The 124,466-nt window shown below is 53.3% G+C and overlaps 3 protein-coding genes across 5 annotated transcripts; 1 reads left to right on the top strand and 2 right to left on the bottom strand.

Annotated features, from left to right (window-relative positions):
• The first annotated feature begins 6,529 nt into the window (after positions 1-6,529).
• On the top strand, positions 6,530-12,029 carry ABHD12B (abhydrolase domain containing 12B). The gene is made up of 13 exons (XM_084207528.1): positions 6,530-6,641; positions 8,400-8,527; positions 8,930-9,032; positions 9,124-9,243; positions 9,579-9,609; positions 9,766-9,811; positions 9,895-10,024; positions 10,213-10,253; positions 10,469-10,548; positions 10,673-10,755; positions 11,225-11,303; positions 11,433-11,557; positions 11,895-12,029. The coding sequence occupies exons 1-13, from the start codon at positions 6,553-6,555 to the stop codon at positions 11,914-11,916; spliced, it is 1,077 nt and encodes a 358-aa protein (XP_084063654.1). The 5' UTR covers positions 6,530-6,552; the 3' UTR covers positions 11,917-12,029.
• Positions 12,030-12,503: 474 nt separating this feature from the next.
• PYGL (glycogen phosphorylase L) lies at positions 12,504-25,660 on the bottom strand. Of its 2 annotated transcripts, none has more exons than XM_084207527.1 (21): positions 25,527-25,660; positions 24,300-24,552; positions 22,732-22,833; positions 21,327-21,405; positions 20,975-21,078; positions 20,312-20,443; positions 19,574-19,685; positions 19,413-19,495; positions 18,371-18,514; positions 18,144-18,236; positions 17,779-17,925; positions 17,043-17,206; positions 16,827-16,941; positions 16,077-16,178; positions 15,850-15,997; positions 15,697-15,755; positions 14,885-15,026; positions 14,551-14,758; positions 14,339-14,473; positions 13,189-13,255; positions 12,504-12,693 (listed from the first exon to the last, which is right to left on the bottom strand). In XM_084207527.1, the coding sequence occupies exons 2-21, from the start codon at positions 24,540-24,542 to the stop codon at positions 12,505-12,507; spliced, it is 2,568 nt and encodes an 855-aa protein (XP_084063653.1). In that variant the 5' UTR covers positions 24,543-24,552; positions 25,527-25,660; the 3' UTR covers position 12,504. The 2 variants fall into 2 exon arrangements, with proteins under 2 accessions (XP_084063653.1, XP_084063652.1); XM_084207526.1 differs by lacking the exon at positions 25,527-25,660 and adding an exon at positions 25,303-25,432.
• Positions 25,661-28,632: 2,972 nt separating this feature from the next.
• On the bottom strand, positions 28,633-91,277 carry TRIM9 (tripartite motif containing 9; the record flags this gene model as incomplete). Of its 2 annotated transcripts, XM_084208242.1 has the most annotated exons (13): positions 28,633-28,695; positions 30,919-31,081; positions 32,137-32,440; positions 33,479-33,502; positions 34,530-34,571; positions 37,148-37,336; positions 41,836-41,974; positions 44,093-44,250; positions 47,314-47,467; positions 48,864-48,974; positions 57,728-57,850; positions 59,039-59,134; positions 90,462-91,277. In XM_084208242.1, 13 exons carry the CDS (start codon positions 91,275-91,277, stop codon positions 28,633-28,635), a joined length of 2,382 nt encoding a protein of 793 aa, XP_084064368.1. The 2 variants fall into 2 exon arrangements, with proteins under 2 accessions (XP_084064368.1, XP_084064367.1); XM_084208241.1 differs by lacking the exons at positions 33,479-33,502; positions 34,530-34,571; positions 37,148-37,336.
• Between the last annotated feature and the right edge of the window lie 33,189 nt (positions 91,278-124,466).

The following is a 124,466-nucleotide window of genomic DNA, read 5'->3' on the forward strand; positions in this document are numbered from 1 at the left end:
AATGCGGGATTCGGGAATTCCCGAGGAGCTCGGAGCTGCTCCGCTCTGCTGAATCACGGCTAAAACGAGCCCAGAGTCTCCCTCAGCTCCGTTTTGGGGAGCACATGAGGAAGAGGAGCCGGATACACCCAAACTGTCAGCCAGGCACCCAGTAAAATCCCAGCACTGGATGCTGCTAGGCTGTGGAATTTGGCGGTCCTCGGCTCCATCCCTACAGGGATGCTCCAAGAGAGACGGGCCCACGGCTGGGGAGCAGACAGCAGATGCTGTCTGCCGCCCTGGTGACAACGAGAGCTTCGCCGATGACAAAACAACTGCTGTTATTAATTCCTCCAGCCACAGCCGGCTGCTTCCAGGGCTCAGCCCGGCGAGAGCGCTCCAGAACCCGCTCCCAGCGCCCGGAGCATCTCTCCGGGAGCAGGGATGGGGTGCCCTTGGCAGAAGGAGGGCGAGCGGCGCCCGCTACCTGTCACCCCGCGGGACCACTGCCACCAACACCGAGCGGACCCTGGGACCTTTGGGGTGTCACCCACTCACAGCCAACCCCTGAAACCACCACCGCGCCCTGTGGCGAGGAGGAAGCAAACCTAACCCTATCTCCATCACCCCCTTCCTCCAGCACCCCCCCACTTCCAGCGCTCCATCCCTCCAGCATTCTCCCTTTCCCTGCAGCATCTCCCCACCCTCCAGACCCCTCCGTCCCCAGGCACCCACCTCGCCGCTGCGCCCCTTCCCCGCCGGCCCGTCCCGGCGCCCCGCACACGCGGCCGGCCCCGCCGGGAAGGGACGGGAAGGGGCGGGCTGGGCCCCGGCACCGCCCGGGAGGAGGGACCGGAGCGTTCGGCGCTCCCCCCGCACCCGGGGCTCGCTGATGCCCCTTCCCCTTCCCTTCCCCCCCTCGTTCCCCGCAGCCGCCCCCGCGCCCGTCCCGGCCTCACCGGCTGCCGGTGCCGCGGGCGCGGCGGGGCTGGCGGAGCGCTCGGAGCGTTGCGGGGCCGGGGGAGGCGCCGCGTTCAAATGCGGCCGCGTTTATTGGGCCGAGGCTCGGGGGCGGCCCCGGGGGTGCGGGACGGCCCCGGGGCGGGGGGACCGGCGGCCTTTGTGCGGCACCGCCCGGGAACGCCCCCCGGTACAAGGGAGGGCTGCGGGGTCTGCTGGGGTGTCCCGCATCGCCGGGGCACCAACGTGTCCCCGCTGCTCTGCACCCGTGTGGCATCACCTCAGCTTCTTGCTGTTATGGCCCCCAGGGTGGCATCACCCCAACTTCCCGTTGTCCTGCACCTCAGGATAGTATAACCCTCGGTCCCCTATATCCTGATCCCCCGGGTGGCATCACCTCGTTTCCCATCATCCTGCACCCCAGGGGACATCATCCCATCTCCCTGCATCCCCGGGTGGCATCAGCCCAGCTCTCCACTGTCCTGTCCCCTAGGGTGGCACTACCATGGTCCCCACTGTCCCACACCTCAGAGTGGCTCTTCAATGTCCCATCCCCCAAATGGCATCATCACAGCTCCTGTCATCGCACTCCCCAAGGTGGCATCACCCAGCTCCCAACTGTCCCCTCCCCCAGGGTGACATCACCTGAGTTCCCATCATTCTGCACCCCACGGGGACATCCCTTGGCTCCTGCTGCCCTGCACTCCAGAGCAGCATCACCCCAGCTCCATCCTGTCCCCCAGATGGCATCACCCAACTGTCCTGCACCCCAGGGTGGCATCACCCTGGCTCTCATCCTCCCACAAGCCAAGTGGACACCACTGAGTCCTTGCTGTCCTGTCCCCCAAGGTGGCATCACCCCGGCTCCCCACTGTCCTGTCCCCCAAGGTGGCATCACCCCGGCTCCCCACTGTCCTGTCCCCCACGGTGGCATCACCCCGGCTCCCCACTGTCCTGTCCCCCGAGGTGGCATCACCCCGGCTCCACGCTGTCCTGCACCCCAGGGGACAAGGCCCTGCAGCTCCTCATTGTCCCAAAAAAACACTGGCACGTCACCTGGGCTGTCCCACGCCTGAAGGTCACGGCAGCACATCGCTGTTCCCGCCCTGGGGACGTGGCACCCTGGCTCCCTGCCACTCCCGGGGACCATGTCACCCCACTGTCCCCTGCCCTGGGGACACGACACCCCAGCTCCCTGCCATCCCTGGGCCTGGGGGACAACATCCCCGGTCTCTTTGTGTCACCGTGACACAGGAGAGCTGCTGCGCTGTGACATCCACCCCTGCACCGCCCCAGCCCGGGCGGTGGCTCCGCACTGTCCCGCCCGTGCCCCTCACTCTCTTTGGGGGGTGACAGAAGCTTTTTTCCCCAGGAGCCAGCGCAGGAGCAGGGGAGCCCGGGGCGGTGACACAACAGGCTCCAGCAGAGCTCCAGCCCTCGCTCCGAGCCCGGCAGCCCCGCTGGAAGCCGGAGCCGCCGCCCGCCCACGCTCCTGCTCCGCGCCAGCCGAGCCGCGGGAAGCCGGCGGTCCCCAAGGCTTGTGGATTCTCTGATGGCTAATAAGGGGTTCCACCCACGCTGCAATCCGCTCTCGAGCAATTGCAGGAGAATATTTTGCTGGGGTTTTTTTTTTTTTTTTTTGGTGAAAATGCCAGGGGCGAAATGACTTCTTAGCCTTCTTCCCTTTTTCGAGGCGGCTCTGGCCTGCGGGTCTGAGAAATTTCGTGGGGAGGAGCGAGGGGAACACAAAAACCTCGCTCAGATCATAAACCAGGCTTAAAACCCCACAGCAGAGCCACGGGTGGGTTTGCCACCACACGAGGACATCTGGGACACGTGAGGTGACGGCGTAAAGAGCTCCAAAAGTATTGTAATAAAATATTGTCATAAAATATTTAGGGATAGCTCTGCTGCACATCACCTGGCATGTCACTGCCACCTGCCCCGGGGGCAGCGCTGCGGCTGTGGGACGTGGCACAATGTCCCCAGCACAGCCCTGTCCAGGGATGCGGCCGTGTCCCCGCGGTGACAGCAGCAAGGCAAGGTGACACCAGAGGGAAGGGGTCCTTTGCCGGACAGATGTCAGCAGCCGTGGCTTTGTGCCGGCCAAGGGCTTTTTGTCTGGGTTTTTAACATTTGCCATTTTTCTCCGCCGCTTTCTTCTGCCCTGACACTTGCTGAGGGTTTTTCTTTCTTTCCTTTCTCCCTCTCTTTCCACATTTGCTTTTCCATCCCCGCTTCAAACACTTTTTCTCCGCGTATTATGCTGAAGTTGGAACCATCTGGTGCTTTGTTTTGTTGCGAGCCCGGCGAGTGCCAGGACCTTTATCCCCCTCACCATCCTCCTCCTGCCTCTCTAATCCAAGCGACAGCCCCGAAAAGTCCCCCCCTGTCCCCCAACAAAGCCACGGGCCACACGCGTGCACGGGCGGGTGATGGGGACAGCAGCACGCTCGGTGTCCCCATGTCCCCATCCCACAGGGACATGCAGCCCCCCGCCTCAGGAGCGCTGCAAATCATCCCAGTGCAAATTCCTGACTCAATTTTAGGACCAGCTGTTAGCAGAGGCATCCTGATTTTATTTTTCCCACCGGAGAAAAGCGCCTTTCTGGGGAGCCACGGAGCCGTGCCAGACACGGAACCCTCCCGCCTATTTTTGGAGCCCCCCTTCCCAGCGAGCAGCTGCGCTCCAGGATGGCATTTACAGCCAGCTCGGAAGGAAGGAAACCTCGGCTCAACCAACGTCACAAAAATCGGGACACGTGGGAAACACGGGGATTGCAGGACATCAGCCACCGACGGACCCGCGGCTGGCACGGAGCCACCCAAAACCAGGGGCAGCGGCTGCGCAGGCGGTGGGTGACCCCTGTGCGAGGCCGTGGGTGCCCGGCTCCTGCAGAGACACCCTCCCGGCTTGGCTCTGGCTGCTCCGTCACGCTTTCCTTCCCATTTTCCCTGAACAATGGGGTGCTTTGTTCTAGGGCGAGGAAAAGTCCGGCTGCCGCGCCGGGAGCTGGGGGGGGAGCTGCGAGCTGCTCCTGCATTCCTGGGGTCTTTCCAGCTGTGCCCTGTTGGGCACAGGAACCCCTCACCCCGGCCAGGACAGGGGGAAGAGGGTGGTCAAATAGCCAAAAAATTCAGAAAAAAAAAAAAAAAAAGGAAAAAGAAAAAAAAAAGGAAAAAAAGAACCCCATGAAACCATCAGCAAAACATAAAAGGGAAAAGGAAAAGACGCTGTAGGAAAAAAAAAAACAAAAAACAAAAAAACAGCTGGAGGGAGTCTCCCCATCTCCCAGCCGGTGCCGGGAGAAGTTTGGAATGACATAAGCCCAAACTTTGCTATTTTTTGCACGAAACAAAGGCGAGCCCTGCTCAGCCGCAGTGGTACCGCCGCTCCTCGGCCGCGGCTCGCTGCTGCCATCCCACGTCCGGCTCCCTCCGCACAATCTCCTCCCCGCACCGCCTCTCCGGCCTCATCCTGCCTCTTTCCACCCGAGGATTTTCCCTTCAGCCCAGGAAAACCTCGTGTTTGCTGTGCTGAGTCCTTATGGCAAGAAATATTTGGGTGGTTGCTCCATCCTGGGGAGCGCTCTGAGCTTTCCAAGCTCTGTGCCAGCCCCTTACAGCCCCCAGGAGCTCCAGACTCCACTGGCACCTTGCCCAGCCCTTTGGGCATCCCTGGAGTTTTTGGAGATCACCTCTCCCATCATCTTCATGAGAATTCACTGCTGAGCTGCAGCCCCAGCACTCTTGGAATGGGGAAAAATCGGGGCTGAAAGGAAAAGCTCTGGCCTGTGAAAGCAGCTGGGAATGGGGGAAAATTGGAAGTGGCAGGAAAAGCTCTGGCTTGTGAAAGCAGCTGGGGAAAATTGGGGTGGAAGGAAAAGCTCTGACTTGTGAAAGCAGCTGGGAATGGGGAAAATTGGGGTGGAAGGAAAAGCTCTGGCTTGTGAAAGCAGCTGGGAATGGGGGAAAATTGGGGGTGGAAGGAAAAGTTCTAAGCCTGTGAAATCGGATTGGGAAATGGGGAGAGTTTGGGGGTGGAAGGAAAAGCTCTGGTTCGTGAAACCAGCTTGGAATGGGGAAAAACCAGAGGTGGAAGGAAACGTTCTGGCTTGTGTGGGGAAAAACAGGGGATGGAAGGAAAAGCTCTGGCTGTGAAACCAGCTGGGTGTGTTGGTCATTTCCCCCATTCCCCTGCCCCCTGAGGCATGGGAAGAGCAGCTCAGGGCTGGCTTGTGCCTCCTCATTGCAGCAGCTGCTGGTGGGGAACACGCAGTGCCTGCCCACAGCCCCGGTTTGGCTGGACCTGTTTGTCTTTGCATTTGCATTTTGCTGCTGAGGCAGGGTTAGATTAGATATTGGGAAAGAATTGTTCTCTGTGAGGGTGGGGAGGCCCTGGCACAGGGTGCCCAGAGAAGCTGTGGATCTCTGGAAGTGTCCAAGGCCAGGCTGGACAGGGTTTGGAGCAGCCTGGGATGGTGGAAGGTGTCCCTGCCCATGGTAGGGGGGTGGGATGGGATGGTCTTCAAGGCTCCTTTAACCCAAACCATTCTGGGATTCCATGATTCCAACTCAGGAAAAGCAGCACAGGTCTTACCTTGGATAAAAGCAGCTCCAAATGCCAGCCTGGGTGGCTGCTCCTCTGGGAAAAGGTTTGTCCCCAGCCCTCCCACAGTTGATTTATGGGGTCCCTGCTGTGGGCCCCACTGACAGGTGAGGTGCTGAAGGGCTGGCCCAGCTGTGGGTGCCTTCCAGCAGCACATCCTCCTGCACCTGGCAGGCTTGCACAGGGAATTCTGCAGAAACAGGGATATTTCTGTCCTGGTGGGAGGTTTCATCCTGAAAAGGCCCAGCTGACTCACCCTGACAGAGCTGCAGGTGGGAGGCTCAGCTGGGAGGGCAGGCAGCAGCAGGTTTCCACCCTTCCTGCTGAATCCTAGGGTCACCAGGTTTAGTGTCAAACCACTTTTAAAATTATTTTTATTTTTGAACTGGAAAGCTCTCTCTCTGTGCTCCTTGCCCGTGGCAAGGCTGCTTTCCCTGGTCTGTCACCTTACTGCTGGCTCCATGCTCCCCCTGGCCTCTTTTGGGGTACAGAGGAACTGCACATTTTCTAGAGTCCCCTCAAAATCCACCCAGCCCGGGGTCACAGGGGGCTGCAGATTTTCTGGGGTCCCTGGGGGACCGGGGACTGCAGATTTTATGGGGTTCCCCTTAAACCTACCCGTCCTGGGGGGACAGAGAGCTATAGATGTCCTGGGGTCCCTGGGGGACAGAGGACTGCCACCTGATGGCATCCCTCTAGCCAGCGCTGGGGGACAAGGGGATGTGACCCTGCCAGAGACACCCTGGGACCCGGCCAGCGCTGGGGGACAAGGGGATGTCACCCTGCCAGAGACCCCCTGGGGGACAGGGCTGCAGCCCGGCCGGGTCCCCCCAGTCCCCTGGCGCGGGCGGTGACACCGCGGGTGGCTCTGTCCCCGTCCCTGTCCCCGCCGCGCGGACGGGCGCGTCCTGGGCGTGTCCTGGTGACACGGACGTGATGTCCCCGTGACGTGGGCGTGTCCCCCGTGGTGGGCGTGGCCTGTCGGCGCTGTCGTGCGCACAGCGATGCGGCGGCGCGGCGGGGACGGCGACAGCGGCGGCAGCGGCGACATTGTCCGGGCGGAGGGCAAGCTCGCCGTGGCCCGGCACGGGCGGTGAGTACGGCCACCGTGGGGACATCAGCGTGGGGACACCGCCGTGCCGTGTGTCCCCGTCCCCAGCCCTGTCCCCTGTCGCGTCTCTGCGCTGTCCCCCGTGCCGTGGCTCTGTCCCCGTGCTGCCCTGCTGGGGCTGTCACCCCGCGCTCTGTGTCCCCACGCCGTGGCCCGGTCACCCTGCCGGGCCGTGACCCCGTGTGTGTCCCCGCTGCCGTGGCCGTGTCACCCTGTGGCTGGCGCCAGCCCATCCTCGTGGCCGTGTCCCCGGATCATCTTGCCACGACAGTGACTCCACACTGTCCCCGTGTCACCCTGCCAGCGCCGTGACCCCGTGCAGTGGCCGTGTGGCCGTGTCACCCTGCCGGGGCCACAATCCTGTCCTGTGGCCGTGTCCCCGTGCCGTGCCGTGGCTTGTCACCCTGCTGTCCCACTTGGCCCGCGGTGGGGCTGTCCCCGCGGTCCCACCTGAGAATTCCCCGCAGCCTCTCCAGGGCATTCCCGTCTGTCCCAGCCCCGTGTCCTGGGGGATAACCGGGATCTGAGGAGCTGCCCGTGCCTCCAGCACAGCCCCCGCCGTCCTGGAATGTCCCCATTCCCTGGGGACCGGTGCCATCGTGCCCTGGCACCCCTTGGCAGTCCTTCCTGAGGGTCCTGCAGCATTCCCAGGGCAGGGAATGGACCAGGGGCTTGGTCTGGCAGGGACTGAGCAGTGCCTGGCTCCCATCTCAGCCCTCTGCCCTAAATCCCCCTTGCCCAGGCTGATTGCCCCATCACCATTTGCCCACGGGGGTGTTGATGCTGGGACAGCTGCAGCTCTTGGCTTTCCTTTCCCACCTGGGCCTGGTTTGGGGTGACTTATGGGGTTTTAGGGTCACTAATGGTATCCTGGGGTCACTTGTGGGGTCACTTAGAGGTTTGGGGTGTTCTGGGATCATTTGTGGGGCAGCGAGGGCCGGTTTGGGGCCACTTGTGTGGTCACTTATGGGGCTTGGGGGTCACTTATGGGTCATTAAGGGGGTTTTAGGGTCACTTACGTGTTGCTAATGGGATTTGGGGTCGCCCATGGGTCTGGGATCACTTTTGGGTCAGTTATGAGGTTTGGGGGGCACTTGAGGTTCTCTAATGGGGTTTTAGGTCACTTATGTGTTGCTAATGGGGTTTTGGGTCACCCATGGGTCTGGGGTCACTTGTGGGTCACTGATGGGGTTTTGGGGTCACTTGTGGGGCAGCGAGGCCTGGTTTGAGCAGAACCCTGGAATGGCAGGGCACTGTTGGAGGTGGTGCTGCTGGCTCTGGGGGACATCACCCCCAAGCCCCTTTCCCTCCTTGCTCCTTGTCCCTGGGGCACTGCAGGAGCTCTCAATGCCAGGCTTGGGGCACATCTGGCTGTGTCTGGCCAGCCAGGGCTCGGGGTGTTGTCACAGAGTATCGGTTGTTCTTTATTGCAGGTTTGACTTGCAGCTCCCAGCCCTGGCACATTCCCTGCCCTTCCTGCCTCCAGGCACCCATGTGGGAGGGCGTGGGACCAGATCAGGGCCGCTGTCACCCAGTGTCACAATGGTGCTGCTCAGACAGCTAGGCTCCATTCCCTAGAGCCAAGCACAGCACTGCTGTGGAAATCCACTTCCCACCCCCAGAGGCGTTGGGATCAGCCTCAGGCCCTTGCAGCTGTATCCAAGCCTGGTGGGAAATGGGGAGCTGCCCCCCAAATCCCTGGGGATGGGCGGGGATGTGCTGATGGTGCCTCCCCTGCAGGGCCGGGCGCTGGTGGCTGCCATGGCTGCGCACGCTCCTCCTGGCCCCGCTCCTTGCCTACTTCTCCGTGCCCTTCCTCATCCGCCTCTTCCCCAGCCTGCTCAACAAATTCGTCTACCTGAACTTCTGTGAGTATCCCAGGGCTGTCCCGAGCAGGGAGCTCCCACAGGGATTCAGCTGGCTGCTGCAGACCCCCCAAAGCACGGGTGGCACCGTGCCAGGGTGGCACCTGAACAGTGTTTATCCTGCTGTGCCCTGGGCCAGCAGAGGAGGCAGAAGGGATCTTTGCCCGTGTTTTGCAAGCTCTAATAAGGTGCTGCTGCCCACCCAGTTTAATGCCTGCAGCCACAACACGCCCAGGCACGCTCAGCATCAGTGGGGCTGGGAATTCGGGTGGGAGGAGGAGGTGGCAAAGGGCTCAGCTCGTCTGCCTCAGCGTGGCCCGTGATAATGTGGAACAAATAACACCCTGATTTAGAAAGAATTGTGTGAAACAACTGGGTGAGAGGATTCTGTGGTTTCTCCATCAGTGGCCTTCCCTTTCTTCGTGGACTTTCGGCGGCCGGAGCTGCTGGTGAACAACACCATCAGCCTGTACCTGACCACCGAGCCGGGCGTCACAGTCGGCATCTGGTGAGCAGGATGTCCTCAGGACATGCCCAGCATTCCATGGGGGACAGCAGTGTCCTGGTGGAGCCCCCAGGGTAACCCCCTGTCCCCCCAGGCACACGGTGCCAAGCAGCAGAGGGGCTGAGGCGCAGGGCAAGGACCAGCGCTGGTACGAGGAGGCTCTTGCCGATGCTCACCCCGTGATCATCTACCTGCATGGCAATGGGGGCACCAGGTGAGTTCCTGAGCTGCTGCTGCAGGGCCAGGAGCAGGGCAGGGTGGCTGCTCTGGGCTGAGAAGCAGGGCAGGATGGCTGCTCTGAGCTGAGAAGCAGCAAACTCGAGGCAGCAGCCAGCAGTGCTGCGGGGCCGGGGCTGCTGTGGCGGTCTCTGACCCCAGCAGTGAAGGAGAATTCCTGTAAAATAAAGGGAAAAGTAAAAATCCACCCACCCTACAGCATCCAGCGCTTCCCTTCTGGGGTCAGGTCACCCTGGTTCCTCACCTGCACTGGTGCTGGAGGGAAGGGTCCCTTGGGGTCCCCCCAAGCTCTAACCCCATTTTCCCTGTCAGGGCTGCGAGACACCGTGTCCAGTTCTTGAAGGTAAGTGGTGGCCTGTGGGGACACTGGGACCTGCTGGGAGTGAGGCTCCTGCTGGCCCTGGGGACCCCACAGAGACCCTGTGCAGAGTGAATGGGCTGTGTTGGGGGTCCTGGAGTGCAGCCCCTGCCAGGACATAACTCAGTGCTGCTCTGACAGACGATGGGGGCTGCTGACTTCCACATCCTGGCTCTCGACTACAGAGGTAAAGTTGTCCCCTTGCCTCTTGCTGGGTGATCCCCCTTTTGGGGCCACCAGGATTGTGACACTGAGCTGTGTCCCCCACAGGCTATGGGGACTCCACTGGATACCCCTCAGAGAGTGGCTTCAACACAGACGTCCTGGCACTCTATGACTGGGTGAAAGCACGGAGTGGGAACAGCAGCATCCTCTTCTGGGGACATTCCTTGGGGACAGGGTAGGTGCAGGGGGCAGGATGGGGACACACCAGAGCCCACCCTGTGCCCCCTGGGGATGGACCAAGGGTTTGGAGCAGCTCCTTGGTGGAGGCCCCTGCAAAGCCAAACGCAGCCAACAAGGGGGACCTGAAGGAGCTGTGTGTCCCCCCCGTGCTGCTCCCCCTCACTGTCACCTCTCCTGTCACAGGATTGCCACCAACGCAGCAAGGAAACTGCAGGAGGAGCGAGGTGAGGGCCAGCATGGATGGGCTGTCCCCATGCAGTGTCACCCTGAGGCTCTGCACTGCCCTGGCCTGATTTTGAGATGAGGATCCCTCCCTATCCTCCCTATCGGGATGGGGACATCTTGGCCCCACTGCAGGCTGGGAGGGGAGTGTGGCAGCAGCCTGGCAGGGGGACAGCCCCTCAAAGCCATGCCCACTCCCCCCTCACTCTGCCCTCAGGGGTCCAGGTTGATGCTGTTGTCCTGGAGTCTCCCTACACCAACATCCGAGACGCGGCTGCCAACATCCCCTTCACCAAGGTGAGTCTGGGGGCTCTGCCTCTGGGGTCCCCCAGCAGTGACAGCCCCAGATTCCTGGGTCTCCCCCCTCACAGCTGAATCCAGCCATGGTTTAGCACTTCCAAACTCTCTCTCTCCCTGCCAGGTCTACCGGCACCTCCCCGGTTTTGAGTACCTCATCCTGGACTCCATGGCTCGGGCAGGAATGTTCTTCCCCAGCGATGAGAAGTGAGTTGCTGTTGGGAAGGGGCACAGCAGACCCCAGGGGCTGTGGGAATGATGCCAGGACCACGTGGCCAAGGAGAGGTGTCAGTCAGCCCATTGAAATTCCTGCCCTCCTGTGTTTACCCAGATTACTCATACTTCACAAGTGGCTTTTTGTTTGCATAATGTCAGGTACCAGTTTGGTTATTGAGCAAAGTCCACAAGCCACCATCCTTTTTTTGGCACCCCTCTTCCTTGTGGCAGACAGAGGTCCAAAATCCGTTTGATTTATGGGTGCTTTTGAAATTGGGGTTAAGGTGATTAGGGTGCTTGGTGCTGCCATGCCAGGGCAAGCAGCATGGGCATGAGGATAGCTCTGAGGGGCAGTGCTGGGGGATCAGGGTGCTGTGGGAATTTTCACAGGGATTGAGGAAGCTCCTGGGGGCCTGTTGGCTCTGGGGAGCGTCCTCAGGGCTGTGCTTGCTGCCCGCAGCGTGAAGGTGCTGGGCTGCCCCCTCCTCATCCTGCATGCAGATGATGATGACGTCGTGCCTCCAAAGCTGGGACACAAGGTGGGCACCTGCCACCCGGGCTTTGAGCCTGGCTTGGGAGGCTGGAGTGGCCAGAGAGGGGATGGGCACACACCAGGAGGGGTTTGGGGTCCCTGCTGGTGCAGTAACCGTGCTCCTGCCCCGTGGCAGCTCTACGAGACAGCACTCGAAGCCTACAAGGACAAATCCAAGGTGAAGTTAATCACCTTTCCCAAAAAGCTGGGCTTGGGCCACGACTACATCTCCTTCAACCCAGAGCTGCCTGCCCTGGTGAAGTAAGTGCTGCTCCACAGAAATGGGGGGGGCACCACAGGCTGAGCCTGGGCCTCCCCTTCACTGGTGCCCCTTCTCCTGCTGCCTGCCCCCTGCTCCTTCCCCTCCCCACGGTGTTTGCTGGCATCACTTTCCAAACTTCAGTCACTCCCTGCTGCCCTGAGCCTGTCCTCAGCCCGGGTGGGGAGCCACCTTGGGGAGGTGGCTCTGGGGACACCAGCTCCTCTTTGCTCTGGGCGCAGAGATGCTCCAAGCCCAGCTCAGCCCCGCATGCAGGGATCACAAATCAGCACGGGAGGGTCGGTGACACAGTGTAAGATTTATTACATCTTGTTGCAGAGACTTCTTAAACATGAAGTGATGCCAATTGCTGCCTGCACTGATCCCATGCTCCCTCAAATGCACTCCAGGACCCCCCCCCTGCCATGGCACTGAACTTACTGCTGTAAGTAATAAAAACTACTAAGAAACTTTTCAGTTACCCTCTGCCTCCAGGATGCTGCAGTTTACTCAAGGGATGGAGACACTGATGTGGTCTGGGCCACCAGAGCCACGACTGGGAGCATCCCACAGGACACTGGTGGGGCTACATGGGCCTGACACCCCCCTATCCTGCTTCAGCAGCACTGTGAGGGCCCAGCCAGCTGTGTCCAACTGCATCCAGCTGTGCTGCCGCTGGCAGCCCTCTTTCTGCATCAGCACTGATGGAAGCAAGCCCAGCCCCAATTTTAGCCTCCAGCAAACAGCCCCCTCCGGACTCCAATGGCACTTCTTTATTTCCAGCACCTAATGCAAGCAACGGGGCGACGTGGTTCCGCTTCCCACACGACACTGGCGTTATAAAAACCCCTCCCCTCCTGCCCACCCCTAGGGAAAGCCAGCAGCAGCAGCAGCGAACACAGAGACTCAGACAGCAGAGAATTTTACAGCGCGCGTGCTCGCGGCCCCCCTAGGCCGCGGTGCCGTTGGGGGTCTTGTCCTGCCCCGCGTCCCGGGGCTCGTTGGGTGGGGGGATCTTCAGGTCCGAGGGCTCCACGTGCCAGATGTCCCGGGCGTACTCCTTGATGGTGCGGTCGCTGGAGAACTTTCCAGCTGCCGCGATGTTCCTGATGACCATCTTGGTCCAGGCCTTGGAGTTCTGCAGGGAGTTCACAGAGGCACCAGGGTGGGAGAGTCCTTCAGGATCACGGAGTCCAGCCCAGCCCCAACAGCTCAACTCAACCCTGGCAGCCAGAGCCACATCCAGGCTTTGTTAAACACACCCAGGGATGGGGACTGCACCACCTCCCCGGGCAGGCCTTTATCACTCTTTAAGTGAAAAACTTTTTCCTCATATCCAGCCTATAACTCCCTTGAGGCAGCTTAAGGCTGTGTGCTCTGGTTCTGTCAGTGGTGCCTGGTGAAAGAGACCAACCCCAGCTGAGCACAGCCACCTTTCAGGGAGTTGTAGAGCGTGATGAGGGCACCCCTGAGTCTCCTTTTCCCTAAAGGAGAGGGGTGGGGTTGGCCCCAAGGCTGGTTCTCAGGCAGGGACGCTCTGGGATGAGATCAGGCTCATCTCTGAGCATCTCCTCCAGGATGGGATGCTGGGTCCCAGCACAGCTCCCTGCCCTGTCCCCAGGCTGGCACTCACCAGGTACAGCTCGCTGACCTTCTCCTGGCACTTGACATAAGCCTCGTAGTCTGCAAAGACTTTAAACCTGAGGAGTCAAGAGAAATAGAAATGCAGGATGTGAGGCATTGTCACATTCAGGGGTTAAACTTAAGGTTCCTTTATTCCTTTTTTTTTTTCCCTGCAAAGGAGAAATCCCCACCCGATACTCTCAGGAGGTAAAAATCACACAAAAGTTTACTTGCAAAAGCAGAGCAAATTAAGGAAATTTTGGCAAAAATACAACACTGTATTCAAAGTGAATACAGTGTTGAATTCAATGTAAAGCCACTTATCATGGCATTATTTAGCATTAATTTAGTATCAAGCATTTACTTAGGATTTATTTAGCATTTGCTTAGCCCACTTAACTGGGAAACCTTTAAAACCTTGAGATGTTATTTTACCCATAAAGCTCCGTGAAAGGATTAAGAGAAGGAGAGAGAGAAAGATGGAAAAGGTACAGAAAAACCACGCAGCTACTGATTCGTGGGCTGTACCGTAAGTGAAGCGGAAACTCCAAGGAAGATCGGCCATAAAGCCCTCAGCCCCTTTTATATCCGTAGCGCTTCATGGGCCCGCCCCTAGGTGGGACTTCTGGTCGATCATCCAATCAGAGGCTGCTTAGTGTGATTGATTGGCAGCTCGACCAATCAGAGGCTCGGTTAGCACAGCCCCACACACCAAGGTGCCATGATTGACAGCTCTGCCCGGCTGAGGGGTCTGGGCCCTGCTTCAGCAGAGAGCCGGGCGGGACCCCAGCCCCACACACAGAGAGGCGTCCCAGGAACCCCAAAACCGGCTCCAGACATCGATCCAACCCCGTCTCTGCCAAGTGTCCTCCAACACAAAGCCTCTGGCCAAATTACCTCTCCCCAAGCCTTGTTGGTAAAGAACCCCGAATGCCCTGGGAGGGAAATGCAAGGAATGCATTTCTCCAATCCCAATTGCTATGGCTGACCAGTACTCTGGCCAGGAAAACCCTTGAGATGCCTCAAATCACCTGGAAGGGCTGCGCACCCAAAGACATCAATGTGACAATGGCCATCCATGGAGAACCCTCGCCTGAGGAGCATCATCCATGTGCAGCGTGGTGCCAGCCCAGGGGATGGATGGTAGCCCAGCACCTCACCTGTCGTGGTGGAAGAGCATGTTGACCACGTCGTTGAAGAGGTTGGGGTCTTTTGGGGAGAAGAAGCCACTTTTAATCTGGTCCACAGCCTGTTTCAGCTCGGGGAGCCGGTCGTAGTAGAGCTGGGCGTTGTACCTGGAGGGAAGGAGGCCATAAAATGGTGCTGCCCCTGGGACCTGAGGTGGCAGCGCTGTGGCATCCCCAGCCCTCACCCCTTCCTGTCCAGCTCCGTGACATCCTCCACCCTCATGCCGAAGATGAAGAGGTTTTCCTCTCCAGCCTCCTCGGCCATCTCCACGTTGGCTCCATCCATGGTGCCGATGGTCAGAGCCCCGTTCAGCATGAACTTCATGTTGCCCGTCCCCGAGGCCTCGGTGCCCGCTGTGGAGATCTGCTCCGACAGGTCGGTCGCAGGGATCACTGCCAACAGAACACACCAGGGGCTTGTGGTGACCAGCTTTGGGTTTGCTTCCTGCTGAAGGACCATGGTGGGAGCCATGGGATGGAGGGACACCCCCTCCTCACAGCATGTCCCACCCAAGGTACCTTTCTCTGCCAGGGACACCCTGTAGTTCTCCAGGAAGATGACCTTCAGCTTGCTGCCCACCACGGGGTCGTTGTTCACCACCTGAGCCACGGCGTTAATGAGCTTGATGATCATTTTAGCCATGTGGTATCCCGGGGCAGCCTGGGAGAAAAGCCACAGGTGAGCCAGGAGGGCTGGTGCCAGGGGCAGGTGAGGCACACCCAGCTCCCAGTGTCCAGGGAACAACCTGTTCATCCCTGTTCCCATCGCCTAATCCAACACGTGTTACACCACAACATTTCTGGGGGCTCTCATGACCACACACAGCAGATGGTTGTGCAAGCCGCACCCAAACATGTTTGGGTTGGAGCACCAGTGCTACTCCAGTGCTTTCTGGGACAACTTCATGCACTTAGCACCATGGAATCATGGAATTGTTTAAGTCAGAAAAGCCCTCGAATCCAACCATTCCCCCTGCACTGCCAAGGTCACCACTGACCCATGTCCCCAAGTGACATATCCACATATTTTTTAAGTTCCTCCAAGGATGAGGACTCCACCACTGCCCTGGGCAGCTGTTCCACTGCCTGACCACCCTTCTGATGATGAAATTTTTCTTAATATCCCATCTAAACCTCCCTTGGCACAGCTTGAGGCCATTTCCTCTGCCATGTCCCTCGTTCCCTGGAAGAAGAAACTGACCCCTGCCAGCTGAACCCTCCTGTCAGGGAATTGTAGAGATGTGGCCCCATGAGACATCTGCACCCACATCCCCCAGGACACTCCCAAGGACTTCCTCCAAAATCTCTAAAAATCTCCTGACCCAATTTACCTTGCCTCCAATGATCACTGTCCTGGGCACAAACAGCTTTGCAGGATCCCTCCTGATTCCTGGAGAAAACAGCAGGGTTACTGTGGGATGTGGGGCACAGGGATGCTGCTGCAGCCCTGGGGCACCCTGTCCCCTGGGGGTGTGGTGGCTTACGGTTGTACATGGTGATGATGTGCAGGCAGTTCATCAGCTGCCGCTTGTACTCGTGGATCCTCTTCACGTGCACGTCGAACATGGACGAAGGGTTGATCTTCACCTTGTACTCCTTCTCCAGGTACAGCGCGAACTTCACCTTGTTCTCCTGGGCCAGGGCAGGGACCATGTCAGCTCTCAGGGAATATCAGGCCCTGCTCTCTGCTCCCCCTGCCCACGCCCCTCACCTGCTTCACTTTGGCCACCTCCCGGATGAAGAGGTCGTCGTCCACAAACTTGTGCAGCTTGGTCAGCTGGCTCAGGTCCCGCACGTAGTCTTCCCCGATTTTCTGCAACAGGAGCAAGGGCACATGCTGATGGTGGGATGTTTTGGGACGGAAGAGATCTTGAACATCATTCAGTTCCACCCCCCTGCCATGGGCAGGGACACCTTTCACTAGCCCAGAGTGCTCCAAGCCCTGCCCAACCTGGCCTGAAACATTTCCAGGGATGGGGCAGCCAGAGCTTCTCTGGGCAACCTGTGTCAGGGCTTCCCTACCCTCACAGGGAAGAATTTCTTTCCAATATCCCATCTAACCCCATCCTCTGTCAGTTTACATCCATTCCTCCTTATCCTATCACTCCATCCCTCATCCAAAGTCTCTCTCCAGCTCTCCTGGAGCCCCTTTAGACACTTGAAGGGGCTCTAAGGTCTCCCTGGAGCCTTCTCCAGCTGAATACTCCCAGCCAGGCAGAGTCAGGAGCATCTCAGGGGCCTCCTTTGGACTTCCTCCAGCAGCTCACATCCTTCTGCCCTTGCAGACCCCAGGGCTGAAGGCAGCTCTGCAGGTGAGGTCTCACCTGAGCGGAGCAAAATCCCCTGCCTTGACCCTGAACTCCTCAACCACCCACAAGATGTGAATGGCTGAGGTTCCCTGGCACCCTGGGCTCAGCAGGGATGGGTCGGTGGCCGCAGGGTGTTTCCCCCGTGCCGGTACCTCTGCGATGAGCTCCGCCAGCCCCGGGTTGCAGAGCAGGAGCCAGCGCCGCGGGGTGATCCCGTTGGTCTTGTTCTGGAACTTCTCCGGCTCCAACTCGGCAAAGTCCTCAAACCTGCGAGGGCGAGGATGGCACAGCTCCAGCCTTGCCCACCTGGCACCACCACCCCTTCCCAGGTCAGGGTGAGCCATCAGCACCTCCCTCCCCTCACTCACACTTGAGTCTTGACGATCTCGGAGTGGATCTTGGCCACGCCGTTGACGGCGTGGGAGCCCACAATGCAGAGATGGGCCATGTTGATCCTCTTGGTGTTCCCCTCCTCGATCAGGGACATCCTCCGCAGCCGGTCCACGTCGTTAGGGAACAGGGACGCGATGTGCTGCCGGTGGAGCCAGGGAGGTGGTGAGAGGTGGTGGCACTGAGGGATGTCCCACCCCATGGCTTACGAGGAGGGGCCACAGCAATGTCCCCAGAGCATTTGACACCAACCAGAGTGGTGGCTTTTACTCTGTTGAGGTGGTGCAAACTCCCTCCAAAGGGTGCCCTTTCTCAGCATGGATGTCTCTGGATAGAAGGATCCCCCCAAGCTGCCACACAGAGGGGTTTGGGTACACACACTTGGCCAGTGAGGCCATTTGGGCAAAAGCCTTGTGCTGCCAGACTAGGAGGTCAAACCACTCCCAATATCATCTTTACCAGGATGAATTTAGCACTTAGGAAGTAAAGAAATGCCAGCTCTCAAGTCCCTGAAGCAACGGGTGAAGCCTCTCAACAGTCACTAACTGCAGGATGGCAATGTGCTGGCAGGGAAGGGCTCTGCTACACATCAAGTTCCCAAAATAGCAGCTGGAATCCCCCAGCCACACACCCAGCATCATCAGTTTGTGTGTGTCCCTCATCCTGACAGTACATCCCCGTGCCCCTCTCTGGAGCAGGCTCCCAGGCACTCACATCCAGGTGTCTCTGGTTGATCTCGTAGATGATCTGCAGGTGCCTGGGGAGCAGCTTCTCCACCAGGTCCACAGGCCAGCGCTCCAGGGCCTCAGGAAGCACTGTGTGGTTGGTGTAGGCAAAGGTCCTTTTGGTGATGTCCCAGGCCTGGCAGGGAAGAGCCAGTGCTCAGCCACACCTCAAGTGCCAGAACCCACCCATGGTCCTCCCACCATGCCCAGCAGCACAGCCCGGCCAGCTCCTCCCAGTCCACACCAGTTAAACCCAGCCTGACTGCTCCACATCATTCCCAGCAGCCACAAAACTGGCTCCTCCACCATGGACAGGTGGGTGCAAGTGCAGGAGACCAGGTGGGGTGTCCCTACCTTATCCCACGGCAGCTTCTCGATGTCCACGAAAATCCTCATCAGCTCAGGGATGGCCATGGCAGGATGTGTGTCGTTCAGCTGGATGGCAACCTGGGAGAGCAGGGTGGCACATGGGGACACAGGGGGGACACTGGGAACCCCACGGAGGGCCTACAAACATCTGCACCTCTGGGAGGTGTTGAAACAAACTCCAAGGCAGAGGTGAGAGCAGCCCTGGCTTGTACCTGGTCTGGGAAGGAATCAAACACGGTGCGGACGCTGTCCGTGCTCCCGAATTTGGATGCTTTGAAGCGGCGGATGATGTCCTGGAGGGTGGCAGCCACGACAAAGTACTCCTGCTTCAGCCTCAGCTCCTTTCCTTCAAAGAACTGTGGGCAGAGGAGCAGGGAGCTGCAGGATTCCTGCAGGATTCACTGCACTTCCTCGGAGAAGGTCTACCCAGGGTGTGCTTCCCCCAGCATCACTTGGAATCCCAAGCTCTTCTTGCTTCCCAGATTCCAGCACAAGAGTTTAGGATGTGCTGGTATAAACAGGTTAAATCCCAGCTGAGAATTGTCAAAACCTGTTCTCAGTGGTTTGAACTTTTGGCTTCAAGGAAAGGTACCAGGACACTGGGAAGGGAAGCCATAGGAGCTATTTCCAAGACAAGGATTTCACCACCATTCATGCAGCAAAAAACATCAACCTGCTGGTCTGTACAGGAAAAGCTGCAGGAGACAACCTCACCGCTGGAGCTGCAGTGCCCCCAGCTCTCCTCACCAGCTGGGAAGGCTGGAGGAAGATTAAATGGGAAAAACACTATCAGGACCTGCCTCAAACAGGATGCAGAGCAAGGAGAGCTTCCCTTTTTTTTTCCCTGCTCCACAGCTTGGTTTGTGGCTAGGAAAGGGTTGTGTGTCCCACCACACCTCTGTGCCAGCCTGGCAGGAACTCCCACAGCAAGAGGGCTGGGGTGCAAACAGCAATTTGAGGCACAACCTCTTGTCCCAGGGTTACAAAGGGCCACCAGGGTAACACCAGTAGCCTTCAACAGTTTGCCTTCACGTTACATTCTGAGACTTGAATGTTTCTCCAGCAGGGCGTGCTCATCCCCACTTGCTCTAGGCAAAGGGAACAGACTCATCCTGGTGAGAGGCAGCAACCCTTATCCAAGCACTGCAGGCAGCTTGAAACACAACTAAAAACATCTTTGCAGTGTCCTGGAGTGAGGAGCTGCTCCCTTTCCCCCTCCATCCCTAAGATACTCCCTAAAACACCACGACTCACGTTGTCGTTGGGGTAGAGCACCCGGGAGATGTTCTCGGCCAGGTTCCTGTCCAGCACGGCCTGGATGTAGTCCCCGACGTTGACTGGGGAGGAGCAGAGGGTGAGGTGGGCGTGGGACCCCTTCAGTTGTCCCCAGCCCACCCTGCCCAGCTCCCACTTACAGTCGCGCAGGTTGAAGTCGTTGGGAGCGCGGGCCGACCACAGGCGCATGGTGTTGACGGTGTTGTTCATGTAGCCGGGCACGGGCGTGTCGTAGGGCAGTGCCAGCACCACCTGTGACATCCCCAGGGCAGCTGGAATTGGGCTGGCATCCCCCCCATGCTACCCCTGGAGCCCTCCCATCCCACAGAGCCGCCTGCTCAGGGCTGAGCTCAGCGTGGTGTCCCTGCACATCCTTGGTACCCCTGCCTGGAGACACCCCTCTGGCTCTGTCTGCTGGCTGGTGTCTGCCAGAAGTGCTCAGGGCATGGAGAGGGGCTTGTAAAGGTCAGGAGCAGCTTAATTTAGGTTTCATTTATTCCTGCTGGAGCTGCTTTTGGTATTTCGTAGAATCCCAGAATGGTTTGGGTTGGAAGGGACCTTAAAGTCCATCTTGTTCCAAGCCCCTGACATGGGCAGGGACACTTCCCACTAGACCAGATTCCTCCAAGCTCCATCCAGCCTGGCCTTGGACACTTCCAGGAATGAAGAGCTTGGCTGCAGATGTGGAGCAGCCAAATCTGTCCTCATCCTCGTGTCCACCTCCTCCCCAGTTTGCCCCACCACTGCCTTTTTCATCCCAGCCCAACCTTCCTGGCAGAGATTCTGCAGGACTCACCCCTGGGGTGTAGCCAGCCAGGGAGAGCCCCCCAAATGACAGGACAAGCCATGCAAGGGACATTCCTGTCCCCAGCCCTTACCTGGGTGTCAATCCACTTGGCACCAGAGGCAGAGTGCTCCACCCGGCCGTAGAAGTGCACGGGCAGCATGTACTCAGGGCGGGCCTTCTCCCAGGGATTGCCGTGCCTGAGCCAGTCATCAGCTTCTTCCACCTGCCAGGGGGACACACAGCAGTGACAGGGCCACCCAGCCCTGGGGATCCCCCCCGCTGCAGGATGGCTGGGAAAGGCTCTGCTCATGGCAAAGGGGAGGATGCTCTGAGTGTGTCCAACATGGATTTTGGCACAGTAGGGTCAGCCTGGAGGCACCACCCTGAACTCTGCCTTCCATGGGGATGGGGCAAACCCAAGGTGCACTGTTAATGTTGCATTTCCAAACCAGCCTCTTCCACAAGAGGAACACAACTGCTCCATCCTCACCCACTCCAGGCAGCCATGGAGCAGCTCTTGGGGTGGCCCTGAGCAAGGCCACCTTTGGCCTTGGGACAAGGGATGGAGCTGTGAGCTTGTACTGGGTTAAAAAGTTACATTTATTCATGAAAATATCTGCTAAATTTTAAATATCACAGCAGCAGCTCTGAGCTGAGGAGAAGTGTCTGTACCCCCCAGTCTAAGGGAGAGGAGGTGAATGTGAGGTTCCAGCTGTGCCAGGGGACAGTGAGGGCCACACATCTCCATCCATACCTGCCACCCATCCCGGATCTTCTGGTTGAAGATCCCGTACTCGTAGCGGATGCCGTAGCCGTAGGCTGCCAGTCCCAGCGTGGCCATGGAGTCCAGGAAGCAGGCTGCCCAGGAGACAGGAGAGCAATGAGCTGGGAGCCCTGCAGCCCTGGGGGATGAATCCTTCTCCCTGGGACACCCACAAGTCCCACAGGGACTTGGGCCAGTCCCACAGGAGCCAGGGCCAGCAGCCACCCAGCAGCACCTTGCTCCGTGCTGGAAAGGCTGGAGCAATAACCCCCAGGACTAGGAAGTTCCCACAGTGGATGTAAAGCCCTCAGGGATGTGCCCACTGCCTGGGGGGGTCACTCACCTGCCAGCCTGCCCAGACCCCCGTTGCCCAGCCCAGCATCCTCCTCGATTTCCTCCAGCTCTTCCATGTCCAGCCCGAGCTACAGATGGGAAAAAGGAGAGGGGCAGGAGACTGTCAGAGTGCCCAGCCCCACAGAGGGGAGGCATTGTTGGCACACAGTCCCCTGCAGGTGGGCTCCAGGAGGGCTGGAAAGGCACCCAATTCCACAGGACCCATCTCCTCAGGTGGGACACTGTGATGTGAACCCAAAGCGGCTGCTCTCCTCCTGCTGTGTCTCTGTGCCCTGGCAAGGGCCATCTCCCATGTTTAAGGTCACACTACCAGGCTTTACAAAGGGACAATCACTCCCTTGACCTCGCCATGGGCAAGATCTGGGGGTGGGTGGCACCAAACTACAACCAGGGTGCTGCCCTTGGGGTTCCAGACGCTTCAAAGGGCTCTGAGAGCTTATTCCCAGGCTTGCTTCCTCTCTCAATGGCTGCAGTCCTGCAGGGGCAGGCACCAGGTTCCTGTTCCCTACCTGTTCCAGAACCCCCTACCCCTTGAGGCAGCCACCCAGGTGGAACATTCCTGCAGCCCCAGCACTCCTATTCCCCGGGGGAAGTCACCTGGGTGCCACCTTCCTCCTCCTCCAGCACCCCAATCCCCTGGGGACAGGATCCAGGTGCTGTGTTCCTTTCCCTCAGCACCTCCATCCTCTGGAACAGGCACCCAGGTGCCCTTCCTCCCAGCTGCATCACCATTTAGGGTGAGAAACATCTACACCCCTTTTCCATGGGAATTTAAATTTTCCAGCCCAGGGTGCTGTAGGAGGAAGTGATTTTGCCTATGCAAAACTCCTTGGGGAGCTCAGGTGGAGACCTTTGGTCCATTGCCCTGCCCTGATGTCCCCTGGTCACAGCAAGTGGGGATAAAAAATTTAAACCTCCCCTAAAAATAAGTTCCTCTCCTTTTTAGTGTTTGCACAAAAGTTGTTCCTGCTCTTGTGCAACCACCCTGGCCACATCTGATGATGTTGAACACAAGAGGTGACAGGGTGGGGACAAAAGGAGCCACCCAAAACCCTTTGATCACCCCAGTGCCACTTGGTGCCAGCACCCAGGTAGGCTTAATTCAAGGTTTTATTCCTCCCTGTCACTGATCATGGATATGAACAGCCTCACCCACAGAACCACCAGTGTCCTTCCAGGACCCTGCTGCCTTCCCCAGGACACACAGCCAGGCTGGGCAGCTCCAGGCCTTTCAAGGGCAGGCTCTGGAGCAGCCTTTATTCCCTAAGCCACCCCTGTGGCTCAGGGAACAGAGCAGTCTGCAGCCAGTGTAGCAAAACATGGACATTCCCAGGAGCTGGAAAACATGGATCCCTCCCACGAGGGCAGGTCCTCAGCCCTCGTGGGATGCTCACCTGGTAGACAGCCTCATCACAGGCATTCTGCAGCCCCAGGTTAATCATCGTGTTCTGCAGCGTCCGCCCCATATAGAATTCCAGGGAGAGGTAATAAATCCTCTGGAAGAGAAAAGCATCCCCTGGTCACCTTGCCCAGGGCTGGAGGAGGCTCCCCTGGACTCCAGAAGCTGCTATTGTGTGATATCTCAAAAACAAACAGGGAAAAAAAACCCAGCTTCAACAGAGCAGGGTGGTTTCCACCAGGAATTCCAGTTTGTGGCTCCTGGGTGGCCCTGCAGCCCCTGCCCTGCTCGCCTGCTCTGGCTGCTTCACTTGGACAAGCCCCGTTGTCCTGTCCCCGGGTGGGGACAGCTCCACGATGGTCACCGGTGGCAGCACTAAGTTAAACTTTAAAGAGGAGTCGTTTCCTAATGTCACTCCGGGCTGCAAAGCCACCGGAAAGCCGAGCGAGCTGCCGGGGCCAGGCGGTGGCCGTGGGGACATGGGGCTTCCTCTGCTGTCCCCTGGCAGCAGGGGACACTGCCGCTGACACGGCGGGCGCAGGATGCGGCCGGTCCGGCCTTGTGTAAGCCGAGCCCCGGCGTCAGCACCGGCAGGTTTTAAGGAAGGATTTAGGCTGGGGGAAGTCGCTGACTCCACAGCTTTCCCCAGGACCTGCGCGGGGTCGGGCGGGGAATGGAGGTGGGACAGAATCCTGGAGTCCTAAAATGGTTTGGGTTGGGTTGGGTTGGGTTGGGAGGGAGCACAAAGATCGCCTCGTTCCAACGCTGCTGTCACGGGCAGGATGTGCTGGGCAGGATCCACTGGGATTTACTGGTTTGACTCCAGCAGAGCCGGGAGCAGCGACTCCGGGCAGGCAGCGCCCGGCTCGCCTGGGCTGCTGCACGGGAGAGTCCCAACCCCAAACCCCGCAAGAGGCTCATTTTCCTCACCCCTACACGACACGGGGGAGCGCTGAGCTATCGCGGCTGGCACGCTCCCAGCGAGGTGCTGGCAGGGAGGAAATTGATGCCGACAGGGACATCCAGGTGTCAGGAGGGGGATTAGGGCTTAATCCCCCCCGGCAGAGCCCGGAGCAAGCCAGCGGGACGAGCAGCAGCACAGCAACTCCTGCACAAACCGGATCTCTCACGCTTGGCATCACTTGTGTTAAACAAGACCTGTTTGAGGTTGGCTTCGGGTGCCTTTAAGCCTCTCCAATAATTCCCCCGGGAAGGCTTTGGAGTTGGTTTTGGTAGACAGCACCCACGCCGGCGCCGCGGGACAACAAACGGCGTTCCCATGCCCTGCACCCCGCTGCCGGCCAAGCCGGGCTCTGTTTGTTTTGCAGAGCAAAGGACAGTGGCCTCGCTTGGTAAAGTCCAGTCCCTCCTCTCGGAAAAGTTACCGGAACAGCCCTAAATCCACGAAAAACCGAGCCCCGCCAATCCCTCTATTCCAGCGCGGAGGGAGGGTTCCCATCCACGGGGTTCCCATGGTTCCCACCCCAACCATAACCACCGTGGGGGGATCCCAGCACCCCGCCCTGCACGGGGGGGCTCCCCCCCGTATCCCACCGCTCCCACCTTGGGATCCTTCTCGTAGTAGTACTGCTGCGTGCGGATCCAGCGCCCCACCAGGTGGTCCCGCACGGTGTGGGCCAGGGCGAAGTAGTAATCGCGTGGGGTGGCCACATTGCGGTCCTTGACCAGGGTGAAGTGCAGGTGCCGGTTGAAGCCCCGCTTCAGCTCGGCCACGCTCTCTGCGCCCACGATCCCGCGGATGCTGATCTGCTTCCGCCGCTCCTGGTCCGACAGCGGCCGCGACATCGCGGCGGGGCTGCGGGGACACGGGGAGGGGGGACACGGACACACGGGCTGGGCTCCGGCGCCGCGTTCCGCCTCCGGCCCGAGCTGGCACCGCCCCGGGAGGGGACGGGGATGGGGACGGGCCCCGCGAAGGGCCGCCCACGCGTGGGGCGGGAGCGGCGGCCGCCACCGAGGGAACAAGGGGGGCACCCCGAGGATGGACAGAGGGGGGTGCAAAGTGGGGAACCCCGAGGATGGACAGAAGGGGGTGCAAAGGGGGGAATCCCGGGGAGGGACAGAGGGGGGAGCAAAGGAGGGAATCCCGGGGAGGGACAGAGGGGGGTGCGAAGGGAGGACTCCAGGAACGTGACCGGGGAGTGTCCCGGGGACCGCCCCTTGGCTGGGTCACAGAGGGGTGTGCAAAGGGGGGACCCCGAGGGTCACAGAGGAGTGTGCCAAGGGAGAGGGACCCCGGGTATGGAGGGAGGGGTGCGCAAAAGACAGAAGGAACTCGCAGGGGCACAGAGGGGTCTGCAAAGGGGGGGATGCTGGGGGTCTCAGAGGGATGCGCAAACGGGGGCCCGTGGGGGGATGTGCAAAGGGGGTGTCCCGGGCAGGTGCAGAGGAGGGGGCCGGGGCAGAGCCGGAGCCCCCCGGGCGGAGCGGAGCGGTCCGGGCGCGGCCACCGCCACCCAGCGCTTCCCCACGGAGCGACCGCCCCTGGCAGGGACCGCCCCACGCGTGGCCCCGCCCGCGGGGCAGCCTCTGCTGGAGCACGTACGAGGAAGATGCTTCCCGTCGGGCCCGGAGGGAAAACCCGGAAAGGGTCGTGATGTGTCCCCCCGTATCGCGATCCATCCTCGTGTCACGGCTTCCCCCCCGTGTCACGGTCCCATCTCCGTGTTACGGTCCTCTCCCCGTGTCACGGCCCCTTCCTGCCCCGCTGTCCCCCGCCCTCCCCCGCAGCATTTCCCGGCCCCCTCCCTTTCCCCCTTGTCTCCTCACTGTTCTCTGCCTGCCCGCGATCCCTCTGGAAATGGCGTGGGATTGCTTTCCCCCGCTCCGGGCTCTTCCCAGCTGCTTCCCGCACCGTGGCTGCCCGCCGGACCCTGCCCTGCCCTGCCTCCGGATCGTCCCAAGGGCAAAAATATCCGATATGAGCTTCCAACGCAACACTTTCTCCTCCCCCTCCTCCTTATCCTCCTCCTCCTCCTCCAGCCATGGCCCCGCAGGCTTTCCAGGCTGTTTTCCCTGTCCTGGCCTCGCCCCCAGCAGGGTGGGCAGCAAGGCAAGGAAATGGGATTGTGCTGCTCTGCCCCACTCAGGTGAGACCCCCCCACCTGTAGTGCTGCATCGAGCCCTGGGGTCCAGCATCAGAAGGATGTGCAGCTGCTGGGGTGAGTCCAGAAGAGGCCCTGGAGCTGCTCCAAGGGCTGGAGCCAGGCTGGGAGAGCTGGGGGTGCTCACCTGGAGAGGAGGAGGCTTCAGGGAGAGCTCAGAGCCCCTTCCAGGGTCTAAAGGGGCTCCAGGAGAGCTGGAGAGGGACTTTGGAGGAAGACCTGGGGTGACAGGTTGGACAAATGGCTTCACAGTGCCAAAGGGCAGGATTAGATTAGATTTGATTAGATCCATGCACAGGTTTCCACCCAGAGAGTAACAGAATGACAGAATCATGGAATGGTTTGGGTTGGAAAAGAGCTTAAAGATCTAGTTCCACCCCCTGCCATGGGTGGAGACACCTGCCACTAGCCCAGGTTGATCCAGGCCCTGTCCAGCCTGGCCTTGGACACTTCCAGGAATGGGGCAGCTACAGGGCAAGCTGTGCCAGGGCCTCACCACCCTCACAAGGAAGAATTTCTTCCCAATACCTCATCTAAATCTCTCCTCTGTCAGTATAAAACCATTCCCCCTTGTCCCACTGCCACAGATGCTCTGGCCCTGGGCTGTTCCCTGTGCTGTACATGACTTACAGGCTGGTTTTACATGCTGCAGGGAAGATGCAGTTTCCTGTATCTCCGGTGTTCTGGGCACATTCCCACTCTGGAAGGAACAAGCATCCTTCTGAGATGCACTTCATGCATTAGCATTTTCTTCTTTAGCCCTGGACTCGAGCCCGTGATGAGCTCAGAGGCTGCACTTTGAAAACCTCTCCTGAGCCACTCCGGGAAAACAGAGCAGGCACTGATATCCCAGCAGCGAGTCCTTCTCACGGCCCTGGGAGAACTCTCCATGCTGTTCCCTTGGAAATGGCTCCCCCTCCACTGATCCCTTCAAATTTTGCCTCTATTTCATCTCCCTGGGGAGATGGTGCTCTGTATCCAGCCTTGCTCATTCCTCCCTCCTTCCAGGGATCCGGGGCAGCCACAGCTTCTCTGGGCAAGCAGTGCCAGGGCCTCCCCACCCTCACAGCCCAGAATTCCTCCTTCCATCTGCTCCCACGGCCCCCTCCCTCCCACTGACCGAGTTCTGTCCGTTCTCTGCTGCTGCCTCTGGCCAAGGACAGTGAGGGACGTGCACCAGGGGGGATGAGATGGGAAGTGAAGCACAGAGATGCTCTGGGAGCTCTGCCCTTCTCTGGTAAAAGTCCTTTATTAGAACGGCAAACATGACACTTGTCGTCAGTACAGCGGCTGTGTGCAGCTACCATCGCGCAACGGGGGGACGACGTCTTACAATCACTGGGACTCTAAGAAGCACCATGGACACCCTAAAGAACGGGGGATGACGGCTGAGAGAGGAGCCCCGGGTGAGCCGGCCACGGGGGCTCCTCAGGAATCCACCCGGGAGCTGCCCGGCGTTGTCCCGCAACACGGCTCTCCGGCAGCTGGGAGGAACTCCTCGGCGGGAGTCAACGAGATAGCACCCATCCAATAAATTAGGAAAACCTAATGCTAGAGCAACAAGGGACTGTCCTAGAGGAGGGAACGCTGGGAGGGAATGGGCTATTTACACTTGTCTTTCTGCTGGGCCGGCGCTCCCGTCGCATCCCGCCCGGAGCCGGGCTGGGAGCGATCCCGCTGCCCGTCGCGGCTCCGCGGGGGCTGCGAAGCGAAGCGAGGGGACAGCGCATGCAGGCGCTCTCGGCTCGGCGACGGGGCTGGCACCGTTCCTCTCCTGCCTCTGGATTACCAGAAAGTCGAGCAGGGGATGGCGGCCGGCGGGAACTGCTGCCGGCAGCAGGCGCGCGTTGCTGAGTGCGTGGCAGGGCTGTGGCCAGCTCTCCTTCCTCCCCATCCCATCCCCACCCCCGGGCTCTCTGTCAGACCCTCACTGCAGAATGAATTCTCCGGTGATTGGAAGGACACTATCAGTTGAATTTAAGGCTAGGCTTTATATGGCAACTATAAAAAAATAAACACTAATCTCCAAAGAGCCGGGCGAGGGCTCTCCGGTCTATGGCTGTGGCTGGTGCGTGTGCTGGCACCAAGGTGTGGGGGGCCCCTGGAGAGCCCCCCATGGGCATTCAGCACCCGACCAAGGGCCTGCCAGCACCCGGAGCACCTGGGGACAGCACGGCCACCCCCTGCCCCGCAGAGACGCCCCAGGGGGACACAGGACAGAGTGGGGTGTTTTGGTAAGGACATGGAGACTGACTGGTAATCCAGGACCCACCTCTACACATGACCGAGGGTGCTCTGCAAGAAAGGCCACAGGGGAAAGAAAGAATCCTGCAAAGTAACCAGGCTGGCGCGGGCGGAAGCGTTCCCGTGGTGGGGTCCCTCGGGCTGCCCCCACGGGAGGGGAAAGCGAGACAGAACTGCCCCCCTCCCCCAAAACCCCAACTGAAATCAGGAAAACCAAACCTAAAAGCAGACACAGGAGAACAGCTCAGGCTACCTAGATACTTCATCAGCCAAGGAGAGCTAAAGAGCGAAGCGCACACACACAGGACAGCGCGGAGGCCGGAGAGCGGAGGCGGCCGAAAGCCAGGATCTTCCTTCCTGATTCCTTCCCCATCTCCAGCCAGAGGCCGAGCAGGGACCCAGCAGCTGGGCAGGGACCTGGCAGCTGGGCAGGGACCCAGCAGCTGGGCAGGCTGGCCTTGTCCTGCAGGAGAGAACGGGCTGGCTCCTCTCATCCCGAGAAGAGGCAGCCGGCTCCGGGAGCATCCTCAGGGCATGGCCGAGCGCGAAGCGTAGAACTCGGGCACCGGCAGCCCGGTGTGCAGCGTCACCTGCAGGGAGACACACGGGGCTCAGCTGTGTCCCAGTGTGCCTGCTGGGACAGCTCGTGGCATGGCAGCCGGCACATTGTCCCCAGAGAGGGCAGGAGCAGCACTGGGGACAGGCAGGATGTGACTGGAGATGCAGGTGTCCCCAGACATGTGGCAGTGGCTCCATCTGGCTCGTTCCTCACTTTTCTGTGAACTGGGACTGCTGGTACCAAGCCCCAAATATTCCCAGCTGGCTGTGTACAAATCCCACAGCTGGCTGCCAGAGAGGTGGGACATGGCAGGAGTTGGGTCTTTGTGCAGGTGAGATGGACAAAGGGGATGGGGGGACCTGAAGGACAGTGAAGGCATTAGAGGAGATCTTGGAGAAGGCCCTGAGCTGAGTGGGGATGGGGACAGAGAGGGGACAGGGACAGTGGAGGGCATGTGGCTGATTGCTGGTGCGAGGAAGGAGCTTTGTCGTGGGCAAGCTGAGCAGCATCAGGATGTTGGGGCAGGGCCATGCTCACACAGGCACTGGTGAAATTCAGCTCCCTCCACAAATGCTTTCATTTGGGAGGAGAGCACAATTCCTCCTTTTATTGCAGCAGCAGCAGAAGCATTTCCCCCTTCAGATACAGATTTGAACAAAACTGTCTAAAATACAGTGATTTCCCTCCTAATTAGAGTTGTTTTCAAATAGGCACATACCTCTGAAAAAGCATAATAAATGGCTTGGCTTAATTAGCAGCCTTTTATCAGCATCCCAAGGGATTTCTGTGCTGTCAGGGGATTTAGGCTCTGCCTGCCCAGGGAACTCACAAAGCCAAGGGCCACCAGAGATGTCCCTTATGGCTGTGTAGAGGACTGAGGCAGGAGTTAAACTCAGCCCACAGCAGGGCGTTTTTACCACACCAAATTAATACAGCATCTCTAAACCCAGCACAGACAACATGGGCTTCGTTAGTATTTCCTAATTAAACATTTCCCAGCCCTTCTCCAAGCCAGACAGACTCCCCTGCCAGCGAGTCCCTTGGAATGGGACACTTTGGCAAGGATGTTCCCAAAGTTAGAGATGGTCCCAACACACCTTTGTCCTGGTGCTGCTGGAAAATTGTCACTGCCTTGGTGACAGCACAGCAAGCCCTGGATCCTGATGGACACAGCAGAGCATGTCCTAATCCATGGATCCCTAATTCACAGAGGCCACTTGGTGCCTCTGCCCTTGACAGAGGTGATCATAAAATCATGGAATGGTTTGGGTTGGAAGTGACCTCAAAGCCCATCCCATTCCACCCTCCTCCATGGGCAGGGACACCTCCCACTGTCCCAGGCTGCTCCAAGCCCCAGTGTCCAACCTGGCCTTGGACACTCCCAGGGATCCAGGGCAGCCACAGCTTCTCTGGGAATTCTATTCCAGGGCTCCCCACCCTCACAGGGAAGAATTTCTTCCCAATGTCCCATCTCTTCCTGCCCTTTGGGAAGCCATTCCCCTTTGTCCTGTCACTCTAGGCTCTGTTCCAAAGCCCCTCTCCAAGTCTGACTCCCACATGGAAGACCCTGCCAAAATGCTGAGCACCCCCAGATGATCCATCCCGTGCAACGCGTCCTTGGGTGTGCCTGGGCACTTGTGCAGGGTTGGAGGTGCAGGCAGTGGCAGGGGGGATGTGCCAAAGCCAGGCTGTGCAGGATTCCCTGGCACAGAGGGTGGCAGGGATGTGGTCAGTGAGAAGAGAAATGAAAGATGGAAATACCGGATTGGTGGCACCGCTTGGGGATGTTCAGGAGAGCTGAGAGCTTGGGAGAGAGGGAGAGAAGAGGGGTTTGAAATGTCCCAGAGGCAAACAGGCTTTGAAAGATGCCCTTCTCCCTGGTGATGCTCCCATCCAGGACCTGTGAGATCTGTAGGAGCTGGCGAGGCTCTTGTGAGGGAGCATCACAAACACAGTTATCAAACCCCATCCCAAGGAGGGCTGGAGAACCCTGGTGCTTCAGCAGCCCTGAGGGAGGAACCTGGAGTGAGGAATGAGGCCTCAGGGAAGCCTGTCCTGATTCTGGACACTCACAGGTGGTTTAGGTGCAAGTTTAGCTCCTTCCAAGCCACCCTTCCTGCACAAGAACCCTCCTGCTCCTGAGCAGCAACCACTGCAGTGACAGCAGCATGAGGGGGAGTGTGACAGCAAGGTCCCCCCTTCCCACAGCTGGGAATGTCACACCCTGCTCCAGAGAGCCCCACCAAGCCCGTACCTGCACGTTCCTGTTGAGGCTGACGGCGGGGAAGAAGAGGCCCTCCAGGTTCTCAAAGGCCACAGGCCCTTGCTGGTCCTCGTTGATGGAGAAGGTCAGAGTCCTCCTGGTCAGATCCAGCAGCACTCCCACCGTGGCGCCTTTCGTGATCCCGCCCTCCGTTCTGTGGGAGGAAAAGGCTCAGTGGCCCCTGTGCTCAGGCCATGGAACTCAAGGACTGATGATGGTGAACACCAGGAGCCAGGCCACCACCTGCTCCCATCCCAGTCATGCTCTTCATTCCCTGGGAACCTCCTCCTCTACCCTCCCGTGGAGCTGCTCTCCTCTTGCCATGATGTCCCCAAGGGAAAAGCCACCCTGAGGGCAGCTACAGCCACACAACCATGGGGGAAAGCAGGTGGAATTGTGGAGCACCAGAACCTGCTGATCCATCAGGGAAAGGCCTGCAGGGAGGAGACCCCAGGCTCTCCCCAAGCAAAGTCCCCAGTCCCACGGGGAACACGAGCAGTGGCTCAGGGATCAAGGCAAATGTTGCTGCAGGAGTTGCAAGGATTTGGCTGCTACTGGGAAGGGGATACCAACAAGAAGAGTCAGCATGGAAAAAGTGGTGGCAAGCAGGGAAGGAATACTGGAACAAAGCAGCACCAAGCAGGCAGGGCCTGATCCCCACTCGGGGAAGGGCACATCCTCCAACAGAGACGACCAGGATCGATGTCACCCTTCCCATGGACACTTGTAGGTGCCACTCTCAAAGCCACAGGCTCTTTGGGCTGTGGTGGCCGGGGGGAAGCCCCTGTCCCTGCCTGATGCAGTTCTTTTGGGGGGATCCCCTGGGGCCCCCCTAAGCTGTGTGCTCACTAGTAGCAGCAGGCAGGCAAGGAGATTCCACACGGCTTCTGAGGGTGCTAATTAGATGAGGGTTTATTGGGGGTCTCACCCCTGGGAGCAGCATGGTTTCTGAGGGAGAAGGGGAAAAGGGAAGGGAGGGGGAGAGGGGGAGAGCCTAGGGAGCAAAGGGCCAAGAGAGAGTCTGTGATCTGCCCCCACAGCTTAACAGGGAGATTCAAAGTGGGCACGGAATAAACCTTGGGCCACTGGGATTACAGATCCATGATACTTCAGGGGAGAATCACAGGCTTGGAATAAACCCGACATTTTCAAGGGGTGAGACAGAGCACACCATCTAACCACAATGTAACCCCACACCTGCCCACCTACCTGTTGGTGTGGGAGTTGTTGTGCATGAACCAGCTGCGGTTGTTGTCCACGTACATGGCCCAGGCCTTGTCGTCCTTGCCCAGCATGGCATCCTTGAGGACGTCGATGCGAGCCACGCCGAAGGCCGGGTCGGGGTGGTTGTCGTAGCGATCGATGGACAGCTCCCAGTAGTGGAGCCCTTTGGAAAAGCCCGTTTTCCCCAGCACCACCCTGTCATCGTAGCTGTTGCAGGTGACAGTCAGGTTGTCATTGGAAAAGATGATGTCAGCGTGGGCAGAGGAGGGGTCGAAAGAGAACCAAGCAACTGGAACACACAAACAAGAGGGGGTTAGCGCGGTGGGGACGCGCCGGGGCCGCGTGGAGCGACACGGACGGGGCATGCTGCATGCAGGACATGGAGCTTCCACCAGGGAGGGACAACTTCCACCACAGAGGGACAACTTCCACCACAGAGAGACAACTTCCACCACGGAGGGATGCTCTGAGCTCCTGTGGCTGCAGCTGCCAAGTGTGCCTGAGGTTTTATGGCCAGGACTTAGAGGAGTTTCGCTCTTGCTGCTCCATGGTTCCCAATATCTCAGCTCGTGAGCCTGCAGGATCCTCAAGGCCTCCTAAAATTTGGCCCTCGCAGGAGACGTGATCCTCACCAGGTCTCGAGGCTCTAACAGAATTATGGAATCGTGGAAGGGTTTGGGTTGGAAGGGATCTTAAAGCCCATCTTGTTCCAACACCTGCCATGGCAGGGACACCTTCCACTATCCCAGGTTGCTCCAAGCCCTGTCCAGCCTGGCCTGGAACATAACTTACTCTCAGGACCAAGTGTTATTAGTTTGCAGAGTCAGCTCAGTGTGGGAAGGGAACTGAGGATCAGCAGATAAACTCTGTGTGTGTGTGTTTAAGGGCTGTTTTTGGGAACCAAAATCACACACAAAGGTCTTCATTTACTGAGTCACACCAAGAAACCTCTCTGCCAAGCAACGAGCCACACCTAAGACAAGAACTCATGGGAAGGGTGGAAAATGCCCCAAAACCTCCCGGATTCCATGGGGCTGCTGGTTTAAATGCACAGGACTCGGTTACTGCAAATCTGACAGACACAGTGTCACGTCCTCCACAAGACAGACGGACAGGGAGTCATTCACAAGCCACCAGCCCTGTTCCCCAGGTGGTTTCCTCCAGCTGAAAAACGTGAACTGACACATCCAACAAAACACTCTGGCGGCTTGAAAAATAAAAACACTCGGGTGAGACTGATTCACTGGTTTATTGGAAGGTTCCACAGGACAGCTGCCATGCACGCGGCCGCCCCGCGCTCCCCGCGCCGCGCGCGGGCGTGCCGTACCTGCCACCATTTTTTTAATGTCAACTGTGGTCATTCCCAGGGAAAGGCATGCAGGAGAGAAAACAGCACGTCAGGTTGGGTAGGGGAGAGAAGGAGAAACCATTCCTGCTTGTCTGTGACTCCAGCCAGAGCATGGATCTGTTGGCATTTTGCATCAAGGTGGGGCGAGAGGCGCGAGGATGGGCTTGGGGCTGTGAGAGGGGGCAGGGTGAGGAGGGAATCCCACAGGGCTGCAGGCTCCTGCTCCCAGGGGAATGAGCAGGACTGGCCCTGCAGACAGTCTGAAGAGGACAGGCAGGCAGCAGCCACCTTGCTTTAATTAGCTGCAAAGGGGCTAATTGTGTCCATGGCATTTGGCCCACGTTCAAGTGCCTTAATGAGCAGGGATGTGTACTGAGAATCATGGAACCATGGAGTGCTTTGGGCTGGAAGAACCTTAAAATTCATCCTGTTCCACCCACTGCCATGGGCAGGGACACCTCCCACTATCCCAGGTTGCTCCAAGGTGTCCTTGGACACTTCCAGGGGCAGCCATAGCTTCTCTGGGCAATCTGCCAGAGCCTCACCACCCTCACAGCCAGAATTCCTTCCCAATATCCAACCTAACCCTGTCCTCTTTCAGTTTAAAAGAGGAGGAGAGCAGAAGGATCAGTTCTCAATTACAAGGCCATTTCCAGAGTACTGACCTCAGGCCTCTCTTTAAAACCATTGGGGGGAAAACCAAAATGCCTTTACATCGTCCAGCCACCATAACTTCTCCAAATTTGCCTCCTGCCCAGGGCAGTGGTGGAGTTCCCATTCTTGGAGGGATTTAAAAGCCTTGTGGATGTGGCACTTGGGGATATGGCTCAGCGGTGGCCTTGGCAGTGCTGGGGAATAGTTAGACTCAGAGGGCTTTCCCAACCTCAACAATTCCATGATTCTGTCACATCCAGGAGCGCTCTGCAAGCAGGGTAGGAGCAAGAAACGCTGCTCAGTCGCCAAAGAAAAGATAAAAAAAGCAAAAAGAATGAAGCAACAGGTGCCAGTTAATTGTAATTAAGATACTTGCCTAATTGGGAGTAAGGCGATCCTTGTGTGTCAAAATTGCATCCTATAAAGAGATACTACATTTCACACATCACAGCTAAGGAACAACAACCTCCTGACAAACACTCTGAGCATTTCATTGTTAATTAAGCATCCAGCAGCCACGGGAGGCCTGATTCATTAAAAGCCAGAGGGCACGGAGAGGGATGGCAAACACAGCCTGGGAGTTCAAGTGTGGACTGTATAAAGTCTGACTGCTCAGGATGCCAAAATATTCTGCTTTTCTCCAGAAAAAAGGCAGGAAATTTTAGCCTTGGTGGAGTATCTTGGCTGCTTGGTAAAGATTCTTTAAACTGACTGAAAAACCACTCCTGGAAGGACAGGGACTGAGGAAAAGGCAGCTTCTGATGGGTGTGAGGCCTGGGTGGGAGAGGAGCTGCAAAGGGGATCCCTGGGGGGCTGACACCTGCCTCAGACCCCAAAGGGCCGTAGCTTCATCAGCTGCAAGGGCAGAATGTGTTGGGGTGCCCTTCATGCTCCTGGGCCTGATTGCTGGCTGCAAGCACCTCATGGGAGCCAGGGACTGATCCAGGAGCTTGTTCTGACCTGGGGGCTTGTCCTGACCTAGGGGCTTATCCTGATCCAGTAGTTTTTCCTGACCTAGGGGCTTGTCCTGATCCAGATTTTTCTTACCTAGAGGCTTGTCCTGATCCAGGAGCTTGTCCTGACCTAGGGGCTTGTCTCGATCCATGAGCTTGCCCTGACCTAAGGGCTTGTCCTGATCCAGGAGCTTGTCCTGATCCAGTTTTTTCTTACCTAGAAGCTTGTCCTGATCCAGGGGCTTGCCCTGATCCAGGCTTATCCTGGTCCAGGACCTCGTCCTCACCAGGAGGAGACACCACCACAAGCCCTGTGCTGGCACTGTGTGGGACAGCACTCACGAAGGGCACTGGATTTTAGGGCCACCCCTGCCCAGCTCTGTGCCTGGCTCCCCCCTGCTGCCCTGGTGTTGGTGGGAAAGCACCTGGCTGTGGTTGTGCTCCGTGCTGTGCCAAGAGGCTCCTCCTGAGGCTGCTTTAATGAATCCTGCCCCGTGTCCCGACTCCAGCACCGCCTCTCCAGGTCTCCGCGCATCGCTGCGCTCCAAGCTCTCGTGAGGGACACACAGACCCTGCTTTGGCTTTCAGCACCCCGTTTTTCCCTGTCCCCCCACCCCAGAGTGGGGCTGCAGAAGGTCCAAGGTGCACACACGGGTATCGCTCACGGGCAGCACGGAAGGGTCCCGGAACCGCGGACACAAAGGAAGGAACGTCCGTAACAAAACAGCGTTGGAAGCCATCAGCTCACAGCAGCACGATGAGCAATCAAACATAAAAAGCACAAAGAAAAGAAAGTTTGCAGGGTCCCCCCCCGGTTATTCTGGCAAGGGTCATGCTGCAGCATTCCTCATTCCGTGTTATGGGATGGAAGTCAAACAATCGGGGGCCCCCATTCTTCCAGGGCTTCCACCGGAGCGAGCCGGGAATGAACGCCTTTGGAGCGGTGTAAATCCAGAGTGGTGGAAGAATCAGGGCCCAGGATCTTTAGCAACAGAAGATGTGCAAAGATTGGTTAGAAAATAGCTCTGAGGGATCCCTGTGCCTGTGGCTCCTTGCTGGCTGCCCAAATCCATCCCTCGCTCTGCCTGACCTGCCTCCATCCCAGCACAGCCCGCGATTCTGGGCACACGGACCCGAGCTCGTGGGGGGCTGCCAGACCTGTGAGGCATGGCAGGGGTGCTGTCCTCTGCTCTGCAGGAAACAGGGCTTTGGGATGGGCACATCTGGGTTTGGAAAAGCCGAGCCCAGTGCTCAAAGCTGAGCAGAAGAGAGCCCACATCTCCAGGCTCTAAGTCGGGCTGTGAGCTGGAATCACAGAATCCCAAACTGGTTTGGGTTGGAGGGGGACACAAATCACCTCATTCCACACTACTGCTGTGGGCAGGGACACCTTCCACTATCCCTGGCTGCTCCAACCTGGCCTGGGACAGACACTTCCAGGGATGGGGAGTCCTCAGTCTCTCTGAGCACCAAGCCAGAGCCTGAATCCAGACTTGCTGCTTTCTTAAGAGGGGTCTAGATTTAACCAACCAAACTCATTTCACAGACCAAACCTCCCAGCAGAGGCTGCGTTTCCTGGTTGTGTTCAGAAAGGAAAGCACGGGGATATTCCCACAGGTTTCACGCAGGGGATGCCTTTTCTGATTAACCCTTTTCACAAGCTCAACACAAAAGAAATGAGGAATCTTCTAGAGGAAAGTGTCCCTGCCCATACCGGAAGGCTGGAAGTGGATGAGCTTTAAGGTCCCTTCTAACCCAAATCATTGAGGGATTTATGATCACCAAAGGGCTCAGCCTTGCCAAGAGCAGCACCCAGGTAAGGAACGACTGTGCTGCTATCAGCCCACGCCTGAAACACCCCAGGAGAAGCACACCACTGACCCCGCTGGGCGGCAGGAGCAGGCCACTGACAAACAGAAAGAATTCCCACTGCCCTCTGCATGTCATGGCAAAAACAAACACAACGGAACAGAACGAACAGAGAGTTTGGAGATGCCCAGAAGCACAGACCAAGAGGCAAGGCCAGAGGTGCTCAGCTCACCGGCTGAATTCAGGGACTGTAAGGAGGAATGCAAGCTCAGCTGGTGGGCCGAAGATCTTAGCTCAAAGTAGGATCTCCCCGAGAAGCTGGGTTGCAGATTAAGGGTGGAGGAGAAAGGACTCATTCTACGAAGCTGCGATCTTTCCAAAGGCACTGGAAAAGGGAGGGTCTGTTCTTCTGACTGCGTGTCTAAACGTAAGATCAAGGCAAACTGCAGATCAGACACGGGCTCTCTGCTGGGCGGCCTCGCTCCCCAGCCCCAGCTCAGAGTGGAGCACAGACCCTGCTCTGGTGGCAGGGCAGGAATGGCTGGTGCTGGGCAGCCCAGAGAGACCCTTCAGGGCAGCCTGACAGCAAGGAAAGCGTGTTCATCTTCCAAAGCGTCCCCATGACAAATTCAACTGGGTTTCTGTAAAGGGGGGGGTTCTGCACCTCTTCACAGTAAGGCACCTAAAAAAATTCACAGGTTACCATGCAGACGTCCCATCGTGCTTTAACACATCCCAAACCTCTTTGTGCACAATAATCAGGGGTGGGAAACCCGGCTGGTGACATTTTGCAGGGCTGTGCTAAGCTCTATCACCCTAAGAACCACCAAGCACCCACCTTACTCAAGGGTTGTTCGGGAGGTTGTGTTCTTGGTATCCCTTTGTACCTGTCAAAACACATCTGAGCCTTACAGCAAGAATTTAACCTGTGGGATTCACAGCAAAAATGTCAGAGCAGAGGGAACCTCTTGGGTCACTGCTTTCTGTTCCCTGCTACCACAGTCACCTCCCACAGTTTCTGCCCTAACCTCTTCCAGGATTACGTTAACATGAAAATGTAGAATCCACCATCCACACACTCACACTGCATCCCCCAGCCTTCCCAGCTCTGCTGTGAGTAAGGATTGAGCTGGGAATTGTGTTAAAACAGATAAAAAGGGAACATTTCTTTGCATGGTGGGTTGTAACTTCTGAAACTTGCTGCTGCTGCTGTAGCCGAGGCTGTGGAAGCAAAGGGTGTCAGTGGGGTCAGAGGAGATAAATTATTGCACAACAGCCAATAAACAGAGCTCAAAGTTTGTTTATTAGTTTAGCTTCTAACCCTACCAAGAGTGAGAGGAACTACTACCATGAGTAGCTGTGCTCATGGCTCTCCCTAATTAGCCCCTCACATCTCTGTAGCTCCCTGCAGGCTGATCCCCCTGGGGTTGCTCACCCTTTCCAAAAGCTGCTGGTTAAAATGCCCTGGTTGCTGCTCAGGGTCACTGGTTGCTGCTCAGGGTCACTCCATGGATGGTCTGGAATTTAAAGTTGGGCTCCAGATGAGAAGCTGGGCTTGAAAGAAAAGGTTCTGGTGCTTGGCTTGGCTGGGGAAGGGAAGAGGAAGCTCTGTGCCTGGAGAGAAGCCTGGGAGGCACTGCTGAGCTCCATTTCTCCATCTGCACCTGGAGTGAGCTGGTCCTTCATCCTGACATCCAGAGCATGGAAAGAGGTCAGCAGGAGTCTGGCCAGAGGCCAGGAAATCCGCTGGATGAGGGAAAACCAGGAGAGCAGGGGCTGCCCAGCTCAGGGAGGAGGAGAAGGAGGCTGGGAGAGACCCTGGGGCAGCCAAGCAGGGCTGCCACCAGCCAAGCTCTGGGACATGTCTGTACCCTGGGTCACCTTGGGAACTTTCTTCCAGACTCCCTTCCCAGCCCACAGCTGAGCTTCATATTCAGGTGCTGGAGAAACAGAGGTCAAGGCAGAGCCTTGGAGCCTTGGGCTAAGATGTGACAGAGCAAGGGACACTCCCAGGGATTGTGGGGAACAGCCCCAGATCAGCTCAGGGGGGCACAGTCCAAGAGAAGGATGTCACCTCCCACCCTTGCTGCCCCTTGGCTGTGCTGGTGACAGGGATCTTCATCCCTGGGAAGCCCCAGCATACGGGAAGGGCTCTGGAGCACAAACCTTCTCCCAGCCAGGAACCACCTTGTCCTGCTGGTGGCACCAGGAACCAGCTTTGAAGCGTGACCTGCAATAGTTCCCTCTGGGATGAGCAGAAGGTGCCTCTCCCATGGGCTGGGAAATGCTCCTGCTGCAGACTCCTGCCTGTGCTGCCTTCCCATGGGATTTTCCACCTGGCTGCTGTGGCAGCACCTGCAGAGCCCCAGACACATCCCCTTCTTCTCATCCTTGTTCCCTTCAGATGCTGAGCCCTGCAAGACCTTTTGCTCCCCACTACCCTCTGCTCACAGAAAGCAGAAGAAAGGCTTCAGTTCCCTTCCACAGATGAAGATCTCATGGGCCAGAGCTACAAACCAGCTCTTCAACACCAGAATTCCCCACAGCCACTTACAGCAGGACAGCCACGTTCAGAGAGATTCTCTCTTCACATCCAGCCTGTCCCTTCTTTTGTCCTCTCTTCCCACACAACCACTTTGCAGGAAGCTGCAGAGCTTGGCTGAAGGGAAAAGCTAAGCCTACTTCAGACAAAATAGCTCTTAAGAAGGCCTGATGGTGCTGTAAAAGGCAGGAATAAAAGCCTGAGCAAGGGCTGTGATGTGCTCCATTCACAGAGTCACTGGGATATCCGGAAGCTGCACACACAGATGTGATTTATTTCCCTTTCAATCTAAAAGAGCTCAGGCAGCCTCTAAGAGCACAAAATGCTCCAGGCCCATTTGACTTTTTCTCCCTGCCTTTTTTTTTTTTTTTTTTTTGTGTGCTGGAATAACAAATGCAAGAGCTCATTCAAGTGAAAAGGCTGAATGAATGCAGCCAAGGAGAGTGGAACTTCTCCTTGGTGGCACGGCCCAAGCACAGCCCTGCTGGCACCACAAGCAGCTATTTTCTCCCAGATTCCTTTGTATTTTGGAGCTTGGCTCGAGGTGAGAACACCTCTGAGAGGAAATCAAAGCTGGGAAGATCATAGAGGGGACTCTGGCTGGGACAACTTAAAGCCCAACTGGTTTTGATGAGGAAATTGTGCCTCAATGTGTCATGTGAGGCACAAAGGAGATGAGAAGTCAAAGCTCTGCTGTCTCCTGCTAAAGCTGGAGTGGGAGCTGTTGACCTTCAGGATTTGGGAGCAGTCCTGGCCAAGCTGGCACAGGGCTGGATGCAGCTTCTCCCCTCCCTGGATCTCCAGAGAACTTCTGCAGCTTCTTTGCTGCTGGTGCTCAGTTTGCAAACAGGCACTGAGGTGTCTCTGACAGATGTGCCGAGGCCTCTGTGCTGTGCTGTGACCTCCCTGCCTCTTCTGTGAGGAGTTTGTCACAGTTTTGCTGTCTGCTCTAGCTCTGAAGGAATCCCATTCCTTGCTGACCTGCCCTTTCTAAACTGGAATGGTGACCTGCAGGCAGCAAGAGAAACTAGCTTAATTTCTCTAAGAGAAACAAGCTTGCTCTGCTTTTGTCTTCTGTATCTTCAGCAAAAAACCCATTTTCCTCCCTGCTGAAAGCCCCCAGGGCTGCTCTGTGGCTCTCCCCTTCCTTCTACCCCACCAGCAGCCCCATGAACTGTGTGTGTTCCCTTCTGATCCCAGCTGCCAGCCAGCTGGATGCTGATGTAAAAAAACCCTCACACGCTTGGAAAAGAGAGATTTTCGCCTGTGAGCAAGGAAAAGGGATTCCAGCAAGCGTGGAGGGCTCCCAAAGAAGGGTTTTGTGCCTGGCTGTGGGGCAGCAGACGTGCTGGGGGGGGCTGATCCCTTCCTCCACAGCTGCAGCTCCCACCTCGGAGCCAGCCTCGCCACTCTCCACCTGCACGTCAGGAATAAACCAATTTTCCACAATGGATTAAGTGCCTGGTGTGACAAATGTACTTAAAGGCAGGCAGGGAGATCCCCCTGCAGCCTGGAAGGGAGTGTTTAATATTCTGAGTGGGTGTGGGGGCGATGCAGATGGTGCTGCAGGGCATCCCTGGCTCTGGAAGGACATTCACACTGCTCCACGGCCCCTCTGCTCCCTGTCCTGCCCTGCCAGACCTGAATCTGTGCTGATGGCACTGTGCAGTCAAGCACAGCCCTCAGGAGCAATGCTTTTGCTTTAAATGGGCCCAATGGAAACATCTGAGCTTCCCTCTGGTGTCACATCAGCCCAAATTTAAACAGCTCTCTTCACAGAGAGAAACAGGCACAACTTCCCAAGGACCTGTCCTGGGAAACACAGTGAGAAACCTCAGAGAAGAAGAGAAAACAATTCTTATCTCTAGTCACTGCTCCTGCTGTTTTTGCACATGTGGAATGTGTCAGGAAGATTGTTTACCTGAAGGGATTTGGTAGCTGGATTCTGGTGATGGTTGTTTATGTTAATTAACCAATCACTCAAAGCTGTGTTCTGCCTGGCTCAGACAGTCACAGGTTTTTCTTTAGTACAGTAGAATATAAAACTTCAGTATATTATCTGTTTAGTATGTAACTTAGTGTAGTATTTATGTAATACAGAATAGCTTCATACAGCAATAGTTCAGCATTCTGAATCACGGAGTCAGATCCCAATCCTTCCCAGACCCTGGGGTCACCCTGCACTCCATTCTCCCCCTGTGCCTCCCCAGAGAACATCCTCTGCACAGGAAAAGGCTGGGAGGGAACTCCTCAGGGCTCTGCTGGAGGCTCCTGACCCAGCTCTGCCCCAGGTCAGCGCTGGTGCTGCTGCAGGGGTGGCTCAGGGAGGGCTGGAGGAGCTGGCCTGGGCTGTGCTGAGCCGAGTCCGTGTTCCTTACCCTCGGAAGTCTGCAGCACCAGGGTCTTGCTGTAGGGGCTGACTCCTGACTTGTTGAAGGCCTTGACCCGAGCGCTGTAGGTGCTGTTGAAGTGCAGCCCATCCACTGTGCACATGGTCTCCTTGCCCACGTACACCTCCTGCAAGGCAAGGCTGCTGTCAGCGCCAGGGCTGGGGAGCAGCCTGGCACACCTTGGGGGCACAGCATCCCCCACCCTGGGCATCCCTGGGGGGCTGGCCAGGGCTAAGGCTGGGCAAAATGGGGTTTGCTCCTTGGGCTGCAGCACCAGCAGGAGGGGAGGGGGGTTCTGCCCCTCTGCTCTGCTCAGCTGGAATCCCAGGTGGAGTTCTGCCCCCAGATCTGGGGTCCAACATCAGGAGGATGTGCAGCTGCTGGAGAGAGTCCAGAGGAGGCCCTGGACTCTCTCCAGCCCCACCCAGTATGGTTATAGACACTCCCAGTATGGTCCCAGTTGAACCCAGTTGCCCCTGCTCTAGTCCCAGTCACTCCCCAGATGATCCCAGTCCCTCCCAGCATGGTCCCACTCACTCCCAGCTACCCTCAGCATGGTCCCAGTTCTCCCCAGCATGTTCCAGTTGTTCCCAGTGTGGTTCCAGCCTCCCCAGTGTGGTTACAGACACTCCCAGTACATCCCAGTTGCCCCCAGCATGTTCCAGTTGTTCCCAGTGTGGTTCCAGCCCCCCCCAGTATGGTTACAGACACTCCCAGTACATCCCAGTTGCCCCCAGCATGTCTGTAGTCATGTAGTGGAGCGGCTCCGACAAAAAATCCCGGTCAGCCATCTCCAGGGACACCCCAGGGCACAGCAGAGAGGGATCTGCCTCTGCAGGGGGTTGGGGATGAAATTAGGGGCTGAAGAGAAGAAAACTGGATCAGAAGGACCTGGAGCTGCTGGAGAGAGGAGCCAGGGAATGGCTCCCAGTGCCAGAGGGCAGGGATGGGTGGGAGATTGGGGATGAATATTATCAGCAGCGAGCACTGACCTGGCTCTCCCCACACCCAGCCTGCTGCTCCCTTCCCTCCAGGTCCCACCCCTGTCACCTCTCCTTTGCCTCAACTCTGCCTGAGCTCACTGTGGGTAAATTCAGAGTGCAATGGGCTGGTCCTGAGCCTACTCTCAGTGGATGTGAACACACCAGGATAATTATTGGCGTGTTGGATCAGAAAAAAATCATATTTTAATTGTGTAATTACAGCAATTTAAAAGCCCTCAGGCCTTAAACACCTCTGCTTGCTGGCAGCTGGCAAACCACGAGGCTTTCATGGCAATTAGCATACCTTGCATGAAATATTCAACAACCTAAAAATATGGACATTTATGGAATGGTTTGGATTGGAATGGACCTTAAAAACCATCCTGTTCCACCTCTTGCCATGGGCAGGGACACCTTCCACTACCCCAGGCAGCTCCAAGCCCTGTCCAATCTGGTCTTGGGCAGTTCCAGGGATCCAGGGGCAGCCACAGCTGCTCTGGGTAACAGGAGCTTCAAACTTGTTCTTTGAGTTTCCAAGTCAACTTGGCCACTGGAAAGCCATTTGCACCCCCTCAAATCACACGGTACCCCAAAACCCCACAGCTTGTCTGCACCTGGGCATCTGCTTCCCTGGGCAACCCAGCAGGGAAGAGGGGACTTGCAAAAAAAAAAAAAAAAAAAAAAAAAAAAGAGGACAAATCCCGTGGCAGGGAATCCCTGGGGGCAGAACATCCCCCCAGATCCTGTGCCAGGGCATCCCTAGGGGCAGAACATCCCCCCAAATCCTGTGCCAGGAATCCCTGGAGGCAGAACATCCCCCCAAATCCCGTGGCAGGGAATCCCTGGAGGCAGAACATCCCCCCAGCTTGTGTGCCAGGGAATCCCTGGAGGCAGAACATCCCCCCAGCTTGTGTGCCAGGGAATCCCTGGAGGCAGAACATCCCCCCAAATCCTGTGCCAGGGCATCCCTAGGGGCAGAACATCCCCCCAGATCCCGTGCCAGGAATCCCTGGAGGCAGAACATCCCCCCAAATCCCAGGTCAGGGAATCCCTGGGGGCAGAACATCCCCCCATATCCTGTGCTAGGAATCCCTGGGGGCAGAACATCCCCCCAGATCCTGTGCCAGGAATCCCTGGAGGCAGAACATCCCCCCAAATCCCATGGCAGGGAATCCCTGGAGGCAGAACATCCCCCCCAAATCCTGTGCCAGGGAATCCCAGGGGGTAGAACATCCCCTCCCACCCTGGCTCCCAGCTCCTACCCTGAACTGGCCCCCGTTGCCATCGTCCAGCTCCAGGATGTATCCTTCCACCTGCACCGTGGACAGGGGCGGCTGCTTCCAGGACAGGGTGGCGCTGTTGTTGTGGGTGCAGCACTCCTCCAGCTGCAGGATCGGCGGGGCCGGCACTGGGGACGAGACTAATCACCAATTAGTGCAATTAGTGCAACCCTGGGGGATGCAGGGTGCACTCACTGCCTGGCTGGGACGGCAGCAGAAAGGGCTTTTCTCCCACCGGGCTCCACTGAATTCCTCCCCCCTGCCAGCCTGGTGAAGCTTTTCTGCTTTACTCCTATTTTCTAATTAATTTTGGGGAATTATGGCAGCACAATGCATCTGTTTTGAGCTGTCTGGACCTTTCATGCAGCCAGTCCCAAACCTGGGACAATTCTCCCACAGGTTCTGGACTCATCTACAGCCCTGCTTTTCCCTTCAATAAATTCACTGCAACAAAACTGGGGGGGCTGAGCTCCCCCTTTGGCAGCCATCAGCTGCACAGGGGAGAGAAAGGACTGCCAGGGATTTTCCTGCTGTGTTTGGGCATCTCCACATATGTCCCACAGCCCACTCCTGTTCTGAAAAGCACAGGGAGAGTGACAATGACAGCTCTCAAAGAGCTGCTCGTCCACCATCCTCATCCTCACTGCCCAAAGTGACAAGAGCCACTGGAAACAGACAAGATGGGGAGGAGCCATGGATGCCTGGGAAAAAGCTGGATTTGCCCAGCATTCACCCTCTGGAACTCCTCCACCTCCTGGGCTGCATCCTCCAGGCTGGAAGTGGCTGTGGGATGCCTTGGGATTGCTCACTGCTCTTTACTGAGGCCTCAGGTGTTGCCCTCCCTCCCCTGGTGCTGGGACACAGAATTGGGATGCAAAGCCAACCTTCTGCAAGTCTACAAAACCAACAACTGATTTCCACAGCCAGGGTGAGCTGGGAGGAGGAGGAGGAAGGATTTGATAAGAGGAGGGTGGGCGGCTGAACCAGCAGCAGATTTGCTCTTATTAATTAAAAATAACTCTCTGGGCTAAATTGCAGGAAGGGAGGGCAGGAACACAGGAATGTGAAACAGCAATCCAGCCCTCCCTGGGTTTGCTATCCAAAAATATTCCTGACATTTCAGATGAACAGCCTGGCTAAGGAAGAGCGAGCATGGGCAGCTCCTCCCTGCCACCAGCACCATCAGCTGAGGATGCTCCATGTGGTGACAGAGAACAGTGTGGCCAACATCCTGCCTGTCCCTGGCCACTGAGACACCCTGGTGTGTGCAGACAGCTCCTGGGACAGGAATTCCAGCTGTGCTGGGGATGAACAGCAGAGCCAGACCTGCAGCTGGTGGATGTTCCTCCAGGCAGCTGAAGGTACAGGCCAGGCTCAGTGTCCTCCTGAGCCTCCCTGTGTCACAGCACCTCTGCATCTCTGTCAGCATCCCTGGGCTTGCCAAACCCCAAATTCCTCATGGGCTGCAGCAGCCCTGGGTGGGACAGGAGAAGGAGCACAGAGGGAGTGGGGAACAGCAAGGAAACAGAAAAAAATAGAATAGAATACCAAAATGATGACCTAAACCGACAGGGAGGTGAGGAGAAGGAGGGCAGAGGCCAGGCTAGGTGACCTGGCTCTGTTTGGAGGGACATCTGCTCTGTGACAGATGCTGCTCAGCACTGAAGGAGCATGGGGATGTGAGGAGAGGTTTGGGAAAAGCCTTGTGCTGCTCTCAAATTGAGGTCCCAACCTGCAGAGCACTTTTCAATGCACCAACAACTTTGTCAGAGCACTTTTTAATGCACTAGTAAATTTTTAATGCAGTAGGAGTGCTTTTCCAGGCAAAGCCAAACCCCTGGCACCCTGCTCTGGCACACAGATGCCCAGGGATGCAAGACAGGCAGGCAAATGGTTGGCCCAGGGATGCAAAACCCACAGGAATGGGCACATCTCTGGGTCTGGGGTGCCCCATCCTGCTGGGAGCTTGTTGGATTATGCTCTTTTCTGACCCAGAGCAACTGAGGTAACTGAGAGGTGTTTTAAAACTTTTATTCCATTTTCAGTCTCATGAGAAGGGTGAGACAATAGAGATGTTATAACTCACACCATCACAATCAGAAGACCATTATTTACTAATTACAATACCCTGTAAGTGTTTCTTGGTCTATCAGCTTTTGCCACACCATGCTGTAAATGCCTTAAAGCCAATCATCTAAAATTACCCCTTGTGGGTCCTACTACAATACACCTTTCATAGCTCTATTTCTCCAGAGTATTTAGCTTTATTTGCAAAGCCATCCTTTGAAACTTGCTTTTAGTTCTATTTTTCTCTTAATAATCTTTGTCTTATTCTATAGCATTTCTAAGTCAGCATTTCTTATCTCAAAGTTTCCATACAGATGCACTCTATGTCAGCCTTCTGTTAAGCTCTTGGAGTTCTCTACAAATTCATTTCTCACAGGAGGTGAGGAGCTCTCCTTTTCTGCCTTTCCCCTGGGATGAGCTGCCTGGCAGCTCCCAGCAGGAGCAGAGCTGAGCTTTGGGAAGTGTCCTGGATTGCCAAGGGAATTGTTTTCTATTTGCCATCAGTATGGCAGTTGTCTTCTGTCCATTGGGCAGTTTTTCCTTATCTCTTCCACACCCACTCCTCCCCTGGGCAGACACCTGCTGATAAGAGGCCATGGAATGTCCCTGCAGGGCTGATAAGAGCTACAGCATCCCATGGGAGATGTGAGCCCAGAGGGAGGAGCCAAGCATTCCTGCCTGGATAGAATCTGGAGATTCTGGAACACCAGCACGGCTTCTCCACTGCATTCCCAGAGGAGCAGCAGCTGCCTCTGCCCCTGGATCTCCAGAGGATTCTGCCCCCTTCTCCAGGATCCCTGCTCCAGCAGAACCACCCCTGGCCCTGCAGGAGGGCTGAGCCACAATTCCAATGGCCCTGCTGCAGCACCCTGACCCACAGGGTGTCAGGCTGTGCTCTGGCTCTGGCAGGGTTGGTTTAGTTCACTGCATTGTTTATTTTATCCTTTCATTTTCTTCCCTAATAAAGAACTGTTATTCCTGCTCCCATATTATTCCCTGAGAGCCCCTTAAATTCAAATTTATAACAATTGGGAAGGAGGAGGTTTACATTTTCCATTTCAGGGGAGGCTCCTGCCCTCCTTAGCAGACACCTGGCTTTCCAAACCAGGACAGGGAGGCACTGGAAAGATCCTTACCTTTCATCTGCACGAAGTCCAGCTGGTGGATGGACTGCAGCAGAGGGGCATTGTCCAGGTTCAGGTCGAAGTCCGTGGTCATGCGTGGGGTGAGCGTCCCCTTCCCCCACTGATCCTCGGTCATGTGCACCCTCCTGATGAGAGCATCTGAGATCTGCAGGGCAGGAGCAGCCTCAGCTGCTGGGGGAGTGTCCCCTGCCTTGTCCCCACCCTGTTTCCCCCGTCCCTCTGCCTCCCAGGCTGAAGGCTGGGATGTCACACCTGGTTTCCAGCATCACTCTTCCCTGCAGGCTGGGCTGGAGGAGGGAACCCTGGAGTGCTGGGTGCTATTCAATGGCAAAAGTGTTGGAAAAACCCAGCTTTACAGAGATGGGGCAACTGAGAGGTGTTTTAAAAGATTTTATTCCCTTATCAGTCTCATAGAAGGGTGAGACATAAGAGATGTAAAACTCAACACCATTCCATCAGAAGCCAACCTATTACCTTATAAATGTTTTTCAGCCTATTAGCTTTTGTCACACAATGCTGCTAATACATCACCCCAATCACCTAATTATTTTTCCCCACAATTCATCTTTCACAGTTCTAATTCTCTAAAATATCTGGTTGTTTTTGCAAAAGCCATAATTTGAAACTTGTTTCTAGTTCAGTCTGTCTCTCTCAGCAATGTCATCTCTACTCCATGGCCTTCCCAAGTCAGCACACCTTATCTCAGAGTGTGCATACAGGCATGCAAGGCTGTGTGAGCTTTGCCAGGCTGTGAGAACTCTTTACAAATCCATTTCTCACACCAAAGGGAGCCCAGAAATGCCTGGTCTGTTGGTGTCCCAGTGGAGAGCCACGAGCATGGTGTGATCCCTGCTCCAGAGATGCACCATCCACCCCTGCTCCGTTCCTCCTGAGAGGAATGGCAGATTTGTCTTCACAACCAAGCTGTGGGTCTGCATGCAGATAAAACCAGCACTGGGAGATGAAAGAAACAATGGGAAGGATTCCACTGATTGATGAATGGAAAAAGATATTTGCTTTCGGAAATAAACCTTAGGTTTGTTGATAAATGAAATTAGACATTGAAAGATGAAAGAGACAATGGGGAAGAAAAACCCCTAAATTCCGTAAGAATTAAAAATTGAAAGGGAGGGTTGTACATTAGAGGGAAATCTCTGGTGTCAGGTGTTTTGGGAAGTCTGAACCTCTCAAGGACCTCAGGCAATGGGGAAAGAGAGAAGGGAAATGTGGCTGGGAAATGGGGATAAAAAGGGAGGCTGTGTCCTCCAAAAATCTGAGAGATCCCAGGGGAATGCCCCATGGCCTCTCCCTTTATTCAAATAAAGCCAAAGGACTCCTCTGTCTCCTTTTTGGACATAAACCTCTGGTGTTTGTGGATTAATTTTCCTGACACTCTCCTCCTGAAACATCCCTGCCCTGCCCTGCCCCTGCTCCTGCCCTGCTGTGAAGGTGGAGGCGACCAGGGGCAGATCCTTGATTCTATGGGGGCATTTCCCCTGGAGCAGCCCCAGCCCTGCTGCCCCCCCAGGCCCCAGACTGACCTGCAGGAAGCCACTGGGGTCGTTCTCCTTGATGACCTCCAGGCAATATTCCATCAGCCCCGTGGTCTGGCGCAGCTTCACCGTGCAGTGCGAGATCTGGTCCCGCACCACCTGCGGGGGACAGGGACACCAGGGTCACCAGGACTGGCCAACGCTCACACACTGAGCTCCAGACCTGTCAGAGCCTGGGGAACAACCATGTAGAACCACAGAAAGTTTTTAAGGTCCTTTCCAGCCCCAAGGGATCTTGTTCCTCCCCCTGCCGTGGCAGGGACACCTTGCACCATCCCAGGTTGCTCCAAGCCCTCTCCAAGCTGGCCTCAGACACTTCCAGGGATGGGGAATCCACAATCTCTCAGGGGAGAGAGTCTGTTCTAACCAGCTTTGTTCAGCCCAAAATCATCATTAACACACACAATTATTCAAAGCAGGAGGGCAGCTCCATGCCCTGCCTTTAATTAAGCCAGCTTCCAAATGGCAGCTGGTGAGCTCCGTGCCAAGCAAATGCCAACTCCCACGGATCCAGAGCTGCCCTGTCCCCCCCTGGCATGCAGCCAGGCTATGGGGCTGGCCCTGGGGCAGCTGCACTCATGAGGATGAGGAGTGACCCTGGCAGCTGCTCTTTGCCAGGAGGATGGACAACACCACCTCCCCCAGCCCCATCCCTGAGGATGTGACTGAGATGCTCAGCAGGGACCAGAATTCTGCAGAATTCCCTTGTTTGCTCCACTGGGGATGAGCTCTGAGGGAGGGAAGCTCCAGGGAGAGGAGAGAAATGAATAAATCCAAGCTCTGCCTGAGGCTGCCCTGCTCTGCCTGCCTGCTCCACATTAAGGCACCTCTTGCACTCCCAGCTCCTTCCCCAAGGGATCACATTCCAGCATCCCAGCAGAGCAGCACAAGAGGGAGGTTTGCTGGTGCCTGAGGGCTCTGCTGACCTTCCCTGAAGCACAGCAAAGAGGAGAGGGTCCAGGCTGGGTGCCACAAGGATTTATTTGGATGCCACAAGGTTTATTTTTATTTATTTATTTTAAGCTGGCTGCTCCTTCACACTGAATCCTGCAGATCCAGGATTTCACTGGCAGAGCAGCTCAGGAAGAGAGATTTTATTCTTGGACAAATGTGCTCAAACACCCACAGAAGATTTTTTATTTTCTACTCCTGGAAGAGCTTTAAAAAGCTGTGTACAGCTCTCCACTGGCACTGAACAAAGCTGTGCAGCTCTGGGGAGTCTTACAGTGAGGATGAGCTTGGCAGCTGCAGCCAGATGGGAAAAGCTGCAATAAACAGGGATGAGTATTGTAATTGTTGGGTTCCCAGATGAAGGAAGGAATGATGAATTTGACTCCATGTTCTCAGAAGGCTCATTTATTATTTTATGATACTATACTATATTAAAGAATACTAAACTATACTAAAGAATACAGAAAGGATACAGACAGAAGGATAAAAATATAATAATGAAAACTTGTTATTCTTTCCAGAGCCCTAGCACAGCTTGACCTTGATTGGTCATTAAGTCAAAACAATTCACATAAAACCAATAAAACAATCACCTGTTGGATAAACAATCTCCAACCACATTCCAAAGCAGCAAAACACAGGAGAAGCAAATAAAATAATATTGTTTTTCTTTTTCTCTGAGGCTTCTCAGCTTCCCAGGAGAAAAATCCTGGGCAAAGGGATTTTTCCAGGAAATATGAGTGCCACAGATGAACATTCCTGGGAGCTCCTTCTGCCAGCACTCCTGTCTGAGGGATGGGCAGGGAAAGGAAGCACAGTGAAGGAACCTGGGCAGGGCAATCAGTGCCATCTCCTGTTGGTTAATTAAAATTTAATCACCTCTACTTAATCAGCTAGCAGGGAGAAAAGAATTACCAGCCTTGCAGCTTAAAAGCAAAGATTCCTTCAGGTTGGAAAATCCCCCAAATACCACCCAGGCCAACTGTCCCCCCAGCACTGACCTGCTGGAACTCTGGGAACTGCTGAGAATTTCAGACTTTCTGTGCTGAAAGGCTCTGACCCCCCAGAGAACACTGCACTGACCTGAGGCCCTGGAGAAGCTTCCAGAATGGAATGACAGAACTGGGATTGTGGGCGTGGAGTTTGAATAGAAGTGTGTGATATCACAAGGTAAAAAACTTAAGTTTTAAAATGTAGTAATATATATAAAAATAATGTAGTAGTATATATATGTAGTTTTTTATATATATATATATATATATATATATATATATATATATATATATATATATATATATAAAACAAGATAGAAGTTTGAAAGCAGAAGCTGATCTTTCTTCTCCCTAAGTTTAGGTAATATTGTGTAATTGGATAACAAAGTCCACATTGTGGGACACGAGTAGTTAGTCATTAAGTTAAAAGTAAAAATAATTTAAGTATAATTTCTTAATTAAACAATTTATCCTTAAAAGGTCTTGTATAGAGAGAGATGACTCAATTATCAATTTGTTAAAGTACAGTACTGCAGAACTCAGGGTTTGTGAGATGTAACAACTAATGAACATCTGAGTCCCAACAAGAAATACCATCTCACACTTTTAATCCCAACCTTAACAGCAACAACAACAAAAAAAAGGAATAAAGAATCCACACTGACCCAAATCCCCAGGTCCACATGGATTTAAAACCCCTCCAGGCATGGAGACCCTGAGCAGCCCGGGCTGGACAAACCTTTCCATGAAGAAATTTTCCCTAATACCCAATCTCAACTTCCCCTGGTGCCTCTTGAGGCTGTTCCCTTCCATCCTGTTCCCTGGCAGGTTTGGGACAGCCCCCCTGCTCGTGTGAAATGCCATCAAGGACTCTCCAGAAGAGCTCCAGATTTTCAGGGAGCAGCCACTCCCGGCTGCTTCCAGCCATCCCACCTGGTGCTCGCAGGCTGTGGCAGAGGAGGGGGTGCAGGTGCACCAGAGGCAGCTCCCATCTTGCTCCTCTGGAGCTGGACATTGTCCAGAGGCTCCTGGAGGTGCTGGCTGGCTCTGAGCTGGAGCTGGAGCTGCCCAGGCTGGTTTTGGCCTCAGGCATTGCTGTTGTTGGAGCAGGGAGTTCATTCCGTGCCAGGTTCTGACACCTGAGAGCACAGGAACAGCTCTGCTGGGGTGAATCCCACAATTCCAGGATGGTTTGGGTTGGGAGGGATCTTTAAAAGTCACCCAGTGCCACCCCTGCCATGGCAGGGACACCTTCCACTGTCCCAGGGTGTCCCAGTGTCCAGCCTGGCCTTGGGCACTGCCAGGGATCCAGGGGCAGCCACAGCAAATCTGGCAATTCCAGCCCAGCCAGGAATTCCTTCCTGATATCCCATCTAAATCTACCCTCTTCCAGCTAAAGCCATTCTCCCTTGTCCTGGTCATTCCAGCCCAGCCAGGAATTCCCAGTTCCCAATCTCCCACCCATCCCTGCCCTCTGGCACTGGGAGCCATTCCCTGGCTCCTGTCCTTCCATCCTTGTCCCCAGTCCCTCTCCAGCTCTCCTGGAGCCCCTCCAGGTCCTGTAAGGGTAAAGCAGAGCCAGCAGCTGCTCCTGGAGATCCCACTCCCACCCTAACCTCCCTGAAAGAGGGCAAGCCCCCGGATTTCCCTTCCCAGCCCTCCAGGGCAGGATGCAGAAGGTGCAAAGCAGCTTTTTGTCTTTGTGTGACCCCTCCTGCTCAGAGAGAGGGCTCAGGACTCCTCTGCTCCTGGGAAGGTTTTTGTCTGTGTGGATTTTGGGTCTCCCAGCTGCAGACCATGAGATAAACCCAATCTGTGGGGTGCAGCCCTGCTGTCAGAGCTCATCCTGGCTGCACCAAGCGTGGCAGAGGCAGGTTCTGCATTCCCTGCCTGCTGGGAAGGGGATCCCACGTGGAATGCCTGGAAAAGCCACTGGGAGCCCCCTCTGTGGGGGCAATGCACGTGCCACTGGGAAGGCAGCGAAGATGGGATTGCTAAAACAATCTTCTTATCTTCTTTGCAGCTTAAACCTCTGTCTGCTTTGCCCAGGATAATGAATTTGTGAACCTCTCCCTGCTGGAGCTGGTGCTTTCCAAGGATTTCCAGCAGAATTGCCATCTGCTGCCTCCAGCCAGGCTCCAGCTCCAGGAAACAACATTTCCTGGGTGAAGACATCATAAAAGCTTTTTTCTTTTTCTATTAAGGTGCTCAAAGACTATAAAAAAAAGAGGCTCCAGCAGCAGAGACACCCCAGACTCCCAGGGCAGCCTTCTCCAGGTGAAGCCAAAGCTGCAGCCCTGTCCCAGCCCTCCTCTAACTCTGATCCCCTCAGGGGTCCAGCATCACCCAGGGCATAAAACAGCATTTTCATTTCACCATCTCTTACAGCAAAAAAAGCCAAAAGTAGAAATCCAAGTTGCCTTCACCAGCACCAAACTGCTTTTAAGGCAAAAAAAAAAAAAAAAAAAGATCTTTGGTTGGGATCCAGTGGGGCTTTAAAGGAGAAATGGGATGCACACAGGGCAAAAAGATTCCATCAGCCACTTTGATCAGTAAAATTAAAGGTCTTAGAAATAAGACATAAACATCTCTCACACATTTGAAGGCCTGGTCTAAACCCAGTGGGGTCACCAAAGCTAAGATATTTTCCATGGGGCATTAAACCACTTGAATCCTGGGATTCTCCTCATGCAGGAGGGATTTCTGCTCCCTGGGACCCCAGAAATGCAGAGTTTGCTGATGGAGAGAGCTGGAAGGGAAATCTGGGGGTTCCTCAAGCCTTGGAGTCGTGCAAGAGCCTGTGCTGGGCTGAGGGGCAGCCTTGGGGGGCCAGGAGGGACTCCCAGGAAAACCTGGCACATCCAGGATGGGGATCCCACTGCTGGCCTGGAAAACCCTTTCCAAGAAGAAATTTTCTCTCTTATCCAATTCAAATCTCCCCTGAAGCACCTTGAGGCTCTTTCCCTTTGTTAGCTCAGAGAAGAGACTGACCCCAGCCTGGCTCTTCATGGCTCAGATTTTCAGGGGATTAGGGAAGCTCCACACATTTGGTTTTTTTGTGGTCATTTTTTACCAAACACCATTCCCCCCCCCTTTAAGTGCTAAATAAGGCAACAGCCAGAACCTGGCTGCCAATTCCTATAAAAAGAGGTTTTTGTGCACTCACAGCAATTCACCACGACCTTAAAATAGGACAGTTCTTTCAAGAGCTTTTCCTCCCTGAGATGGCATTAACTATAATTTACATTTTAATTTTAATACAGCTCCTAGAAGGCAATAACATCTCCACTTAAGTGTCCTCCTCCTTTCTGAAGTGCTTGGGTGGGTGACAGATTTCAAGGCACTCAACCTTCCCAGTGCCTGGGATGAGTCCTGCTGGGAATGTCACCTCACCCTGGGTCACCTGCACACCCCAGCTGGAAAAAATCACCAGGACAGAGCCTGGCAAAGATCTGAGCGTGCAGAATCCCCCAGCCAGAGCTTTTTCCAGGTGGGTGTTTCCATGGTGACCTGGGAGAGCAGAGCTGCTGTGCTGGCAGCACCAGGAACCTGCTCCAGCAGGGAACACTGAGTTCCACCAGGAAATCCTGCCTGAAGAAGGAGCAGCACTTCAGCTCTGGGGAGAGGCAGAGCCATGGACAGGAAGCCTTGGGGAGTGTTTGCTGCCAGCTGCTCTCCTGGGAGGGGGGTAAATGCTGTCAGCCTTGTTAGTGTTCAGGAACACACCATCACAGAATGATTCTATGCAGGTGCTTTTATTGAAGGGCTCTGGGTGTCAAACCTGACTCTGACCATACAGTCGAGATGAACATGTTTTTATATTCTATCCTTATATAACTTTCATGTTAATTATTAAACTTATATTGTTCTATTGTATACATAGATTTCAGCTAAGCAAAGCCCCCCTTAAATTTCCAGCATAGTTTCTCATGATTCTTCTTATGATTATATAATAATTATATTTAATTACTAAACAATCACCACATCTAACAATCATATCATTTATCACACTGCTTACGCAGGTGCAGTTGATCTGGGAAAACAAAAAGCCTAACATTTTCAGATTCTATCATTTTCCAGGGTTCCACTATCAGCCTCAACAGCAGCCTGGAGAAATCGTGGAGCAAAGGCACCCCAAGGCTGGAAAAAGGCTGGAATGGTCCCCAGTGCTGCTGAGAGCTTCAGCCTGGGTGTGTGGTGGGCTGAGCAGAGATTTCCTCCTGGGACAGCCTCTGTGTCCCCTGCACAAACCTGCCCATGGGAAGGGCAGGAAGGGCTCCCTGCTGCCCTGGCAGATGTGGCACCTGAGCCTCATCCAGGTAGAATGAGAATCATGGAATTGGGCTGGAAGGGACCTTTAATCCCACCCCTCAGGAAAGACCCCTTGCTCCTCTGAAAACCAGGCAAGGACACACCAGGAGGTCTGTCCTGCAGCAGGAGCTGCCCTGGCCCCAGGGCTCCTCCAGATGTTGGTTTTTGAAGCCCAGGCTCTCAGGTTTGAATCCAGCCCCAGGGGAGGCTGCAGAAGGGCAGGGAGATGTCCCTTCCCAGCTGGTGTCCTCACAAGGCTCTCCCTGCTCTGCAGCAATTAGTGCTGGCCCAGAGTCAGCCCTGGATCTGTGCCTGCCCCCATGGAATGTGTGCCAGGGCAAAGCAGGGCAGCCCCCAAGCCAAACCCACCCCAAACCCAGGCTGGATTCCTCCATGGAATGTGTGCCAGGGCAAAGCAGGGCGGCCCCCAAGCCAAACCCACTCCAAATGGGGATGGGAACTGGGGCTGGGAACGTGTCCTGAGAGGTGCCTGTGGCCCTGTGCCAGGGCTCTGTGCCCTGTGCTTCTCCTCTTCCCTCCATCCCACGGTGCCAGGATGGCCAAAATCCCACTGGGCAGGAGCAGCAGCCTGGGGAGACTCCAGGACAGGAGCCAGGACACTGTGGCTCCGTGCTGGCTGCTGGGGCCACCAGCTGGGACCTGGCAGGGCTCCCTGGCACTGCCAAGGCTCCCTGGGCACTCATCTCCTCGGGGGAGATGCTCCAGGACAGGACAGTGACAAGGGGACACCCAGGAGAGGCCTCCTGTGGGAAGGGTGAGGGTCCCAGCACGAGTGGCCAAAGTGTCCTGTGCTGATGGGGACACTGGCCAGGACAGACCCACAGCCCTGCAGGACTGACAGCTGCACCAAAGCATGGGCCAGGAGGTGACCCCTCGCTTCTCTGCAGATGGAAACAGCCCAGCAGTGCCCAAGGCCAGGCTGGACAGGGCTGGAGCAGCCTGGGATGGTGGGAGGTGTCCCTGCCATGGCAGGGGTGGCACTGGGTGGGATTTAAGGTCCCCTCCAGCCCAATTCCATGATTCTGATTCTACCTGGATGAGGCTCAGGTGCCACATCTGCCAGGGAAGCAGAGAGCCCTTCCTGCCCTTCCCAGAGCACGTGGAGCTGAGGAGCTCCAGGGCTGATTTAAGAGTCCAGTCACAAACCCAGGGGCTGCTTCTTGTTTGAAGGACCAGGCCTGGCCAATGGCAAAGCCCAGCTGATAACGAGGGTGGGTGGGGATGGGATGGGATGGGGGACATGGGACAGGAGAAGCAGAGGAATGCAGATCCATGGACAGGACAAGCAGAGGGATGCAGATCCATGGATGGGAACAAGCAGTGGGATGCAGATCCATGGACAGGACAAGCAGAGGGATGCAGATCCATGGATGGGAACAAGCAGAGGGATGCAGATCCATGGACAGGAGAAGCAGAGGGATGCAGATCCATGGATGGGAGCAAACAGTGGGATGCAGATCCATGGATGGGAACAAGCAGAGGGATGCAGATCCATGGACAGGACAAGCAGAGGGATGCAGATCCATGGACAGGACAAGCAGAGGGATGCAGATCCATGGATGGGAACAAGCAGAGGGATGCAGATCCATTCCTCCAGCCAAAGGCCTCTCTGGGTTGTGCTGAGCAGGGAAATTGCTTTGTGCTGCCTGGCTTTGTGAGAGTTTAATTAACCATGAGCTGCAGGGGTGAGGGACAGGGAGCCTACCAGGCCCGGGGGTCCCTCTGTGCTGTGGCTGTTGGGGCTGTGCTTTGCTGCTGGCACTGAGCACTGAGGGTGGGCTGGGTCCCACAGAGCTGCCATTGTCCCTCTCCCGTGGAAATTCCCTTGTGCTGCCCATGCAGACAGGACTGGTGGCCTTCCCCCTCGCTTTAGGAGCTCCAGGAATCACTCTGGCAGCCTCCTGGGGGCTCAAAGCAAGGTCAAGAGACACAGAAGGCAGAGCACTGAAATGACCTCGGAAGAGGGATCCTAAATGTGGGTGTGACATCCCTCAGCTGGACTCCATCACTGATGGCCAGGGGACAACCCCCCTGTCCAACAATTCTGGGCATGGCTGCCCCTGTTCCACTGCTCCCAGCTGAGATCTTTGCTTCCCCTCCCAGCCCCACATCAGCTGGAAAGACGTGGTGTGGTGACAGTGGGGATGACACACACCAGGAGCCCGTTCCCACAGCTCCCACAAACCTCAGTGCCACCCCACCCCGACAGCAGGGAAACCAGAGCCAGCCCTGCCCCTGGTGACAACTCCTGGTGACACCACGGGGATCAGGACTTGAGCAGAAGTTACAGGCAGATCCCGCAGGATCACTCCAGGGGCTTGGGAGAAACAGGTGACACGAACAAAGGAATTTTCCACGCTGCACACGTGGTGCTGCTGACCCAAGGACTAGAAATGAACCCAACAGCTCAGTGGGGACCACCTGGAGGCAGCAGCACTTTGTCAGGGACGTGCTGTGAGCGGGCTGGGCATCCCCAGCAGGATGGAACTCACGTGGAAAAGGAGTGAGTTCCCCAAAAAACCAGCATCCCAGCCCTCATCCCTGCCCAGAGCCGACCCTGCAGGCAGCCAGGCTCACCTTCAGCTTGTGCTCGTGCTCCTTGTTGACCCGGGAGAGCAGCTGGGCTTTCCTCCTGTTGAGGGCATCGATGAGGGCGTCGCACTGGGCCACCAGGCAGGCCTCGAACTCCACGCTGTTCTCCTGCGGGCACAGAGGGGTCACAGCCCAGGGAACGTCCCCAGGCCAGCTGCAAGGCTGGATTGTCCTTTCTGTTGGGGCCACAGGGGCATTCCTGCAGGTGCAGCTGCAGCACGGAATGCAGAGTGTGGGATGTGGGATGTGCACGGCTGGGAGGGGTGGAGGGGGGCTAGCCTGGGCAGGCTGCCCTAGAGCAGAGTTCCAGAATAAAGCAGGGATTTATCCAAAGGATCCTCCATGGACCCACCTGGGGCAGCACCAGAGCCCAGCCAGGGCTGCACCCAAGATGAACCAAAATGGCCCCAAAATGCCCGGCCGGGCACGGGGTCTCTCCCTGGGATCAGCTCTGCTCCATTTGCACCTTGCAGTTCATTGTCCCATCCCAGCTTTAGCCCCTGCAGTCCCACCCTGCTTGTTTTTCTCTCTCCAGCCCACGGGGTTTGTGCTCCTGGCCTGAGATTTGGGTCATTTGTCCTTGGTGCCCAGCTGGAGCAGGAATTGTTTTGTCTCCCTGCTCTGTGCACAGAGCTCACCATCCCATAATATGAACCCAGACCCACACACTAAAGCAGCACAGAATGTGAAAAATAGAAAAGCCAAACCTGAGGCATCAGCCCAACCCATTTCCCCACCTCCCAAGGCTTCTCCCACAGACCAGACAAGCTCAAACACCTCCCAGAAGCATCAGTGAGGCAGCAGTGGATTGAGCTGATGCTTTTCCCTGTCAGCTGCTCTGCTCCTCCAGAGGGAGCAGGGAGATGCAGCACCTTTACCTGTCTGGTTCTGAGCAGATCACACACTGCAACAAAGGGAACAATTCCTATTTCTTCTGGAAAAGCTGTACCAAATCCCATCCTCCCAGCTGGCCTCTGTGCACAGAGCTCACCATCCCCTAAAATGAACCCCAGACCCACACACTAAAGTAGCAGAGAATGTGAAAAATAGAAAAGCCAAACCTGAGGCATCAGGGGCAGGTGAGGAACAGGTTTGGATCCACCCATGGCAGAGATGAGAAGGGCTCAGGACTCTGCTGTTCCCTCCACAAGCAGCAGCTCTGGGGAGGGCTCAGGGGGGCAATATGGAAAATGAGGTTCCTTTGGGAGAGCACCCACCCAGCCAAGCTTGGGAAGAGGGACAGGGATGGCTGATCCTGGTGGGAAGGGGCAGTTCCTCAGCCTGCAGACTCAGTACCTGGATTTGCTGCACCATGTTGCGGAGCTGGACCAGGAATTCCTTGGCTTCCTTGGCTCTGTCTGACAATCCATTCAGGGCCTGGGAGAGCTGGCTCTGCAGGGCAAACAAAGAGCAAGGTCATTCCCATGTCCAGGACTCATCCATCCCCCAGTACAAGCACAACTGACTCCACAAAGGTCCCTCTCGAGCACTCTAAGTCATGCAACCAACAGGCAGAAACAGAGCTTGTGACAACCAGGAAAATCCATGGAAACAGGGGAAAAACGAGGGAAAGCCAAAAGCAACATGCACACCTTCAGTTTTCCTCACAGACCTTGCCCTGCTAGCAGGCAAGCTGTGAAATGTGGGCAGACTCTCCCACCACACCCAGATCAGAGCTCCTGCAGGGCAGCTGATGGGCTGGACACCCACAAGATGTGAGAGACCAGAGGAAGATTTGATTTGATTTGATTTGATTTGATTTGATCTGAAAGGGGTCCATCTTTGTTTCCAACAAAGAAATAGGATTGTGTGGGATGTGGGCTGGGGATGGGCTGCAGCCCAGCACTGCCTCCAGCATCCCACCAAGGTGCAAGGAGAGGAAAAGGAGGGTGAACCGTCACACCCTGGCTTTGGGAAGCAGATATTCAGTGTCCTGGGGGATCAGGTACAGCCACATCCACCCTGGCTCTCACAGTGAGCCACCTGCCCCCTCCCCTGGAGCTGTGTCCTCCAGGGAATCACCAAAAATGCTGTAGGGTCTGCCCCATGTCTGCTGGGAACACAGGTCAGGCCACCCCAGTCAGACTGAAAATCACCCACAGCCCCCTGGAAGGGAAGGTTGGGGGAAATGGATTTGTAGAAAATTCTTAAAGCTTGACAGAAGGTTTATGTAGTGTCTAACTGTACATAAACTTTGAGATAAGAAATGCTGATTTAGAAATGTTATGGAATAGGATGGAGATTTTTGAGAGAGAAATGGAACTAGAAACAAGTTTTAAAGGGTGGTTTTGTAAATAAGATATTCTGGAGAAATGGAATGATGAAAGATGCATTGTAGTAGGACTTATGAGGGGTAATTTTAGATGATTGGCTTTAAGGCATTTACAGCATGGTGTGGCAAAAGCTGATAGGCCAAGAAACATTTATAATGAATTGTAATTAATAAATAGCTGTCTTCTGATTGTGATGGTGTGAGTTATAACACCTCTATTGTCTCACCCTTCTCATGAGGCTGAAAATGGAATAAAAGTTTTAAAACACCTCTCAGTTACCCCATCTCTGGGTCAGAAAAAGCCCTAATCCAACAGAAGGTAAAGGTTTTCCTGCAGAATAGTGACTGCTCCTTCTGCCTTTGGAGTGGGAACCCTCCCACAGCCCTGGCCCTGAGCAGCAGAACGTGGTAATAACAATCATTATGTTCATCAAATGCTTTTTCTTTTTCATTTCCATGGCTCTTTCTGAACACTCACTCAGGAATCTTCCCCATCTCCCCCTTCTGCCATCACAGCAGTGTGGGGATTATCTCAAGAGCTGGCCAAATCACCCTCAGCAATTTTCCTCTGGGAGAGATTTTGCCTCTTTTGTGGGCTGCAATCGGCTGCAGACACCCCGTGGGTTTTGAGGGGTGATGTTTCTTTGAGGCAGACACAGAAAGGTGCTGGGAAAGCGGCTGATGTGCCCAAATCTCCAAAAATCTGCTGTGCCCATCCTTCCAGGGATCAGGGTGTGGGCACTGGGCTGGCCCCCCTTCCCAGCAGTGCTGTGCCCCCCTGGATGTGGGAGATGGGAAATGAGAGGGGAGAGGTGTCACATTCACATTCTCTGGAAAAATCCCTTCACCCAGGATGTTGCTCCTGGGAAGCTGAGGAGCCTCAGAGAAAATGAAAACAATTCTTATCTGATTTGCTTCTCCTGTGTTTTGCTCATGTGCAATGTGTTTGGAGATTGTTCACCCACAGGTGATTGTTCCATTGGTTTTCTTAAATTGTTTTGACTTATGGCCAATCAGGGCCAAGCTGTGTCAGGGCTCTGGAGAGAGTCAGGAGTTTTCATTATTGTCTTTTTAGCCTTCTGTAAGTATCCTTTCTGTATTCTTTAGTATAGTTTAGTATAGTATTCTTTAATATAATATAAGTATTCTTTAATATAACATAGTATCTTTAGTATAACATAGTATCTTTAATATATCTTTAGTATAATATAGTATCTTTACTATATCTTTAATATAATACAGTATCTTAAAATATTAAATGAGCCTTCTGAGAACATGGAGTCAGCTTCATCATTCCTTCCTTTGTCTGAGAACCCCACAAATACAACAGAGAAGGGCTCTGCTCTTTCTGGGCTGAAATCAAGAGTAAAACCCAGCCCTGCTACCGAGGAGAGCCCTGGCAACCCTTTAATGGCCCGGGAATAATGGCCCAGAAAATGACCTCGCTGCTGCTTCCCCTTTAATCTCACCCGAGTGCTTCCTGCATTCCCTTTGTAATTTATCCTTAGGATGTGGAGCTAATCAGGGAATGCATCTCTAATAAAAATGGGATTGCTAACTCAGCTCAGCAGGTCCCCCCATCCCTCCTCCCTCCCCCAGGAGAGGTCAGAGCCCACAGGGACAACCCAGCCCTGCTCTTGCAAAGCCTCCCTCACCTTCCTCAGCCCTCCAGGGTTTGGGGAGATGCCCCAAGCCCAGCAAGGTGTTTTGCTGAGAGCTGTGCTGCTGCAGGGCCCAGGTCCCTGATAACACAGGCAATTAATGGAAAAAATCAGCAGGGGTTGGTTGTGTTTACAAGCTCCTCATTAAAATTGCAGCGTGTTGGGTTTGGTTTTTTTTTTCCCTTTAATGTCTTTAAAAGGCTTTTTTTCTTTTTTTTCCCCATTAACATGAATTTCATAAAGGGTATCTTTAGATCAACATAATTCTTTGAGGCTTTCCTGATGGGAAAGCTTTTTAAAAGCAGGCTTAAAAATTCAGTAAGAGCTCTGTGGTGCCTGTGTGTGTCGTCCACAGAGGTTCCTTCACCCCAGGCACCCCCAGCCTTGCAGCACAGCAGCTCCCCTGGTGCAGCAAGCTTGGAACGCCCAAAAAAGATGGTCCATCAGCTCAGAGCATCCCTGCCTGCGGGCTCACTGCACCCCTGTCTCAGCTCAGCCCTTCCCTCTGCTCCAGGCACTCCTGATGCCTCCAGGGCAAGTGAGGGAAGAGCATGATCTAGGCTGAAAAGTGTAATTTCCCCAGACTTTAAAGGATTTTAGGGATTTCCAGAATTTTAAGGCCAGTTCCCACACATGGGTGGGCACAGGCTGCTGACTGCACACAGGAGCTCCAAGGTTTGGCTTTTCCCCTGCAGGAGCTTCATTCCCATCTCCAGATGGTTTCCCTCAGGAAGCCATTCCCCCTTGTCCTGTCCCTGTGCAAAGTCCCTCTCTGCCACCGTCACATATTCTAAAAAACCCCCTTGCTAGGATTGCTTCTCCTGTGAAGCCAAGAAGCCTCAGAAAAGAATGAGAACAATAATTGTCTGACTGCTTCTCCTGTGTTTGCTGCTTTGGAATGTGGTCTGGAGATTGTGGTCATTGTTGGGTTGGTTCCATGTGAATTGTTTTTACTCAATGACCAATCACAGCCAGCTGTGTCAGACTCTGAGGAGTGTCAGGAGTTTTTATTATTCATTCTTGTTAAGCCTTCTGTCTCTATTCCTCTCTTTCTTTAGTATAGTTTTAGCATAGCATAATATGATATGATGTGATGTGATGTGATGTGATGTAATGTAGTGTAATGTAATGTAATGTAATGTAGTGTAATGTAATATGATATGATATAATATAATATAATATAATATAATATAATATAATATAATATAATATAATATAATATAATATAATATAATATAATATAATATAATATAATATAATATAATATAATATAATATTTAATGCTAAATTAATGATATAAAATTAATATAATATATAATAAAATAATAAATCAGCCTTCTGAGAACATGGAGTCAGATTCCTCATCTCTCACCTCGCCCTGGGAACCCTCACAAACTCATCACCTCTCCAGCTCTCCTGGAGCCCCTTTAGGCACTGGAGTACTCCACAAGAGGAATATTGTGTGATATATTCAAATAGCTGTGAGTATTTCTGGCACACTGCAACAACCTGGAGTGCTGCACTTTGCATCTCCACGTGACAACGAAATCGTTGTGTCTTTTTGGGTTCAGGAACCCTGCTCTGGGGACACCATCCATGGGGTCACCCAGGGGGCTGCCGTGGAGCTGAGCCCAGCCCTCACCCGGCACAGGCAGGGAAATTAATGAGTGTGAAATGAAGAAAAATCCCATTTCCCGGTGCCTTAAAATCCAGGGAATGAATCCTTTGTGGAAAGCTGCCCTCTTTTCTCTATGCTCTCAGTCCCAGGCAGTAAGAAGAGACCTCTGTGGTTCACATTAGCATTAATGGGAGCTAAGCACTTAAATCTCTCTGTCCCCAGAGCACTCAGGAGAGAATCTGTCCTCTCTTTGTGCTCACTAACAGCTCCACAACCCTGCTCCTTCCCAGGCAGGCTGACAAAGGCATTTCTGTCACTCTGATGCTCCCTTGTCCCAGCACAGGGATGGCAGCAGACAGTGCAGAAGGCTGAGTGTGGCACTCACATTCCCTGGAAAAATCCCTTTGCCCAGGATTTTTCTCCTGGGAAGCTGAGAAGCCTCAGGGAAAAGGAAAACAATTCTTATCTCATTTGCTTCTCCTGTGTTGTGCTCATGTGGAATGTGTTTGGAGCTTGTTCACCCACAGGTGATTGTTCCATTGCATTCTGCTGGGAGCTGTTTTCACTCTTTGGCCAACCAGGGCAAAGCTGTGTTGGGACTCTGGAGAGAGTCAGGAGTTTTCATTATGATCTTTTTAGCATTGAGTAAATATCCTTTCTGTATTCTTTAGTATAGTTTAGTATTCTTTAATATAACATAGTATCTTAAAATAATAAATGAGCCTTCTGACAGCATGGAGTCAGACTCATCATTCCTTCCTCCATCTGGGTCCCCACAAACACAACAGGAGGGAGCTGGGCTGGTTATTTTTGGAGGCACTGGGTGCTGGATGGGTGTGACAGCTCCATCTGGACAAGCCTCCCTTCACCGGTGTTGGACACCAGCAGGGCTGAGGAGCCTGGTCCCATTTCAAACCCAGCTTGTTTGCAGGCTCTGGCACCAGGCAGGATCATAAAACCACAGATTTGTTAAAGCTGGAAAAGCCCTCTGAGATCGTGGAGTCCAACTGTTCCCCAGCACTGCCCAGGCCACCCCTGACTGTGTCCCCAGGTGCCACATCCACGTGGCTTTTAAACCCCTCCAGGGATGGGGACTCCACCACTGCCCTGGGAAGCTTTTCCCAGTGCCTGACCACCTGGGCTCACGTTCAGCTGCTGTCTCCAACACCAAACTGAGCAAAGCTCACCCCGAAAGAGCTCCTGGCATCACAGCAAGAGCCCAGCACCTGCTCTGAGACCCCAAGCAGCCCCTGCTCCTTCTCTCCTTCCAGCCAAGTCACTCCCAGGCAGCTCCTCCCCTGGAGCATCCCTCTGGAAGCACAAGAGGAGAGGAACACTGTCACTAGGATATTTTATGAAAAATCCTTTGTTAGGATCTTTTCTCCTGAGGAGCTGAGAGGCCTCAGAAATGAAAAGTAAGCAATGATTCTCTGCTGCTGTGGGATGCAGCAGGTGCATTTTTGATTGGTCTCATGTGGTTGTTTTTAATTAATGCCCAATCACAGTCCAGCTGTCTCAGACTCTCTGGTCAGTCACAAGATTTTATCATCATTCCTTTCTATTCCTTGCAAGCCTTCTGATGAAATCCTTTCTTCTATTCTTTTAGTATTGTTTTAATACATCATTTTCTTTTCATATAATATAGATCATAAAATAACAAATCAACCTCCTGAAAGGTGGAGTCAAGTTTCTCATCTCTTCCCTCGTCCTGGGACCCCTGTGCACACCACCACAGAACACCGTGGCAGGGCAGGAGCTGCTCCCAGCTGCTCTCCTGCCCTCCAAAGGATCAGGAGCTGTCACAGATGCTGCAGCTGAACTCACGGGAGTCTTGCTTTTAATTAAGGCACAGGACCTGCAGCCTTCGAGTCTCGAGGCCAGCCCCCTGTACGTGGTGGCTGCCTAATTAAAATGGGATGCTTAATTAAAACTCGCATTCAGTCAGGAAGCTGATGAAGGTAAACTGCTGCTAATTGGCTTTTGGCTCCAGTGCCTGACTTCTGGATTCAGGGCTGCCTCTGGAAAGAAACCAGGAGCTGCAGCCTGGGCTGATCCTTCCCTTGAGAGCTGAGGGGTCAGACAGTGCCATGTCCTGGGGTCCTGCAGGGGCCTGGCCTGGGACACTGCCAGGGATCCAGGGGCAGCCACAGCTGCTCTGGAATTCCATCCCAGTCTTTCACCACTATTGCCTTGGTGTTTTTAAAGTTTTTTTTAAGCCTTCTGATGTTTACGTTTTTATAACAAACTTTTCTACACACTTTATGTAAATAAATTATTGTTTTGCATTCTTTTATAGAAGAAATTTGATGGGCTGTTGGTTTGTCCAGTGTTATTGGAGAGGTGGCACTGTCATCCTCCAGTCCACTGTCACTTTTAGAAATCTATAAATGTTGGAGTCAAAAATTAAACTTCCCTCTTTTTTACTTTGGAGAGTTGTGGGTCCATGTCGTTTTATTTTGTGTCCTATAACGACTCACAACCCTCCCAGGGAGGAATTCCCAGTTCCCAATCTCCCACCCATCCCTGCCCTCTGGCACTGGGAGCCATTCCCTGGCTCCTGTCCCTCCATCCCTTGTCCCCAGTCCCTCTGCAGCTCAAGGTTGGATGGGGCTGGCAGCAACCTGGACTAGGTGGAAGTGTTTTGCATTTGTGGGGTTCCCAGATGAAGGAAGGAATGATGAATCTGACTCCCTGTTCTCAGAAGGCTCATTTATTGTTTTATGATACTGTATTATTTTAAAGAATACTGCACTAAACTATACTAAAGAATACAGAAAGGATACAGACAGAAGGCTAAAAATATAATAATGAAAACTCCTGACTCTTTCCAGAGTCCCAACACAGCTTGGCCCTGACTGGCCAAAGAGTGAAAACAGCTCCCAGCAGAATGCAATGGAACAATCACCTGTGGGTGAACAATCTCCAAACACATTCCACATGAGCACAACACAGGAGAAGCAAATCAGATAATTATTGTTTCCCTTTTTCTCTGAGGCTTCTCAGCTTCCCAGGAGATGTGAGCCCAACTCACCCTTCCTGCCATTGCAGAAAGATAAATAAATCGTAAAAATTTATTAAAAATGAATCGAATTCTTTCCAGAATCCCTCCCCCTGTGGGTGCCCTGAGCTCGCTGCGGGGCAGAGCAGGATCCCCAGCCCCAGGTGCTGTCCCTGGGCTGCACAGACAGCCCTGGCCTGGCTTGGTGCAGGCACACACAGGGGCACTGTGCTCCCCCAGCACACCCAGCCTGCAAATAACACAAGGACAGATTCCTTCCAAGCGTGACCTTACTGAGACCCTTCCACTGCCTCCCCTGTGGGGTGCCCTGCTCGCGGGCCATGCTGGATTTCGGGTTTTATTTTGTGTCCTATATCCAGCCTGGTGACAGGGACAATCCTGCAGCAGGGGCAGTGTCTGCCATCCATCCAACTTGCCATGGCCAGCTGGCTGCCCAGAGCCCCTCAGCCCACACCCTGACCAGCCCCCAGGTGTTGGGGGTCATCCCTGAAAGGAGACTTATAATATTTAAAAAATTATTTGGTCGCCAAGCCCTGCGCTGGGGACGCTGCTGGAAGCAGGAGGCTGAGGGTAAAACCCAGCAGTTCTTCTCTTGGCATGGATTCTGAGGCACATAATGCTCATGTCAGAGCTGTGAAAGAACAAATCTGAGCTGCAGCCCTCCTGCCAGCAGCCATGTGGGTGAGGGCCTGGCTGGAATGCCTGGGATGCTCAGGGACAGGTCACAGGCTGCCGAAATGGAACAGCAAAAGTGTTTAAAGTGTTTTGTTCCTGCTGTGAATCCTTGTGCTCACTTGGACCTGCCATCCCCTGGCTCCCAGGCCAGGCCAGCTGCTGCCCTGCAGCCTGCACTGATTCCTCAGCAGGATTTGGGAGAAACCTGGATGAGGAGAAGCCCCAAATTCCTCTGATCCCGTTTCTTTGAGGGGCAAACCAGGTGTCACAGTCACATTTTCTGGAAAAATCCCTTTGCCCAGGATTTTTCTCCTGGAAAACTGAGAAGCCTCAGAGAAAAAGGAAAACAGTAATTATCTGATGTGCTTCTCCTGTGTTCTGCTGCTTTGGAATGTGTTTGGAGATTGTTCACCCACAGGTGATTGTTCCATTGCATTCTGCTGGGAGTTGTTTTCACTCTTTGGCCAACCAGGGCCAAGCTGTGTTGGGGCTCTGGAGTTTTCATTATTATATTTTAAGCCTTCTGTCTGTATCCTTTCTGTATTCTTTAGTATAGTTTAGTATTCTTTAATATAATACAGTATCATAAAACAATAAATGAGCCTTCTGAGAGCATGCAGTCAGGTTCATCATTCCTTCCTCCCTGCCAGAGAGGACCCTGCAAATACAATAACCAGGAATGCAAAACTCTCAGGTGGGGTTGGGCTCCTTCTCCAGGCAGCACTGACACAACCAGAGCACACAGCCTCAGGCTGTGGTTGAGAGAATAGGTTGGATATTAGGCTGAAGTTTTTCACAGAAAGGGTGATAAAGTTCTGGAATGTTCTGCCCGGGGAGGTGGTGCAGTCCCCATCCCTGGGTGTGTTTAATAAAGCCTGGATGTGGCACTGGGGGCCAGGGGTGAGTTGAGCTGTTGGGGCTGGGTTGGACTCCGTGATCCTAAAGGTCTCTCCCAGGGATTCTGTGAATTCCCAGCAGAAGACACAAACCCAAGTGAGACACCAGGGGAAGTTACCAGATTCCATCAGAGCTGCAGTGGGATCAGCCTCATTTTAGCTCATGCCCTGGAAAAGGGCTGCTCTAGGAGGATTCCTGGATGAATCCTAGAATCATTAAAAGGTTGGAGGAGACCTCCAAGATCATCAAGTCCAAGTCCCAGGTTGGCTGAAGCTGAGCAAGGCCAGTTTTGCCCTCAGGGACACTCAGTGTGGATCACTGACGTGACTTTTTTGGCTGTCCCTGGGATTTGGACTGAACAAATAGCAGAGTTATGGGGTGTCCTGGGCTGCTCCTGGCTGTGAGGATGTATTAATGATTCTCTGTCCTTGCTTTGATACAGGATCCAGTCTTTGCTTTGATTTTTGGGGAGAAGAAATGCAAGCACCTCGCAACAGCCCTTTGATTTTGTCCAATTAATTCCTGGTTTGCTTCACTAATGATCAACAGAAAATGATCTTAGCTTTTCCCTGCCAGCACCTGACACGGGTCCCTTTGAAAGCACAGAGAGAACTGCAGGATCTGTTGCAGGGATGCTGAGAAAAACTCAGCCAGGAGCTGCTGCCCTCCCACAGGCACAGAGAGGGGAAACGAGGTAAGGACAGAAAGTAAAAACTCCAAATATGCACTTTTGAGAGAGCTGGTGGTGCTGTTCACTCTCCATGGTTTAGGCTGTGTCCCTGACAGGAGGTGCTGCAGCCCTGCACAGACATCAGAGTGGAGAATCAGGACAAGAGAATTCCAAATCCATGTTGAGCCTGGATTTTTTGGGGAGCTGAGCCCTGGCAAGAAGATCCCCAAGGGCTGGTCCTTGTGGCCTGGCCTTGAGCACTCCCAGGGATCCAGGGGCAGCCACAGCTGCTCTGGGCACCCTGTGCCAGGGCCTCACAGAAAAGAATTCCCAATTCCCAATCTCCCACCCATCCCTGCCCTCTGGCACTGGGAGCCATTCCCTGGCTCCTGTCCCTCTGTCCTTGTCCCCAGTCCCTCTCCAGCTCTCCTGGAGCCCCCTCAGGCCCTGCCAAGGGCTCTGAGCTCTGCCTGGAGCCTTCTCCTCTCCAGTTGAGCACCCCCAGCTCTCCCAGCCTGGCTCCAGCCCTTGGAGCATTTCTCTGGCTCCTCTGGACTCCCTCCAGCAGCTCCAGGTCCTTCTGATCCAGTTTTCTTCTGTTCAGCCCCAAATTCAATCCCCAACCCCCTGCAGAGGCAGATCCCTCTCTGCTGTGCCCTGGGGTGTCCCTGGAGATGAGTGACCGGGATTTTTTGTGGGAGCCACTCCACTGCATGACTACAGACATGCTGGGGGCAACTGGGATGTACTGGGAGTGTCTGTAACCATACTGGGGAGGCTGGAACCACACTGGGAACAACTGGAACATGCTGGGGGCAACTGGGATATACTGGGAGTGTCTGTAACCATACTGGGGAGGCTGGAACCACACTGGGAACAACTGGGACCATGCTGGGGAGAACTGGAACCACACTGGGGGTAACTGGGAGGGACTGGGATCATCTGGGGAGTGACTAGGACTATGGAAGGGCCAACTGGGACCATACTGGGAGTGTCTGTAACCATACGGGGGGGACTGGAACCACACCGGGAACATCTGGGACCATGCTGGGGGCAACTGGATATACTGGGAGTGTCTGTAATCATACTGGGGGGGGGGGGGGGGGGGCGGCTGGAACCACACTGGGAACAACTGGAACATGCTAGGGGCAACTGGGATGTACTCGGAGTGTCTGGAACCACACTGGGGAGGCTGGAACCACACTGGGAACAACTGGGACCATGTTGGGGAGAACTGGGAGTGAGTGGGACCGTGCTGGGAGGGACTGGGATCATCTGGGGAGTGACTGGGACTATGGAAGGGCCAACTGGGACCATACTGGGAGTGTCTGTAACCATACTGGGGGGACTGGAACTGCACTGGGAACAACTGGAACATGCTGTGGAGAACTGGGACCACACTGGGGACAACTGGGAGCGAGTGGGACCACGCTGGGAGGGACTGGGATCATCTGGGGGATGACTGGGACTAGAGCAGGGGCAACTGGGTTCAACAGGGACCATACTGGGAGTGTCTGCAACCACAGTGGAGTGATGGAACCACACTGGGCACAGCTGGGCCCATGCTGGGGCAAACTGGGGTCACAGTGAGGGTGACTGGAATCATGCTGGGATAGACTGGGAGTGTGGGAGCAAATGGGATTAGACTGCAAGTGGCTGGGATCACACTGGGGGTGCCTACAGTCCCACTGGGATTGGAGTGGGTGCGAATGGATCCTGACTGGGGGTTACTGGGAGCTCCTGGACCCATGCTGGGAGGAAATTGTGGAGCTAGGGTGACCCAGAGGGAGAGGTGAGCTGTGCCAAGGGAACACCTGGAGCTGACCCTGGAGCTCAGGACAGCACAGCTGAGCCTTTAATACCCATTCCCTTCTGTCTGCTGCCCCTTCTGTGGTGAGGGGAATCCAGGGCTGTGGGGCTTAGGAGTGAAGGCAAAATGCCACAAGGAGCAGGGATCAGCTGGGGGGGATTAGCTGCTAAGCAGCCTGCTCAGGAAATGCAGCTCTGGCTCCATTAAGGGCCTTTCTCCCTAATTAAGGCTCTGAAATGAATTTGTTGCTTCTTAAGAACAACAGGAATGCTCTTTCCCTGGCTGCCTGAGATGGGGGAGATCTTCCTTGAGGAGCCAGTTCCTTCTGGCCTCCTCCAGAAGCTGAACTCTGCTTCCTGAGGCTGCTCATAACTGCATCCATTGCCTTGATTACCTGGCACTAATGAGCAATATTACTCCTGGTATTTGCTGGGCACTGACTTCCTCAAAAGAGGATTCACACAGAGAAGAGGTTAAGATTGGATATTGGGAAGGAATTCCTCCCTCTGAGGGTGCTGAGGCCCTGGCACAGGGTGCACAGAGCAGCTGTGGCTGTCCCTGCATCCCTGGAAGTGTCCAAGGCCAGGCTGGACAGGGCTTGGAGCAGCCTGGGACAGTGGAAGTGTCCCTGCTATGTGCAGAGGTTGGAATGGGATGGGCTTGAAGATCCTTTCCAACCCAAAACCATTCTGTGTTTCTTGCTATGAATTCCCACCAGTTTTAGAAATAAGAGAAAAAACCAAACAAAAACAAAAACAAAACAAAAACAAAAACCAAAAAAAAAGAAAAAAAATATTTAGGGACAGAGCAGCCTCAGTCCATGACAAACACCAAAGCAGCCTTTCACAGGATGCTCAGGGACACTGAGCCATGGCCCAGCACCTCAGCTCTCCCACAATACGAAGAGTCCAACGTGAAGCACTGATGGTGTCATGGCCATCCTGAATTATATCCTGGAAGCAGCAAACCCCTCTCTCTGCCTCAGCAGCCTGCTGTCATCTCCCTAAAATCCCACTGCTGCACTTGACCTCCCTTCTGCTTCAGGCCTGAGGGGTTGAGCTCATCCAGAAGGAAATGAGCTCCTCAGGGATTGCTGTGAAATGCTCCTGTTTGTGCAGGACAAATGAGCACTGGGGGAATGACTGCCAGAGAAGGTCAAGGAGCTTTAAACCGCTTCCAAATTAAACCAATTTTAACCTAAATCACTTCCAAACGAAACCATGTCCAACCTAAACCACTTCTGAACTAAACCACTCCAACCCAAACCAATTCCAACCTAAACCATGTCCAGCCTAAACCACTCCCAACCTAAACCAGTTTTAACCCAAACCACTTCCACCAAAACCAATTCCAACCAAAAACCACTTCCAAACTAAACCAATTCTAACCCAAACCACGTACAACCTAAACCACATCCAAATGAAACCACTCCCAACCTAAACCACTTCCAGCCTAAATCACTTCTGAAATAAACCACTTCCAACCCAAACCACATCCAGCTGTAACCAATTCCAACCCAAACCCCTTCTTCCAACCGAAACCAATTCCAACCCAAACCACTTCCAACCCAAACCATTTCTTCCAACCCAAACCACTTCTTCCAACCCAAACCACTTCTTCCAACCCAAACCACTTCTTCCAACCCAAACCACTTCCAATCTAACTCACTTCCAACCCAAATCACTTCCAACCCAAACCACTTCCAACCTAAACCACTTTCAGCCTAAACCACTTCTGAAATAAACCACTTCCAACCCAAATCACTTCCAACCCAAACCACTTCCAACCCAAACCATTCCCAACCCAAACCACTTCCAACCCAAACCACTTCTTCCAGCCCAAACCACTTCTTCCAGCCCAAACCACTTCTTCCAGCCCAAACCACTTCTAACCTAAACTATTCCCAACCTAAACCACTTCTAACCTAAACTATTCTCAACCCAAACCACTTCTTCCAGCCCAAACCACTTCCAACCCAAACCACTTCCAACCTAAACCACTTCCAACCTAAACTATTCCCAACCCAAACTGCTTCCAACTCAAACCATTTCTTCCAACCCACTCCCAACCCAAACCATTTTTTCCAACCCAAACCACTCCCAACCCAAACCACCCCAGCCAGGTCAGTGCTGGGGAAAGGCTCGGTTCCTGCTGTGTTTGAAGGACACAAATCTCTGCTGCATCTTTTTACTCCAAACAAAGTCTGGAGGATGTTGCTGTGAGTGGTGAGGGAAGTCCCAGCAGGCACACAGCTCAGACACAGCTCTTCTCCATGGTGGGTGAAGAAAACATGGAAGCAAAGACTTGGGTTGTGATCTCATGGGTCAAGAGCTGTGTCCTCCACAGGATAAAGGTGCTGTGCACAGAGCGAGGCCATGAAGCTGTCAGGGGATGGGCACACCCAGTTTTTGGGGTAGAATCAGCACAGGAATACACCAAGTGGTCACCACTGCCCGTGAGCACCCAGCAGCTTCTCCTCCACCTCCATCCAGGCAGTGTTTGTGCTCCAGGCACTGCCCAGCACCCAGGAATGTGCACCCTGCAGATCTGCCTTAAAATTCTGCTCCATCTGCTCCAATCCCACTCCAGTGCTTACTCACACTTCAGCTCTCCCATCCCATTAGTGCATTAAGTCTCTCAATCTGATTACATTAAATTTAAACCTAATTAAGTGCATAAACAATCATTTTTTGCCAGTCCTGGCCCAAACCCAGGGCTGAGAGCCCTGTGGGGCAATTCCTCTTCCTGCAGGGAGTGTCCTGAGCATCCTTTTGTCTTGTCCTGCAGCTTTAATTACCATCTGGGCACTGGAGCCAGGCTCAGCCATAAACAGCCTTGACAGCCCGCCAGCATCTTGACTTTGCTTTGACATCTAATTGCTCAGAAATGCAAATTGTATTGGATTCTCCAGTTGTGAGCAATCACTGAGGCAGTGAGGGGAAGGAACACATCCCCTGGCTGTGAGGGGCTGGGTGGTGACCATGAAGGCTGGGAGAGCTGGGAAGGTTCCCCTGGAGAGGAGAAGGCTCCAGGCAGAGCTCAGAGCCCCTGGCAGGGCCTGAAGGGGCTCCAGGAGAGCTGGAGAGAGAGGGACTGGGGACAAGGACGGAGGGACAGGACAAAGTAGAATGGATTTCAGCTGAAAGAGAAAAGATTTAGGTTTGCTATATGGAAGAAATTCTTCCCTGGGAGGGTGGGGAGGCCCTGGAAGTGTCCCAGGCACAGCTCTGTCACCCACAGCCTTGGGCTGCTGGGACACCTTGGATGGAATAAACTGCACTTGGAAGAGCTGCCAAAAATCCCACATCTCATTCAAACACATTTCAGGGACCTGAGCACTCCCAGCAGCATCCCTGAGCTCCCCCTCACGTCTCCAGCAGCTCTGCCCACCTGACTCACAGCCGCTGCAGCATCTCTGCTCTGCTCACCAGCAACAGGATGTCAGCTAATTATCACTGATTTTACACTGCTTTTAATCACATTGCTGGAGTCACACAGCAGCAGGGAGGAGGAGGAGGAGGAGAATATGGATCACCTGGTCTCTCTGCTGCATTTCCTCCCCCCTCCAACAGGATGGGAAATGCTCCCTGGAGAGCATCACCTTGGATCTGTGCTCTCAGCCAGGACAAATCCAGTCTAGAAGATTCCAGGCAGCCTGAAAGATGTGGAGCTCCCAGCAGCAGAGCTGACAGGACCCAGGGAATGGCTTCCAGTGCCAGAGGGCAGGGATGGAGAGATTGGGAACTGGGAATTCCTGATGTGAGGGTGGGGAGGGGCTGGGATGGAATTGCCAGAGCAGCTGTGGCTGCCCCTGGATGCCTGGCAGTGCCCAGGCTGGACATTGGGATTTGGAGCAGCCTGGGACAATGGGAGGTGTCCCTGCCATGGCACTGGGTGGGATTTGAGGTCCCTTCCAGCCCAAATCACTCTGGAAATCTCTCCTTCAGTTCCTGCTGCTGCTTCTGGGCACAAGGTTGAGCTCTGAGGTCCCTCCCAATCTGAAATCCTTTATGATCAAAGCTGTGTGACTGAAAAAAAGAGAGGTTTTTCCTTTTTTCCTGCCAGGAACCTTTCTGCCCGAGCAGAGCTGCTCCCACCTTGTCACCACCGTGGGGACAAAGCTGAGCAGGGCCACCCAGACCCCTTGGGCCTCTCACAGTCCTGCCCTGCAGGAGACTGAAGGGAAGCTCCAAGGAGCAGGATTCCACATTTCCTTCAAGCAGCCCTTCAGAAACCCTTCCCATCACCATGGATACTGGAGCACGGGGAATGCTCCACTCACCACGGCTGGCTGGGGAGGATGCTGCCAGGAAAACACCCCTAGGAAGATCAGATCTCCCCTCCAATGCAGGAAATCCCACAGGAATTCAGCTTTTCTTCCCTGTTAACTTCCTCCTCCAGGCCCTGGGCTCTGAGCCCCTGCAGGTGGATTCCAGCATCCCAGGTTGGAAAGGGCTGAATTCGGGATTAATCCCAAAATGTGGCAGCAACCAGATGGCAGATTTGGTGCTGCAGATACCAAAAAAGAATTACAGGGGCTCCAAAAACATGGAGAGAGCTGGATTTACAGAGATGGGAAAGCATCTCATTCCCAGGCTGAGAATAAAGAGAAATCCCACCTGAGACAGGGAGCAGACTGGCACAGGAGGAATTTCACAACATTTCCCTCCTCTGGAATGGCCACAGGAAAACAAACCCTCTGTGGAAATCCCACTCCCTCAAGCTCAGCAGATGTTTGGGAGTGGCCCCTTGGAAGCCACACTGAGATTCCCAAGGAAAATAAAGCCCAGAGAGAGGCACTGAGTGATAAAAGCACCCAAGGCAGCAGGAGACTGGGAATGTGTTGGATTATTCCCTTTTCTGGCCCACAGATGGGGGAACTGAGAGGTGTTTAAAACTTTTACTCCATTTTCAGTCTCCTGGGAAGGGTGAGACAATACAGATGTTATAATTTATGCTATTACTATCAGAAGACAACTATTTCCTAATTATAATACACTAAAAGCATTTCTTGGCCTATCAGCTTTAGCTACATTATGTTGTAAATGCTTTAATTATCTAAAATTACTTCTCATAAGTCCTACTACAATACATCTTCCATAATTCTATTTCTCCAAAATATCTAATCCTATTTACAAAACCACCTTTTCAAACTTATTTCTGATTCCATTTCTCTCTCAATAACATCCATTTCATTTCTAAGCTGCCATTTCTTAACTCAAAATTTACATACAGATACATACTATATAAACCCTCTATCAAACTTTAAAAATTTTCTACAAATCTATTTCCTACATTAATGGGGTAGGGAAAGGAGGATGAGAGGCAGGGAAACCCCTGCACTGGGTGGATTATGAGGAGGTTGTAGATCCATTAATAAAAAAGGAAGAAGAATAAATCAATAACCCTTGGAAGAGCTGAGATAATGACTGCCTTTAAAAAAAATTAATCTTTAATAAGAAGGGATGTCTGGCTAATTAGGAAGTGATGAAGAACTCATCAGTGTTTCTACAGAGAAGGAGGAGTGAGGGGGTTCCATCTCCACAATCTGAGCCACTGGAGCAGAGAAATCCATCCTGGTGTCACCAGGGAAGCCAGTGCTGGGCTCTCTGAATCATTCATGAGCACTCATGGAGAAGTGAAGGACCCAGGAAACACCAGGGATGGGAGCAGGGGGAAAATTCACATTTACCTCAGTAACTGGTGTGGGGCTTTTTTAGGGGAAAGTGCTTTCAAGCAAAAAAAAAGAAAGAAAAGCCAGGCTAAGGAGGAAAGGAGCCACAGACACAGGTGTAAGACGACATGGTGCTTGTGAAAAATGCATATTTTATTATTGGTTTTTTGTAAATATTCAAATGAATATTACTTGTGGTAGAAAGTGTTGCTGTATTTTCTTAATGACTGTGTTAAATATAGTTTTAGATTACAACAAAATGTTAAAATAGAAACTCTGCTATGTAGGATACTTTTTTTTAAAGACAGGACTTGCACTGAGATAGCAGCCACAGGACACCCAAATCTTTCAGAGAAAGAGAATTTATTGCTCCATTATCAGGAGAAATGAACTTCTTCCTGCCTGGCTTGGACAGGATGATGCCATTAGGATTACAAGGAAGAAGTTGATTCTGCCCAGACAGAGTCCTGTGTGTGAATGGAATTGATGCACCATGGATGAGGTGTGTGAATATGCAACAGGTTATTGTTTTTAAGGGTTAATGCTCTGTTAATGTGGGGCCTTTTTGGGCTTATTTTGCCCAGAAAAGGTACCTGGACTGTCTGTAACTCTTTGTTTTTATTGTCTGTGCTAGTCCAAATTGTCAACATTATTATTACTCAAATTATATTGCTATTTTTATAACCATTTTATTGTTATTAAACTTTCAAAAATTTAAAAACAAGTGACTGGGATTTTTCCCAGTGCCGAGGATGCCACCACTGCTCCGTGTCCCCAAGTGCCACATCCACATGGCTTTTAATCCCTCCAGGGACTCCACCACTGCTCCAGGCAGCTGTGCTGGGACTGAACAACCCTTTTTGGGTACAAATTTCTCCTCTCATCCAGCCCAAACCTCTCCTGGTGCAAGTTGAGGCCGTTTCCTCTTGTCCCCTGTGTGGGATGGATTAGCCCAGTGAGCCTGAGCTCATTAGCCCTGATTTTAATTAGCTCCCAGGTGGTCAGCCTGAGTGTCCCTGCCGTGACACACTGGGCTGACAGTCCAGAGGACAGGACAAGCCTGGATTTGTCCCTTTGTCCTGTCTGTCCCACCCAGCCTTGTGCCTTCCCTCCTGTGTCGGTGATCGCAGGGGTCCCAGGATGAGGGAAGAGATGAGAATCTTGGCTCCATGTTCAGAAGGCTTGGTTTATTATTCTATGATATATATTATATTAAAAACTAGACTAAAAGAATAGAAGGAAGGATTTCATCAGAGGGCTGGGTAAGAATAGAAAAGGAATTAATAGTAGAGGTTTGTCTCTGACTGAAAAAGTCCGAGACAGCTGGACTGTGCTTGGCCATTAATTAGAAACAACCACATGAGACCAATCCCAGCTCCACCTGTGGCATCCCACAGCAGCAGACAATCACTTGTTTGCATTTTGTTCCTGAGGCCTCTCAGCTTCTCAGGAGGAAAAATCCCAAGGAAAGGATTTTCCATAAAATATCACGGCTCACCCTCCAGCCTGGGCGCTGGTGCTGCCAGGAGGCTCTGCTGGCTCCTCACAAGGACAAAGGGGCTGCACACAAACGAGGACCAGGGCTTGTCATGTCACCCTACAACGTGAACTTTGGGCTTTCTCCAGTGTCAGAACCCAAGACATCCCTCTGTCTGTCCTGGATGGCTCCAGCCCCTGCCAGGGGGCTCAGAGACCTTGCACAGAGCCCAAGACACCTGTGACTTTGGTTTTGACCCAGAGAGCAAATTACCACCTTTACATGAAAAATAACAAGTCAAAAGAGTTTAAGGAGTATGACAGTTAGTTTTAATACTTAGTCAGGCTGTGCTCTGGCTCTGGCACTGTTGGTTTGGTTCGCTGCATTGTTTATTTTATCCTTTCATTTTCTTCCCTAACACAGAACTGTTATTTCCTGCTCCCATATTTTTTGCCTGAGAACCCCTTAATTTCAAATTCATAGCAACTGGGAGGGGTGGGGAGGGTTTGCATTCTCCATTTCAGGGGAGGCTCCTGTCTTCCTTAGCAGACACCTGGCTTTCCAAACCAAGAAAAATTTAAAAAAAAAAAAGAAAAAAATTTCCTATATTCACAAATTTTAACTGCTGTGCTCTGGGGGAGGTGAGAAATCATCTCAGAGGTGAGAAACTGTCTCAGCTCTCACTGATTCACCAAGGTGTGGGCAGCTGGCAGCACAGACCTCAGCAAATGCCCTCTGAGGTCCTCATTTCCTGGGAACAGAACGTCAGGATGGGAGAGGCGTTGGTGCAGGATGCAGGCAGCACAGGCTCAGCCACGCCTGGGCTGTGTGGGTTTGGTGTGACAGCGTGACAGGAGCCACCACTGAGGTATTTTTTGGGGTTTCTGTCATTGGAAGGAAAGATTAATCTGACTTCATGTTCATAGAAGGATTCTATTCTATTCTATTCTATTCTATTCTATTCTATTCTATTCTATTCTATTCTATTCTATTCTATTCTTATTGTATTATATTCGTATTGTATTATATTGTATTTGTATTATATTTATAATATATTTTAGTTATATTATATAACTTTATATTTATATTAATATTTCTATTATATTATAACTATACTAAAGAATAGAGAAAGGATACAGACTGAAGGCTACAAAGATAATAATGAAACTCATGACTCTTTCCAGAGTCCCGACACAGCTGGACTGTGATTGGCCATTAAGTCAAAACAATTTACATGAAACTAATGAAACAATGACCAGTTGGTAAACAATAACCAAACCACATTCCAAAACAACAAAACACAAAAAAAAACCAAATCAGATCATTATTATTTTCATTTTTCTCTAAAGCTTCTCAGCCTCCCAAGAGAAAAAATCCTAGCGAAGAGATTTTTCAAAAAATAAGACAGTGACACACCGCTGCTGCTCCTCTGAGGGAACAGCCCCACAAAGAGCAGGAATGGCACAAGAAAGGAGGAGCTGGCTGAGCTTCAAAGGAGCAGCAGGGAAGGGACGTGGGGACAACCAGAGGTGCTGTCACTGCTCCCTCACCCAGCAGGGCTGAGCTCCAGAGCGTTTCTGTGGAGGCTGAACTTGTTCTACACCTCTGCCTTGTGCACAGCAAGTTCACAGACTGGAGTTCAACACACAGCACACTTCATCTGGGCTGCTGCCTCGGGTTCAGCTTTTCTATTTTCACATTCTGTGCTGATTTAGTGTGTGGGTCTGGGGTTCCTATCAGGGGATGGAGAGCTCTGTGCACAGAGCAGGGAGACAAAACAATTCCTGCTCCAGCTGGGCACCAAGGACAAATGAGCCAAATCTCAGCCCAGGAGCACAAACCCCGTGGGCTGGAGAGAGAAAAACAAGCAGGGTGGGACTGCAGGGGCTAAAGCTGGGATGGGACAATGAACTGCAAGGTGCAAATGGAGCAGAGCTGATCCCAGGGAGAGACCCCGTGCCCGGCCGGGCATTTTGGGGCCATTTTGGTTCATCTTGGGTGCAGCCCTGGCTGGGCTCTCGTGCTGCCCAAGGTGGATCCATGGAGGATCCTTTGAATAAATCCCTGTTTTATTCTGGAACTCCATCCAGCCTCTGCTCTAGGGCAGCCTGCACAAGGCATCAATGTGAGCAAGCCACAGACGAAACAAATTAAACCAGCACACCTCATCTGAATCCCAAATTTATTTCTACCCCAAGTTAATTTCTAACCCCATGTCTCATTCCCCCCTTTTCTAGAAAATGAGAAAATTCTTTTACACAGTACAAGTCCCCAGGGTAACACTGTACCCTGCCGAAGAAGGAGTGCTCTGCTACCCAGGGAACCAAGGGTGGCATTTGTCACCGAGCCAAGGGACAGCACCAGCTTCACCCAGCACCTCCTTAATCCAGCACTGCTTGTACATCAAGGGCTCTCCCAGTTTATCATCTCAGAGGTCCCAACACGAGAAATCATTTCAGTCATGCTTTCAAATCTCTGTGACTTCAATCCTTGTCTGAGCAAGGCTGGAAGTGCTTTCCCAGGGAGGGAGGGAGGCTGATGCTCCTGCTCTGTCCTGGATGGGATTTCACCCAGCTCTCACAGCGTTGGAAATTCCCACTCCATCTCCACTGTTCTGTCCTGAATTCCCACCATGATTGCTGCTGGGCTGGAGGAAGGGCACTGGTGCTAAGCACACATTTCCTGGGAGAGGACACGCTGGGGGTTTGTGCAATTATTTGCCCAGGAGGACGAAGCAAACCCTTGGCAGGGAGAACTGATCTGCAGCCCAGCCCTTCCCTTTCCAGCATCCTCAGGGAAATGCTGCCCCAATTCCCTCCCCTGCTCCAGCCTGGATCCCTGGGTGTGTGGGTGAAACAGCCCTGCCAGGGAGGGAACTGAGGGAATCTGCCCCCAAAGCAGAGTCTGTGTCTGGAAATCAATAAATGTGCCTTGTTAGGAAAAATCCATTTCAAAGCCTGACACAACCCCCCTCCCTTCTGCCAGCTTTACATCCCCTGACAGAGAGACCAAGGCACAGAATCACAGAAACCTGCTCTGAAAGGGGGGATGCAAACCAGAGCTCCGAGTTTGCCTCTGCAGGCAGAAAGGTCCTTCCCAAGCAGGAATCCCACGGGCACAGCAGAGACCCTGGGAATACAGAATCCAGGATTGCTTGGCTTGGAAGGGACCTTAAATCCCATCCTGTTCCACTCCCTGCCATGGGCAAGGACACCTTCCCCTAGAGCAGGCTGCTCCAAGCCCTGTCCAGCCTGGCCTGGAACACTGCCAGGGAAAGGAAAAAGGAAAATGGTGAAGTTAACAGAGCCAGTGAATTAATCCATCTCAGCTGAAGGGACATTGGTCACCTGGGGGATAAAACTGAGGGATTTCACCAGAAAAAACCCCAGGAGCTGCAGGGGGGAAGCAGCTCCACAGCACAGGCTGTCAGGGATGCTGCCATGGATGCACTCCTGGGCTGCAGGGAAGGCCACAGCCCATCATTAATTCACACACAGACACCCCAGCCCTGCCACAGGGAACAGCAACAAGAAGGGAACTGACCATGCAAATCCAGAGAGCAAAGGAAAAAAGGGAAAAAGAGAGAATTTAATACAAATTAAATTTGTAAATTTGGACAAAGGTCCAAAGCCCCAAAAGAAAAATAATTAAAAAAAAAAAGGATCGCTGGTTGAAAGGTGTAAAGATGTTCCACATTTTTGGGGTTGTTGCAAATAATTTAAGTGATATTTCCCACGTATTTTGGCTTTACACCAGGCAGGAAGCAGCAGCCCCAGTGTGGGCAGCCAGGCTGGCATCTCCACAGGAGATCTCCTGGGATTTTCAGGAGGCATTGGAAGTCACAAATGTGATCTTCCACTCCAGTGGCTGCTGCAGCTGCTTCCATGGATCTGTGCTCCCTTCATCCAGCCCAGCTGCAGATCCAACCCACTCCCCTTGGGAATGGAACTGTGGCTCCAGCCCCCAGCCCTCCAGGCAGCATCCATGCATGCCTTATTCACATCCAATTCCCAGCTTTTTTTTTCCCCTAAACCCATCAATTCCTATAAGGGTAGTAAAGGGGAGAGGGTAATTAACACTGATGGGAAATCCCTCAACTGCCAGATCCCTCCCAGGGCAATTTCTGCTGCCACAGAACTGAGCAGGCTCCCATTAACAGCCCTCTGTTTCTGTGACATGGGGGATTTAATGGCTAATTAAATACAAAAACGTGGCCCAAACCTCAATCCACGCTGTGCACGTGGTGTTTGAGGTTGGCATCACTCTCACAACTCAAGTAAATTTCCAGCTGAACTTGGGTCTTGTTCTTTCCACCCAGAAATTCTGCCCTGATCAGAGCCTCTGCTGAGCTTTTCCAGCCAGCTCCAGGTCAGGCTGCTCCCAAAGCTGAATCCAGCCAGGAAAGCAAAATATGAGCTGGTTCAGACTGCAAACAAAATTTTCCTTTCAACAGAGGAAAGGTGAATTCTCTGACCTGCTGTTCTCAGCCCTGCTCTCCTTCCTGCATTAATCAGGGAGGTGCCACTGGAATGGGTGAGAGCTGAGCTTCATTCCTATTTTTTTTATATTATTTATTATTATAACTCCCTGTTGAAGAGTTTAGTACCTTTCCCATCCACGAGCACCTGGCAGCACCCTGAGTGCTGGTCCCAGACCCCAAACCATCCCTGCTCTTCTTCCCAGCTACACCTGGATGGTCCCTGGGGATTTGAGAACCTCACCCTGAGAGCTTTCACTGCTCACAGGAATTCCACCCCAGCCTCTGCCTCTCCTTCCAGGACATCACCCGAGATTGACACCCCAGCTCTCTCTGCCTCATGTGCCTGCTCTAAATAGAAATTTATCCAATTCACCCTGAACGAGCAGGGAAGGAGCTGGCTTATTTACAAGCCAATTTACCAGGGAAAATGCCTCGTCCCAAGAACAAACAAAACGAGGACCAAGGCTGGCAAAAGAGCAGCTTGGAGAGCTCTTGTGTTTCAGCCACATTTTTCTTTAATTACTCTGTCATACAGCTGGGAGCAGCAATGCAATTTGAAGGCTCTCTGAACTAAATGAATTTGTGTGAGCAACACCAGCTGATCAAAGGCTGCTGGAAGTCCAGGGGAGGGAAATATCCCCCAGTGCTGGATTGCCAGAAAGGGCACAGCAGGACTCCAAAAATGAATTTGTGGCCACAGGGGAAAGGGTTGCAGCAAGAAGAAAAAACAGGAAAGATTGAGGTGGAATTTTGGGAATTGGGAATTCTTGGCTGGGAGGGTGGGGAAGCCCAGAGGGTGCCCAGAGCAGCTGTGGCTGCCCCTGGAAATGTCCCAGGCTGGGCTGGACAGGGCTTGGAGCAGCCTGGGGCAGTGGGAGGTGTCCCTGCCATGGGGTGGGATGGGATGGGATGATCCCGAAGGTCCCTTCCAACCCAACCTATTTTGGGGCTCTGTGACACCAAGCAAAGTTTTCCCTTTAAAACCCCCAACTTCTGGGTGCTGGATTATTGAGAGGAGCAGGAATGAGCAATGCAGAGAACCCCAAAGCCTCTTGAGAACATTTTCCCACCAAAGATCCCCCCTGCAGCAATGCCAGCTCCTGGAAAGCATCCTGTGCAACCTGGCTCCTGAACAGCAAACCTTCCCACACCCTCAAATAATTTATTTAACACACCAGGCACAGTGCTTGCTCTGCTCCCTCATTCTCCTGTTTTTCCAGGCTGGGAAATGAATTTGTAGAGAATTCTTAAAGCTTGCTAGAAGGCTCACATAGTGTGCATTTGTATACAAACTTGTTCTTGTTTAGCTGCTTTTTGGTAAAAGTATATTTTCTTATATTTATATATATTGTATTCTTATAAATATATATATTCTTGTATTTCTTACATAAGAAATATAAATTATATATTTCTTACATATATATTTCTTATATTTCTTATATAAGAAATATAAATTATAGATTTCTTATATATATATTTATAAATATAATATATATATAACAGTCATATTTCTTATATAAATACTCTTATATTTCTTATATAATTCCTACATTTCTTATATAAATACTCTTATATTTCTTATATATATTCTTACATTTCTTATATTTCTTATATATATTCTTATATTTCTTATAAATATATTTTCTTATATATTTTAATTCTCAAGTAATGTAAGCCAAGAAACACTTATAATATATTGTAATTAGGAAATAGTTGGCTTTTAATTATACTGGTGTCAGTTGTAACATCTCTGTTGTCTCACCCTCCACATGAGGCTGAAAATGGAATCAAAGTTGTTAAAACACCTCTCAGTTACTCCATCTCTGAGTCAAAACCTTAACAGGGGAATCTCTGGGTACAGATGCTGCAGAAATTTCCTTGAAAGAGAGACAAGAATCAGACCCTGGGTTAACATCCCCATCTCAGCTGGGCTGCTCCTCACAGAAAATGCAGCAAAACCCAGCCAGGAGAGTGCTCCATTCACCAAGTGGCCAGGAGAAGAGAAGAGATGGGAGGGAATGGGAAAGGTTTGGTATTTAGAGATGGACCCCAGCAGAGCCCATTCCATCTGCAGATGACCCAGAGGTCACCTCCTGCCTGCTGGGCTGCACAGCCCCCTGGAGAACTTGCTGTCCCACAGCACCTTTGATTAACAGGGGGTCTGGGGCTGCTCCTTGCTCCATGACCTGGCAGGGCAAAGAGCCACCTGACAGAAAGCTTTTATCCAAATAAATGGACAGGAGCAGCAGCAGCACCCCTGGATGCTGGGCAGGCACAGGCTGGGAAATCACAGCACCACTCAGGCTGGAAAAGACACTTAAATCATCAAGCCCCCAAATGTCACACCCACGTGGCATTTAAACCCCTCCAGGGATGGGGACTCCAGCACTGCCCTGGGAAGCTTTTTCCAGTGCCTGACCACCCTTTCCATGAGGAAATTTTCTCAAATATCCCACCTGAACCTGCCCTGGAGCAGCCTGAGATGTGGAATCTGCAGGCAACCCCAACAAGGGAAGAGCTGAGAGTCTTGACTCCATGTGTCAGAAGGCTGATTTATTATTTTATGCTCTTTATTATATTAAAAGAAAATGATATATTAAAACTATACTAAAGAATAGAGAAAGGAGACATCAGAAGGCTGGCAAAAAAAAAAAAAAAGAATGAATAATAAAATCTTGTGACTGCTCACAACCTTGACACAGGTGGCTGTCATTGGCCATCAGGTAAAAACAATTCACATGCTGGGTAAACAATGCTCCAAATCACATTCCAAAGCAGCAAAACATGGAGAAGCTGAAGCTTCCCAGCTTCTCAGGAGAAAAGATCCTAGCAAAAGGATTTTTCAGCAAACATGTCTGTGGCAATTTCCCCTGCTCCTGTCCCTGTTCCCTGGAGCACAGCCCGACCCCCCGGCTGTCCCCTCCTGCCAGGAGCTGTGCAGAGCCACAAGGGCCCCCTGAGCCTCCTCTGCTCCAGCCTGAGCCCCTGCCCAGCTCCTCAGGGATTCTCCAGCCCCTGCCCAGCTCCCTCAGCCTCTCCTCATCACATTTTTTGCTCCAGTTCCTGGCATTCCTTGTTTTTTTCCTGACTTCAAAGCCTCTCAGGCTGTTTGTCCCCCCCTGGATTTGGCCACAGAGGGATGGAGGAGGTGGGAAGGGCATTTGGGCACTGAGAGGATGGATCCTCCTGCTGCAGATGGAAGAAGGGTGGTGGGATAGGAAGGCCACCCCACCAAGGCTCTGGAAGCATTAAGGCTTCCCCCTGCTTCTCTTTAAACAGCAAATATTTTACTTTCCAAGTGCAAACAGATCTTGGTCATACAGCAACGCCCTGGATACTTCCCCAAGTGCTGTGGGTGCAGGAATTGCCATGGACACAAGAGCAGCACATTCCCAGTGTCCCAGCCTCCCCTCCAAAGTTCCTCTGGCAGCCAACACAGAGCCCTGGCAAGGGAAAAAAGGAAAAAAATCCTCTCTGCTCATCCCTGTCCTGGCTCTGGCAGCCCCTGGGCACAAACTGAGGGGCCCTGGCAGTGTTTCCCACCCCTGCTTCTCCCCAGATGTCCAAACCAGCTGGAATTAAGTCCCAGTGTGGGAATTTTGGTTGTTAATAGGAATCACCTGCATCCCCCATTGCATCTGTGCTGGGGCAGGGGAGCTGAGCCCAGGGGTCACCTGAGCCAGGGAGCATCACTGCTGATCCCCACACTGGGGATGGACATTCCCTGCTGCAATCTGCAGGGATTTGCAATCCAAGGACAGTTTGTGTCTTCAGCCTGGGCAGTTAAATCCCAGATTATTAAATTAATTAATTAATTAAAATGGAGAGCTCTGTTTTCTTATTGTGTCTGCAGGGTGCCCTGTGGCAGGGAGGAAGGGATGAAGAATCTGGCTGCATGTTCTCAGAAGGATCATTGATTATTTTATATATTAAATTGTATTAAAGAATGCTGTACTATACTAAAGAATACAGAAAGGATACAGACAGAAGGCTACAAAGACAATAATAAAAACTCCTGACTCTCTCCAGAGCCCCAACACAGCTTGGCCCTGACTGGCCAAAGAGTGAAAACAACTCCCAGCAGAATGCAATGGAACAATCACCTGTGGGTGAACAATCTCCAAACACATTCCAAAGCAGCAAAACACAGGAGAGGCAAATGAGATCAGAATTGTTTTCCTTTTCTCTGGGGTTCCTCAGCTTCCCAGGAGAAAAATCCTGGGTGAAGGGATTTTCCAGAGAATGTGAATGCCACATTTTCCTTTTATAAAGTCAAGATTTGTTTCTGCTTCTCTCCAAGAGGACCTGGACATGCTGCCTGAGCTCCTCAAGGAGAGAGTGGTCCCAAATCAGAATCTCAGAATCATTTAGGCTGGAAAATCCCTTTAAGACCACTGAGTCCAACCCTCCCCCCAGCACTGCCCAGGCCACCACTGCCCTGTGTCCCCAAGTGCCACATCCACAGGGATTTTAAACCCCTCCAGGGATGGGGACTCCACCTCACTCCTCACAGGACTTGTGCTCCAGAGCCTCCACCAGCTCTGCTGCAGACACAGAAAACAAGAGGAATGTGGATGAGAGTGGGGAGAAGAGGCAAAGCCCCATGACCCACCCCAAAGCAGAGGGAAGCTCCTTCCTGCACTGCCCAAAATCAACAAAAGCTTTTCACCATGGCACCCCTGACCTCACCAGCTTCTGTTCAGTGCATGGCAAATCCAGGCTCAGCTTTGCTGCAGTTGGGGTATGGATGGCAAAGACAAAAAAGGCAAAAATGCAGCCCCTGGCAGGTGTGTCCCACCCCCAGGGGTTGTCCAGCCACGAGGTGAGAGGTGCCCAAGAGCAGAGTCAGACACAAGAGTGATGGGCAACAACTCAGGATTTGAGAGACAGGCAGGAATAACTGCTCTGCATCACTGTCTCTCCATTTCCCAACCCAGAACACTTCCAGACCTGCTGAAAATCTGCTACCAGGATCTTTTCCTGGGAGACCTTTTTAACCTGCACCAGCAATGTAAAATGATTTTAAGAGTGAGTTGGATCAACTGGCTGGGATTTCAGGGCTGTGGGAGACAGTGATGGTGCCTCAGGTTTGAGCTTTTCTGTTTTCACATTCTGTGCTGATTTAGTGTCTGGGTCTGGGGTTCCTATCAGGGGATGGAGAGCTCTGTGCACAGAGCAGGGAGACAAAACAATTCCTGCTCCAGCTGGGCACCAAGGACAAATGAGCCAAATCTCAGGCCAGGAGCACAAACCCCGTGGGCTGGAGAGAGAAAAACAAGCAGGGTGGGACTGGATGGGCTAAAGCTGGGATGGGACAATGAACTGCAAGGTGCAAATGGAGCAGAACTGATCCCAGGGAGAGACCCCGTGCCCGGCCGGGCATTTTGGGGCCATTTTGGTTCATCTTGGGTGCAGCCCTGGCTGGGCTCTGGTGCTGCCCAAGGTGGGTCCATGGAGGAGATGCTTTGAATAAATCCCTGCTTTATTCTGTGACTCCAGCCAGCCTCTGCTCTAGGGCAGCCTGCACAAGGCATCAGAGAGATCCCTCCCAGCCTGTTTGTATTTCTACACAAGCACCCATCCATCCATCCATCCATCCATCCATCCATCCATCCATCCATCCATCCATCCATCAAAACACCATCCAGCTGCTGAGCCTGCACTCTGCACACATTTCCAGCAGAAGAGGGACTCAGATGTGTGAGGAATAAATGATTCAGCTCCATCTTGTGCTCCTGCTCCTGGCATGCCAAGCAGCCTTCCAGCTCGTCAGGATAAAAACCCAGACAGCTGCAAAACTGGGACAATTCAGATTAAAAACCCATTTCCCTCTACGTTTCTCTGAATGTTCACCCCACTCCCAACAAGTGACAAGGGCAGAAAGGATTTGCCACAATCTGTGTCCAGCTGAGGAATCCCATCTCCCTGAATGACAATTGATTGTGCCTCAGCACAGATAGTTTTCAATGATCATCCCAGAGAACCTTCAGGGAGGAAAGGGGGAATTGGGGCAGCTCCCAAAGAGGGCTGGGCAAAGCCCTGTGGATTTGGTTCCAAGGGGAGCACGCTGCAATTAGCAGGGATTGATTGCCCTGGGTCTGGCAATCACCTACTGAGGCGTGAACAGGGCTGCTCTCAGGAGCCACAGCCCACCCAGGCACTCTGGGGACAATCCCAGCCCCCCTGGGCCAGAGGGGAAGAGCATCCCAAAGAACACTCACACCAAGAGGTGCTGGAACGCTGCAAGAGAATTCAGGAGCTGCCTGATGGGTGTTAATGAAGAGAGAGTTGATTTAGGTGGGATATTGGGAAGCAATTCTTGGCTGGGAGGGTGGGGAGGGGTTGGCAGAGAGTGTCCAGAGAAGCTGTGGCTGCCCCTGGATCCCTGGAAATGTCCAAGGCCAGGCTGGACAGGGCTTGGAGCAGCCTGGGACAGTGGAAAGTGCTCCTGTGAATAACAGGGGATGGAACTGGATGGGATTTAAGGTCCCTTCCTACCCAAACCATTCCATGATTCCCTCCTGTGAACTGTAGGTATCATTACACTGCCCATCACAGAGAAAGATCAGGCAAAAAGGGACAGTCACCCCAAAAAGGGACAGTCACCCCTTCAGCAAATGTGTCACTGCCATGGGACTGTGCTCTCAAAAAATCACACCACCAGATACTTCTGCAGGAGGATCACCACTCCAGTCCACAGATGGTTTGGTTCCTAATGCCCAGTCCCAACCAGGATCAAGCTTGGAAATCATGGGTATTGTTTCTGGGGTTTTTGGGTTTTGTGTGTCTGGGTTTCTTTTTTTTTTTTTTGGTGTTGTTTTATTTTTTTTTTTTGTATGCAGCAAAAATTAAGGGAAATAAGCTTCTCCCCTGATTTTGTTAGATGACATCTCAAGGAGCAATCGGAGTTCTGGCCCTGAAATCGCTCCTTCAATCATTCCTTAACACCACATTTAACTCCACAGACTCTTCCCCTCCCCTAAAAAGCAAACTAACCCCAGGTAATACCAGTGAACCCCTGCAAAAACACAGCTCCCTCAAGGCAGGTGAGGTTTCACCGTCCAAAAATCATCATTTGAAATAATGTTACATTATCCTCATCTGTCAGCTGCATCAATGAAACAGTGCCTGGCTAAAGCTCTCCGCTGGGAAAAGGGATTTGGAAAGAAAAGCTAAAGCTCCTCTTATTGCAACCCCTCTGCCATGGGCAGACACCTCCCACCAGAGCAGACCAGGCTGCTCCAATGAGCAGCAAAACTCTCCAGGTGGAATTCCCTGCATTCCAAACTCTGCCTGTTGCTTCTCATCCCCCTGCTCCACTCCACAACAGCCTGGCTCCATCCTCTGCCTCCCTGTGCCACCCTGATCCTGGGCATCCCAAACAGTGCCAGCCCCTCTGGGCTCAGGGACTGCACCCCATGGATGGGGACGAACTGCTCTGGCACATCTCCAGAGAGGAGCTGTTCCCGCTCCCAGCAAAAGGGGGTCAGGAAAAGCCCCTTCCAAAAAGCCCCACCAAACCTTCACCCCACAGCATAAGGCGCTTACCCCCCTTTTTGGGGCACTGTGACAAGTGACAGCCTGTCCCTGCGTGCGCCCGCTGACCCGGCTGGGGGTGCAGAGCTCCATCCCGGAGATCTGCATCCTGCCACAGCATCCCGAAATATTCCTGGAAAGCAGCCCAGCCCAGTCCCTCCCACCGGGAGGTCACACCCTCCCCAGCTCCTTGTCACAGGTCCCCCCCACCTGCTCCGATCTGCCGGAGCGGGGACCAATTACGGCGATGTTCATCCCAGGAATGACGCCCATCCCTGTCCGCCCGTGTCCCGCTCACTTCTGCCCCAGTTCCCTCGGTCCCCGCTGCGAGGAGGGAGGGCGGGAGGCAGAGGATGGATGGAGCTGAAGGTGATGATGGCCACATCGCTGCCTCAAGCTCCGGGACCCTCTCCTCCAGCACGGACGGGTGGGGAGCGAGTGCAGCTGATCAGTATTCAGGGACAGGCTCCCGGCTGCCCGCTGCCACCCCTCCTCCTCCTCCTCCTCCTCCTCCTCCTCCCGGTGACTCCGAGTGCGGCAGGAGGTGGCACCCCGCGGCTCCCCGCTCCCACGGTGGATTTCACGCCTCCCTCCTCCTCCTCCTCCTCCCCAAACCATCGCTCCCTGTTGCTTTCCCAGCCCTGCGGCGCAGATGTCCCCGAGCCACTCCCGGGGGACCCTGCCAGCTCCTTTGGTGCAGCTGGCACGGCCGGATTTGGGGACCCGCATCAGGGGAGCATCACCTGCACGGTGCCAACGTCCCCACGCCGAGGGGACAACACGGGACGGGAGAGGATGAGGATGGCCGGGGATGAGGACGGCCGGGGATGGGGGGACGGCCGGGGATGCTCCCACCCTGCCAGCCAGGGAAGATGGAACCTGCGGGGCAAGGCGGCTCGGCTGGGGCTGCCGGCACAAGCCGGGGCTCACCTTGTGGAGCTTCCACATGGCTCCCAGCGCCTTGACCTCGTGGCTGGAGTGCTTGCCCTCCTCCAGGCACTGGTAGCACACGGGGCTCTTGCACTGCACGCAGTACATGCTGTGGTTCTCCAGCTCGTGGTCGGTGCAGGTGGAGATCTTGCGGGGGCTGAGCCGGCGGCTGACGCGGCCCTGGGCCGGCGGCACCAGGCGGTGCTTGGCCAGCGGTCCCCGCGGCGGGTGGCACCGCAGGCGGCACGGGTCGCAGTAGAACACGTCGCACTGCTCGCACATCACGGCCGCCTCCTTGGGCGCCTTCTCGCAGAGCTGGCAGCGCAGGGCCGCCGCCCTGCCCTGCTGGTAGCGGTCGATGACGCCCTCGAGCAGGCGGTTGCGGGGGAAGCCCCGCAGCCCGCGCTCGTCCAGCACCAGGCTGCGGTGGCACTGCGGGCACGTCAGGCACGCGTTGCGCGGCGGCGGCGGCGGCGCCAGCGCGGCGGGAGGAGGCGGCGCGGCCGGCGGGAACACGCGGACCCCGTTCGGGGACTTCTGGCACGGCGTGGTGGGAGCGCTGGCGAAGCCCCCGTAGGAGCCGTAGCCGCTGTCCGCCTCGCTGTACAGGCTCATCTTGTCCAGGTCCAGGTAGTCATAGTCGGAGACGGCCGAGCCCGAGGCGCGGCGGCTCTGCGGAGACTCCGAGTCGGGCGTCTGCACCAGGATGTTGCGGGCGCACGCCTGGCACAGGTTGTGCGAGCAGGGCAGGATGATGGGCTCCCGGTAAAAGGAGCCGCACACCGGGCATTTCAGCTCCTCTTCCATCTCTTCCATAGGGGAGGGAAGGAGGAGGGCGGCGGCGCGGCTCCGGCGGCCGCGGCAGGAGCCCGAGGAGCGACCCGCACCGCACCGCGCCTCGGCGCCGACTGCCGCCCGCCCGCCGCCCGCCGCCGCGCGCGCCGCCGCGCCCCGCCCCCCCGCCCCGCCATTGGCCCGCCCGCCGGCGCGGGGGTGCGCTGCGCGCTGCGATTGGCTGATTCGCCCGTCCGTCATCCAGCCCCGCGGCGCCGCTGCGGGGGCTGCGCTCGGGGCTGCGGCGCCGCTGCGGGGTCGGTGCGCGGAGAGCGGCGGTCCCGGGCCTGCCGCCGCTCTGCCCGCCGCTCCTCTGCCCGCTCATCTTCCCTTCCCCGGCTCCCGGGAAGCGGCACTGCAGCCCCGCGCCTCCCGCCCTCTCGCCCCGCGGACAGCGCCCGGTGCCCGCAGCATCCCCTCCGCGGGATCCTGGAGCGCTCCTGCGCTTTCCCCTCTGCCCGCACGAGGTGACTTTGGCAGCGGAAGGGACCCGCTGATGGATGCGGTGCTGAGGGTGGATTTGTGAAGATTGGAGTGGCCGCACGCGTGCGGTGGTCGCGGTCCCGCGGCTCTCCGGGGATGGCAGCGGAGCGGCGCCGCTGCGGTGATCCCTGCGTGGGCAGCGGGACGCGGTCCCTGAGCCTGGGACGCCCCCGTGGGGACACGCTCCGCCACTGGAGAGCGGCGACAGTGGCCCCAGGGGTTCCCGTGGCTTCGCCTCTCAGCCCTGCTCGCTCTGAAGGTCGGCTGAGGTCTTAAACTCTCCTGGCAACAGAGCGGCACAGCGGGTCCCGCTCAGCCAATGGAAAAATAGGATTGCTCGGGATGTCGCTGTGTTATCGCCTATTTCCCTCTCTCTGTGCGCACATTTGGGGCTGCCCGTTGGTGCCCCAGATGCTCTGTGCACCCTGTGATGGCTTTGGGCTGTGCCCAGCTCTGGGATCCGACAACAGAAGGACCTGGAGCTGCTGGAGCAAATCAGAGGAGCTGCTCCAAGGGCAGGAGCCAGGCTGGGAGAGCTGGGGGTGCTCACCTGGAGAGGAGAAGGCTCCAGAGAGAGCTCAGAGCCTCTTTCAGGGCTTAAAGGGGCTCCAGGAGAGCTGAAGAACAAGGGATGGAGGGACAGGGACTGGGAACAAGGGATGGAGGGACAGGAGCCAGGGAATGGCTCCCAGTGCCGGAGGGCAGGGATGGATGGGCTATTTGGAAGGAATTCTTCCCTGTGAGGGGGGTGAGGTTCTGGCACAGGGAGCCCAAATTTGCTGTGGCTGCCCCTGGATCCCTGGAAGTGTTCCAGACCAGGCTGGATGGGGCTTGGAGCCACCTGGGACAGTGGAAGGTGTCCCTGCCCATAGCACCCATTTCCATGGTGGGGGGATGGCAAAAATACTGGGGGCACCCAGGGCTGTGAGTGCCCTGCTTGCCAGGACCCACCGAGGGGCTCCTTCCCCTCTGCAGTGGGTCCAGGCAGGTGCTGGCATTCAGGGAGCAGCTGCAAACCCCAGCTCCCACATTGATATTCAGGCAGGGGGAAGCACAAAATCCCAGATGCCCAAGGAAGGCACCACCATTTCTCAGCCTGACAAGGAGGACAAGTGATAAGGAGAAAAGGATTTCCTGAGAGCTTCTCTTTTCCCCTCTGGTGTGCTTTGTTCTTCCCTTTCTGCTTCCTCAGGCTCCTGCTGGCTCTCTATTGACCGTGGCTTCCCCTGGACTCTGCTGAACATTCCTCATTTGCTCCCTGTTGGTGTCTCTGCTCGGAGCTGCTCATTTTTTTTCCCCTGCTCTCCCTCCTCGAGCTGCCCTTTTGCTGAAATAAAACCATCATTCCTTGTTTGCCTCTCGTTTCCCGTGGCCATTTTTCACCCTGGCAGGTCTGGGATTGCCGTTTCTGCTGGAGTGATCCTGCTGCTGATGGAAATGGGCAGAGAGAGGAGCACAGCCAGTGCCTTTGGAAGCAACCCTTGGCCACGAGCATCGAGCTGTTCTCTTCCTGGCACTGCAGCTTGAGTGCTGCTCACGGCCTGGCTGTGCTTTATTCACAGCTGTCACACAGTCCCTGTCACACTTGTCACTGCCCTCAGAGCTGCACAGCTCTGGACCTGCAATGATGCCTTGACCCAGCTGCTGCATTTGTTTGTGGCTGGGATCAGGTAAAGGGTGGGGAAATTGCCCTGTTCTCAGCTGGCTCCTGCTTCTCTGGTGTGGCTCTCACCTTCACACAGAGCCGTGGAATCAGCGAGGTTGGAAAAGATCTTTGGGATCATCGAATCCAGCCTTGATCCCCACCTTGTCCCCAGCCCAGAGCACTGAGTGCCACTGTGGCAGTCACATTTTCTGGGAAAATTCCTTTGTCCAGGATTTCTCCTGGGAAGCTGAGAAGCCTCAGGAAAAAAAGGAAAACAATTCTGATCTCATTTGCTTCTCCTGTGTTGTGCTCACACGTGGAGATTGTTCACCCACAGGTGATTGTTCCATTGCATTCTGCTGGGAGCTGTTTTCACTCTTTGGCCAAGCTCTGTCAGGGCTCTGGAGAGAGTCAGGAGTTTTCATTATTATCTTTTGAGCCTTCTGTCTGTATCCTTTCTGTATTCTTTAGTATAGTTGAGTACAGCATTCTTCAATACAATTTAATATATAAAATAATAAATGAGCCTTCTGAGAGCGTGGAGTCAGATTCATCATTCCTCCCTTTGCCTGGGTCCCCATGAGTACAACAAGCCACCTCCAGTGATTCCTTGGACCCCTCCAGGGATGGGGACCCCAAACCACCCCAGGGGTCCCTTCTAATGCTTGACCACCCTTTCCATGATGAAAATTTTCCTGGATTTTCCTGCTGCAGAAGCAGCTCCACCTCCTGCTGTTGGTGCATCTCTCCTGGAGAGTGTGGAAGCCACCTCTGGGCTGAGATAAATTAAAGTCATTTAGACTCTCTAAGTGCTGTTGGATCCTCTTGGTGAATGGTAATAAATATCTGAGCTGGGCTAGAGCTCATAAATAAAGGGGGAATGAACCAAGACAACAACTCTGCAGTCTCTTTATTCATCCCACACCCAGAACACCTTGAGGAGATAAATCAAAGTGTGGACAAGGGCTCAGAGCTCCTCAGAGCAGAGAGTTGGGAGAACCTTTCCAGAGAGTGTCTGATGCAAGCAGATCTTCCACTGCCACGTGGGAAACCTGCCTCAGGCTCTGGGAATATGTTTCCTCCTGTGCCTGGAGGTCCCACATGTGGTGCCTGGTCCCTACAGAGCATCTCTGCTGCTCCTGTAGAACCCCTTGTGCTGGAACCCTCTCCCTGTGCCCCCTGGGGACATCCCAGCAGATGCAGCCAGAGCTTGGAGCTGCCTTTTTATGGCTCCAAGACACTGGCAGCTCCTAATTCATCCTGTCACCAACCAATACACCCTCCTCCTCCTCCATCATTTTGAGCTCTTGGCTGACAGGAGCAATCCTCGTTTGTGAGTCCCTGTGTGCACGACCTTGAAATCAGCGTCCCTGAGCTCATCCTGCTCGCTCAGCTCACCCAGAGCTCCCAGCACACCCTGATTTCCCTCTCCTGGGGACAGCTCCTGGCAGCAGGACAGGTGCTGAGGTCACTCTGCTCTCTGGTGCCAAGAGCATGCTCAGGAATGCTGGCACTGTGCCTGGAAAGGTTCCATGGATCCCGGAGTTCTGGCAGGAGCTGCCTCCCAGAGCAACCCCCAGAGCTTCAGCTGGTGACATCATTTGCTCCAAGCAGCATTTCAGGAGCTCAGAAAGTTGGAAGCCCTTCCCATTTGTTTCTGAGGTCTCCTCCTTGCAAGGAAAAGTGCCAGATTTTTGTGGATGATCGACTCCATTGAATACAGGGGGCATCTTTGCCCAGTGGCAGCGTCACAAACGTGAAGGATCCAGGACAGGCTTTGTGCCTGTAGCCAGACCTGGCAGGTTTTGAGCATTTTGAACATTTTGGTGCCCAGTTCTCCAGAATCAGCCTCCCTTTACCCAGGACAGGTCCCTTCCCACCACTCTGAGCTGCTGCAGGCTGAAGGCAATGCCAGCTCTGCTGCCTCACTGCTGGCAGGGAGCTGCAGCTTCCAGGGACAGTGCTGAGGTTTCCTGGGGTTGGATGGATTGTGGAAGTTAAAGGAAAGCTTCCCAATGGCAAAACACTCCGAGTTTTTCCTGTTGTGTAGGAGGCAGACAAAGAGGCTCAGCACAAGGAGGATGTGGAGCTGCTGGAGAGGGTCCAGAGGAGCCAGAGAGATGCTCCAAGGGCTGGAGCCAGGCTGGGAGAGATGGCGGTGCTCACCTGGAGAGGAGAAGGCTCCAGGCAGAGCTCAGAGCCCCTGGCAGGGCCTGAAGAGGCTCCAGGAGAGCTGGAGAGGGACTGGGGACAAGGGATGGAGGGACAGGAGCCAGGGAATGGCTCCCAGTGCCAGAGGGCAGGGATGGGTGGGAGATTGGGAATTGGGAATTCCTGGCTGGGCTGGAATTGCCAGAGCAGCTGTGGCTGCCCCTGGATCCCTGGCAGTGCCCAAGGCCAGGCTGGACACTGGGACACCCTGGGACAGTGGGAGGTGTCCCTGCCATGGCAGGGGTGGCACTGGATGAGCTTTAAGGTCCCTTCCAACCCAAACCATTCCATGGTTCAGGGATTTCTCTGATTCCCTCTCTCTCTTCCCAAACACTGAGGGCTTGTTTGGCTGATGAGCAACACCAGCAGAGTTGTTCATCACCACCCACACGGAGTGGGTGTGAAACAACCCCTGGTTCACGACTGCTCCAACCCTTCCCAAGAAGCTGTGGGGGTGTCCAAGGCTGCTCCTTGCTCTGGCACAAGATCCTGAAAAACACTAATGGCAACATTAACTGTCTTAGCCTGTTCAGAAGTTATATGGACAGGCTGTGTTGGATCAGTTCCTTTTAATAAAGGTCGGAGTTCATCTAATAACTCGTTTGGAATGCCTACAGAAATGATGGAAAATTTAATGGTTTAATCCTCTATCAGACTTTAATTACAATTTCTGAGCATGATGGCTCAGGTTTAGCTTTTCTATTTTCACATTCTGTGCTGCTTTAGTGTGTGGGGCTGGGTTCACATTATGGGATGGAGAGCTCTGTGCACAGAGCAGGGAGACAAAACAATTCCTGCTCCAGCTGGGCACCAAGGACAAATGAGCCAAATCTCAGGCCAGGAGCACAAACCCCGTGGGCTGGAGAGAGAAAAACAAGCAGGGTGGGACTGCAGGGGCTGAAGCTGGGATGGGACAATGAACTGCAAGGTGCAAATGGAGCAGAGCTGATCCCAGGGAGAGACCCCGTGCCCGGCCGGGCATTTTGGGGCCATTTTGGTTCATCTTGGGTGCAGCCCTGGCTGGGCTCTGGTGCTGCCCCAGGTGGGTCCATGGAGGATCCTTTGGATAAATCCCTGCTTTATTCTGTGACTCCATCCAGCCTCTGCTCCAGGGCAGCCTGCACACACTTGGCCTATCAAACCCAGCACTGAATTGGTAGCAGGGGGTAAGGATAAACCCCCAGGTGCCAGAGGAGCTTCTTCTTCCCTGAGGAATTCCAGCTGTGACCATGGGCACTGGCAGGGGATAATGCTGCCCAAAACCATCTCTGGAAATCACTTCTGAAAATAAGATGGCAAAATTGCTCCATCAAGTATGAGCCAGGCTGGCGAGGTGCCAGGCTCTGGGCACGTCTGACTGGAAGAGAAGTTAAAGCTCAGAGTGATGCCTCAGAGTGAGATGTACTGAAAAAAATCTGTACATCTCAATGTGCTGCTTACTTTCAAGGGTGACATCATTTATTTTTAAGGTATTATTTTTTCTTACTCCCAGGAGCTGGTGGAAAATTTCTGATTTTTATCAAAACTGAGCAGAATCCATTGCTAATACATGGGAAGAGCAGAGCTTCAGGTCTAAATTGTGCTGCTCCTTTGACCAGCCTGCCCACTTACTCATCCCCTCTGGGATTAATGCCCCACTTCTCCAGCTTGTGACTCATTTTGGAGAACAGCAACATTAAATTCATCCCACCAGAAAAAATCTGTCCTTCCTCCCACAGCCGGTTTGTCTCCACCCTCCTTCCCCTGCTGCCCAAAGCTGGAACACTTGGTGGTTCAGATGTGCCGAAGGTGGACATTCCCTGTGTCTTCAGCATTGAAAAAGAAGCTTTGTCCAAAATTTATTGGCTTCACAAACAACTCAAGGCTTGTTTGACCTGCCCTGGCAGTGCCCAAGGCCAGGTTGGACAGGGTTTGGAGAAATCTGGGATAGAGGGAAGTGTCCCTGCCGTGGCAGGGGGTGGAATGAGATGAGCTTGAAGGTCCTTCCAACCTAAACCATTCTGGGATTCTCTGATATTCCCATTTTCAGCCAATTTCTGCTTCTTTTGAGTGGAGAGCTGCTCATTCAAAATGATCTCCTAACCTCTGCAGTACAGACATCTCTTAAAATACAATCTAAATTACAAAGTTTTAAATTCTGAACTCTGAATTGTATCTAAATAGAACAATTAAAGTGGATCTGCTGATGAGTCACCCAGGTGTTAGAGAGGCCTTCAGGAGCAGCTTTCCCATTAATGGATGGAGTGGGATATTTTCTTTCCAAGCCTCCTTCCATCCCTCCCAGCTCATGGCTGAGAACTTTGGAGGAGAGCAGCTGAAAACTTTTTTGGATGTATCAAGTGGGAGGCTCAAATCTAATGTATGGCTGAGCCTGGTGCAGATTTCTTCTCGCTGCCATGGCAACCAAACTAACTAAAAATAAGAAGCATTCCCATAAATGTCAAAACACTCCATGCTTCCGTGACGTATGGAGGATCTGACCTGGAATCTGCAGGCATTATGCAACGGTGTTTAACATTCCTGTAATTACAGGCAGAAATTGTCTCCAGGTTGGATGCTTTGCATAACTTGGGGAGTCAATCTGCTTCCCCTGTGCTCTTTGGGATTTGTGTTGGGAATGAGCTGGAGGTGCTCAGAGCAGCTGTTTAGCACCTGCTAAACGTGTCAAGGGAGACTCGTGGTGCCAGTGTCCATCTGCTCGGAATAACCACAAAATAAACCACTAAATCCACAAAGTCTGGGCTTCTGGAAAAGCTGCCTGTGCAGGAGGCAGCTCTGGGGGAGCTTGGAGAGCCAGCCTGCAGGGAGGACACCCCAGGAGTGTTTTGGGGGCTCCCTCCCAGGTGTGCAGGTGTGGGAACTCAGCACATCGCTCCCGATGCCCAGAGCTACCCAGAGAACCCTTGGGGGTTTGGAGGTCCTGGAATGTGCCAGAAGCACTTGGTGGCTTGACTTTGATCCCTCTAGGGATGTGCCACCTGCATGTGAGGGTATGAGAATCACTGGGGTTTGAATGGTGTAAAAACAGTACATTTGCAAGGTTTTAAGGGTTTGGTACCGGGGGGTTATGGAGACAAGATGGAGGAATTTGGGCCTGTCTTGTGGTTCTTCTTCCTTCTCCTTGTCATCCATTTTCTGTGTGATGTTGGCACTTGTGGATAGGCTCTCAGTGAAGGTACACTTGCTAACAAGGGTGAGAGGTATTGGGGATAAAAGGTAAATATGATTTACGTAGGTTTTGTTATAAAAAGACACAACTCTGCCCCGTGGGCGGTCAGAGTGCCTTTGGCTGCCTTGCTGGTCAGACCCTGGCTGGGCAGAGAGAAAATCTTGTAGATAAGAAATAACAAACAGCCTTGAAGACCAAAAATCAGAGAGTCCAGCCTGATCTGAACAAACCATCCTGTGTGTGCCTGGGCAGGGACAGACAGCAGCCGAGCGGACAGGCAGGTCCTGCTGGAGAGGGCAGCCCTGACTGCTGCCTCTGTCCCAGGGCTCCAGCACCTCTTCCCAAATCAGAGAGCTGAGATCAGGCAGGGATGGATGGGCAGAGTCCAACAGGATGAAGGTTAATAACTCTAAGTGCTGAGTTCTACCTTTTGGCCATGAAATGCCCTACAGAGTTACAAGCTGGGGACGGTGTGGCTGGACAGTGCCCAGGCACAAAGGGACCTGGGGGTCCCCAGCCAGCTGGACAGGAGCCAGCAGTGTGCCCAAGGAGGCCAATGGATCCTGCCTGCACTAGGAATGGAGTGGCCAGCAGGAGCAGGGAGGTCATCCTGCCCCTGCTCTGGGCACTGGTGGGGTCACACCCTGAGTGCTGTGCCCAGCTCTGGCCCCTCGGGTTGGGAAGGATGTTGGGATGCTTGAGCACATCCAGAGGAGGAGACGAGGCTGGAGAGGGGGTTGGAATACAAACCCTTTGAAGGAGCTGGGGGTGCTCAGCCTGGAGAAGAGGAGGCTCAGAGGTGCCCTTATTGCTCTCTGCCCCTTCCTGAAGGGAGGCTGCAGACAGCTGGGGTCGGTCTCTGACAGAACCAGAGGACTCAGCCTCCAGCTACAGCAGGGAAGGTACAGGTTGGATATTAGGAAAAAGTTAGAATAGTTAGAATAATAAAGTTCTGGAATGCTCTTCCCAGGGAGGTGGTGGAATCACCAGCTCTGGATGTGTTTAAAAAAACACTGGACATGGCACTGGGTGCTATGGTCTGGGTGAGGTGTCAGGGCATGGGTTGGACCTGATGATCTTAGAGGTCTCTTCCAACCTCATCATTCTGTGATTCTGTGACTCTGTGGTTCTGTGATTCTGTGGTTCTGTGGTTCTGTGGTTCTGTGATTCTGTGGTTCTGTGGTTCTGTGGTTCTGTGGTTCTGTGATTCTGTGGTTCTGTGGTTCTGTGGTTCTGTGGTTCTGTGATTCTGTGGTTCTGTGGTTCTGTGATTCTGTGGTTCTGTGATTCTGTGATTCTGTGATTCTGTGATTCTGTGATTCTGTGGTTCTGTGATTCTGTGACAGGGGCTTGGGAAGGCAGCCTGGGAGACTTGCCCAGGTGTGGGTGCCTTCATGGTGGCCTGGGATGAGATGGATGGGGCGATTCCCACGGGATGAGTCTTTCTCAAGTTGCTCCAGGTGGCCTTCAGGAGATGCCCAGGCTCCAGGACACTCCTCCTGCTGCAGAGCCTCCACCAGAGGCTGGGAATGTCCTGCTGAGGTCAGCAGAAGGTGCCACCATTCCTCATGGTGGCTTCATGGGATCCTGGAATGCTTTGGCTTGGAAGGGACCTTCAAGAGCATCCAATCCCAACCCACTGCTCTTCCACCAGCCCAGGTTGCTCCAGCCTGGCCTGGGTTTCCTGCTGCTCGTGTCACTGGGATTTCTCTTCCAGGATCTCCAGCATGGGAAGAGGATTCTCACCAGAAAGCAAACAAGGGTGAAGAGAGGGAATGTCCTGGCCAGGTGCTGAGAGAGGTATCCCTCTCCCTGGGGTCACTCAGCCTCAGATCCCAGGTCTGGTGGCCAGATGTGAGGTCCTGGCAGACAAAAGTTGACCTGACCTGCAGCCACAGTGGTGGCCAGACTGTGCCAGAGGCAATGACAGGATCAACCCTTCCATATTCACAGAATCACAGAATTCACAGAATTCACAGAATTCATAGAATCACAGAATCACTGGGTTGGGAGAGACCTTCAAGGTCATGGAGTCCAACCCAGCCCCAACAGCTCAACTCACCCCTGGCACCCAGAGCCACATCCAGGCTTTGCTAAACACACCCAGGGATGGGGACTGCACCACCTCCCTGGGCAGAACATTCCAGAACTTCATCACCCTTTCTGTGAAAATATTTTTCCTGATATCCTGCATTTCCCTTGGTGCAACCTGAGCTATGGACAACAGCTCCTCAACCGAAGACTGTGGGAAGCCCAGCAGCAGGGACCCCCTTCCCAAATCCTTCAGCTGCCCCTCTTGGAGGGGGTGGTGGATCCCATGCTCCAGCCCTGGCTGGGATGGCTGTCCCTGACCCTTCCCAAAGGATCTCCCAGCACGGATCCTGGCGTGGGTGTTCCCAGCTGCCGGCAGTGACGCGCTCCCATGGATGGAGGGGGTGGTGGTGGAAGCTCTGAGGAGATGTGAGAGGAGCAAACCAGGCGTGTTCCCATCCCTGGCTGCCCACTCCTCAGGCAGACTCACCTCTGGCTGCCACAGCAGCCTTGTAAATCTCAATAAAAGGGCAGAACAGAGAGGAACTGGCACGCTGAGGTATTCAGGGTTTTGTGATTTGATCTCGTCCCAGGTGGCAGTGGGAGCATCCCTGGATGGATCCACTGTCCACCCACAGATAGCCAAGGTTCCTCCTCCCACACACCACTGCCACCTCCTGCTGTTCCAATGCCAAGGTTAATTCCAAAAAAGTGGGAAATCCTTCTTTGGGGGTTCCTTGCACATTCAGGGGGTCCAGCACTCCAAGCATCCAGCCTGGGCTCAGGGATGGAAGAGGTGCATCCCACCTGGCTCAGATGTGGGGAAAGGAGATGCTGGAGCAGGTGAGGAGGAGGGGATGTGGGAAGGATCCATCCCCTGGGCCCCTTTGTGTGATCACCTCTCTGCACCCTCTCTGTGTCAGGGGGGATCCAGCAGGATTTTAGGAGAGAGGAGTTGTGTGACTGCTTCCCTGGGATCCTGCCAAGGGAATGGCACCTGCCTGTCCCCTGATGCAGGCACCAAACCCTCTCCAAGAAAAACCTTTCCCTTTTTTCCCTTTGCTGTGCTGGAGCTGAGGCAGCTCTCCAGCCTGAGCCTCCTCAAGGAGAAGAGGGGAAAGCAAGGTCTGGCCCATGGAAAAAGGAAAATGTGGACACCAGGACATCAGTGCTCTGTGGGATTTGCTGGATGCTTTTTTTGAAGGTTTTTATTCTTCCTCCCTGCTTTTGGCTTTGATTTTTTGGAAAGAAACTCCAAAGGCTCTTTCTAGCAAAGCAAAAAGGGCATAATTTGTGTGGAGACTTCATCCACAACCAGCCCATGTGAAAAGGCTGCTGAAATGCCAGGAAAATGAAAGGTCTGTGCACTTCTTTGCCCAGAGCAGCTGTGTCTGCCCCTGGATCCCTGGAAGTGTCCAGGATGAGGTGGAATGGGTCTTGGAGCAGCCTGGGATGGTGGAAGGTGTCCCTGCCATGGCAGGAGTGGGATGAGATGAGCTTTAAGGTCCCTTCCAACCCAATCCATTCCCTGTAATTCCATGATTTTGTGTCTTAGTGCAGAACTGCTGGGAGCAGAGAGGGGTGTGGGGAACAGGACTGGAAAAATGAACCTAAAAAAGAGCATGGAGGGAATTAAAATGAGTCAGTCTAGTCCTTTTAGACCTTGGAGAAGTCCAAGGAGGTGACAAATCTGCTTTGATGGGACCTTTCAATCCCTGGATACCCAGAGCCAGAGTGAGGCACGAGCAGTTGTGAAACAACAAGGAAACACTGCAGCATTTCTATCTGTAAAAGAGGGAATTTTTTTGAGTGTCTGGGCTGTGGAAGCTCCTTTACCTGATCCAGACACCCCATAAGGCTCTAAAGGGCTTTTCTCCTCCCCGAAGGAGAGTGACAAACTGGTAATGCTGCACCCTCCTTCCTCCTCCTCCTCCTCCTCCCACGGCTGCTCTGCATCCATCCATCATCCATCCCTGTGCCACCACACCTCCCTCTTCCCACAGCAGCTTCCACCAGGTCTGTGCTGGCACTGAGATCATCTTGCCTTTTTGTTTTGCTGGAGATTCCTTCTCCCATACCGTTTTTCCCCCTTTCTTGTTTTTATTTTTTATTTTAAATTTTTTTTGTTCCTGCTGCCATGGCAACCTGGATGGATTCTGGTCACGGCTTTGGCCTCCCTGGCTGCAGATGGCCACAGAGACATCAATCAACGAGTGCCACAGCTCCCTGGGGCCTGGCAGAGCTGGGGATGCCCTGCAGGCAGGGATTGTGCTGGATCCCCAGCTGAGAGCAGGCTCACCCCCCCAGGATGTGCTCCCTTCTCTCTTCCCTGTGGATCCTCCGGGACTGGGTGCTGGGAAGCTTTGAGGGAGTTATTTTGGGCAGTGCCCACCTGGGATGGCAGGAATTGGGTCTGTGTGCCATGATTCATAAAATCATGGAATGGTTTGGGTTGGAAGAGACCTCAAAACTCATCCAGTGCCACCCCTGCCATGGCAGGGACACCTCCCACTGTCCCAGGTGCTCCCAGTCCTGTCCAGCCTGGCCTGGGACACTGCCAAGGATCCAGGGGCAGCCACAGCTGCTCTGGGCACCCTGTGCCAGGGCCTGCCCACCCTCCCAGCCAGGAATTCCCAGTTCCCAACCTCCCATCCATCCCTGCCCTCTGACACTGGGAGCCATTCCCTGGCTCCTGTCCCTCCATCCCTTGTCCCCAGCCCCTCTCCAGGAGCATCCCTGGTGGTCCCTGGTGAGATGTGCCCTCAGTCAGAGGTGCTGCTGCAGCTGGAAAGAGGAGGAAAGCTGGGACTCTGCAGGCTGCTGCCCTCTGAGCTCACAGGTGACTTCCTCCCTCTTTCCCTCCTCCTCATCACCAGCAGCTCCCTCCAGTCTCCCTGGAAGGCAATCCATGGCCATTCCCACCCTGCCCTGCCTGTTGGGTGCCAGTTCTGGGCAGCTTTAGCCATGGATGGAGAGGGGCCAGCGCTTGAATTTAGCAATTCTCCCAAGAGTCCTCACCCATGACTTGTCCATCCTCCCCTGCAGCTTTCATTTCTTCCTCAGAAGTGGCTGACCTGGCCTGAACTTCTCCTAGAAGGCAGGTGGGAGCATTTCCCATGCCAGCTCTGGCTGCCTGGAGCTTGGGGTGATGCCTTAAGCCACAGATAAAGGTCTCTTTGTGGTAGAGATGCTTTGTTCCCTCCTTATTCTCAGTTCTTGTGACCAAATTTAATATTCCCTGTTGATGTAAGTGATTTTCAGTGGAAATGGACCTTCAGCTTGAAGTTTATTTGCATTTTAATAAACCTTCTTTGACAGAGAACACCCTTCTCTATTCATCCCCCACAAAAGAGGAGTGAATTGAAAATCATGCAGGAACTTAATGCAGCTGAAAGGAAATTGCAAGCTCCGACTTGGCTGCACGGAGGAATCTGGAGATCAAATGATCCCATCTGCAGTGGGCACCAAAAGGAGCAGCAGCTGCTGATGGGAGGCTGGAGAAGGGAAGGGATTTGGGAAGGATGCAGTGTCCAGTTAAGAATGGAGGGGTGGTGGACTCTCAGGATCACAGTGACTCTGAGATGGGCACAAGTCTCTTCTCCCAGCCTGGCAGTTGGAGAAGGAGTCAGGATTCTTTTGTTCTCCTTCTCAAGGTTTTTATTATTTCTTATCTCTATCATTCTTCCTCTGACACGCTGAGGTCTGTCCAGCAGGTCGGGTTGAGGCACACTGGTGTTGTCTTTTTATACTAAAAACTACATGTACATTATTTACCATAACTTCCCAATACCTATCACCTGTGTTAGACAGTACTTTTCTACCTTAAACCAATCCAAAAATGCCAATATCACCCAGAACATGGAGGCCAAGAAGAAGAAGAAGAAGAAGGAGAAAGGCTGGACACACCCAGATTCCTCCATCTTGCCTCCTGAACCCCAGTTCTAAAAACCCCAAAAATCTATTTTTCACTCTGTGATAAACTATTATTCTACATAAACTCTCTTGACTGGTAATTCTTCATATAAACGTTGGTAATTGTTATTTCCAAGGGCTAAATCAAAGGCACAGGAGTCTTGGGCTCTGTGCCAATGTCTCTGAGCCCCCTGGGCAGGATCTCGAGCCCTCCAGGGCAGCCAGAGGAATTTCCTGGGTTCTGAGAGTGGACCCTGGGCTGGGAGTGTCTCCAGCAGTGAACCCAAAGGGAGTGAGTGACCTGTTGCTCTGAGTTTTTAAGATTTTCGAAGCCTCCTGATGTTTACATTCTTGTAACGAACTTTCTCACGCTGTAAATAACTCACTGCTTTGCGTTCTTTTATGGAAGAGGAGAAATCTGATGGGCTGTTGGTTTGTCCAGTGTCATTGGAGAGGTGGCACTGTCACCCTCCAGTCCTCTGCCACTTTTGGAAACCTATAAATGTTGGAGCCAGAAAATAAACTTCCTTTTCCCACCCTGAGAGCTGCAGTGTGTGTGTGTCGTGCTGCTCCGTGTCCTGCAGGGACATCGTCCCTTCTCCCCGTGAGTGACCTCTGGGGTTGGATCTGTTAAAAACGAGAGCAGACTCTTGGTGCTAAAGAGATTTCAGTATTTATGATAAAAAATAAAGGCCTAGAGCAGGGGGGCCAGGCTGAGCTGGAGCATTCCCATCGGGGATGGAGCAGTGTCAGCGCCGGGGCTGCTCAGCAGGGATGGCCCCGATGGGGCGGGTGAAAAACACCAAATGCTTGTTGTTAAAATTTTATAAAGTTTAATAGCAATAAAATGGTTATAAAAATAGTAATACAATTAGAGTAATAATAATTTGGACAGTTTGGATTAGGACAGTATCAGACAATAAAAACAAAGAGTTACAGACAGTCCAGGTATCTTTTCTGGGCAAAATAAGCCCAAAAAGGCCCCACGTTAACAGAGCATTAACCCTTAAAAACAATAACCTGCTGCATATTCACACACCTCATCCATGATGCATCAATTCCATTTCAACACAGGATTCTGGCTGGGCAGTGTCAGCTTCTTCCTTGTAATCCTAATGGCATCATCCTGGCCAAGCCAGGCAGGAAGAAGTTCATTTCTCCTGATAGTGGAGCAATAAATTCTCTTTCTCTGAAAGATTCGGGTGCCCTGTGGCTGCTATCTTGGTGCAAGTCTTTTCTTTAGAAAAAAAGTATCCTACATAGCAGAGTTTCTATTTTAACATTTGGTTATAACCCAAAACTATATTTAACACACCACTTAAGAGAATTAACACAGCATCACTTTCTAACACAACACACCTAATATTCATTTGAACATTTGCGAAAAGCCAATCATAAAACACCCATTTTTCACAAAAGGGAGTAGCTATTTCTCACAGGAGCGTGCCCTGTCCGAGAGGGCTGTGCGGGCAGGAGAAGCAAATTCCCAGCTCCCTCTCCCTCCCAGCGCTTGGAGGATGCCGCAGCTCCATCTGTGCCCGGGGGCGGGAGGAGCGGGAGGAGCGGGAGGAGCGGGAGGTGGGCACCGGAACGAGCAGAGAACAGGATCCCAACGCCTGAGATCTTCCCCATTGTCTTCTCTGTCACTGAACTGGGGAAAATTTAGCACCGCCCGAGCAGAGCAAAGCCGGCTCTGCCTGCTGAGCTTGGAAACAGGAGCCAAAAGCTCCCTATTTATAAGATCTGCTCAGCAGCTGCTTCCCTGAGCCCTCCGTGGGCTGAGGGGCTCTGGGGATGTGCATTCCACAGCTGGGCTGAGAGGAGTTAAATATCAGAGAGTCCTGGAATGGTTGGGATTGGAAAAGGACCTTAAAGTTCATCCCATCCACCCCTGCCATGGGCAGGGACACCTCCCACCATCCCAGGCTGCTCCAAAGTGTCCAGCCTGGCCTGGGGCACTGCCAGGGATCCAGGGGCAGCCACAGCAAATCTGGGAATTCTATCCCAGCCCCTCCCCACCCTCCCAGCCAGGAATTCCCAGTTCCCCATCTCCCACCCATCCCTGCCCTCTGGCACTGGGAGCCATTCCCTGGCTCCTGTCCCTCCCTCCCTTGTCCCCAGTCCCTCTCCAGCTCTCCTGGAGCCCCTTCAGGCCCTGCCAGGGGCTCTGAGCTCTGCCTGGAGCCTTCTCCTCTCCAGGGGAACATTCCCAGCTCCCCCAGCCTGGCTCTCAGAGCATTTTTGTGTAAATGTCCAAGTCATAATAACAGAGAAAGTCTGTGCTGGTCCTGTGCTGGTTTGGGGACATCCTGCCTGGTCACAGAGCTGGAGGCAGTGCCAGGCTGGCTGTGTCACCTCCCTGGCACAGGGTGCCCAGAGCAGCTGTGGCTGTCCCTGGATCCCTGGCAGTGCCCAAGGCCAGGCTGGACACTGGGACACCCTGGGACAGTGGGAGGTGTCCCTGCCATGGCAGGGGTGGCACTGGGTGGGATTTAAGGTCCCTTCCAGCCCAATTCCATGGCTCCATGGCTCTGTGCCCCCCAGGGGAGGTGGCTTTCAGGCAGGTCCCCATGCCCTGCTCATCATCCTCAGCATCCCCCCTGGGGCATGGAGCACCCCAAACACTGGAGTGTGAGGAAGATCAAGAGAGAAAAATGAGTGTTGTTATTATTATGGCTGGGAGGAAAACACCAGTGGAGAGAGGAGGGGAAGGAATGAATCATTTTTGACAGATGTCCCCACACTGCAAAAGCTGCCTGGCTGTGGAAAAAAATTCCTACAAGCTAAGGGGAGCCTCACTGTTTATCTAAACAGAGCAAAAATGGAAAAGCTTTTATAGAATCCCAAAATGGTTTGGAAGGGACCTTAAAACCCACACAGGTCAATTCCCTGCCATGGCAGGGACACCTCCCACTGTCCCAGGGTGTCCCAGTGTCCAGCCTGGCCTTGGGCACTGCCAGGGATCCAGGGGCAGCCACAGCTGCTCTGGGAATTCCATCCCAGCCCCTCCCCACCTTCCCAGCCAGGAATTCCCCATTCCCAATCTCCCACCCATCCCTGCCCTCTGGCACTGGGAGCCATTCCACTGCTCTGGACAATGTTTGTTACACCCCATGCTTCATGCAGAGGGTTTTGAAAAAGCTTCATAGGTTAATCTCTTTAATGTGCATTTTGAAAATATTTTCTGGGGTCTGGGAGGGCTCTGTGTGGCACTGAGCTCTGCCTGAAATGGCTTCAATCACCTGTACAGTGCCTTTCAAAACAGTCCATTAATTCAATTTTTAAGGATTTTTCTTTAGCCCTGAGTAGCCCTGGTGAGGAACTTCTCTCCTGGTGCTCATTACAGCTGTGCTTCTGCCTTTGTTCATCAAGAAAGCTGTTTGAGGACTGAGTACAATTCCTTAATTCCCAATTAATGGTTGTCATTATCTACCCCTTGTATATATAAATAACCAGCTGGAGAATGAGACAACCTTACAAGGTGCCCTGACTCACAGGAAATAATAAATGGTAAAGAAAAAACCTTTATCCAAGTAAGGAATAAACAAGACATTTGCCTTTTTAATAGAGGATGACTCTGGAAGAAAGCTCTTCCACACAACAATTCCCAGGCATCACTGACTCATTGTATTTATAGGAGAAATTAGTTTTTGTGGCAAAATTTCAAGAAACCCCAGGAAGCTTTGATCTCCAGGCAGAGGAGTAAGTCAGAGGCCCCACTGGTGGTGGTTTTAATTCTCAAAAAACCATTTTTTGCTCTTCCACGGGCTGCCAACCTGAGCCTGCCTCAGAGGCAGCTCAGCTGATCCCTGGAGCAGAGGCTGGATGGAGTTCCAGAATAAAGCAGGGATTTATCCAAAGGATCCTCCATGGACCCACCTGGGGCAGCACCAGAGCCCAGCCAGGGCTGCACCCAAGATGAACCAAAATGGCCCCAAAATGCCCGGCCGGGCACGGGGTCTCTCCCTGGGATCAGCTCTGCTCCATTTGCACCTTGCAGTTCAGTGTCTGTCACTGTCATATTTTATAAAAAATCCCTTCTCCTGAGAAGCCTCAGAAAAGAAATGTAAACAATGATCATCTGAGTGCTTGGGATGTGGTTTGGAGGTTGCTCACCAGCAGGTGCATCTTTGATTGGTTCCATGTGAATTGTTTTTAATTAAGGACCAACCCCAGTCCAGCTGTGTCAGGACTCTGGTCGGTCATAGAGTTTTTATTACAATTTCTTGTCCAGCCTTCTGATGCCTCCTTACTCTTTCTTTTAGTTTTAGTATACTAATAATATAATATAATATAATATAATATAATATAATATAATATAATATAATATAATATAATATAATATAATATAATATAATATAATATAATATAATATAATATAATATAATATTATATTATATAATATAATATAATATAATATAATATAATATAATATAATATAATATAATATAATATAATATAATATAATATAATATAATATAATATAATATAATATAATATAATATAATATAATATAATATGATATAATATGATATTATGTAATATGATATAATATGATATGATGTAATATGATATAATATGATATGATGTAATATGATATAATATGATATGATGTAATATGATATAATATGATATGATGTAATATAATATAATATAATATAATATAATATAATATAATATAATATAATATAATATAATATAATATAATATAATATAATATAATATAATATAATATAATATAATATAATATAATATAATATAATATAATATAATATAATATAATATAATATAATATAATATAATATAATATAATATAATATAATATAATATAATATAATATAATATAATATCAGCCTTCTGAGAACTTGGAGTCAATTCTCATCTCTCACCCCGTCCTGGGAACCCCCACAACAACACCACAACAATCAATAACCACAATTGTCCCATTCCAGCTTTAGCCCATGCAGTCCCATCCTTCTTGCTTTTCTCTCTTCAGCCCATGTTGTTGGTGCTCTTGGGCTGAGATTTGGATCATTTTTTATTGGAATATTTACCAACAGTGAGTGCCTGAGCTCGTCTGGCCCTTGCTGCTGAACCAAATAGGGGTGTTTCACCCCAGAGATGCTTTTGGCTGGCTGGGTGTGTGGTGTTTCACCCCAGAGACATTTTTGGCTGGCTGGGTGCTGCAGCTGGGTGCTTGCAGACAAGTCCAGGTGTGCAGGAGCTCTGGTGATGCTGGGATGGAGCTTCCCCCCATAACAGGGTCTCCTCCTCGGGTTTCCCTCTGGGGGAGAAGCTTTAAGGCGATGGGGAAGGAAAGGAGTTGGTTCTGATGGTTTCCATCCAGAGCTTTCTTCTGGCCCACAGAATCCAGCAACAGCTCCAGCAGAACTCCCTGGACCATGTGGTGGTTGTTCCTTTTAGTCCCAGGGAAGGGCAGGGAGCCACCAGCCAGGTATAGGAGGGGACATCTCAAGGGACAAAGGACACCTGGATGGCCCAGTGCCCCCCTGGGGGTAGAGGGCATCCTTTGAACCTGCCCTTCTGGAATGCCAGGACTGACAGACAGTGCTGGGAGGGGAAAGGAGAGGTGGCTGACACACCTGGCAGGGAATCATCAGGGAGGGACCCGAGGTTCTGAGCTGAACCTGCAATCACACCGCGACACTCGCTCCTTGGTCCCAGCTGGAGCAGGAGTTGTTTTGTCTCCCCACTCTGTGCACAGAGCTCTCCATCCCCTGACATCCCCTCAGAGCCACACACCAAAGCAGCACAGAACCTGCAAAGGTAGGAAAGCTGAGCCTGAGGAGTCAGAGCAGCAGGGGCTGGGGGCCAGCAGCGTGCAGGGGATGTTGCGTAAGGAGCCGCATTCCCGAGGATGCTCCCCAACTGCAACAGATAAAAATATCCAGGGAGGACGTGTGGCTGTGACTAAAGCGCTGCAAAAATAGGAGAGAGTGCGCAAATCCCCTTTTAGCTGCTCCTCCTGAGCCTCCTGCCTCTCCTCCAGCCCGGCACAGCCATGGGGGGCTGTGTCTCACACCCCTGGAGGGGGTCCCTTGGGTGTCACCTGTGGCCAGGTGGGTGCCTTGGCTGCTGGGATGGTGCTCTGTGCTCAGCAGGGTGGTGGAAGGAGTCAGGCTACGATGGGGCTGTGCTCGAGGTCAGGATTTGGTTGTAAATGGTTTTTTAGGAGCTGCTGGGCTTGGGGAGAACTGGATGGGCCAATTCTGCACGTGCTGGTCACAGTCCCCTGGCTCTGCTGAAAACTTCCCTTGTGAAATGTTCTAATGAAATCCCTTTTTTTTAAATGCCTTTCTGTTTGAAATCCCTGCTGCTGTCTGATCTGGCCATGAGACAAATCCTGCCATCCCTGCCTGTAGAATCCCAGAAAGGTTTGGGTTGGAAGAGACCTCAAAACTCATCCAGTGCCACCCCTGCCATGGCAGGGACACCTCCCACTGTCCCAGGGTGTCCCAGTGTCCAGCCTGGCCTTGGGCACTGCCAGGGATCCAGGGGCAGCCACAGCTGCTCTGGCAATCCCAGCCCAGCCAGGAATTCCCAGTTCCCAACCTCCCATCCATCCCTGCCCTCTGGCACTGGGAGCCATTCCCTGGCTCCTGTCCCTCCATCCCTTGTTCCCAGTCCCTCTCCAGCTCTCCTGGAGCCCCCTTAGGCTCTGAGCTCTCCCTGGAGCCTTCTCCTTTCCAGATGAGCACCCCCAGCTCTCCCAGGCTGGCTCCAGAGCAGAGGAGCTCTGGCCCTCTGATGATTTTTGTGGCCTCTCCTGGAGCCCATCAGATGAACCCAAACTCCCCAAAACCTTCCCAGCACCCACACCTGCTGTGTTATTCCTGATTAACCCGCTCTGCCAGCACTCCCTGCCAGCTGCCAGGACTCTGTGCAGGCTGTGTTTCCCTGGGAGGACCCTGGAAGCATTTCCCTCCTCAGTACAGCTCCACAAGAGCAGGGAAGGAAGCAGGAGGGCTCTGGGCTGCCCTGTCGTGGGTGCTGGGCTCCTGTTCTCCCCCCAGATTTGGGGGTGCTGGGTGTCCCAGGATCTGCAGGATGTGGGAGCTCCCCATGATTTTTGCTTTTGGGAGGGGACTCTGGCCCCAGGATGAGACTGGGGGAGAGGCAGCAGCCTGGGCAGGGGGAGTTCTGCTCCATCCTGAGCACAGGGATGTGCTCCTGATGCCTCTCCCTCGTTCAGGACCTGCACAAACCTGATCCCAACCCTGGCCTCAGCACCTGGAGCTGCTTTTCTCTCTCTTTATGAGCAGATAACACCTCAGGGCACTCAGCCACCAGCTCATGTGGGCTCCCCATGGGCACAAACCCTCCTGCACAGAGGGGTTTGGGGCTCCCAAGGCTGCAGGAGCGCCCTGAGGAACCTCAGAGCTGCTGGAAATGCAGTTCTGGCAGAGCCCCAGTGGCACCCACACCATGGCTGGGATGCTGCAGCTCCAAACCAGGGAATCCCAGCCAGATGATTGTGGGCAGTGCTGGGGAGCAGCCTGCCAGGAGGATGGAGGAGAAGGAACTGGGCAGTGACCACGATCCCTTTTGTTTTTAATGAGTCTCCTTGAAGAGAACACGCTGGGAGGTGACAGCACAGCCCCTGCCAGCTCATGGAACCACAGAACTATTCTGAGGGAACATCCTGAGGGACCCACAGGATCATGGATCAGCTCCTGGCCCTGCACAGACCCCCCAGATCCCACCCTGGGCACCCCTGGCAGTGATGTCCAAACCCCCCTGCAGCTCTGGCAGCTCTGCCCGTTCCCTGGGCAGCCTGGGCAGTGCCCAGAACCCTTTCCCTAAATTCCAACCTAAACCTGCCCTGGCCCAGCCATTCCCTCAGGAGTCAGGGAAAGGTCTGTGCTCTGGCCTGGGGATCACCCACCTTGCCAGGCAGCTCAGCTCGACAGGAAAAGAAATTATTGATCCTTTTGTAGCCCTCAGGAAAGGTCTGTCCCCCCATCCTTCTGCTGACAACAACAAATCCTGCACACATTGTTAATGGCTTATTAAAATTCACTGGGAGCTGCCACTGCAGGCGGCTAAAATAGAGGCTGTTCAGGATGCCAAGCCAAATAATTTAAGTTATTCATGTCTGTGATAATGTAAACAAACTGTCAGACATCCAGATGCAGGGAGAAATATCCATGGACAGTAACAGAGACAGGGCTAGGCACATGTTCATTCACTGATCTGATTGTGTGTGAATAAATTAAGTGAAAGTGTTACAAATGTATTCCCTGGGCACGTGTTCTGCTGGATCAAGATGTGATAATTTGGTATTTTGGGCCACTGGGCAAAAGTGATGAATGGAACCCCAGCTGGGTGGACACAGCCCCTTCTTTACAAATCCATGGGGCAAAGTTGGGGGGACAAAAAATATGGAAATAGAGTATGGAAAAATGAGGAGTTGTGTGTGTTGATTTGTCCCTCAGATGCTGGAAAGGCTGGAGCCCCTCTGCTCTGGAGCCAGGCTGGGAGAGCTGGGGGTGCTCACCTGGGGCTGGAGCAGCCTGGGATGGTGGGAGGTGTCCCTGCCACTGGAATGAGCTTTGAGATCCCTTCCAACTCAACCCTGTGATCCTATGCAGGAATGTTTTCCATGGAAAACACACATCCCAGGTTCCAGGGCAGCAGTTTGGATGTGTCTGACCACAGACTCTCCCTCCAAGATCCAGGTGAGGCTGCAAAGGTCTGCCAGCCATTTATCCCATCCCCAGGCAGGCTGCTCCAGGGATTCATCCCCTTCCCTTAAAAATGTGCACCTCCTTTCTGTGGGAAATGGATCTGTAAAGGATTCTCAAAGCCTGGCAAAGCTCACACAGCCTTGCACACCTGTATGCACACTCTGAGATAAGGTGTGCTGACTTGGGAAGGCCATGGAGTAGAGATGACATTGCTGAGAGAGACAGACTGAACTAGAAACAAGTTTCAAAAGATGGTTTTGCAAAAAGATCAGATATTATAGGGAATTAGAACTGTGAAAGATGCACTGTAGTAGGACCACTTGGGGGAAAAAATATAGATGATTGGTTTTAGAAGTATTATCAGCATTGTGTGGCAAAAATTAATAGGCTGAAAAGCATTTATAAGTTATTGTGACCTGGAAATGGGTTGGCTTCTGCTGAAATGGCATTGAGTTTTACATCTCTCGTGTCTCACTCTTCATCGAGACTCATAATGGAATGAAATCTTTTAAAATGCCTCTCAGTTGCCCCATCTCTGTAAAAGCTGAGAAAACCAACAGTTTGCAGCTGGAATTTTTCTCTGGCTGGAGCTCCTTGCCGTTGGGGATCATTATGCACTGTTTTCATTAGATCAAAAAGGGCTCCAGCACTCACCTCTCCCCCTGGGGAATGGCACAGCAGGGCTGCATTGCCTCTGAATTGTTGGATAATGTGGATGTTAAACTTTCTTTTTTCCCCTGAATTTTCAGGCAGGTCTCAAAGCCACATTTGGATAAGATCAGGGAAACGCTGGTGCACGTGGTTCATGTCTCCTGATGCCTGCTTAAGATCACAGAATCCCAGAGTGGTTTGGGCTGGAAGGGACCTTAAATCCCATCCTGTTCCACCCCTGCCATGGCAGGGACACCTCCCACCATCCCAGGATGCTCCAGCCCTGTCCAGCCTGGCCTTGGGCACTGCCAGGGATCCAGGGGCAGCCACAGCTTCTCTGTGCCAGGGCCTGCCCACCCTCCCAGCCAGGAATTCCCAATTCCCAATCTCCCATCCATCCCTGCCCTCTGTTACTGGGAGCCATTCCCTGTGTCCTCTCATCCCAAGCCCTTGTCAAAAGTTCTTCCCCATCTTCCTTGCAGGCTCCCTTCAGGTACCTGAAGACCATGATTAGGTCACTCTTTAGCCATCTCTTTTCCAGGCTGAGCAATCCCAGCTCTCCCAGCCTTTCCCCAAAGGAGAGCTGCTCCTTCCCTCTGATCAGGATGATGCTGTCCCAGCAGGACAATCTCTTTGGTTTATTCCCCGGTGTTCTCCCAGCACCCGTGTGTTCCCTCACCTGTCTGGGGTTTATCTGTTGGGACAGGCTCCAGAATTCTCCCTCCCAAGCCCTGTCTCCCTCATTTTTGGCTTTCCCAATGGTCTTTGGAGGGGATTTCCCCAGTTTGCTCCACATTGCTTAGAGGCTCTGTGTCTTAGGTTGGAAATGCAAGATGTGGCTGTGGCTGTGTGTTCTATTTCCCATCTATCAGAAGTAGAGCAGTTTCTGCTGTTCATGGGGCAGTTTTTCCTTTATCTCTGCCACAGCCCATCCTCCCTGCAGCAGATCTCTGCTGTCCATGGCCACTGAGTGTCCCTGCAGGGCTGATCCAATTCCACCATCCCATGGGGAGATGCTGCGCCCAGGGCAGGAGCCAAGCATTCCTACCTGGATCCAATCTGCCCTGGAACAGCACAGCAGCCTCTGCCCCCTGCATTCCCAGAGGAGCAGCTTTCTCCTGCCCTGCATTCCCAGAGGGAGAGCAGGCCCAGCTCCAGCAGCCCTGCAGCTGCAGAGGAAAACTCCCCCCTTGTGCAGGATCCTGCTGCAGCAGAGCCACAGCTGGCACTGCAGGAGGGCTGAGCCCCGTGGGATGGGACTGTGCCACCCTGGGATGGGACTGTGCCACCACCATGGGATGGGGCTGTGCCACCACCCTGGGATGGGACTGTGCCACCACCATGGGATGGGACTGTGCCACCCCTGGGATGGGACTGTGCCACCACCCTGGGATGGGACTGTGCCACCACCCTGGGATGGGACTGTGCCACCATGGGATGGGACTGTGCCACCAACCCTGGGATGGGACTGTGCCACCAACCCTGGGATGGGACTGTGCCACCACCCTGGGATGGGACTGTGCCACCACCATGGGATGGGACTGTGCCACCATGGGATGGGACTGTGCCACCCCTGGGATGGGACTGTGCCACCATGGGATGGGACTGTGCCACCACCCTGGGATGGGACTGTGCCACCACCCTGGGATGGGACTGTGCCACCACCATGGGATGGGACTGTGCCACCACCCTGGGATGGGACTGTGCCACCACCCTGACACACAGGGGGACAGGGACTGCTCTGACTCTGGCAGTGGTGTTTTGTATTACTGCATTTTTATTTGTATATTTTCTTTTCATTTTCTTCCCTGTTAAAGAGCTGTTATTCCCACTCCCATATCTTTGCCTGAGAGCCCCTTCATTTCAAAATGATAATAATTCAGAGAGAGGGGTTTTACATTTTCCATTCCAGGGGAGGCTCCTGCCTTCCTGAGCAGACACCTGGCTTTCCAAACCCACTCTGGAATACTCCCTGCACCAGTGAGGTGCTGTCTCAGCCATGGCCTCTCCACACGTCACACTGAGGCCCAGGCTCAGCATTCCAGCAGTGTCTGGGATCCCAGATTTCCTCAAAGGCTCTTCCTGGCATTGCTGCTTTTCCTCTTGGCAGCCTGAATCCAGCCCTGCCTCCCAATCCCACCTGGCTGCTGGTGGGGAGAGTGGATGGAACGTGGATGAGTCCATCTGCCCATCCCGGTGTGTGGGGAGGTGGAGGGGATGGAGATGGACACTGGGATCTGTCCCAGCACTGGGTTGGACAGGGGATAAATTGTCTGTGTGCTCTGGTGCCACCAGGTTTGGGAACAGGAGGGAAGAGGGAGAGTGACCCCAGAGCTGGGATGGGAACCAGCACTGAGCTCCCTGCTGCCTCCCTGGGAGCTGGGATTAGCTCTGGGTTGGAAAAATGGCCTGAGATCATCGAGTCCAACTGGTATTCCAGCAATGCCAAGGCCACCACTAAACCACGTCCCCAAGTGCCACATCCACACAGCTTTGGGGACTGCACCACCACTCTGGGCTGGACAACCCTTTCCATGAAGAAATTTCCCCTGATGTCCAACTTAAACCTTCCCTGGTGCAACTTGTGACCATTCCCTCTTGTGCTGGGTATTTCACCAGTCCCAAATCCATCCAGGCACCTCCATTCCCAGTGGCATTTTGTCTTTGTGTGGCCTACTGCCACTGCTGGGAGGATTTCAGTCACAACCAACCAGAAAGGCAACCTCGAGATTGCAGATGCATTTTCCTTTTCACTTGGGCTTTGGATTCTGTTCTGTGAGGTTTTTTTTTAAGCCTGACATTTCCCTGTATGACTAAAGAACCTGAAAAACAAAAGGGGGAGGAGATGGCACAGGCAGACATGTGCTGCTGATCAAACCACGATGACAAAGCCCTGCTGAAACCCCAGCTGGAATTGTGGTTGTTCCAAGAGTGTCCTAAAATTGCCTTCACCTCTTTTCCACCAGTCAGGAGTAGATTTTTGGCGCCAGCTCAGCTGAGATCTCCAAAATCAGTGGAGGGGGAGCTTGGATCTGATCCCAGCTCTGCTGCTGGCACACACCTTGGGTGCCCATCTGTAAGAGCTGAAATGAGGGATGTGGGGCTCCAGGGGCTCTTCCCAATGCAGTTTATTCCATCCAAGGTGTCCCAGCAGCCCAGGGCCGTGGGTGACAGAGCTGTGCCCACAGCTGTCAGCTCCAGCTGCAGGCAGCCCTGCAGACCCTTAGTTTAGGTTCCAGTGCATGATTGACTTTTCTTTGCTGAGCACCTTCCCACAGCAGAGCCAATCCATCCCTTCACTGTTACCTCCAGCCCATCCCAGCTCCTGTCAGTGCCACATTCATGGGGCTGCTCTCCAGTCACTCACAGGCAGCACATTGCAGCTGCAGCCACAAGTTGTTTTGCAGTTTTCTTGCAGTGGGAAATTCTGAGACCTTTTTTCTCCTTGCCACATTTGCTGCCTTGTTTGCCTGTGCTCTCTTCCTGCTTGGTAAAAACATCTTCTTGTTTGGGCTGGGTTTATCCTTTGCTCTGAGCCATAAAACCCCTTCTAACTCACACAGCCTTTGGCTCCTTGGTTAGCCAGCAAGGCTGGCTCAGCAATTCTTTTCTTCTGCATCAAAACTTGCTTCCATCTCTATTCCTTCATCAGACTCCACATTCAAAAATCTTTCTGCTAAGCATGCATACCTGTCAGACTTTCTTGTCAAACTTTCATCCTTCCCAACACCCATCCTTCCCCTGCTCCTTCTCCCACCTTGCATTCCTGCGGGCTGGAGTTCTCAGCATTCCCAGCAGGGGACACAGCCAGCCCTGCTCTGCACCCCAGCCTGGGAAGTGCCTGTCCCTCAGCCAGGACAGGAGGGCACCCCGTGCCTGGGTGTTGGGAAGGATGAAAGTTTGACAAGAAAGTTTCACAGATATGCATGCTTAGCAGAAAGATTTTAAAATGTGGAGTCTAAAGAAGGAATAGAGATGGAAGCAAGTTTTGATAGAGAAGAAAAGAATTGCTGAGCCAGCCTTGCTGGCTAACCAAGGAGGCAAAGGCTGTGTGAGTTAGAAGGGGTTTTATGGCTCAGAGCAAAGGATAAACCCAGCCCAAACAAGAAGATGTTTTTACCAAGCAGGAAGAGAGCACAGGCAAACAAGGCAGCAAATGTGGCAAGGAGAAAAAAGGTCCCAGAATTTCCCACTGCAAGAAAACTGCAAAAACAACTTGTGGCTGAAGCTGCAATGTGCTGCCTGTGAGTGACTGGAGAGCAGCCCCATGAATGTGGCACTGACAGGAGCTGGGATGGGCTGGAGGTAACAGTGAAGGGATGGATTGGCTCTGCTGTGGGAAGGTGCTCAGCAAAGAAAAGTCAATCATGCACTGGAACCTAAACTAAGGGTCTGCAGGGCTGCCTGCAGCTGGAGCTGACAGCTGTGGGCACAGCTCTGTCACCCACGGCCCTGGGCTGCTGGGACACCTTGGATGGAATAAACTGCATTGGGAAGAGCCCCTGCAGTCCCACATCCCTCATTTCAGCTCTTACACCTGGGAATGCCACCACAGCTGGGACATGCTCCTGGAAGTCCCCTGTCCACTGCAGAGCCTCTCCCCTGCCCCCTTTTTGGAGCAGAACATTTGGAGCCAGGGTCCCCTGAACCTCTCACACACCAACTCCTCCTCTCCTGACTTGACTTTCCACCACAGGGATCCAGGAGCCAGAGCTGCCACTCACTGCCACTTGTCTCATCTCCAAAAGCACGAGGACAATCAGCATAATGACTTCGTTTGCAGTGGAAATCCAATTACTGTGGGAAGGGTTTAATTAGGGTGGATTTTCTCTGCAGGGAGCCTATGGGTGGAACAACGGGATGGGGATCAGGATTGTGAAAAATTAGTATTTTATGATTGGCTTTTTGCAAATATTCAAATGAATATTAGATGTGTTGTGTTAGAAAGTGATGCTGTGTTAATTCTCTTAAGTAGTGTGTTAAATATAGTTTTAGATTATAACCAAATGTTAAAATAGAAACTCTGCTATATAGGATACTTTTTTTCTAAAGAAAGGACTCAGCAGCCACAGGGCACCCAAATCTTTCAGAGAAAGAGAATTTATTGCTCCATTATCAGGAGAAATGAACTTCTTCCTGCCTGGCTTGGCCAGGATGATGCCATTAGGATTACAAGGAAGAAGCTGACAGTGCCCAGCCAGAATCCTGTGTGTGAATGGAATTGATGCACCATGGATGAGGTGTGTGAATATGCAGCAGGTTATTGTTTTTAAGGGTTAATGCTCTGTTAACATGGGGTCTTTTTCGGGCTTATTTTGCCCACAAAAAGTACCCTGACTGTCTGTAACTCCTTGTTTTTATTGTCTCATACTGTCCTAATCCAAATAGTCCAAATTATTATTACTCTAATTATATTACTATTTTTATAACCATTTTATTCCTATTAAACTTTATAAAATTTTGAAAACAAGTGATTGGCGTTTTTCACAGGATCGGGATTGGGATGGTGGCACTGGGGCCAGCACAGGGCACCAGCCCCGTGTGCCAGGCAGTGTGAGGGTGACAAGGTGACAAAGCAGGATGGCACTCCTCTGTCAGGACCCAGGACATTCCTCTGGCTGCCCTGGGTGATTCAAGACCCTGTCAGGGGACTCACAGACCTTGGCATGGAGTCACAGACCCCTGTGCCTTCAATTTTAGCCCATGGAAACAATTACCAGCTTTGTCTGAAAATTTAGAAGCCACAAGAGTTTGAGTAGAATGACAGTGAATTTGTCACAGGGTGAAAAAGTAGAATTTTGGGGTTTTAGAATGGAGGTTCAGGAGGGAAGATGGAGGAATCTGGGTGTGCCCTGTCCTTCTCCTTCTTGTCCTCCATCTTCTGCTGGGATGGTGACACTTCTGGATTGGTTTAGAGACAGACTGTCTGACATAGGTGATGGGTATTGGACAATTATTGTAAATAAAGTACAGGTAGTTTTTAGTATAAAAAGCCAACACCACCCCAAGGGCAGGGACTGTGCCACAGACTGACCTGCTGGACAGAGCTCAGCAGGTCAGAGAAAGAATGGAATGGATAAGAGAAAATAAACCTTGGAAAGCAGAGCCCAGGAATCTCCGCTTCTTCTTTGGTTGCAGGGCTGGGAAAAAAGAGATTTTCTAACACCTCAGGGGTCATCTCAAGCACAGAAACCCGAAACTCCTCGGGCATGGGGCTGGGCTCTCAGCTCTGCTGTGACCTGTGCTGTCCCCACAGTCATGTCCCAGCTGTCTCCTCTCCTCTTCTCAGTCTGGAAATCTCCAGCTTTAGTCCATCTGACCCTGGACTCTGGCAGTGGGGAGCCCATTCCTCCTTGTCCTGGCACTCCAAACCCTTGTCCCATGTCCCTCTCCAGCCCTCTTGGAGTCCATTTAGGCCCTGGAAGGGGCTCTGAGGTTAGAGAGTCATAGAATCATGGAATGGTTTGCTTTGGAAGGGACCTTAAAAGGAATTTTGTTCCAATCCTCTGCCATTTGCAGGGTCACCTTCCACCATCCCAGGCTGCTCCAACCCCTGTCCAGTCTGACCTTGGGCACTTCCAGGCATGGGGCAGCCACAGCTTCTCTGGACAGCCTGTGCCAGAGTCCCCCACCCTCACAGGGAAGAATTCCTTCCCAATATCCAGCTCAAATCTACCCTTTTCCACCCTAAAACCATCCCCCTGCCATCTCACACCTGTTTAAGGCCAGGCTGGATGGGGTTTGGGGCAACCTGGTCCAGTGGAAGGTGTCCCTGTCCATGACAGGAGTGGGCTGAGATGGTTTTTAAGGTTCCTCCCAACCCAAACCACTCCATGATTTTATGATTCCATAATTCTATTCTGAACGTGGTGAAATCAACACTTTTAAAGCGTTCAGGAGTTACTGATCTGCACGAAATTGCTGCTGCAACCCCACAAACACTGAATAAGAAGATGAATAAGACTTGGGAGTGATTAAACCTGATTTATCTCACTGCAGCCAGCAGACAGGAGAGGAGGAAGCTGCAGAGGCAGCATGAGCCACGTCTGTGCAGGAGGTGCTGGGTGCCTGGGACTGCTCAGGCACAGAGAGGGAAGGGGAGAGATGGATTTTGCTAAAGAGCAGAGTTCAGCTGCATGGCAGTGCCAGCTCCTCTCCCTGCCATCCCTGCCTTGTGTCATGCACCCAGAGAATGAGCCCCTTTCTCCTGGGGAGGATTTTATTGCCTGTGTGTTTGCTTGTCTGCAGGTTCAGTTTGATTCCAGCAGCACACGGGGCTGTTCCTGACGTGAGGAAAAGCAGAAATAAATGGAAATGGGAGGCAAGGCTGAGTGCTAGGGAAAGCTGCTCCTTTATGGGTTCATTCTTTCAAAATTCCTCCTGGCTCCAGCTTCTGGTTTGGATGTTGGACAGAAACCCCTGGGTCCCTCTTTTCCTGTGTTTGGTGTTTGAGTTTGAGACTCTCTCCCATCACTGCATCCTCTCCTCCTGTGGGGCAGGAGCCCCATTCCCACCACGCTGGAATATCAGTCCAGCTCTGGGGTCCTGAGCACAGGGAAAACAAGGATCTGTTGGAGTGAGCCATGGGGTGGGCATGGAAATTATTGAGGGCTGGAACTCTGACAGGCTGGGAGAGCTGGGGGTGCTCACCTGGAGAGGAGAAGGCTCCAGGCAGAGCTCAGAGCCCCTGGCAGAGCCTGGAGGGGCTCCAGGAGAGCTGGAGAGGGACTGGGGACAAGGGATGGAGGGACAGGAGCCAGGGAATGGCTCCCAGTGCCAGAGGGCAGGGATGGATGGGAGATTGGGAACTGGGAATTCCTGGCTGGGAGGGTGGGCAGGGGCTGGGCTGGAATTCCCAGATCTGCTGTGGCTGCCCCTGGATCCCTGGCAGTGTCCTAGGTCAGGTTGGACAGGGCTGGGAGCAGCCTGGGACAGTGGGAGCTGTCCCTTGTCACAGGACAGGGTGACCTTTAAGGTCCCTTACACCCTAAACAAGTCAAAGGCTTCATGATTTCCCATACCCAGATGTCCCCCATGGTTTTCCTTTAATGCCAAACAAACCCCCCAGCATTCCTCAACCTCCTCAGCAGATTTGGGATTGCCACCTCCAGGTCAGCAGGTCCAGGCTGGAGCAGACTCCTGGCAGAGAAGCTTTTCCACTGAGCCTGGGTTCTGGGCTGGTTTCTCAATGACATTTGAAGGCAGAGGCAGGTAGGGATGGTGGGTGAAGGAACATTTTGCATAAACCCACACAGCAGTCACAGCGTGGGCAGCTCATTCCAGGGCTCTTCCCAGCAGGAATGTGGATAAATGTGCCAGAGAGAACCCCCTCTGAGGAACAGGGGACAGAGCTCTCATCACAGAGTCACTGACTCAATTACGCCCTGAAAGCAGATTAAAGTCCCTCTGCTTTTACTGCAAAGGGGTGAATAAATCCATATTTTGTTAGTGAAAATAGGTTTCCATTTGAATTTACAGAGCACATAAAGCTCAGCCAGCTCCTCTCTGCAGGTAGCTCAGTGTCACCCCTCAGACTCTTGGTGACAGGAAGGGACAGGGTGACACAAAGAGCCCTCCTGTGAGTGAGCCAGCACGTCCATCCTTATCACAGCTGGTGCCTTGCAGCTCCCTGGGGCCTGGCACTGCAATCCCCAGGCAGCAAAGGAAATATTAGTTATAAAAATAACAGGGGAGGGCTTTTAGCAACCCTTACGAGCTGTCTGGCGGAACAAGTGTGGCAAATGCACACCCACTGTATGAAGGCAAAACCACGTGGCCAGGAGAGACAAATGTAAATAAGAAAGGCCAGAGTGAGATCTAAATTCTTCCAGTCTCAGGGAGTTTGGATGGCTGTTGGAGTTCTGGATGCTGAGAATTTTAGAGACTCTGTGCAGACAGACTCTGAGAACGCTGCATTTGACCTGAGGCTGTGGAACAAGCTTCCAAAATTAATTAATAACACTAAGATTATGAGTGTGTCGTTGATTAGAAGTGTGTGATATCACAAGGTAGAAAACTTAGAGTTTGGAGTTTTAGAATACAGTAATACATATATAACAAAATAGAGGTTTTAAAGCAGAGGCAGGCTGTTCTTCTTTTCCTTCTTCTTCCTTCTTCTTCGTAGGTTTGGGTAGCATTTTGTAATTTGGCAGAAGGGTTTTTTTGGGTCCAAGCAAGTTCCTGCCATCCTAATCCCAGCCCAGGAGAGCAAATACCCATCAGCACCAGCCAGAAATGGGGCTACTCACAGAAAGCCTCTCCAGGGAGAAAAGTGGGGGAGAATCTTCCATGGAAAAATCATGATGTGCTGTTCATCCTCTTGCAAGCCTGACTCAGAGCCCACCAGTGTCAGTGAGGAGATATTTGGCTGGACATGCTGGTTCCTTCTGGAAGAACAGTTTTGTTCTCTTGCCATGCTACCACTGTGCCTCTCTTTTGGCTGGAAAAACCACCAGGAGAAATGTTCCCTTGTGCTCAGAGCTGCCGGCTTTGGGAGCTCTGTGTGTGCCTCACCAGGGTGAGGAGTGTCATTCTCTGCCTCCTCAGAAGCTCTGGAGCTGCTTCTGTGCTGCTCTGTTTGATTCTTTGAAGCTGAGCTCTCCATTTGAGTTGTTTAAAGGAAAAAAAAAAGAACCACCAATTTGATTTAAAGTCCCTTTTTAAAATGAGGCAGCAGGGCTTGCTGCCAGCAGCCAGCCAGCCTGGCTCTTTCTGAGGCACAAACGCTTCCAGGGTTTTATTTGTGGCACTGCCTGGCACTGGGGGTTTGGTCCCAGCAGTGAGGACATGGCTAGAAAGAGGTTGGCATCAATTCCCTGACAGAAGTAAATGGAATAGGGATGTAAAGAAAAGGAGGAGGTGTGGCAGTGATCACAGGGGTTCCCAGGATGAGGGAAGAGATGAGAATCTTGACTCCATGTTCAGAAGGCTTGATTTATTATTTAATGGTATATATTATATTAAAAACTATACTAAAAGAATAGAAGGAAGGATTTAATCAGAGGACTTAGCTAAGAATAGAAAAGGAATGAATAACAAAGGTTTGTCTCTGACCAAGACAGTCTGGACAGCTGGACTGGGATTGGCCATTAATTAGAAAAACCCCATGAGCCCAATCCCAGACCCACCTGCTGCATCCCACAGCAGCAGACAATCACTGTTTACATTTTGTTCCTGAGGCCTCTCAGCTTCTCAGGAGGAAAAACCCTAAGGAAAGGATTTTTCATAAACCAAGTCTGTGACAAGGAGTGAGGTGATTCCCCATGAAGAGCACTTGGATGCCTGGGGATATGTGGAAAACCAGCCTATCCCTCTGTCCCCTTGTGACCTCAATATCCAGGAAGATCATCTAATTTAATCTG

The sequence above is a fragment of the Fringilla coelebs genome, assembly GCF_963513975.1.
Source record: "Fringilla coelebs genome assembly, chromosome: 6".
Lineage (NCBI taxonomy): Eukaryota > Metazoa > Chordata > Aves > Passeriformes > Fringillidae > Fringilla > Fringilla coelebs.

Excerpts from the sequence above, each read along its gene's own strand:
- ABHD12B (XM_084207528.1), top strand. The coding sequence starts at position 6,553 with ATGCGGCGGCGCGGCGGGGACGGCGACAGCGGCGGCAGCGGCGACATT. Across the intron at positions 9,033-9,123 it reads GGCGTCACAGTCGGCATCTG|GCACACGGTGCCAAGCAGCA; the intron begins GTGAGCAGGATG and ends CTGTCCCCCCAG. Across the intron at positions 10,025-10,212 it reads GGACATTCCTTGGGGACAGG|GATTGCCACCAACGCAGCAA; the intron begins GTAGGTGCAGGG and ends CTCCTGTCACAG.
- PYGL (XM_084207526.1), bottom strand. The coding sequence starts at position 25,379 with ATGGATCGCGATACGGGGGGACACATCACGACCCTTTCCGGGTTTTCC. Across the intron at positions 17,926-18,143 it reads AGAAGCTGCCGTGGGATAAG|GCCTGGGACATCACCAAAAG; the intron begins GTAGGGACACCC and ends CTTCCCTGCCAG. Across the intron at positions 17,207-17,778 it reads TCAACCAGAGACACCTGGAT|CACATCGCGTCCCTGTTCCC; the intron begins GTGAGTGCCTGG and ends CTCCACCGGCAG.